The 141,537-nt window shown below is 41.5% G+C and overlaps 14 protein-coding genes and 1 long non-coding RNA gene across 18 annotated transcripts in view; 11 read left to right on the top strand and 4 right to left on the bottom strand.

Annotated features, from left to right (window-relative positions):
- Positions 1–17,801: 17,801 nt before the first annotated feature.
- Positions 17,802–21,571, top strand: fam151a (family with sequence similarity 151 member A; the record flags this gene model as incomplete). Its single annotated transcript, XM_080838083.1, has 8 exons — positions 17,802–17,997; positions 18,265–18,417; positions 18,596–18,745; positions 18,950–19,112; positions 19,257–19,481; positions 19,704–19,840; positions 19,934–20,068; positions 20,910–21,571. The coding sequence occupies 8 exons, from the start codon at positions 17,802–17,804 to the stop codon at positions 21,569–21,571; spliced, it is 1,821 nt and encodes a 606-aa protein (XP_080694209.1).
- A 2,035-nt stretch (positions 21,572–23,606) lies between these two features.
- Positions 23,607–39,556, bottom strand: acot11a (acyl-CoA thioesterase 11a; the record flags this gene model as incomplete). The annotated part of the gene is made up of 15 exons (XM_080836235.1): positions 39,362–39,556; positions 37,616–37,685; positions 36,738–36,798; positions 36,506–36,607; positions 36,084–36,231; positions 35,301–35,457; positions 30,197–30,316; positions 27,695–27,833; positions 27,509–27,564; positions 25,921–25,987; positions 25,565–25,648; positions 24,900–25,033; positions 24,210–24,341; positions 23,975–24,101; positions 23,607–23,771 (listed from the first exon to the last, which is right to left on the bottom strand). The coding sequence occupies exons 1-15, from the start codon at positions 39,543–39,545 to the stop codon at positions 23,607–23,609; spliced, it is 1,746 nt and encodes a 581-aa protein (XP_080692361.1). The 5' UTR covers positions 39,546–39,556.
- A 1,601-nt stretch (positions 39,557–41,157) lies between these two features.
- ssbp3a (single stranded DNA binding protein 3a) lies at positions 41,158–58,868 on the top strand. Of its 3 annotated transcripts, XM_080837224.1 has the most exons (18): positions 41,158–41,294; positions 41,831–41,903; positions 42,087–42,148; positions 42,459–42,543; positions 53,473–53,562; positions 54,938–55,012; positions 55,139–55,195; positions 55,347–55,401; positions 55,521–55,594; positions 56,129–56,196; positions 56,374–56,422; positions 56,511–56,546; positions 56,755–56,815; positions 56,995–57,065; positions 57,205–57,274; positions 57,406–57,434; positions 57,693–57,794; positions 57,939–58,868. In XM_080837224.1, exons 1-18 carry the CDS (start codon positions 41,239–41,241, stop codon positions 57,966–57,968), a joined length of 1,143 nt encoding a protein of 380 aa, XP_080693350.1. In that variant the 5' UTR covers positions 41,158–41,238; the 3' UTR covers positions 57,969–58,868. The 3 variants fall into 3 exon arrangements, with proteins under 3 accessions (XP_080693350.1, XP_080693349.1, XP_080693348.1); XM_080837223.1 differs by lacking the exons at positions 56,995–57,065; positions 57,205–57,274; XM_080837222.1 differs by lacking the exons at positions 56,995–57,065; positions 57,205–57,274 and having other exon boundaries at positions 56,105–56,196.
- An 838-nt stretch (positions 58,869–59,706) lies between these two features.
- mrpl37 (mitochondrial ribosomal protein L37) lies at positions 59,707–65,301 on the bottom strand. Its single transcript, XM_080837221.1, has 7 exons — positions 64,836–65,301; positions 63,747–63,930; positions 62,447–62,562; positions 61,477–61,662; positions 61,111–61,253; positions 60,672–60,875; positions 59,707–59,852 (listed from the first exon to the last, which is right to left on the bottom strand). The coding sequence occupies exons 1-7, from the start codon at positions 65,215–65,217 to the stop codon at positions 59,775–59,777; spliced, it is 1,293 nt and encodes a 430-aa protein (XP_080693347.1). The 5' UTR covers positions 65,218–65,301; the 3' UTR covers positions 59,707–59,774.
- A 167-nt stretch (positions 65,302–65,468) lies between these two features.
- Positions 65,469–69,185, top strand: cdcp2 (CUB domain containing protein 2; the record flags this gene model as incomplete). The annotated part of the gene is made up of 6 exons (XM_080836234.1): positions 65,469–65,475; positions 66,934–67,281; positions 67,439–67,789; positions 67,890–68,243; positions 68,477–68,658; positions 68,874–69,185. 6 exons carry the CDS (start codon positions 65,469–65,471, stop codon positions 69,183–69,185), a joined length of 1,554 nt encoding a protein of 517 aa, XP_080692360.1.
- Positions 69,186–69,334: 149 nt separating this feature from the next.
- On the bottom strand, positions 69,335–70,704 carry tceanc2 (transcription elongation factor A (SII) N-terminal and central domain containing 2). Its single transcript, XM_080837997.1, has 4 exons — positions 70,361–70,704; positions 70,132–70,273; positions 69,828–70,021; positions 69,335–69,662 (listed from the first exon to the last, which is right to left on the bottom strand). Exons 1-4 carry the CDS (start codon positions 70,457–70,459, stop codon positions 69,474–69,476), a joined length of 624 nt encoding a protein of 207 aa, XP_080694123.1. The 5' UTR covers positions 70,460–70,704; the 3' UTR covers positions 69,335–69,473.
- A 378-nt stretch (positions 70,705–71,082) lies between these two features.
- Positions 71,083–75,046, top strand: tmem59 (transmembrane protein 59). The gene is made up of 8 exons (XM_080837179.1): positions 71,083–71,306; positions 71,690–71,795; positions 72,014–72,108; positions 72,319–72,471; positions 72,571–72,640; positions 72,794–72,920; positions 73,721–73,838; positions 74,318–75,046. Exons 1-8 carry the CDS (start codon positions 71,112–71,114, stop codon positions 74,468–74,470), a joined length of 1,017 nt encoding a protein of 338 aa, XP_080693305.1. The 5' UTR covers positions 71,083–71,111; the 3' UTR covers positions 74,471–75,046.
- A 144-nt stretch (positions 75,047–75,190) lies between these two features.
- On the top strand, positions 75,191–79,770 carry LOC308363423 (low-density lipoprotein receptor class A domain-containing protein 1-like; the record flags this gene model as incomplete). The annotated part of the gene is made up of 4 exons (XM_080836233.1): positions 75,191–75,233; positions 78,760–78,897; positions 79,126–79,254; positions 79,622–79,770. The coding sequence occupies 4 exons, from the start codon at positions 75,191–75,193 to the stop codon at positions 79,768–79,770; spliced, it is 459 nt and encodes a 152-aa protein (XP_080692359.1).
- Positions 79,771–81,550: 1,780 nt separating this feature from the next.
- On the bottom strand, positions 81,551–83,692 carry lrrc42 (leucine rich repeat containing 42; the record flags this gene model as incomplete). Its single annotated transcript, XM_080836610.1, has 7 exons — positions 83,073–83,692; positions 82,815–82,946; positions 82,573–82,694; positions 82,317–82,402; positions 82,097–82,210; positions 81,921–81,999; positions 81,551–81,843 (listed from the first exon to the last, which is right to left on the bottom strand). The coding sequence occupies exons 1-7, from the start codon at positions 83,534–83,536 to the stop codon at positions 81,551–81,553; spliced, it is 1,290 nt and encodes a 429-aa protein (XP_080692736.1). The 5' UTR covers positions 83,537–83,692.
- Positions 83,693–83,962: 270 nt separating this feature from the next.
- On the top strand, positions 83,963–87,642 carry yipf1 (Yip1 domain family, member 1). 2 transcript variants are annotated; one of them, XM_080837178.1, is made up of 10 exons: positions 83,963–84,032; positions 84,586–84,624; positions 84,740–84,885; positions 84,977–85,057; positions 85,173–85,260; positions 85,344–85,460; positions 85,615–85,781; positions 85,884–86,066; positions 86,578–86,689; positions 86,978–87,642. In XM_080837178.1, exons 2-9 carry the CDS (start codon positions 84,591–84,593, stop codon positions 86,668–86,670), a joined length of 909 nt encoding a protein of 302 aa, XP_080693304.1. In that variant the 5' UTR covers positions 83,963–84,032; positions 84,586–84,590; the 3' UTR covers positions 86,671–86,689; positions 86,978–87,642. The 2 variants fall into 2 exon arrangements, with proteins under 2 accessions (XP_080693304.1, XP_080693303.1); XM_080837177.1 differs by having other exon boundaries at positions 86,578–87,642.
- Positions 87,643–88,660: 1,018 nt separating this feature from the next.
- LOC308363422 (uncharacterized protein) lies at positions 88,661–89,410 on the top strand (the record flags this gene model as incomplete). The annotated part of the gene is made up of 1 exon (XM_080836232.1): positions 88,661–89,410. One exon carries the CDS (start codon positions 88,661–88,663, stop codon positions 89,408–89,410), a length of 750 nt encoding a protein of 249 aa, XP_080692358.1.
- Positions 89,411–89,866: 456 nt separating this feature from the next.
- ndc1 (NDC1 transmembrane nucleoporin) lies at positions 89,867–99,503 on the top strand. The gene is made up of 18 exons (XM_080837953.1): positions 89,867–89,979; positions 90,561–90,681; positions 90,795–90,896; positions 91,033–91,207; positions 91,465–91,597; positions 91,773–91,881; positions 91,968–92,019; positions 92,429–92,561; positions 92,659–92,751; positions 92,842–92,923; positions 94,788–94,952; positions 95,250–95,513; positions 95,797–95,915; positions 96,042–96,092; positions 96,992–97,055; positions 97,350–97,450; positions 98,145–98,305; positions 98,675–99,503. The coding sequence occupies exons 1-18, from the start codon at positions 89,941–89,943 to the stop codon at positions 98,736–98,738; spliced, it is 2,028 nt and encodes a 675-aa protein (XP_080694079.1). The 5' UTR covers positions 89,867–89,940; the 3' UTR covers positions 98,739–99,503.
- Positions 99,504–111,001: 11,498 nt separating this feature from the next.
- glis1a (GLIS family zinc finger 1a) lies at positions 111,002–120,953 on the top strand (the record flags this gene model as incomplete). The annotated part of the gene is made up of 5 exons (XM_080836231.1): positions 111,002–111,880; positions 116,624–116,785; positions 118,178–118,288; positions 119,492–119,645; positions 120,811–120,953. The coding sequence occupies 5 exons, from the start codon at positions 111,002–111,004 to the stop codon at positions 120,951–120,953; spliced, it is 1,449 nt and encodes a 482-aa protein (XP_080692357.1).
- A 4,513-nt stretch (positions 120,954–125,466) lies between these two features.
- Positions 125,467–127,275, top strand: LOC308363632. The gene is made up of 3 exons (XR_013968607.1): positions 125,467–125,539; positions 126,671–126,790; positions 126,985–127,275. It is a non-coding gene; the product is annotated as an uncharacterized lncRNA (long non-coding RNA).
- Positions 127,276–139,724: 12,449 nt separating this feature from the next.
- best4 (bestrophin 4) overlaps positions 139,725–141,537 on the top strand; it is a 2,394-nt gene continuing 581 nt past the window's right edge. The window contains 7 exon segments of the mRNA XM_080837481.1: positions 139,725–140,062; positions 140,066–140,315; positions 140,422–140,576; positions 140,663–140,740; positions 140,901–141,053; positions 141,134–141,214; positions 141,290–141,537. The exon segment at positions 141,290–141,537 is cut by the window's right edge and continues 581 nt beyond it. Of these exon segments, the coding sequence (XP_080693607.1) occupies positions 139,811–140,062; positions 140,066–140,315; positions 140,422–140,576; positions 140,663–140,740; positions 140,901–141,053; positions 141,134–141,214; positions 141,290–141,451 (1,131 nt within the window). The 5' untranslated portion in view covers positions 139,725–139,810 and the 3' untranslated portion in view covers positions 141,452–141,537.

The raw sequence follows: 141,537 nt of genomic DNA, 5'->3' as shown, positions 1-141,537 counted from the left end.
GCCAGCCCATTCAGCCTCTCCTGCCCCATGCTGCTCAGGTAGGTCTTTCAGTTTCAATTTGGAAAATAATCACTCGGCTGTTGCCCTGTCACATGTAATGTCAGAAACAATAGCAGGGCAGTGCCTCGTAGGTGGATGTTACGGAGTAACTTTGGCCTGTTTACTTTTCCAATACAATAGCCAAAGTCTCTAATTCGACCGTTAAATACAACACATTGTTGGTAAAATATATATACACATCTAATGGTGTTTGTGTATGTGTGCGTCTTTTACATGTCCAGGCCCAGGGGCCCATGGTTTCTTAATCCGTCCATGCACACAGGCATTACTGGGAAGACCCCAGGGGGCATTCATTGACTTTTTGAGGGGTCTTAGGCTACCTTGTAAACCTCTGATGCCCTCATTGGATCTGCTAGTGGTTTTGTGCCTCTAGAGGAAGTGGGCATAAAAAGTGAAACGCTTTGGTGACATGTAAGCCCTGTCAGTCAGCCCATCATGGCTTGTGATAAAGTAGTCATGCGTCCTGATGCTGTTTACACACCTGAAGTGGTCGCAACCCCATCCCACAATAAGGTAATTGAGCTTGCCGTTTTCTCACCCCCTTCTTTTGCATATGCAGAGGATGAGCATATGTTCGGTGCATGCGATTCAATGTTACACTGAGCGCACAGTCCAATCGAATTTTTGTGTGTTTTGGCACACAGGCTAAGGGCAGGGCTCTGTCCAGGCCGGGCGTCTCACGCAGGATAGTTGAGGCTGTTGAGTTATCTTACATGAGTTTGTCCTTGGAACCCAACAAGGGATGCATGCTGACTCCTCTCGGGAGGGGTCTCTTCTTCCTGGGCCCTTTTAAATGCAGTATCAGTGGGAGACATCTGTCGGACTGCAAGCTGGAGTTCTCGCCACACATTCACTTGACTCGCAACTGTACCCCGGTTCCCTTAGCAGGGACCAGATCTAACACTGCATGGCATTTACAGTGTCCTCCAGAGCATTTGTGCTCAGTATTTCAAGAGGACAAGGCAGCGTCAATCATAGCTATTTAAGAACTCCTAAGGGGGCGGGCTCAGGACACCTTCTCAGCCATTTAGTTTGAGTGGGATGTGCTTTGATTGGCTCTGTGCCTACGTCACGTCCCCTATGATTGGCTCTGTGCCTACGACACGTCCCCTTTATGTTAGACTATGTTTGAAGTCTCAACCCATGTAGTCTTGAGTTTTTGAGGGCGGTCACTCAAAGGAGCTTTAGAGGAGTGGTTTGAGGCTGCTGAAAAAGCAAGCCAGTGGTTGTGGCTGAGGCACTCACAGACTGCCACACTGAAATATGTTAAATCTTGTCAAGATGTGGTCAAGGTTATTCAGATATGACCATATTTCATTACACTCCAAATTGTCCTATTGGCCTACCGAGTCAACTGTTCTATTATCACTTGGAATTGAACCGTTCATTATGATGCCTTTAGGTGATATTGTGGCTTGTCTATGTAAGAAATCACAGAGAAGAACAGGCTTGTCCATGAAGAGTGAAATTATGGTAATAAACACAGTAAAATACAGAAGACCTGTTTTCCAGTGTTAATGAGCATTACCACTGAAGCAGCTACGTCTATGAGACCTCCTGCTGTGAACATGATGGGATCACAGACAGACACAATCTATGTCCTGGAAGATTCTGCAAAATGTATTTTCTCATTCACTTTCTCAGTCACACTTGCAGTCTCTCACACGATCCTGTAATAAAAGCCAATGGAAATAGCCTTGGGCAAAGGCCATGATTACCCGTGTGGCTAAGATGAGTGATGTTGATTCTTTGCAAGGATCTGATGGACTTGCAGCTGTGATTTTCAAGGAGGACTGCCCAAGCTTACCCTGTTGACAATAAATCTCTCCAATAAACCTTCATATGGTATGTATTTAAAGAGAACCATTTATTTGGAATTCAAAATGAGCCATGTCCTAATAATGTTCTGGGATATTTTTTTAATGATAAGATAAAGCAAGTTTTGTGATTAAAGTGATTAAAAATGGCAAAAGAGAAAATCATCGATCCGCTGTGGAATATGAACCACACAATGTACAATATGAAACCAAAATTGTAAAGTTTGGTTACTCAGTTGTTGCAATTGTTATTCTCAACATTTTATCTAAAAAACAACCAGCATACCTTGCATGGATAAATTGGAAAATGTGGAAAATTCATGTTAAGACATTCTGACTTGTGCAAAGAACATTGACTAACAGTAAAAGCATGAGTGAATATCCCTAGATAACAATTATCATGTAATATTTCAGTGCCACATTCAAGTTGACAGAAACAAGACAACGTAATCCCATGCACAAATACTTAACACCTAATGCACACTAAAACAAACACCTGTTGGAGTGTCGTCCGATACGTAGTAGTCCACATCCAACTGTCCTTGTGCACCTAATATTTTCCATGACCTCCCTTTATATGGTCTACTCCATTCTGAAAGGTTCATACATGGGCAATGCTATGAAAAGAAGGTTGAAGGTCAGTCTTATGGCCTCTGGCCCCTGTCAGGGGACTCTGTTGAATCCAACCTGATTCTCCTGCTACAACACTTAGTGCCATCTCAGGCCTGTACTACAGCAAGAGGATGATGGGTAGTGAATGCTTGCCTCAGGATCCCTGAGGTGTTGCGTTTATCTCTCAATAAACTTCTGCTGTTCCTAACTGGACATTTTTTTTGGACTGTTTGTCGGGGGAGATGGAACAGCATGATCATTTAGTGGCCAAATGAATTTGACGGCAACTGGAAAAATCCTGCCGCACTGTGCAGTTTTTTTGTACCTGCCACCACAAGTCATTTGTAAGTATAACTTTATTTAGTTCAACAACTTCAAAGCTTTTTATCGTCTCGTTGAATTGATTTTGAGATGTCCCCTGAGGTGAGACTAGCAACTGGAGCCGGAGGCTCTTAGGTGACATTAGAAGTCTGAAGAGGAAGCTTTCATCAGCGCAAGTCATCAAACGCATGCATGCTGTGTCCTCCTGTGGCCTCCACTTGTTTTTTGCATTTTGAAAAACAGACCTCTGGGAGTTCAGTCCCAAAATTGGATCTTGTCAAAGGGACCACATGCTGCAGGATTGACTGTTTTTTAGACTGCACATGAAACATTGAGCTCCTGACTTCTTTTGATTTAAAACTGTGCCTCATTTGATTGCCGCTGGCAAACGACCAAGGTGAGAACCTTTCATGGAAGGAATGGAATGCTCTACATGAAATTATATTACAGCGTGAGAGTGAATGGCGGTGTAGACTTATGAAGGCGAGGAGTAATCTTTCTCTTCATTTTCTGCAACACCGCAGCTGTAATTGTAGCGCACTGACACCTGCATAAGTTGATGTTGGCATTCCTCTATATAATATATAATAACAGACAAGGGGAACATTCACAGTCTACGGCCCTTCTTTTACGCCACTGATCAGTGCTAACGTATGACAAAGATGAAATGACTTCAAGTGACAAGTTTACGCCTTGCTTTCTTTGCAGGTGGCTTAGCCGTGAAAGGGGGAGTGAGAGGGTGCTGAGAGAGTGAGCCAGAGAGAATGGAGCACAGTGTGAACAAAGTGGAGTGAAAGGAATGAGATGAAATTTGCACCAGGCAATACCAGGTGACATTATCGTAGATCTGTGTCTTGTGTAGCACATCTGGTCTGGCTGTGAGCCCGGTTGGTGTTCACACTCATAAACGTCATAAACCAATTGTAAGCAAGAAGACACTATCTTTATGGTTATTCTTGGAACCCTAGGTTTAGGGCTTAGGATAAGAATAAGAGTAAGAATAACATATTGAAGTAGTATTGTTTAGATGACATGGTCCAATGGGATTTGTAGTCTAGGAGGTTTAGTGAAGTCAACAAACAAATAAAACAATGATTATATAAATATATATCTCAGAACCTAACTTCAATGTAAAGTGTTCTCAGTTGTCTAGAGAATATTACTAATGGGAACATAATATTAGACTTTCAATTGTGAGGGACAAGGTTTTGCATCAACTGTGAATATGCCCTCTTGCAAATTTTATGTAAAGACCTGAGAAATGCGCTCTTGTTTGAGTTCTTTCGAGACTTTTACCTTATGCTGGCATCTGTGTTCTAAGTAATCCTGCCCTGTATGGTGCATCTTTTATGCATGTGTCTAATGAGACCCACACATCCACCCAGATCTCAGCACTCCACCAAGCACGGGGGAAGAGCCATGACTGAACACGCTGAGTCTTCTGCACAAAGACGGCGGTGTGCTGATGCGTCTCCCCTCATACGTGCAGTAACGCCTGTGAGGTGCCCCCAGAAGGAGAAATGTCCTCATGCAGCCTCATCTCTCAAATTGATAAGGAAGCTCTTTTGAAAACTTAAGGGCTTTCCAAATATTTTGTACATTGCGTTTGAGTTGCTCGGTGATCTTGTGGCTTTTATCTGCAGGAACACACACTCATGGACACTCATTGAGAATGGTGTCATCACTACAGTGGCAACAATACAGGCAAGTTAATGTGAGTGTATACATCAGCGCTGTGTATGAGATGTCTGTCCTACTGCGCCCACAGATGGTCAGTCAGGCTGAGGGGTAACAGGACACCTCTCTGGTGTCAAATTACAGTCTGAGTCAGTGTCAGGCAGTTGCCCTCTGACCCTGGCACCTCACTGTCCCAGGGCTGTGTCATCATTCACTGCCACTATGCACTGGCAGAGAGTATCCATATGCATGATGGCCTCACAAATCAATGAAGACCCGAGCAGTCAGGCCAGTGAGGCCGCCTCCCTCTCATTCTCCCCAGCCACCTCTCTCTCACTCTGTCCCTCTCTCTCACTCTGTCCCTCTCTCTCCCTCCCTCCCTCTCTCTCTCCCTCTCCCTCTCTCTCTCTATCCCTTTCTCTCTCTCTCTGTCCCTCTTCCTCCCCCCCTCTCGCTCTCCCCTCTCTCTCTCTTCTACATGTTCTATTCCCATTCACTTCTTATTATGTTGCATTGGCTCTCCATCCCTGTTTCTGTTTCAATTCTTACTTTCTTACTCCATCCAACTATCCAGTGTGTCACAGCAAATCGGATTTGATCACAATTAAAAAATCTGGTATGTTCAGTATATAAAACTGTGCTCAGCTCACATTCAGAACAAAAGATGCATATTTATGGACCTTCGTGAGTCTTGTAGTGCCAGTTTCTGTGAAAACACTGACAAATGAGCTGTATCCCACCTGCTGACTTGTCTAATTCTGATCAGTTGCTCTCTCTACCCTCTGAGCGGGCTGCACAATGAAAACAGCACAAACAGCAGATCGGAAGACTCAACAGTTGCATGTCGACTCACCCGTAATGAGAATACTATTACCCTTGCATTGTCCTTGAAGATTGCCATGCAGATTCCCTTATTGTTTGTCTGGATCCTTTTTAGGGAATATAATAGAGAAAACAAACAAACAGATTGTGCAAGTGACCTGAAAGGCTCCGCATGGGACGGTGAATGTCTGCAGGGACTGAAATGTGTGGGTGTGTTCAGGCCCATGCTTTCAGAAATCTCATCATAAACAGTGGCAAGGGTTTGTCAATCAAAATTCTTCTGCCTTTGCTCCTCTCACTGCAGGTATCTGTCGTGGTTTATTTAAGTATTTTCAAAACCAGTTTTACACATGAAGGTGTTTTTTCTTTTTAGTATAGATCTGATCTTATTAGTGGGCCTGATCAGCCTCCATAACGGACTACCAAAATGCCAGACGAATGTGGATGGGAAATGTATTATTTTGAGGCATATATATTCAAATACATAAATAAGAGGTGAAAAGGACAGATGTGTCTCCTTCAACAGAATGGACACTGTATGATGAAATCACCGAGCTCGAGGTCTACTCCGGCGGCGCCAGCGCCTGTAAAACACATCTTCCATTAAGTGCACCTGAAGGTTGTGGTGCATTACTGCCGGCCAGCTGGCGGGAAAGTGTGTGCTAAAGGCCCATAAATCAGAGGTGCGCTCCTCTATTACGCCCCACTGAAACAGAGGACAGTGTGGAACCACCATCCGTGATTTACGCCTGGCGACGGAGGGAAGAGGCGCGTGCATCAAAGTCCGCCATTACAGCCACATAAGTGACAGTGCCTGGGACAGAGACGAACAGCGTCCGGGATGCTTTGAAGGCCAGAGGACGAATGAAACACCCTTTCGCTCCGTAAGGACGAGTTTACACTCAACATTCACTCACGTCACTTTGATCTATCCCAGCACCCTGGAAGTTTATCCGCATCCCGCCAGGGCTTCAGCTCACAAAGCGTCGGCCTTTACAGAGCACAGAATGCCAATAACTCTCCTGCTTGCTGCTTATGAAGCGCAGCCGAGCATGACTAATATTCAAAGAGAAGCCATCACCGTGTCCTGGTGATTTAGACACGGCGTTCTCTCACATCGTGTTGAGCGCTTTCAGAGCGCTCCCATCACAACAGCAGGTGGGTGAGTGGTGATGCACACATTGGGAGAACGTGGACTGTGGCATGACCTCCTGCGCAGGTGCCACACAGACCACATGTGTATATTCAGGAAACAGGACATCACATGTTGCATGCTAACATTATTGCATGCTAATATCATTCTGTCACAGTGAGGTAAGGTGCAACCTCTCCCATCCAGACTCCTATGCAGTGTTATGTTTACCGCTCTCTGCATGCTGCTGTACTCCATGCACCATATGCTGTTACCAGTTCTGTTGTGGCAGCACCCTGTAGTGGTAACATAATTTAGATAAACTCGAAACACATCCAGCAAAACTGTAAATGTTTATTACCAACTTGCAAGGAAGGACTCAGCTCTCAGGCAGTGGGAGTCCCTGGATATAAAACACACACAGATTTTATACTATTGAGTGTTTACATGATTCATTTTTCAGTGGAGGGTTAGTGTTGGGCGGTGATGCCTGATGGTATAAGACAACACCTGGGCAGCAGAGCTGCTGAAGGACATACATTATGTAGCATGTTTTCTGAAAATGAAAGGGATGAGGTTCAACCCAGACTGGGAGGAAAAGGGAGGAGAAGCACCTCTGCCACACTGACCTCCTTATTTCTCAACTGTGGAATGTTCCAGTTGAGAATAAAATATTCAAACAGCAGGAGTACTTGTAAGCAAAGAAGAACTCACATAACATTTTTAACTTTCAGTTCAGCTTTCAATACCATAGTCCCCCTCCGCCTGATCGACAAGATGAGGTCGCTGGGGATCAACACCCAAATGTGCAACTGGGTGCTCAGCTTCCTTACTGACCGCCCCCAGGTGGTGAAAGTGGAGGGTGGTGTAACCTCCGGACCGCTGACCCTCAACATCGGTTCCCCCCAGGGCTGTGTTCTGAGCCCGCTGCTGTACAACATCTACACTTATGACTGCACAGCCTCCGGAAGTTCAACCTCCATCATTAAATTTGCAGACGACACTGTGGGGCTGGGTCTTATCTCTGATAACAACGAGCAGCCCTACCAGAACCAAGTGGCAGACCTGGCACTTTGGTGTCAGTCCAACTATTTGGCCCTAAATATAAAAAAGACAAAGGAAATGGTGGTGGACTTCCGGCGGAAGCAGGACAGCGGGTTCACCCCCCTCATCATCAACGGGGAGCCTGTGGAGAGGGTTCCTAGTTTTAAGTACCTGGGTGTGCACATCACTGAAGACCTAACCTGGACCCTCCACACACAACATGTGACAAAGTCATCTAGGCAGCGACTGTACTTCCTCCGGAGGCTGAGGAAATTCAAGGTCTCCCCTTCCATCCTGAAGACCTTCTCCTCCTCAGCCGTGGAGAGCGTCCTCACAGGATGCATCTCCGTCTGGTACGGAAGCTGTACCGCTCAAGACCAGGCCAACCTACAGAGGGTTGTGCGCTCAGCTGAGCGGACTATCAGAGCGTCCCTACCCAATGTGAAGGACATCTACCACAAGAGGGTGGAGTCGAGGGCAAAAAACATCAGGAGGGATGACACACACCCCAATGCCAGCCTCTTCACCCTGCTGCCGTCAGGTAGACGCCTACGAAGCCTTAACTCAAGGACTGAGAGACTTAAGAGAAGTTTTTATCCACAGGCAGTGAGACACTTGAATTCAAATTTTTAATTCAACACCTTATTTTTAAATTTGATTTTACTTACATTTTTTATTTTATCTATATAAATTAACTAATTTATTTTATTTTATATTTTTATTTATTTTTGCACAGTGTGGAGCATTGACCCTTTAACATTTCACTTCAATTTATTGTATGTGACAAATAAAAACACTTGAACTTGAACTCTTACAGTAAACTAAAAATCCATTACACAAACAAATCTCCCTCTGCCTTCGACCCATGCAAATATGCACACCCTCTTATCTCTGTCTTGCTTTTCACTACTGTCTTCCGAAGAGAGTGTTTGCATGATGATTCTCATATCAGTGCGAACTCAGGATCAATAAATGTTATTGATTTATCATCTAAAATTAAAAATATGTGGCATTTGATACTTTTCAAGTTAACTGAATCGTGAATAAAATTCAATATTCCATGTCGGAAACTTAGAAATAGATTATGTACATTAATCAAACTTGATGTTGCAATTTTGCTGTATGTTCCTTTTGACTACTATGTTGTATGGTGAGATATTTCATCCAGCTACTCCAGCAGGGCACATGTCCCTGGGTCGATACAACCTGTGTGTGTGTGGGGGGGGGGATGTCTGTGTGTGTGTTTGAGAGAGAGAGAGAGAGAGAGAGAGAGAGAAATAGAAGAGCAAACGAATTAAGTGAGTGTGTGAGTGTGTGTGTGTGTGTGTGTGTGTGTGTGTGTGTGTGTGTGTGTGTGTGTGTGTATGGGTGTTTGTGTGTGTGAGAAAGAGAGAGGGAGAGATAAGCAGACTAATTGACAGTCAGTCCAAAAAGGAAACCCTGAAGTTCTGTCTCCAAATCTAGAGCCAGAAGCAGCTCTTATCAGCGCATAGTATCTCAGCACTTCATGAGAGCCTTAGCGGCCCGGGGAACTGGGAACTGGGTAGCTGTGCTATGAACAGAGAGAATGTTGGATACGTTAGATATAAATATAGAAGAATTCTGTCAGAAATTCAAAATGATGAGTAGCATAATAAGAATAATGAGGAGTATGAATTACAATAATTCAGCTGTCTTTAAAGAAAACTCTTCTCAAAAATCTCAGCTTGTGTCGGATGTAATTATCTTATGTTGCAGGGTACAGTTCAATCTTTAACGAAGAACTGAACACAAATAGAACCTGTGAATGAATTAAAAGTAAACCAATTAGGTAATGTTCTGAGTGTATGTACTGCAATTAGCCTGACGAGAGTGAATCACCCAAAGTCACCCGTGATTTCCTCACCCGTCTTCCGCTCATTGATTGCACCCGCCCACCCATGACGATACGCTTGTGTTACAGAACAAAGATCACCCAGCTCATTGCACACATTAGATGGGTGGAAATTCAGAATAACTGGTATTGATCGGAACAACTTCACACTGAGAGAACACAGGGAGAGTATTGCAAAGCAAACCACTATCTCCGAGAAGTACATGATGTAATTGGAATTATTAACCATTAGTGCAAGTTTCCCACGGAATGCCAAGAATACATTTTCTGAACATGTACATTTCTGTGAAATGGCTTCCAGCCTGTGAGGGCTTGAGATTAAATATTCTTCCTGCTCTTTATGAAGCTACTGAATCCCCTCCTGTTCTGGAGATATTCTGGGTATGTTGCCATGGAGGTGGAATAGAGCAAAGACCACTATCAGGTGACCATGTCTGTCCCTGAAAAAGAGCCACTTCACACCCACAGCAAAACTGTCCCACTCAGTGTCTGTAACAAGCTACCCCTCGCTAGCAGCAGTACGCTACCAAGTGTGCTTACAGCTTTGCTTGGCTGGCATCATTACTGCATGGGCTTCTACTGCACATGCATGAGCACATGCATGCAGTCATTGCAGTCTCCACTGCAGGGAGGTGCTGAGCAGCAGTAAGCATCACATCAATCACTATAGAGGATCATTGCAGGAGATGCACTAAAATTGTTATGTTGTAACTGGTTATGTAGATGGCATGGCAACATCAGATCTCTCCTGTCCAATGTGATGTTCCATGTGTTCAACAGAAACCTAGACAATTCTAGCTGTCATGCTTAATGTTTGGTTGAAAAAAGGTATTAGGGAGTTGTTGTCTTAAGCTAGTGGGAATTGCCTTGCAAACACCAACAACAGCACAGTTGGCAACTGATAAAAGTTTGTTAACAGAGCAGGTATTTCAAAGATAAATGTGGCATGTAGTGAACTAATGTCTTACCCTTTGCGGGTTTCTGACCACAAACTAGCCCGAGCCCTTCTAACTTGATAAGGTCACCATGGAAACCGTGTCTTTCTCCTGTATTCTGCTTTTACCACTGTCTTTGTTTATCTCCACTCTCTTCAAAGAGCATGCATGCATGAGCAAGAAAGCTTTAATAAGAATCAAGAGGGTTTCAGCAGACAGTGAAGGACCAGCAGGCCATGTATTCAGGCAGAAAGGGAGGTTAAGTGTCTGGAAGAGGGGCTATGCAATTTGAGTTTGATTGTCTTTTTCTGAAGGTACTTCACTGTAACACTCTAATCAGTGGCTGAACTGGTTATGGAAATAGGCCAAAGATGTATCACATCCCTGCATAAAGTGTGTAGAACATTCCAGCATGAGTAAAACTCTCTCCCTTGCTCATTTAAGCTGTTGTAAACTTACATTTTTTTTTGGGCAAAGTGGGAAGGAGTACTTTACCTATACATACACTTACAAATGCAATTCTTTCAAAATGCTTCAAAGTGGATGTACATAGAAAACAGTCCTGTCATGTTGCCCAGAAAGTGCCCAGTGTCAGTGGCTACCATGTAAGTTAATCATCACTTCACTCGCTGACATCCTCACCTCTCTGTCATAAAGTTACATTCTAGCTTAGACCACGCCTCATCAGTAGTGACAAAGCCTACCAGCTGGCCTGCCACTCACAGGTAGCGTTCCCCTTAACACAGAGCACAGTGGCCATGGGGATCACATACACCAGGCAAAACTTACTGCATCAGATGTGTAGTTTACACATACACATATACACGCTGGACACACACACATACACACACACATACAGTGTGTGAGAGAGAGAGACAAACACACACACACAAACACGTTGGTACACTTTACTTTACACATTACATAGTTATAGTTAAGTACAAGAAAATGTGCACCAGCCCATTTGGCCTTTGACCTCAAGGTCATCCCTGAGTAGTGTGGAGGAGGAGGCCTGTGCTCCACTGCGTTCCCTTCTCCCGGCTGCTGCCCTTCATTATCTTGGCAGTAAGGCACAGCCCTATGGAGTGCACCTGCAGAAAATGTCCTTGTGCAGTGCAGGTTCAGTTGGATAAAACCCCCAGTTAAGTCTCGTGGAGAGCAAAACAGGCGGGAAAATCACTAGCAGGGGGAAATGGGATGGGACAGATGTGATAATGGGATGTGTTTTTATATGGTGCTTTAATGTTGTAAATGTTCGAATGTAAACTCCTGTCAGTATCGGGCAAAAGCCCAGGAGAATGAGCAGCATCATGACTTTTGAAGACTTGTGCCTCTCTTTCCTTCTAAAACATACACAGACACACACATACATACACATAAAACATGTACACACATATTCTATGCATGCACACACTGGTGTCAGTTGCAGAAAGCTTTGAGACCAGTTCACAGAGGTATAGAAAGGTTGCCCTCCATAGGTCATGTGGTGGAAAAGCTGGTATTTACACTATTTTTCATTCCCTCCGACTAACCTCTGCATGCTTTCAGTGGGGTCACATGGTTTCTGACAGGAGGATGGGCAGCAAAGTTTCCTGTCTTTGACTTTGGCCGACTTTGGCTTTCTGCTCAGCTGGACCCCTGACTGAAATCTCTTTGATAGTATCGATTTTCCTCCTTTTATTTTGGATCCTGCCGAGTTTGCCATTGGTGTCTCTCCGGAAGGATACTTGACCGACCTCTGCCTCAAAGCGGCAGACAACTGAAAGACAGAGTCAGATAGACAGGAGGAAAAGAATATGACGGGGTCAGAATGAAAGGGAGGGAGGCAACTGTTAGAATACATACATACGCCATTGATATCCATCCAGTTCACGTTTTCCCAGGCTACGTCAGCTCAAAGAAGTGCTGGCAGCGTCCGTCTTCAAAGGTACTCAAACATTCTCTTACAGGTCCACAACAAAACAGAAAAAGCACACTACCAACACATCTACTGATGCAAACTCTATCACTCCTACCACAACAGTTTCATCAGAGCGACCAGACAAGACTATCAGCAATCAAATCAAGCAGCACAAATATTCATTTTCTTTTCTCAGCACTTGAGTCGGACGGTCATCTTAATTCTTTGTGTCCATTCTAAGGTGACATAGTCTCCTGGGGGGGGGGGGGCTGGGGTTGAAGTGGGAACAAATGGCATCCAATTAAAATGCTACAGAACCATTACTGTCACATTCATCAGCTTAAGCTTTATTGTGGATGCCCCGGGAGGGAGGCGCACGTGGCCTGCTGTCAGAGGAGCTGGAACACTGGGCCACGACGCTCGGTGATCTTCAGTCTGACACGAATAGGGACATCTCCTGCATTCATTTCAACCCTTTTGTGTGAATTCATCTCTTTCATGTGTCGGGATCCAGAGGATAGGCATGTGTGTGTGTGTGAATTCATGTCTTTCATGTGTCGGGATCCAGAGGATAGGCATGTGTGTGTGTGTGAATTCATCTCTTTCATGTGTCGGGATCCAGAGGATAGGCATGTGTGTGTGTGTGAATTCATGTCTTTCATGTGTCGGGATCCAGAGGATAGGCATGTGTGTGTGTGTGTGAATTAATCTCTTTCATTTGTTGGGATCCAGAGGAAAGGCATGTGTGTGGTGTGTGAATTCATCTCTTTCATGTGTCAGGATCCAGAGGATAGGCATCTGTGTGTGTGTGTGTGTGTGTGTGTGTGTGTGTGTGTGTGTGTGTGTGTGGGTGTGTGTGTGTGTGTGTGTGTGTGTGTGTGTGTGTGTGTGTGTGTGTGTGTGTGTGTGTGTGTGTGGGTGTGTGTGTGTGTGTGTGTGTGTGTGTGTGTGTGCATGTGTGTGTGTGTGTGTGTGTGTGTGTGTGTGTGTGTGTGTGTGTGTGTGTGTGTGTGTGTGTGTGTGTGTGTGCCTTTTGTCTTCTCATCTCGCAATGGGGTGAAAAAAAAAGAGAAGTGAATGAAGCCTTTGCCAGGTCCTTGATGTGTCACCTTCATTATGGATAGAGGGCCGTCCTTTATGTTGCCTGAGTGTGAGTGTCTGTCTTTAAGAACAAAAAGATCAAACAAAATTATCCATAAAGTGTTTAAAGTGTTTAAAGGCACCCAGTGCAACTTTCGAGGCTTAAAAATAAACATTCAATTTCTAGTCTTTTTTACACATAGTAAGTTTCAATAACTCCATACCATTACATACCGACATTCAAGCAGCAAAGATGAGACGTCGTTGTGTGGTGAGAACTGATAGAAAATCGATAACAACAACAATCGCCGCCATTTTCTTTATTTTTTGTAACCTACAATAAATAAAGCAGGCTTCCAGTCAATGGAAAAATGGCTTCTCCCCACCGGCGATTGTTGTTGTTTACGATTTTCTATCAGTTCTCACCACACAACGACGTCTCATCTTTGCTCCTTGAATGTCGATATGTAATGGTATGGAGTTATTGAAACTTACTACGTGTAAAAAAGACTAGAAATTGAATATTTATTTTTCATTGAATGTTTACATAAAGTTGCACTGGGTGCCTTTAAAGATTGACAAAACCATGGAAATGAACGTGTGTGCATAAATGTCGTTCTGACACAGGCTATTTTCACCCACTATCACTGCAATCAAGAATGGAAATATGATTTGCATCGAGTTAAGCATTTTAAATTCATTGAACTCTAATCGGGACTGGCATTATGGCGATGGAGAAAAATTAAGGGCAAAAGGTGCTCTGTTCAGAAAATAATGTGTGGTGTCACCAGTACGCCATGTTTAGACTGCACCAGTTCAGCATTTCTGTATAATATCAATCTGTATCTGAATAAAAAGAGGGGATTTAGATGTTGGAACTGTCTATTGTCTTCCCCATCATTATTACTGGAATTTTTTTGCAAAATAAATGGCTTAATCTTGTAATTAAAACTTAATAGTGAGATATCTTGTTTAAAAAGCAAATAATTGACTCAAAGGATTAATTATTCTGGAAGTGACACCAGAGTAAGAAATGCTGCAGGTCTGACAAACTTAGGACTTATTTTACTACATAGGGAAGAAGAGTTTCTCCTCATAAAATTTTCCCTGCTGGTTAAAAGAATAGCTTAGACCTTGTTGTAGTATATTCTTTGTTTCATAACGAGCATCACAGAAAATGCAAATAAAGAGAAAAGTGCTCTTTAGTAGATTAAGTGCTCTTATGGAATGAGGAACTATGGAATGGAAATAAACATAATTTCCTCTCAAAAAAAGTGACAAATTCCCATATAATCTATCATTTCCAATATGAGCAACACCTTCCTAATCATGTACAGAACATCATGTTTATCTAAACTCCTAGGATTATTTGGGGTAATATAATTTATTGCTAAGATGCTATACTTGGGTGAGGGTGCACAGAATGCAATTTCTCCTCTGAAAATGATCAATTGCCAATTTGTGAACAGCATTGATTCAAAACCCACGGTAGAACTCATAAGACCAAACTTGTTAATGGTTCACAGAAAATTACAGCAAGTACCAGGAGATGGCGCTCTCCTCATCCACACTCAAATCCAATGAGCAACTAACAGTAGCAAACACATTGACCATTGGTTATATACACCTTGTTCATCTTGTTTGAATCGGGACGATTCTAAAGGCATCTGAATATGGCAAACACTCTTATAATATATTTTTGAGCTGATTTTCTGTCCCTGCCCTTCCTGCAGTGTTCTTGTTAGAAGCAGAGGGATCGGGGGGGGGGGGCCTTATCCAGTTAAACCACAGGTCACAGGTGGCCCATATCATCACAGCACAGCATCCCCTGTGGTCATCAAGGCATGGACGCCCAATCCAATCAGCTGGGCTCCGGGGCCCAAAGAGCGAGCGTGAGGGCCGATGCTGCCTGGCCTGTCTGGCTTTCATCTCCATCACCCCTCTCTGCATCTGCATCAAGCGCGACAATGGGATTAGCTGGAAGTCAACCAGCCTGCGGCAGAGGCCCAGGGTCCGCAGGAGAAGGCATCAGGCGGGTGGATGCTGCCACAGTGGGCCTGTGTGTGCTGCTCTGCGGCTAATTGAAGGTTATGGACAACATTCAGTTCAACTGGTTGACTGAGCCTCTTTTTAGCTTCTTGTTTTAGCTTTCACACGGAATATGTGAAATATATGCATCAAAATGCCTTAGATGGAAAGAGCTGCAGTAATGAGTCCTCCTGTGGAAACTGGGTCATCACTAAATAGAAATAAATGTTGAAGGTCAGAGTTTGTGCCTGTGTGGGTGCGTGTGTGTACAGGCGTGTATGAAAATCTTTTTGGTTATTGGCTTTCTGTAGCCTTACTCAGGCACTGCATGTGAATATGACATCTCCACCACAAGGGGTTCTCTGTTCAGCCATTGCCATGAGGACCGGCGAGAAAGCCTGGGAGAGAAAAACACTAACCTATAGTTACTAGGGGTTCCATCTTTCTAGCAGCTTCAGACTGACCGGAGAGTTGTGATGTGAGCTTTAGCCATTTGTGATGGGCAAGGGCACATGTCTGAAACTAGGCAGTACAGCATTATAATGCCTGTCAGGTGATCAAACATTACAGTTGACTGGCGTGTGGTTGCCCCATCCGCAGCTGTGGAGGAGGAGAAGGTGACTCCTGTCCTTGGGCCATTCCTGTGTGAAATCTTCTCAGTGGTGGTGAACCAGCAGAACAGATCAACCAAATGTTAAGTATTTCATTACGATTCTGGTCCCTACACGTTTTACACCTGAAAGTTTATCCAGATACTGCAAAATGCTGATACTACGTAAAATATGAAGCTTGCTTTGCCTTTTTAGGGTGGACATGCTGATAATTTTGTTCGTTTGTTGAGATGTGTTTCTTTCAATGGATAAAAACTTGGTCAAGAGGCTCATTTTGATAGATAATACTCCAGGCTGTATTTTATCAATGCATCATCAAGTCTGCTGGTTATATAAACACTGAAGACTTTTCACACAAATACTATAAAAGTTTGACTGCACCAGCTTTTCTTATTTGAACTCAGGCAAGTCAAAAATCAACATATAAGCACAACATTATTTGATGAATAAAGAACAATGAACTACAACTGAAATCAATTCTGAAATACATCAGTTTAAATCTGTAACAAAACACAATATGACTCACTGGTCTTTCCCCTGCAGCCATATTATATCTAGACATTCTTGCTGAAAGAAGTGGTATTTAGCTAAATCTGATTGAACCAAGCCTAGCAGGCCTAGCCGCCTCACCTGCAGGAAACTGTGCCTGGTGCACATGTGATCCCAGTGCATGGGGAAGAGAGAACAAAAAAACACAGCTCTATCTCCTGGTCTGAGTTGGTGTTTTTTGTCCTCCTCATCTCCTTTGCTGCATTTCATACTAATTAAATGCCTGAGGGATTTCCGCGGCTCTGACCTTTCTCTCTGCATGATTACATGTCACTGTGTTTTTAATGAACCTTTCTTTAGGTGGACAAAGTGCTACCTGCAATATACAGGTGTTTGATGTCCTTCTTTTTTACTTTCTGTCCTTCCATGTGTGTCCTCTTAAAATGGGTGGATTGTTTATTATTCTATTTTTGTTTTGTTTTATAGGACAAACTTAGAGTTTAGAGTTTCACTTTTATAGGACAAATGTAAACATCTCATATTCATTCTATGAATATAATATTGATATTGATTGCAAGGTCAAAAAGCATCAATGTCTTTGCGATATACGCCAGTGCATCTCTGAAACAAAATGCAGTGCACTTTGAAGAACAATGTGAGACTTGCAGCTGTGAGGTTTTTAAATCCCTTGAAGAGAGCAAGAGATTCCCTGTTATTAACAACCTGCGGTCTCTGTCAGTCATTAGTAGCCATAATTACTCTTTACCTCACTTGAAGATGATGTTAGCAGGTATTTTACTGCTACAGAGATAGAGATTGTTTCTAAAATATACAAAAGGCCAGAAAATAATTGACTGCCTACCAGACCTGCCAAACATTTACTCCGGCAGGCTACAGACTTATCAGCCTTACCTCAAGAGCTGAACATACACACAATTACTGCTTCTCTTATATGCACATACTTCTTGAATGCTTCAAATACTTTGCACAGCCTAAACTATTCTTTGGAGCCAAAAATACAGGCCACTTCAGGCGTTGATCAGTGCACTAGTATTGACATTAGTATTAGAAACAGGCTTATGTAAGACTTCCTATGAAAGGGTATCTGTTCAGTCAATGATTAAGTCCCTCGGCAATACTAAACCAATGGCTCTCCCTGAATCACAAGAATCACAAGAATAGAGCTCTATGCCGCTTGGCCAGATAGCACAAATACAAAAAAAAAAACGCTGTGTTATCTCTGTGTTACCCATTCGTGTGATCGGCATGACAAGGCATGTTCAGACTGAATATGATTGGCCCCCACGCACTGACACCACACAGATTTCCTTTAAACCAAACACACTGGCTCAGACTGTGTTAAGACGTAGTCGTGCACAGATCAACCATTTGCAGGAGCCATGGATAATAATCACAAAGAAGAAAGACACAAGGAGAAAATAGAAGATGAGGAGGAAGAGGAAGAGAACAAACAGCCTAAGACAATAATGGGCATCTTCACCAAAGAACAATTCATTATGTTGTGTGTTGCTGTCGGCTTGCTGTTGCTGCTGCTCATCATTACCATACCTGCGGTCATTGTCACTCAGTCTTCAGGTAAATGAACAACATACTTCCATGACATCTCAAATCAAATAGTACCTTTTGTCAACTCTACAGTCTAGGTACCAACATTTGTATTGTACATGCTTTCCAGTATGGAGACCACTATGATCCACACTTTATATATATTATGTCTCAATTGAGGATAAAAACATTCAACCAATCCATAGCCACACATGTTAATGACACTTCAGAACTTCAGTGTTACCATGAATAATTATGAATGCCATTGTGTTTCATTATGTATACATATGAATGCAGGATCTGGATCTGCCATCAAGGTTCCATTTCCCTCTGATGGGGACATGCTGGAATTCCTGATGAAAAATGGAAAAATCCCAGAGAAGGATGGTCTTTATGCCTCTTGGTATCACTCTGCCAACAACAAAACTCAGCTGAACGAAGCCCTGAAAAGTGAGAGTTTGTGTCCTCATCTACTGCTCTGTTAATCTATACAGCTTGAGTTTGCTGGATGTGGCCCTCAAGGCACTCACAGTACCTTCTGTATAAATTATCTTTTATTATATTATTTTAAGGTTAGTTCATTCAAGAGGTGACTAGTGGTGGGTGATTTCATGGATGTCATCACTAGGTTCAGTCATGGTTTTGGAGGCAGATGTTAATGTTCAAGGACATAACACGGTCAACCAGACCAACATTCCCATCATGGCACATCCACCTGCAGTATACAGCGACAACACTCTGGACGAGTGGATAGACGCCGTTCTCAAATCAGACAAAGGTAAAGAAGCCTGGATTTATATATATATGAAGATCCTGTTTTTCAGAGACAGGGTGCTGAACTGAAATCCTATATTGAGGTGTTCATTATTTTAATTAAAAAATATGGGGCTCGGGTCTGATTTTGCATATAATTTTTTACCAGTCCTATGATTGTGATAAAAAATTTGGTTCCATCTGCTGAAAGTTTGCATTTCATTTCCAGGTATAAAACTGGATTTTAAAAGTATCGAAGCAGTAGAGCCCTCTCTTGACATACTGAGAGTAAAGAATCAGACAGTGCGCATTAATCGCCCAGTGTGGTTAAATGCAGACATCATTCATGGGCCCAATGTTCCTGGGTTTTGGCCTGTGATTGATGGCGTTAGGTAATACTAAGATTTAAAATTACTATTTGAAAATAATCTATAATTGTTCACTGTACTACACAAAATTATCTCTTGGTTAACTCCCTTATAGTAAATATATTATATAAATTTATTGACAGTATATGTAAATTAATCTTCCTACAGGTTCCTGCAACTCATTCAACAGAAGTTCCCTGAGGCAACAATATCACCAGGATGGAAAGTCCTCTATCTGTCATTTGTTCCTAATGCCACGTATACAGAAGCCATGGTGAGGGAAATGTACAATGTCATCCAGCATGTTCCACAGAAAATAACCTTCCCTATCCTGGCTGTCATGGCCAAGAAAGGGTGGCCACACATCAGTTGGCTGCTAAGCCAATCCTCCAGGTAACGCCTGTCTTCTCTCTCAGTGAGTTGGTTATCTCTGCTGTATGTCTCTCTCTTTTCAAGTTTTCTGTGGATGAACTTATGAAATATTAGTCAGGATAAATCCAGATCCTGCTATTTTATAACTTATATTAAATTACTAATTTGTACTCAGTAGCCATCAGGACAGTATGAAGCACAAATGTATCCTAACGGACTAATCTGGTCTTGGTTATGGTACAGGTTCAGCTTGACGCTGTGGCAAGGCACAGAAAACCCAGCACTGAATGACCTTCTGTTCATTCGAGACAACAGCAGCCCACAACGCATCTACTATGACATATATGAGCCAGTGCTATCACAGTTTAAAGAGGCTGCAAGTATGTTTTTACAACATCAGAGTATATTTTCTTCCCAGTCCTAACTTCTGTTTTCCCATAAATCTTAACTGAGATACACTCTGGGTTGTACAGAACAGAGGACTCGCCCCCGCCTATTTTACCCTGGAGGAGACCTGATTGACTATTTTAAACCCAAGGACAATGATGGCTGGAACATCCAATGGCAAACTGTGACTAGCAGAGAATTCCTGCTGTCTGTGCTTAGAGGTGAGGCAAATCTGAGATCAATACGTTTATCATTTCCACATTGAAAGAATCTGCTTTTCTCCGGTGAATTTGTCGGAGGCCCCCGCTTGGTTCAAGTTAGCTTGTTCAGAATAACAGACTCGTGGAAGACGGCTTAGCGAAAGAATGTGTTTATTCAGCCACTAGCCACGGTCAGCTTGACACAGCATGAGCATGCACAAGGCACGTCTTCTGGTAACGATTCTGTCTTTTTCCTCATACATTACAGAAAGTAACAAACATTTATAGTGTGGAAATAACAAGAGGTGTAAAGGGAAGGGGAGGGGTGTTTCTGAAGGTCAAAGGGTAGGTCTAGCTTGATCCAGGGCCATATATGGTCATACCAGATAACCTTTGGCTTCAACCATCTTGTCAGGGCTGAAGACAAAAGCCAACAATCAGAGTCTAGCTTTGGCTCCAAGACACACAAAAGCCAGGAACCATGTGTGATGGCTCTCAACGTAGACAAAAGGTCAGGTGCCAAACCTGATGGCTGAGGCCTTGGTGTTATGCAACTTAAGAATGGGGTTCTAATGGAGGTGTGTTCACTTATGTGAAGTTAATAAATTAAGTTACAAAACATCTCAATCTAACAACATGTTACAGCATTAGAAAAAACACTATAGCAGTGTTTTGGAAGTTTCTGTTCTTTAGATGGCAATTAATAGGTTTAATTTGTGTGGGTTATTGCACATGTTCTGCAAATGTAAAGCCTTCAGCCATCATAATAAAGGGGTATTTGGCACACTGTGGGCCCAGGGAATAAACTCCAAATGATCGTTAACGAGTCAATGCCTCATAAGAATAATATGTTGGATTTCAGACAGCAGTGGTGGGATGTTGGTCATCCCAGTGGTCTCCAGCGCAGGTAAACCAAAGACGTCAGTGGTGGAGGGTTCAGGCTCTGAGCTCTCCCTTCAGGAGTGCCTGGACCTTATCTACACCTCTCCCAAACCCTGGGGCATCTACCTACGGGTGAAGTCTCAGAGTCAGCTAGCCCCGGCACTGGAACTGCTCAGCGAAGCATATGACCAGGACCTCCTATACCATCCCACCTTGGTCAGCATGGAAGTGTCCCATGGGGCCTTCCAAACTCCAGGCTACATCAGCGGTAAGGACTTCCTGAGCACAGTTGAGGCTACCTTCCCGTTTGTTACCCTGGCCCCAGCTTGGCCCCAGGAGGCCCTGAGTGAGGGCTACACTCCAGCCCTGGTGGAAGACATGCTCCAGCTCTTCAGGGGTGTCTACCAGGACGTGTCTCTGCAGCTGAGCACTGTGCCCCTGGGAAGGTCAGATGCAGGACTCCAGCATTTGCAGGAGATTCAGAAAAGGTTCTCTTTCACAGTGGAGATCAGCCCCGGGACAGACCACATTACTTACCTTCAGCATGTCAGGGCTCTTCGTCAAGGGAACAGACACCGCATCTTCTTCAACATACCCCAAGCCTATGAGTCTGAGCTGCCCAGCAAGGATAACAACTTTTAAACATCTGGGCTATGTTTCCCAAAACCATAGTTGCTAACCACGTTAGGAACTAACATAGTTGGAACCATACAGTTGCAATGCACATGTTTCCCAAAACCACAGTTTGAACTAAAGAGATAAGTACGTTGGTAACTTTCATTGTTTGAACCACCATTGACCTGTGGTTAAAAGCTAAGTTCCAGATACTTTTAGTCTAAGACATCACTGATGCCAGTTTTTTGGTGTTCAAATGAACCATTCTAAATATATTGCTGTCCCTGGTGATATGTGACGTTACCACACCACCCTACTTATAATTGCCTTCAGCAAAAAATGCATGATTAAAAGGCCCACTTGTAGAAATGAGCATGTGAGTTGAATTCACACACCTGAAAAGAGTAAAGCGAAATGCTGCACCTCTGTTCAGTCAGCTGATAATATGCAGCCTATTATATTACTATTTTTGTGTCGTAGGGAGGGATATGGTGTATGCTTTACATAGAACTAGTCACATAGGATTAGGATGATAATTATGTAGACTAAATAATTAATTCAGTCTGATTGTGAACCCATGACCTCCAAGATGCAAGCTTTAGATGAATTACTGACTGACTGAGAGTTAGCCAACTGAGCTACAGAACTGACAGCAAAGGTCTGTTCCCATTTATTTGGAAATACCACAACAGACTGTTCAATGTAAATATGTACAGGCCTTTAAGAGTCAACTGAATATAGACAGCAATTTCATGAGGTAAGCTTGTATGAACCAATTCATATGCTAGATGAGCCAGGAATTTGGGGGAAATGATTCATGGGTAAAAATGACTCTAGTTCAATTGTGATGTATCCCTCTGAAGGTAAGATGCATTGAGTTATTTAAAATCACTACGGCATTTGCAAAATGTGCACCTTTATCAATCAAACTGCAATTGGGTTGTTTTGATTATAAAAGTTAAATAATAAAATAAAAGTGATAAAAACAAATATTTCAAAGCTAAATGAATTCATAAAAATGCATACAAAATGGCAGATATCTGTTTATGCAAATGAACTCTTCACTTCCAGATGAAGTGGTTAGTGTAAATTACTTTTGTACATCAAGACAAATTGGTCTTTTCCATAACCCTGTATAGTTCAGCTTTTCGTGTAAATACATCATTTTGCAAAGAAATACTTACAATGTTATTAATTTGGCAGTCTCTGTGCTGGTTCTCATTTATTTTGAGAAATGTCTTGAATAAATGTATTTTTCAGCTTCACAAAATAACTTGATTTGAAAATAAGAACATGAACAGAAAATTTGACATACTGCATGAATGAACATTTTAAAAAATGTAAATATCTACAATGCAAATATGAATAAAGCATCTTTTTAAGATCAGATGAGTAAAGCAGCAAAAACCTTTCCATGTACAAAAATTCCCATGCATATACGTTTATTAATACACACTGAAAAACTGAGATTTAAGCATTCACTTCATAAGTATAAAAATGTAAAAAAAAACTTTCATAAAATCATAACTGGTTGTAACTGGCCCATCAGACATTAGTGCAAAAAAAGAGTTACAGTTTGAGATCTGTGCCTGGTCATTTGGTTTTTCTTTACACTTACTGGCCGACTGAAAAGCTAAGAACCCAGACATTGTTGAAACACTATTATACATTCAGTTTACATATATCCTGACAATATTCTAACTTAGTTACTAACTAATTCAGTGCAGGATCTCTAGATGGACTGCAAGAGTATTATCATTCATACTGTAAGTATGTTTTACCATTGTGATGATTGTTGGTATTGATACTTTACCTGGCAATTATGTTTAAGCAGGAATTAGGAGGAATTAGATGTGTTATTCTAATATTTGTCTGATATTACATATAAAACTGAAGATTTAAGGAAGAAGAATGTAAAATTAAACGAATTAATCACTGTTGTGCACGTGACATTTCTGTATGTTCCATATGTATCCAACATCGATGAACAAGGTGAGTATATATAAGCGCCCTTGAGACAATTGTATTGTTTTGGCGCTATATAAATAAAATAGAATTATATTCAAAGTGAAGTGGAGACCAGAGTGGAAGCTGGGGCATCAGCCTTGTTCTCCAGCAGGAACCGGCTGCAGGAGAGGAAGCTGGAGTAGAAGCTGGAGGAGAGGCCTGCAATGTCAGTGGAGATGTAGGGCAGCACCTCTGCACTGGCCTGGTTATAGTAGGTGATCTAGAAGGGGGGAAGAGGCCATCAGACTCACTCACATGACCCTCGTCTCACTCAGAGAGCAGTGTCAGCTGATCAGCTATCCCCAGAGCTCTTTCTATAGGCACTTATTCTGATGGGCTGGACCTGAAGAGTCCGAGACGAGACACGAGCATTGCGATGATCTCGTTACACATAATGACAATGGAAGGGAAAGGGTCACTCACCTTTGCCGTGCTGCTGGAGATGTCATATATGGTGAAGCCAGCACACATCACCTCGCCCCTGTTGACGTCCTCTGTGGGCGGGTGAGTGGGAAGAGTGACAGAACGGAGCGCCACAACGTACGGGTCCCTGGCGAAGGGTCAACAAAATAACTTTAACTTCCAATCCCACTTAAATCCAGTGAGGGTAAGGTAAGGTGAAGGTGACATGTGTTCATGTGCTCTCCATGATGCTCACCCTTGATCACATGGAGGCCTCCTAGATGCCATCAGGATGAAGTCTTGGACTATACCAGCCTCACTAACTGAGGGGGTCACGACACGGTAGATCATGTCATCCTCATCAACCTTGGTTATCAACTCACATAAGCTTCAAAGGAAAGAAAACAGAAAAAGGACATCAGCCTGATGTCTCACCCATAAATGGAAAGCAACGTCTTTCTCAAAGGCAATCGGAATTGTTCATGGTATGAGTGATCAAAATATCCTCTACAAATGTAACATTTCAATTTCCCTGATAGTATTTTGTTATCTGATGTTTGGTAGCCTAGCCCTGTCAGACTATACACTCAACTCAGTTTTTGAGAGACTGAAGAAGTCTACTGAGAGAACTCTAAACTGAGTCTCAGCTTGATTCAACCAGATTTATGAGCAGAAAAGCAGCAAGCAATCTTATTTATTTCCATATCATTTTAAAAAGCTACTCATTCATGACAACCCAAATGTAGGATCCCTATGGAGTATAACTCTATATCAAATGTCAGCCGGTGAAATATGATGACTGGTAATGCCAAGCTAGCTCTTTGATGCCACACTGTTCAATGGTTCTCTGCACAGCATTTTCGCCTTTGAGTTATCGTAGGGTCTTACAAAAAAACGCCATCAAACCAAAAGAAGGTACCAATAGACGTGTGTGAAGCTGTCTTACTTGTAGTGCCGGTCCCACTCCTGCCTGCAGGTGAGGTCAGACAGCAGCAGAAAGGCTGTGGCTGCTGGGACCTCCACCTCTGCCTCCACTTTGAAGCACAGGGATTTGTCCTCCTCCATTGTGTATAGACTGACCTGGGAGGAAAATACACATTAGCCCTTGCATTTGCACAAATGGACTGGGAGTTTTAGTGAATGTGTACAGTTGCACCCCCTGGAGATAAAATCCTCTATATTTACCTAACTCAGAGCAATTCTATTACTCTAATAAATGTCTGAGAATATTCTCTATATGCTTTAAGCCCTATCTTCCAAAAAAACAACATGACCAGATGGTCCTTTACTAAACAGTTTCATTGTGTTGCCTGTGTGGGCATCTACAAAAAAAGTTGATCTCCGAGTCCTGTTCCATTGTAAATGTTTTATAAAGCTTATCTGATTTATGATAGTGCAAGTTCAATGGGCACAGGTATCATTTTATTCCATCATATTGTTCCATCATATTGTTCCATTACACATCTCAGAGATCTATATCAGTGAACTCTGGAGTGCAGATAGCAGTCAAGCAGTCAAGGATCCAAAACCTGACAAGAACACTGAGTAAATGACTCAATCCTGGAATCTTCAGGTCAGCGTTCAGTGACGGAACACTTCAGGGGATCTAACCTGATTCTTTTCATGATTCAGGACCCAGTTGTCTCTTGCAGCCAGCATCTTCAGGGCAAAGACATTGTTGTAACTAAGGTACACCTGCATAAAGAAAGACAATCATTTGCACGCACACAATTGGCCATTGGCTATCACAACAAGATAAGGATTATCTCATACTAACGCTTACATCGTGGAGTTATGCAGTTAATAAAAATCAGACCAAGGACAATCTTTGTACAAAGACTAAAGGTGTATAAGAGTGGAGAGGCAGATAGCCTCTGTCAGCACTATGAGGGTTAGAGCAAGGCTAGGGCTTCCAGTGGTCAATACTTGTCACATATTCCACACAGCTCCCAAAACTGTAACCGTACCTGGTTACTAGGGTCCCAGGGGACGGACAGCGGCATCTCTGTTTGCTTACAGGAGATTATGTACTTTCTGAAAAGGTCACAGAAGGGTTAAGGTTAAAAAGTATCAGATATCCTTTTTGTGAACTCAGGATCAATTGGAAGTCACCCCATATATTGTCTTGTGTGAAGGCTATATATAATTGTATAGCATTTGTGGAGATAGCATCTCAGACAGTCTCCTTCCTAAAGCCTGAATGCAGCTGAATAACTGAAATGCCAGTGAGCATAAATAGTAGAAGAGCAGCGAATCTGTGCTTGTCAAAGTTAGTCTAAAGAATAAAGAGATGCTTTGCTATTTCAACGTGGTTACACACAACAAAGGGATATAATCCATAAGGACAAAAGGAGCTGCATTCTGCAATACTTTGCAGTGTAGACAGATTTAGGCTGACCAGACTGTCTGTTTACATAACACTCTAAAAGTACAGTGTAAAATGTAGATATAGTTTTTAAATCTCCATTTGAAATCCTCTTCACCTTTATGAGCAACTCTATGGCTCCATCTAAAGGCAGGAAGATGTAGTTCAGCAGCCTCACTGACCAGTAGGGATGCAACAGTACAGTGGGTCAACGGTTCGGTATTTGGGCCACAGTAACAGTACGGTTCCGGTATCTTTATATTTAAGACAAAAACACCAAACTATGTGTTTTGTCTCTAGACATCTATTAGAGGAGAGAACTAGATAGAGTGTCTGAGTCAATTTGTTTTTTTATTTCTCTCTGTGATGGTTCATACAGCTTTACTGCTAAAATGTGTGCGGAAGGGGACATTGGTAAGAGGTTCATTTTTCCATCAGGTGACATAATCCATTTTCAGTCACCACTAAATAGGAATGCAAATCTTTGGCTATAAATACTCCCACTGCTTTGATGATTACCTTCGCTAAGGTTTTCGGTACAGTTTGTTTGTAAGAAGGATGACGCAAAAAGCTACTGGTTTGATTTCCATGAAAGGTGTAGCATGGGCAAGGGAAAATCCATAAAAATTTGGAGCAGATCCGACTCACAGGGCGGCTCCACAAATTTAGTTTCACTTCCGCTAATGTTGCGAAATGTGGTATTTAGCCTTGGTGGAGGTCTGCGCTTTCCGAATGCCCTTTTAGTTTCTTTGTTTGTTTGTTTTTTTATTTTGTCACAAATTGTTGTTGGAAGGCAGCAGCGAGGGATGATTGTGTTTTTTCACTAATGGGTAGACTCCCCCTGGGCTAGGGCCAGTGATGGTGACTGTTCCTATTTGTATACAGATCGCTGCCAGGCTCAAGGGAAATTCTAACAAGCTCCATGGATATTTTGTGGATCTGAATGTTAGGTGTTTGTGTATTCAGCAGCAGGTTTTGAAAATTATAGGAAATTGACAGGCGTACCTTAATATCGCAGTTCACATGTGCGTATTGAACGGAAGGGGGTACCAAACGGTTCCACAATATACTGTGTGTCACTGAATCCCTACTGACTAGGATGGGAGTGCTGTCTGATGTTGTATGGTGCCAGGTGTACGGAAGCATCTCTTTCAGAAATGTGCATTCAGGACAACAAAAAGCTTTCTTACCGGTCAAGTCGGATTTTCTTTCTTGCAATGGCCTCCTGGTACCTCCTCTTCCCCTCCTGTCAAGGAAAGTCACCAGTTATTAGTGAGTTATTAGCAGTGGCTATGGATCATTGAATAAGGGATGCTAAAAGAAATCTAACTGGCTGGATTGCTTCTGTTAAACAACCTTGAACTTTGACCCCTTACTGTTGGCTCAGGTCGTATCGGAGGCAGTGTTCGTGGCCTCCCTGCCTCATCAAGCACCTCAAAGGTCATGAAGGCACTGTTGATGTGACGAAGTGGTTCCTCACCCTTATAGGCTTCCGCACACACTCCCACCTCCATACTGTCCAGTAAGGACAAAGAAAGAGGACAAAAAATTAATAAAAGCCCAATATACACTTTACTGTCCAAGTCCATTGCAGTAACACTGATGAGCATTTCAAACTTGGTCTTTTCAAAAAATCACAGGGTCTGTTCCTTGTCCTTGTAATAGTGAGGTCATTACCGCATCAGATTGCAAAGTTCGAAGTTGCAGGCCGAGAATCTTTCGATTGTAAAACAAAGATGGCCTTCTAGTTACAATTACTCATCAGTTTTTAGGTGTGGGTCAGTTGTTTACAGATTATGTCTCTAAAAACATTCCAGAGGTGCATTGTTCCACTAGGTTGAGTTTTCTCACACCCCTGCTGATGTTCTTATCTCTACCCTCTGTCTCTGGTTCTTGTCCTGTGCTTTTTCACACTCTGAACACTGGTACAGTGGTCTCACTCCTGCAGCTGAATAGATTAGTTTTAACATAGATTTCAGCAACATGGGAATTCTGGACTCAGTAGGCTGCAGGTAACACCCTTCTACATTTGTCTGTGTGACTGTGTGATCACTATCAGTGTAACCACCAAATTCCATGTTATGAATTATCATACCAGATGAATGCTTAAATTAACTGGGTATTCAAGGGAAAGATGGTCAAAGGACTTGGAGTATTTTCTGTTGTCAGAGACTCCCACACTCTTTGTGTTTAGCAATAATCCTTTAAGCAGCCAGTTTATACAGTTCATACTCTCTGAATGTTTGGATGTTTCATATGTCTTCTCTTATGTATTTCTAACTTTAGATTATTCTAGGTCAGCCTACCATAGCTTACCTTAGGGGTAGCAATATAGCATTAGAAGAAAAAGAACTAAGTCTGCATTCCTAAATTAAGTAGAGTCAGATTAATTACGTTAACCAAGATAGGGACCTGTAATAAAATATTGTATTTTAGCAAAGCGCAGCACAAACACGTGGAAACCTTCACCCACTCCCAGCTCCATTTTTGGTCTGTAAAGTGGTTTCTTACAACATCATGGGTTAAGGATTCACCTTATACCCCCTTATTATCATTATTATTATTATTTTTATTTTTTATCTTATTGTACAGCACTTTGGTCAGTGTATGCTGTGTGTAAATGTGCTCTATAAATAAAACTTACTTACTTACTTACTTATTGTACCCTGTGGCCAGAAATTCTATACTTTAATTCTATATGACTCCATCTTTGGTTTTACTACATTGGACCCCTTTGAACAGATGACGTGCTTCTTCACACAGAATGACACTGTCAGATCCATTCCAGCCCATTATTTAAGTGTGCCAGGTTAAGAGTCATGACTACAGGGTGTTTTACTGACAGTTATAACACGGGTAGATGGAATTATAACACGGGTAGATGGAATGCACCATTCTGAGAGTGAGTTCCGGGGTGTGCTATATTCAACGGTATAGTAACTGTACAACCTGTTTTCATCTACCTGAGCGTTCCAAATCAGTGCGCACTCAAAAGAAAATATCTAACCAAGATGGCGGCGTGTTGTGGCTAATGTAGTGGGGAATGTTTCATGTGAATTAAGCTATCTACACGACTTTTTATATGTCTAAATTGACTCGGGCCTAGTTTCCCGAACGCTAAAAAGGACTTGAAATCGGTCGTAAGAGGGATCCTTGCAGAGCGGTTTCCCGACGCCGCACCTACGGCTATGATGTGTCTACGATGTCGCCAAAATCCACGTAGGCCGTTAAGATACGTCGTTATCGGGAAACGAGGCCCCGGTTAGTTGTTTCTGTGCTACACGAATGTTGCAGAGTATTGTAAGTCTTTACTGAAAGTCTCGAATATTATTTGTAGGTGACTGCAAACGCTTAGACCAAAACCCCATTGAAACACACGTAGCTTTTGTGCTAGGCTTACAGACGTGAAGTTCCCAATGCTATTTGTCTGTTGCATAGCAACAGCCACACAAAGGGGGACTATTTTCTCTTGGCTACTGAAATGCGATACACAATGTTTGGTGACTAGAACTTTTTTGTGCTGAAAGGCAGCTTAGTGTTTATAATTTAATTTTACTTAATATTTATAAAGTCGCTGGCAACCGTGTTATAAAAGCAATAAGGTACTCGAGTCAGTACGGTATTGTCAATAATGTACTTGTTCGAGGGTTTGCCGGCCCTCCGCTGCGCGTCGGGCCTAACAACTCCCTCGAACAAGTACATTATTGACGATACCGTACTGCCTCTCGAACCTTATTGCTTAATTATGACACTCTACAAAAATGAAAGTGTGTTGAAATCAGACATTGTGTTTTTGGAATGGCCCTTTCAGAGCAGAAGTATACAGAGTAGAGCTACACTTAAAAAGGTATGTTCAGTAAATGATGAGACACTCCAACCTGTGCATGAAGGTATTGTTGACAATTGCTCTCAGCACCAAGCGGTCACCAACACTAGACGGCCCTCTGAATTGGAACATGTCAATAGCCTTCAGTGTGGGATGAGCATTGCATAAACGACTGCAGAGGAGGGAAATAAACAGTTAGAAATGTCACAGCGTACTGTAAAATATTTAAGCAATATAGCACGAGTGGGAGTGGGGTAGGTAAGGGATAATCACTCGGGTGGTGTTCGGCCGTAGCCAGCCACTGAGGCCGGAGGCCGAGTGGCGTAGGCAACAACACCCGTGGGATTATCCCTTACCTACCCCACTCCCACGAGTGCTATAATGCTTTTATAAAACAATTCTACAGTCAACAAATTAACATTTCAACACAAAGTTATTGATTAAAAATGGTTTGTTTCACCATTGTTTCTCTCTATTAATCACAACATTTTAATGCATCTTAACATTAAAGACAACATGGGGTGCACTCAACCTTTTAGTCTATCCAGCCAAAGATCACAAAGCTAAAGATCAACATGCTATGACTAATACATAAAACAATACTAAAGCATTCTGTGAGCAATTGCCAGCCTATATTTAGTGGTTTGACATTCACCCAGTTTGAATCAAGGAAATGGTCCGGTAAACATTAACTCACAGTGACTTGTTTGTATATTGTATCAGTTTAAATCAAACATCTACTAGAAGGCAGGTGCTGTATCTGCTCTTCAGTAGTAAACCCTGCCTATTATGCACTGTAAAAAAACAACCTAATTTTACAGTTAATAACTCTACATTTTTACAGTGGTTTTCTGTTTTTTGAAATTGTATACAAAACTGCATATAATAATGGAGGTTAACTATAAATTAAAAACACGACTCCTATTTTAAGGATAATGCCAATAATGACAAATTACATGGATTTCAATTTTTTTTACAGAAAATAACTGTATTATTTATACATACATTTTCCATTTTTCTGAAATACATGCAAATGTAAATAAAATTACACTGATAATCTGTAATTTAATATGTAGCTCATTATATTATGGTTTATGTACATACTAACAATTTAGCATGATTCTATGTAAATTTACAGTGAATTCTTCACTAATTCAGCATAAACATTTTTGCAAACCCATTTTCATTTAACCTGTTAGAACCTTGATGTTTTTTCCTAAATGACCTAAAAATTCCATGCCCAAATGAAAAGGCTTACTTTTGAGTTTTAGGCACAGTATGGTGGAAAATTTCAATTTGATGTTACAGAGTACCCGTCAAGCTATGAGTACCATATATGATATCTGAAATTTTAGAAAGATGTCGATAACCTTCCCAAAATGTAGGCGCTCCCTATTTTTTTTCATTTACATCTAGATTACTGTGGATGTAAGTAGGAAAATGAATAGAAATGCCCAGTTTTGTCATATAATTGTGTGCCCCCAAGGGTATGCCATCACTTGAACAAATTTGGAACTGATATCTCATCCCAATCAAAAGTTAGAATATAAATAATCGGTGAGCCCTCCATACACTTCCGTGACTTTTGCTGCTTTTTGATTATACCAGACTCTATTTCAATCTTCTCGTCATCCAACCGTTGAAGCTCTTCCAATACTACTGTTACCCCATAAAAACAATCTTTTTGGGGGCTGGCTCTCTGTTTTATTTTTAGAAGCCATGATGATGTAGAATAAATGTGTTTTGTTGTGCACCTGCATTACGTTATAGAACTGTCAAAACTTGCGTGGCTAAACGGCAAAACAAATGCACGTGAATTACTGATTACATCCCACCTTCTCTGTTGTGCACTCGGATATCTTTGCATCTCATTGGTCTACAGTCATGATTGACACATGTGTGGACCAGTCAAGGAAAGTATTAGTTTATGTTTTTCACGCACAGACTTAGCAGAGTTTACCATAGCAACCATGGACATATGATAGCAACAAAATAGTCTTGGGTGCGCGCATTGTGTCAGACTGACAGGTCAGTCAACCTATGATATTAGTTACAGGTTCCCGTATCTTGCTGGCTGATTGGGTTATCCTGATAAGATAAGACTCTGTAAAAGGTCGGGATAGCCTTCACGCTTAGAGCAAGATGTTACTCATAAGAGGACTCAGGAGGTTGAAGATGTTAGAAAGATGGGTATTTTTATTAACCCAAATAAGGCACAAAGGCAGTTAAAACACTGACAATACTAAATCAATATAAAAAATACAGTTTTCACTAAGGACAAATGCATGAAGCCACCAACAAATAAGCAATTCACATAAGACCACATGTATAAAAAGGACCATTAACTGGTCAGTGAGAGTCCTTATTAAACACGATCACTTTCACTACGAAACAAAACAAAAGCAAATAAAAGGACCAAGGTAACTAGCCCATCGTGAGAGCTCCAAGGACTTACGTCCTATTAAACTGGCAACTTTCCTGAACAAAGAACAAAGGTAAGTTTAAGTAGCCTTGACAAGCACCTTGAATTGGCTCATACCAATCATTGATTTCAGGTGTGTCAATCAGCAAGGCACCAACACCTGTGGCTCACAGCAGCCATACCTAAACAATCAAACTCCCAATCAACTAGGAAACACAGACTACACATGGTAGCAATTAGGCTTGGTGCCGGCATAGCCGACACATAATAAAGCAGCCAAATCTCATTAAACATAAACTCCATATATCGCGCCATCTTCACAACACAAACTTAGACACTAAACACCGGTTGACAAACGGTATGAAATATGACAATATGATTATTGTTAAACTAAATAAACAGAAAATTTCAGAGACAAGACATTGAATGTGTGCTGATTTTAACTGAACAAAGACATGAACATCAAACATGTAACACACACACACACCAAAACACCTTCACCCAGTCCACAAAAGCAGCAGCCTACAGGCTGCAGTGGTGGGTCACACAGGTGCCCCGTCACAGACTCACTTTGTTCATTCGGTTAAAATCAAGCCACCCCTGAACTAAACACCACTATACATATTTGGGACCCATTCTAACGGCATCGGCAAGCCTGGTCTAGTCACACAAGAGCATTGTCCAAATTCCCTAATGGTGAATGGGCACTAAATCCAACAGACCCACTCCAAAATCTTGTGGAAAGACTTCCTATAAGAGAGGCAACTATTATAGAGTAGTTTTGGAATGAGATGTGCGTGAAACTCATATATGTGTGATGATCAGGTGTCCCAATACTTTTGACCTGACCTAACCTTGGATCTGGCTGGCCCAGAGCAATGCAGAACAATAAAGACGAGACAAGGGGGAAATTACTTTGCAATGGACTGACTCACTCCATGTAGTTTAATACGAGTCTGAAGTCAAATGTTTTAACTTTTGTGGGTAGAGGCTATTGTGATGTTCCTGCTGAGCTCCGCTCCGGCCACGCCCCCTTCAATCACACAAGCACATACACCTGTTTCACTCTCACTCATGCTCTCAGCTGCATGTCATCAGTATCATTCACCATCCCAGCTGCACTGCATTCAGATCCCAAATCACATGATCACACACACCTGATTCACTCCTATATATAACCTGCACTCCCCTCACTCCGTGTTTGGTCTCGTCGCTACAAGGGTGAAACCTTTGCCCAAGTCTTCTAAATCTGTGGCCCACTCTACGTCCCTGGGATTCCGCCTTCCGGCCACCGGCGACTACAACCCCATTGTCAGCTGGCTTCCAGCCCAGCAAGCTCCCTGTCTGCTGGCTTCCGAGTCAGCCATTTCGGTGCCGGCAGACTTTTAGGACTGCATTATCCAGAGTGCCGTGCATACGGCACCGGGAGTAATGTGACTGTCTTGTCCGGCCTGTAGCCGTGTACCTCTGTTCTTTGCCCTTGCGCACAGTAGCCAGAGTGAGACTCTGTGCGATCTTTAGTTCATGTTCCTAGATCTTTGTGTTAGAACTCTGTCTGTTAACCCTTTCGTTGATTTGTATACTCTGTTTGTGTCCTGTTCCCCGTCTGTACTCCATCAATAAACTCTGCATCACCTGAAACTCTTCAATCACAAACCCTGCAAGTCAATGTTTGAAATAATTGTCTTCCAAAATAAAACCATCATTTTACAATCTTGAGCATGTGTCAGCACTTTATTGAATGTGTTTGATCATAAAAATGTAGGAGCAATCTGGAAAATGTCAGTTTCTCTGCTAAATGTGAATTGCCGTCACTTAATTGAAGGTGTTTCATTGTAATAAATGAGGGAAAATCTGTAAAATACCAGTGTTTCTCTGCAAAACTGTTAGGGCTGCCACTTTATTGAAGGTGTTTAATCTTAATTAAAGAAGCCTGACTTAATGAATGGTGTTTGCTCGTTATAAATTAGGAAGAATCTGTAAAATAACAGTATTTTTTGCTGAACTTGTAGAACTGTCACTTTATTGAAAGTGTTCGATATTAATAATAAAAAAATCTGTAAAATAACAGTTTTTCTCTGCTGAACTGTTAGGGCTGCCACTTTATTGAAGATTTTTAATCTTAATTAAAGAAGCCTGACTTAATGAATGGTGTTTGTTCGTAATAAATTAGGAAGAATCTGTAAAATAACAGCATTTTTTGCTAAACTTGTAGTACTGTCACCTTATTGAAAGTGTTCGATATTAATAATAGATACAAAAATCTGTAAAATAACAGTTTTTCTCTGCTGAACTGTTAGGGCTGCCACTTTATTGAAGGTTTTTAATCTTAAATATCGAGGAAAACATTGTAAAATAACAGTGTTTCTCTGCTATACTTTTAGTACCCTAACTTAATAAAAGGTGTTTGCTCGTAATAAATTAGGAAGAATCTGTACAATAACAGTTTTTCTCTGCTAAACTGTTAGGGATGTAACTTTATTAATGGTGTTTGATTGTATTAATTGAGGAAAAATCTATAAAAAAAAACAGTTTTTCTCTGCAAATCCTTAAATGGAAATATCTGTAAATATAGGGTTTTTGCACTTTATTTGAATTAGGATGTTTTACTTTAATTTTGCGGTTTTTGTTTGGCAGCCGTAGCTGCCAGTAATTTACTGTTTTTTTACAGATTTTTTTTTTACAGTGTGTATATATTAGTGCACATTCCTCTTCCGTTAAGAAAGTGACATACCTTGCTGCAATTGTAGCCACATTCTCCATCCAGGCCATTATCTGACCCCCGAAAGTGTTGACTTGATGGTTGGCATGAGGTGGCAGTACCAGCTCAACACTCTCCACTCGAGTCCTCTCTGTGGGTACTGCCTCCTGAAGGTCCTGGCTTTCTGCCCCTGAGACAATGACACATACACACACATATAAATATGCAATGTCTGAATATTTACCTATGCATAGGAAAACATCTTTACATTTAGACAAAACACAGTGATTTCATGACACTTCAATTCTCTAAGGAAATAAGTGAGTTGTGTAGACTACAGCTGAGAACTGAAACTTCCCAAACATGAGGTGTCTCTGCGCTCACAAGCCCGTTATAAAAACAATGAGAGCCTTGTCAGTGTGGCTGCTGTTGGTCATAACGTTAGAGATTTAATTCTTTCAGCTCATATTCAATTTCTGATAATGTCCTCATTTATCTACTTTTTCTGCCTTGAGCACCCTTGATCCATGATCTGAGGATCGATTGCTTTATGCCCTGTACACACTATCCCGGTTATATACAAATATGCATATTCGCAATAAAAAACGATATCCGTTCACACTAACATTTTCGTATCGTTTACTAAATGTTTGCTATCCACATTAACATGTTGAAATGACAATTGTTGTCATGGTTACGCCACTCGTGCAACCAACATGATATCGGCTTTATATATCGGCCATCGACCGGCCTGTTCTCTTAATATTGGCATCGGCCATTGAAAAACCCATATCTGTCTATCACTATCACACATACCCTCTGTGATACCCTTCTGGAAGGACTCGTTGTTTAATATGTCCTTCATGATGTCATGGTGGATGAGCCTCATCCTTCTCCTTTCCGCGGCAACGCTGTGCTCTGCCTGCTCTGACTGAGTCCGTGGCACCAGTTGTCGCAGGTGCACCTTACAAACCAAAAACACACATGGGCACACACACACACACACACACACACACACACACACACACACACACACACACACACACACACACAAACACACACATATATTCCATCTCCTCAGTCAACTTTTGTTAAGCTGTCAAGTAAATATGATATGATATTTTTACATTAGCTCAAAGCAGAACTGCTAATACTATGGGGATTTCATACAGTGACAGTGGATATAGAGAAGGTTTCTTTCCAAGATGATTATGGCAAAGCAATGAAAACCTACTGACCTTTCCCCCTCCTTGATGTCTGGCCACAAAAGTAGCATAAGCATTGCAGACCTTCCAGCAGCATCCACTGAAAAGATCCTCACAAGTCACCTCAATGCCAACCTGAAACCATTGGGCAGGATCACTAAACCATTTTGAACCTGATTGAAGTAGCGGGTTACTGTATATTGCAAACTTGGAACATAAATGCACCACTGATTTTAAAACTTGAATAGAGTGTCAAAACCATTACCTCCATACTTGAGTTGAAAGCCCGATTGGCCTTGGCCTTGATATTTACCACCTGTCCAACCCTGTGAAGAAAAGTGATAAGAAAAAAAAAAATTAGAGGTTTGCAATATCATAACATTTCTCCCATAGGATGGCTAGATGCGGACTTCAGACTACATTTCTCCCATAGGATGGCTAGATGCTGACTTCAGACGACATTTCTCCCATATGACGGCTAGATGCTGACTTAATTCAGACGACATTTCTCCACTAAAATGTTCCACGCATCTCCTTGTGACATTTGGGAGGATGGCATCTGTTCCAGTCGATGTGTTTATATTGCTCTCCCTCTGGCTCCATTGAACCACCACAGCCTATTAATCACAGTCGTTTGTGTTTACTGCAGTGCCATCTCCTCTGGTGGGGAGAGGGGCACACACGGTAATTAAGAGTCCTGTTTCAAAGGGCGCAGCTCTACGTCTGCTAAGCCTGTGGAGGAATCGATGAAGTCGACTTATGCCACGTCAGCAGCCTCCACTCCCAACATCATTACAGCTTCAACAACACCTCCCAGACACAGCAGTATCTAAACTAAAACAGATGCCAGTGAAAAGGTATATGACATATAGATGGATGTGTTCACTGGAAATGATGAATAAGTCCAAGAGCGGTTCAGACGTGGCAGACAGCGGTGGAGGAACACAGTGCGGGATAACGTCTTAAACTATATGGAGGATTTTTCTGGTGGTCAGCATAAGTCTTCTGGCTACTACACATAATGTGGCAGTTATTCATTCTAAAGAGGAGACTCTCCTCTCAGAGACCCACAGGAAGAATGGTGAAGCAAATAGCATTTTCAGACATGACATTTTCCCTTATGACATACAGTATCACACTCACCCAATGGTGTGCTCAAAGTAGATATCATCGACTGAGGCAGTAACACAGGGACATCCTGCATGTCTCTCAGCTGGAACACCACAGGAAAGAGAGCATTTGAATCATCCACTCTACAGCATATCTTGACACAGTACCAGTTTACGACGATTCTGTATTCTGATATTTCTATGACTATGAACAATACATGGTAAAAAAAAAGGGCATTAAATGACATCACTGTTTTCCTAAAGACATGTTGCATGTGAATGCACATTTGTCTTCAGCCAAGTATAAAGGGTAGGGGAGAGTGGGTTGATTTGTGCCATAGGGGAAGTTGTGCCATCCCCTGTTTCTAGGGAATCATAGAAGAAATTGGTCATTTGACCACACATTTTTCAGCCATTTGACTCATCCTGCAAAGAATAGAGCCTAATTGCATGAGAGGTTAAGTTAAAAAAAAAATGTTTTTTGCCTTCCAAAGTAAAATTTCTATTATCAAGGTTTTTTGATTGTTGTGTCTGAACAGTTATAGACAAGTTTGAAAACATTTCACAGATGTTTTAGTGCTTTGCTAAGCTACACTATGAGTCTATATAGTTAGCATGATTTTAGTGCAAAACTGCTGGATGATGTATTTTTACCAAAAAGGTGGGATTGGGGTAAATTGTGCCAGTGGCACCTCCACTTGTGAATATTCTAAACATATTATTTTATTGTTATTGTACATTGTATTCTTACATTTTATCACTAAAACTATGTGGCTTTCTTAATTTTAGACCAAAAAGAGAAATAGACCATCATGCCACAGAGTTATTAGAGGAAGACAGGCAGGGCTTCCACTCCAAAGGACATGGACAGAGTAGTGGAAGAGGTAGAGAAGGGGATAGTCAGGTGCCAAGGCAGATGAACAAATGCAGGATGTTATTAAAAACATACATGGAGAAGAAACAGATGTGTTCATGAAGCCCTAGGCCTTGTTTAAGAAAATTGCCCTTTAATGTGCTCATGTGGCGCAATAGGCTTGTAGAAAATCTGCCTTTGATGTTGTAAAATAACTTTAAATAAACCTTAAATTAGTAATTTCGTATTGAATTTGTTTAGCTTTTATAAAGCATCACAGAGAGATGAGTTGAAAATATACTTTTTTACTTAAATAATCAATGGCACAACTTACCCCGCACCAGGGGCAAGTTGTGCCAAGAGACCACCTTTTTTCAGAAAGCTATATTTCTTAAATACTATATTTCAGATCCAAAGTGATTGTTCCCAGGAATGCACCACATCCTGAAATATATGTTCATATTTTAGTTGGAAGCATTACTGTCATGGCCACGTTTTAAAGTCACTTTAAGTAAAAACTGGCACAACTCACCCCACTCTCCCCTACTGAAAGTGAGTTAATGCCATTTATGTTGTGGTTCTGATTTAATCTGATAGTGTTATTTGCCTAATAACATACCACTAACAAAGTCATAACAAGAGTAGCTTTCCAAAAAGCAAACCAGATCGAATGTAAATCTTACGACATGCCTGTCTTCCTCTAAGCACCTTCTACACAAAATAAAACTCTAGCTACAAGGCTCATCTATAAGTAGGGTACACAGTTAACTAGTCAGGGTTAGTCACTAAAACATATGTGGAATAACCTCATGGTAGTCTTATGTATACTTGTTGATCTTGAGCCAGATTTACAGTCGTTATGGTTCTATCGTACTTGGAGTAGCCCCCCAGTCCTGAATTGTCTCTGTTGTGCTCCTCACTCCTCACCTGACAGACAGGCTGTCGAGTCCATCCACTTGAGTAGCTGCCCCACGCTGAGCTCCTGGCAGTGGTTGGCATGACAGGGCATCACAATCTGGCTCTTCTTTACCTCTGTGGGGTTCCTGTACATCTCCCTATCCACCAGGGCAAGGTCTTTCAGCTTGCCCCAAGTACTGTTTGGGGAGCTCATTTTTGTAAACCACTGCACGGACCTATAAATAGTTTTGCAAGAAATATTTTAAAAACTAGGATTTGTGCTCCAAAATGGAACCCTTATTCTACTATAAGTGCGAAGGTCTGTGTGTCATCGTGCCGCAGTAGTTGGCTAGCAAACACACAAACTAGGCACTTTGCCCTCCTCATGCTTTGTGGATTTACAGCAGTCGCAAAGCTTGAGAAGGTTTGTTGCGAAATACCGGTAGTAGTTTCTAATGTACCACACCTTCCTACTCGCAACTGTCTTCTATAGCCTAATCTATGTATAACTGGATGCCACCAACTACCTATTAGTACAATCAGACAATCCATTTAGCGATCACCTTAAAAATGACTCCCGATGCATAATTGAATGTTAGACAGAGCTAGACAAGAGTCTAGGCTTTAGTTTACAGTGACATGTAAACAAGACCACCTGCCTGACCATCGATTTCAGTCGGGTATACCGGACAACTTCGCCGACGGAGATAATTTGTTGAGAACATTGACGAATAAGAGATACAATGCATTTGTCTTCCGGGACCCTACATAATATATTTCCGTGAGTTAGGCCAAATAAATCCAAACAAAACTTTATGTATGAGCACACTTTGAGAGTAGGCTATTAGTATTCGGCTCCAATAGGAAAATAACACTCCAGCAAACATCTTCGCGTGCCTACCAACCTTTTGAGATTTAGGGAACAGTCAAAAAAAGATCTCTTCTCTCCACTAACGGAATCTTACATAGACATATAGACATACATATACATTATAGACATACAAGACCTACGCGACAAAGTTTGAATGAAGTTTCTACGTTAAGCGGTTCGGGCTGAATTAATCGCAGAAAAAGGTAACAAGAAGAAGAAGAAGAAGAATAAGAATAAGAAGAAGAAGAAGAAGAAGAACAAGAACAAGAAGAAGAAGAAGAAGCCTAGGAATAACAATACAGGGCATTTCATGCACTGTAATAAACTTGCGTAGGCCCTCACACTGCTTATCGAAGTTGTTCTGGCTTATCTTCTCCAGTCCACAGCAAGCTAGGTTACTTGGTCCAATGGCACAGTCATGTAGGCTCCACAGTCCACTAACACCTTGCGAACAGCAGATGGCAGTCTCGATTTGTGGTTTGACTTAGGCCTATGTGTCTCGTTTCGTGGAGGTCCTGCAAGTAGTCAATGGCATTAATTCGGTCATTGCGTTAAAAACATTTATAGGAACGTTTTACACAATATGGGGGAAAAGTTAAAAATAAAGAAGCCAGTTAAACTGTTTTACGTCGCCTAGGCCACTTAAACAAAGAACTTGGTCATGATCATGAATTAGGTTATATCTTGCCTATGGTTTAATTTGACCAAAACATGCAGTTCAATTCTTAATACATTTAAATCGTAAATAGTTTTTACAGACCATGTGTTTTTAAAATATGTTTAAATGCAGCCGCACTATAGCCTTATTTATGGAATAGGGGAGGGGGCGGTTGCAACGAAAAGATGTGAGGTCATTGGTAAAAATGAATGCCAGTCATCAAGAATGGGTTACCGCCCATAGTCCATGCTGTGACCAGGGTCGGTTGAGCCACACTATCAGAGAAGGATGGGGTCACGGATGGGCTACACGTTGACAGCTGGAACATAAGAAATTAAACGTGGAATAACGGCCGATTGTTTTTACGCATTTAAAACCATGTTTCCGAAGGGGAAAGGGGCTACTGTGCCCTCGGACGGGCAAGCCCGTGAAAAGTAAGGGTTCCGATAATGCCTCTACATTATTTCCTAGCTCATTCAATTGTTTCTGCTGTTTGCGCTCCATGTCCGTCCGTGGTGAGGTAGCATATTCCTTTCAATATGTTTCAGTATGATTCTGTACGAGAGATGCTCTTCTAGAGTTGTACAGACAGTGGTGATATGAATATTGTTACCAGTTCTGTGATTTTAAGATGGAATGTAATTAAAAGCTTAGCTAATGTACCTCTTGACATGTTCCCTTTATGACTTTATAATTTTTTAAAAGCCTGTGCTAGCCTGTTTCTCAAGTAAAATATAGAAATGTATGTGACATTTTATTGTGTTGATCACACAGTTGTGTACGCTGTATAGTCATGCGATTTGTTACTTTGTTTTCAAAGATGTTACCAACTTGATCAGAAGGAATGTCGGCTACATTCGCAAAGGCTGCAACCTAATAAGTTATGTTGGATATTTATTGTGAGATATGCCATAGACCATAGATCTAAGCATAATGAATTTCATCGAACCTGTCTCTTTAACTCATACAGGCTAGCGTTGTATGTCTACGAGTATCTGCTTCACGTCGGTGCACAGAAGTCTGCACAAACGTTCCTCTCTGAGGTGAGGTGGTCTTCCATTGTCTGTTTGTTTACATGGAGCATGACCTCTTCCGTCCATTCCGCAATGCTCTTTGTTCGGTTCAGCGTGACCTCCATTTTGAAATCTAAGTATATTGTAGTATTTCATGTGTCCTTCCATTTATGATGATTTTGTCTTTGTGTCTACGTCTTTCTGTTTGTGTAGATACGATGGGAGAAAAACATTACACTTGGAGAGCCACCAGGCTTCCTTCATTCGTGGTGGTGGTAAGTTACTTCAACTTTGTGAGAAGTGGGGTTTTTTTCAGGTCTTATTACCCAATTTACCTATACGTGAATAATTAATTTTAATTAAACAGTTGGCCTTATTACAAATGTGATGTTACATTTATCTTTGGTCTTCTCAAACCACCCTACCTAATACCTTCAAGGTTTTGAAGTGTAATAGACTACTGCTTCACTTTAGAGATGCTTTGGCCAGTTTCACCCCCATTCCTTTATTTGTGTTATTTATAAGACCAAATTAAACTTTTCTAATGTAATGAAATGTGTTGCTTTGCCATTAATTGTGTCACAGTGTATTTTGGGATTTGTACTGTGCGGCCCCAGAAAGAAGGGAGACGTGTGATCACTCCAGTGAAGCCAAAGCCTTTCATGACTACGTGAGTGACCTCTCTCTCTCTCTCTCTCTCTCTCTCTCTCTTGGACCAGTGCAATGGCCTGGAAGTTCATTCACTAAAGGCAAGTGGGCCAATGAGATTATTTTGCCACCATGTGTGCAGTTCATTGAATGAATGAATATGGAGACATAGTCGGTATGCTCCTCTGACTGCATTAGGCAGTTGATTTTGCTAGCCGGCAGTTAGGGGCTTTTCTTGATGACCTACATAGATTTGTAGGTGTTCAGTCTGTATGTCATGTACCAATTGCTATGGATTTACCTAGAAGCCTATTTATTAGCTCTGATATTCAGTAATGAGTTAATTTTGTCATCAGACTTTTCAAGCAGACTGAATTGTTCTCAGAAGGCAGTGTATTTAGAATGACAGCCAAGCCTCTTCACTCGCCTCAATTTACCCCTGGTTGTATGGGTGGCTTGAAGATTCATTGGAATAGGAGAGTGAAGAAAGTTAAGTGTACAGGTTGCTTGAAGACATTAAGGCAAGAATCTCCCTTTAGTATTTTGTCTTTGACCTCCATTGATGAACTACAAGGACTACATATGGGCAGGGGAAGTGGTGGTTATTTGTATCAGAAATAGTCAATGCCTTGGTGCATTGTTCTTTGTGAGACCTATTTCTTAGAAATTATGAGAACATATGGGACCGCTTATTTAAATGCATTCTAAAATGCATCATGCTAAATTCCTGTGTGACCCATTAGATTTAATTTCACATTTCAACGGATCAGTGAAGAGAATGAAGCTTTAAGGCAGCAGTTCTTGTTAACATTCAGTAACCATGAATTCAGAGTGTACATGGTGGCCATTTGGGCACAGTAACATTAAGTGCATTGGCTACTACAAAACTAAACTGTTCTGGTGATTGTTTTGCCATTGTACATTCAAGTGCCCTACTGACCGATGCGGCAAACAATGTGGAGCCAGCAGATAAAGTTTTTTTTTTTTTGTAGTCCAGTCTCTGATGCAGGAATACAGACAGTTGATTTTCATCAACAACTCACACTTATGGTTAAAGGGTCATGAGTGTTAGGACTTCTACTGTTTGACACATAAACCAGCCTTACCCAAATCTCCTTCAAATCCCAGAGTTTTAAAATGCCGTACATGTTCTTAGGGTGGATTAAGTTGAATAAGCTGCAAGGATTTATTTAGTAATTCTGTGTTGTAGAGCGCTGGTCCCCTTTTGAAGACACTCCGCTCCATGTTACATAATATTAACCCTTTCACAAGCAGGCAGCAAAATAACAATCCACAGAGGGGTTACCTTCCTCAGGAAATACGTTTCGGCTGAGGAATATGTCTGGGCTTTTCTGAACACACCCTCAAACACCACACACACACACACACACAGAATGACTGAACTAAGACTGAGAAGCTCTTAAAGCTAAGCTGTGCGCTTAGAAATAGTATTAAGTCTGATACTGCCTCTTCTCACCTCTTCAGCGACCCTAACTAAACACAGAGTGTAAAGCGGGCCTGTCTCTTTAACAGCAGAAATAGCCTCTGGTGCTGTGTGAAGGGGGCTGGGGGAGGGGAGCCTGAAGGACCTGATAATGGTGAGGTTTGCTGTTGCTTTTTAGCTTTTTAACCCTGACACAGCAGGAAAGGATGGGCAGCAGTGTCCTCCCCAGCTCCCCCTTCCCCCACAACACAACGCCCTGGGGGTTGAGTGGTAGACAGGGGAGGGGTGTGGAGATTAGCCAGTTGTAGAAGGATGTGCCACCTAAAAGGTGCCAATTTGTGCATGTTTGCTGATATCTGTGGTTATCCAGGGGTGTTTTTTGTCAACTTGACTTTGAACACTGTATAGGCCATTGAGACTGACTACTGAGGGGTGACTTCTCTTTTCGTTCTAACAACCAGCATAACCATCTTAAGTACAGCTATGAATTATTGAGGTGACTTATGGAAATGGATCTAATTATTTTGCGTAAACCACTATACGGCCTTACCAATGGGTCTGTGTTAAACTCCCATTCACCTGATAGTAAGATGTGAGGGTGATTGCCCTCCTTTTCTTGGTCCTGGAATGACATGAGCTGTTCGTGATTAACAACATTAGATAGCTTGTACTAAATCAACCAGTTGTGTTAAGGTACATTTCAGGGTCTGGTGTCAAAAGGCTATTATCTTTTTACACTGGCCCCACCTGTATGCATTCTAACATATGAATGACAAGGAAAAGGCCTCAGGTAACCTCTTGGAGGCATATGTGAGTCTGTGTGTGTCTGTATTCATCACTTTCCGTTTGATTTGTATGTCCCTGACATGAAATGGAATTGTGGAGTCTAGTTGTGACAATCGAGAAAATAAAGTGGCTGTTAGTTTATCAGATATGTATGTTTAGTGCCCATTAGTGTTTTAGACTGCAGCACAATACATCACAGTCAGGACTGACCAACAGATCAATGCTGTGGCTGCATTATGTTCTGATAATGAATCCTAAATTTAGCTGTCTCGCAATAAGCCGCTTTCAGAGCGTTGCTGAGTTGAGCGGCCTCGGTCTAGCGGACTCGTAAAGTAAAACATTAGCACAGGCAAATGCGCCTGCCATCAGCCGTCCATCACAGGCCTGGGAGGGGGATGGAGAGAGGGGAGAGGAAGGAAGTGACTGGAGAGAGGGTTTTGGGGGGTGTACAGAGAGCTAAGTAGCCTAGGTGGGGGAGGGGTAAACACAGAGTGAGAGAGAAAGAGGAGTTGTCTCGATCCTGTTTTTTTGTTTCGTTCTTTGTCCCCACTCTACGTAAATACCAATGAAGCCGTCAGTTTGTTCATGAGGCCCTGTGAACATATACTGCTCTTTCATATAGTAGTATCATTAGGTTATATATGGTGGGGATGCAGGGAAGGGTAATTGGGTTATTCACTGATAAGAGGGCTCCTGTTCTTGGCTTGGCCTACTGTGATTACACCGGCAGGCTGGAACAGGAGTGGTTGAAGAGCACAGCCCCTACCACATCTAAAATATTCCAGGAATTTCCTTGACTGTTTTTTTTCCCTTCCCTCCTCTTCCCCCTAAGGAGGACCTTGCTTCACTTTTGTTTTTTGAGGCTAGGTGAAGGGTTGGGGGTGGGGTGAGTCTCTGTTAAAGAGAGGTTGCTTTGGGCGAGCATGTAAAGTCTGCAGGGGGCTGGAATGCCCTGATTGCTTTTGGGAGGCCTGGTTCAGGCCTCTGGATCAGCGAGGCTCCTGCTGATGGTCTTGCTGAGTGTTGTGAGGAAGTGCCCATGAAGGATAGAAACAAAGAGAGACGCGTCACGCTTCTGCCAATGTGTCTTGCTGAACACCCGGATTACGTTCCCTGTTTTGATTAGTCTTACACTTGTATGGATAGCTTTTCTCCACACCGCACCACTGTTTTAGCCCTGCCAATCATTTTCAGCAATGAAACTAGATATTTTATTGGAGATTTTCTGAGGTTCCTCCCCCAGAGAAAGATGAAGCGACAAAGGCCCTTATAAGATGATTGATTCTCTTCTAAATATTTAATTTGTGTTTTGCCCAGTTTCCCTCTCTGTCCCATATTACTTAATTGTTTTCATCATTATACAGTATTAGTCGGGTGATGCGGAATCCTAGTCCAATTAAGACTAAAGGGCAAGCATGAAATAAAAGAAATTGAAACTTAACTTAAAACTATTTTTTTTTTATGCAATAATCATATTATTTGTTGTGGTAAATTTTATAGTCAGCCCTCATGTAACAAACGACTGTATGGGCATCATGTCTGCTAGACTAGAGCACCATACTATCTGCAATGGTAAGTCATGGTATGTTTATCTACGGCGTGTTACATTTTGCTACTTAAATGCTCAGAACCTATTTGATGGGTGTTTATTTGCCTGTGTATGACAATGTACCCCGTAGAAAGTACAAGTAACGATTAATACATTACCTATAATGAACTGTACGGCAATAGCTAGGTGAATCAGCTCAAATTTAGAGGCGTGATGGGTTTGTTTTTTTACATTTTATAAGTATATTTATCAGAATAAACCAAACAGCCATCGAACAAAAGTGCACTACTTACCTTTTACACTTCTTACACAAATCCAGACCAGCAATATGATTGAAATACAATGGTTTCTGATATTTTCTGTCAACACTCGACAAATAAATCAATAGATAGATTAACAAAAATGCAATGATATAAATGATATAACATGACCAAGTATTTATAGCTGGAAGTAGTGCAGTCTAGTACACCAGTCCTGCAATAATTTGTGATTTGCTTTATAAAGGTTATAATATTCTGTATTAGTTTAAACTTATTAAGAGAGCTGTTGATTAAACTATGAGTTCATTATGGAGGCTGAAATTTGTAGTGCTGTTGAATTGTATTGCATTGTGCTTATATTGCATTGTGCTTATATTGCGTTGTGCCTCTATTAGCGTTTCTATTATTTTGACCACCCCATACCAATCAGTGGTGCTGGGCTAAATAACAGAAACACATTTGTCAATCATATTAATTACATTCTTCAATAAAAATCTCTAAAGTGAGACAGAAATAGCCTAAAAATGAAAAAAACCTTTTCAGGGAATGTTGACCTGTCATGTTCCCAACAGGGATTGATCCTATTTACTTCAGACTTTTTACAAGTAAGAACAAGTAACCATTTTACATTTAGAAACATACAAAAATAATAATAATTCTCATATTCGCTTTCTCTGTATGATTTATTAGCTAATTTGCCAGCGAGCTGGCTTACAGTATTTTCGAGGGAAACTTATGATGCCCCATTGAATGGCACTTCATAGCGTATGTACAACAATACAATAATGGTAAACTAGTTTGAACCCCGCGAGCTGCGGTTTCCCCCCTCTTAACAAATGAGGACTCAAACACGTTCTATGTCGTACCATTGCAGATACGGTGCTCTAGCAGAATGATGTCCACAACTGCATTCCAGTTCTGTTCAGTATTTGTCAGTTGTATTTCATGGTTGCCATGACAGCAGGGTTTGTGGCAGGTGGCAGGTTATTTTGGAGTTTGACGGTGACTAGAGCTACACTCATCTGTCATACTAATGTCTACGATTCAGGTGGCTATCTGTCTCTAGTATCTGGCTTTTCAAAGCTTTGAATAATGCTAACAAATATCTGAAGAGTAATAGACCTTAGATAGCCCTTGAATGAGAGAACAAGATCTTGATTGGTAGTCTTATGCTAAAGAAGATCGCTTGAGTTTGATGTATGGTGTTCCAAAACATTCAAGCTGTTTAATGCACACATGCCCAGAGAACATACATGGTTTCTTTAAAGGTTCCTTGTCTTCCTTTGTTAGTCTTAATCAGTGGTCTCTGGGTAGTTTCAAACACATGATGACGAAATCGGCTACAGTTTTGTGGATTGCCTGACTGTGTTTTGCTCAAGTACAAGCCCTCTCTGCCCTTATTTAGATGTAAGGACCAATCATATGTTTACTGACCTTTGTTGTTGCTTGATTGCCACTAATGGGGCTTGTTATTCTGTCAAGTGGAATTGGCCATGGCTACTCACCTTCACAGATTCCTCTCAACCTTCACTAATTACTTTGCCCCCTAGATATGGCTGACAACCAAAGTGTCATCTCTTCAGTGATTATTTCTGAGGAGCTGCATTCAAATCCAAATTGGGTGGATATAGACAGTCCAAAACATCGATGGAGTCCACCAAAAGCAGTTTCTTCCTAGCAATTAGCACCCAGTTCATTTGTTATCATGATGCCGATTGTGCCTTAGCAGTAGCTCTATCCATAGCTCAGTGCTCTCTCCACTCAGTGGGGGAACCAGGAAGCCTGTGCTTTTATATTCCCTAGAGAGGGGACAACCCCACCAAGGAGAGGAGACAAGGGTGCCATGGTTACAGGCCATGCCAGTCTGGCCACAGAGGCCCTCGGCTGGTGAACACGTGAGGGAGGGAGAGCAACAGATGCCCCATTGAATTGTTGAAGAGAGAGAGCGAATGAGAGGGAATTTTGTTGTGGTGAGGGGTAACATATGAGAGAAGCAGATGGAGAGGTTTTCTTTTCCTTTGAAGTCATCTACTACCAGTTGGGCCACACCCACGTTGTCATGAGAACATCTGTCAATGATCATTGTGGGACACGCTGATCAATTTTCCTGGAAAAAAAAAGGACTGATGGTGCTTTACAGTAATGGCTTTCCCTGCTTTATACATAATTAACTTGTCTTCCACAGAGGTAGTTTACGACTGACTGTCTGAATCTCTCGTACGTTTGAAGTCTAGAGAAGAGATAGGTATCACAAGTGTGCCAGAGATTACTTGCATGTGCTACAGTTTTAATATTATAAAGTCATCTTATAGGGAAACAGTCCTCACAGGCCATCTACTCAGAAGCAGTGATATCCTTGTTTATAGCCTGTGTTTATGGGTGTGGGTCATTTTCTGCAGAGCCCTTGGGGCATTTACAAAGGCTCCAACCCCTGTCAATCAGTAATGAATCGTCATGGGGACAGACCAGCATGCTGTTTTGGTGCTGAAGACACAGGAGAAATAGCCCCGGCCGGCACCCAATCTTTAAGCCATGCAAAGGTTCAGAGAAGAAGTGCTCATGGATTATTTGGTCACTATGCCCTTCCCTCTCTGTCAGTGTTATGAAAAATGTGTATGTGTCCTCAGATTAAGAGCTTTGTTAGCAGACAGATGGCACTCATTCAGATGCCCCGGGGGAACGTGTATGCCTGTTTATTTGTTAAATAATTTTTCTTTGTGTGTGATCTATATATGTATATATATTATATATTTTTTTTTATAGAATATATTTTACATTGTTTTTATGACCTGTCAGTCATCAGCACTAGCTTTATTTGTAGGACACATTATTGTGGCATCAGAAACAAAACAAAAATGAAAATTGTCGGGCAAATCTGGATTCTATTGACACGACTATTCTTCTGGCCCCATCTTTTTCTTAAATCGTGTTGTTCACCAGACTCCACTGCAAATGTATTCAACACCGCTTCTGTGTTCTTTATGGGTTGCATATTCAAGCTCTTAAAACCCAGGATCACCTTTTCATTATTTGTTACAAGGTTAAGTGTAAATTCTGTGACCTTTGCAGTGTACACACACACACACACACACACACACACACACACACACACACACACACACACACACACACACACACACACACACACAGCTGACATGGGCAACACTGTAGCAGACCTAATGCCGTACTAAGGATGAGGAAATGCACCAGGGATTGAAGGGAAAATTAGAGATACCTTGAGTTGGTCCCGTTAAGACCTTATTGTGCGATAGATTTCAGGCGATCGCACATCACAGATAAAACACGGTCTCCTTCACAGGATTCAATTATTTTGAAATGTCACTTTAGGCAATTGTGTGGTCCTTCATTTCTGACACATATGACCGCTATGGCCACTGCATGGGGGCTCAGTGAAGAAGGGTACTTCCACTTGTCAGTCGTCTCAAGGGTTAATGTCCACACAGTTCTGTTTGAGAAAGGCTTTTGTGCTTTCCATCGTGCCGTCTTGCTCTACTCTCAGTATGACAGAGGTCACAAACAGTGCAGGCTGTGGGAACACAGGAGTCAGGAAATAATGGCATGGGTGGTGGCCGGTCGTCGGGCGGGAGCAGGCCCACCAAGCATCCAGGCTCCAACCTCTTTTGTATTCAGCTGTTAGTCCTGAAATATAGGTGGGATATTTGTGGAATATTCTATTCTGTTCTGTTATTATGATAACATTATTATATATTTTTATTATAATTTTTTACAATCTGTATTTTTTACATCTATAAGGACATCTGAAAGGACACATGCTAAAAAATGACTATGCTAAGGCTTCACCTATCTCGTCTCAAGTGAGGGAAAGCCTGAGATGTTTGTCATGCAAAGGCTGCCATTAAGGGCTCTCTGTGAAGGTGCTATTTGTTGCTAGCAAGTCTCTGACTCCTGAAGTCGGACAACACCAGGTTTCTCCCCCTGCTGTTAGATTTCACAGTTGCCGAAGGGTTATATTTAGACATGCCCCAATCCACATTCAGCTTTTTGTTTTGGTTGCCAGGTTCCACAGGGCTAGCCTATAAGAGACTGTTTACAAACATTCTAATAGTTGGAAAGCAGCCCTCAGACAGATGTTACTTTACTAGGTCAATACTTTTTAAATATTCTGGTAAAGGTCAATGTCTTTCATTTCAGCTGTTTTTAATAATGGTTTTTATACCCCCCCCCTCCCCCATTTGGGACAACATTGATAACATTCTGCTCTAAAGCTGTCACTCATGTGGAAGTTTGCCATCATGTAATATCTGTTTTAGCTTATAGTTTTTAGTATTTTAGCTTTAGTATTTAAAATATTAGCTTTAGTGTTTTGTATTTTAGCTTTAGTATTTCGAATTTAAGCTTTTTAGCTTTGGTATTTTGTATTTTAGCTTTACTGTTTAGTATCTTTAGCTTGTCTGATACCTGTGGCCATTGTGGCTCTGATGTGTATCGCCTGTTCACACATACGCCATGCGCCAGGCTGTCTTTAACGGGGATAATCAGTGGGTTCCCCCCTCAATCTAAGCACTGCATGGACGATGCTCTGAACAATAGGCATTATCTGACACTAATGGAGAAATGCTCTGTGCTGTGCCCTTCCGTGTTAATTCAAGACCCTGATAGGATTAGTGGGTGTTAATAAACAAAGGTTGCCATAGTGGGTGAAAACTCAAATAAGTCAGTTTGAGGCCCTGCTGTTTGGTTGTTTAGTCTTTACTGCATGTCATGGTGTGAGACACAGCTCCCTCTCTCTACAGTAGTGTGTTTATGCCTACACCACAATGACTAAACTCAGGCTGGCTTTACACAGAGCCTAGATTCACTTAAACCGGGTTCATTTTTCACATGGATCGAATCTTTAATTGCGTAAGGATGGTGCCTGGTAAAGAGAAATTTGCGTAAAGCAAACCCAACCAATTGGGATGAACCGGCTGTAGAACATCCCCCACGCCTGTTGGTGGCGCTTTAGCGCTGCTACAGACAACTGAAAAGACGTAGAAGAACAGCACACAGATAAACAGAAGACATTAGTCAAGCTCCAATTACAACGTTTAGCCTAGCCGCATAGCCTACATTTAATCTGCACAGTAACACATTATGGTGGTTAATAAAATCAGTGGTCAGAGCAGACTGTAGGTTATGCGAAAATGAATTCTATTTTGTATTGATAATAAAGAGTTTGGAACAGTGCAACAAAGCAATGTGCAACATGACATGTCTGTGAGTTGTCTTATGGAGTCTGCTTGAGTACGAGAGACCACAATGCAAGTGGTGTGGATCCTTGATGTTTCATGGTTTACAATTGCTTCCTATTTCATGGTTTTATTACTAACAACAAATGTATGCTATTGTCGAGGGCTTTGTCCTTCACGTACTGTACCTCTGAAGTGACGTTAATGCTAGCTATCATTGTCTGAAAGGACAAGAGCTAACTTAGCATTCATCTTTATTATAGAATGTTTTGAAACCTTCCGTCTATAATATTTATACGTCAGATTTGATCATATAGGCTATTGCTGACACTTTCAAAACGCGGTTTTGTACAATGGTCTAATGCAAAAAGATTAAACCGATATCCTAACCACATCGATTTAGGTAGATGGGAGATACACTTGTATAAATCCCGTTAGCAAAATTCACGTGTAAGAGCAGCGAGGTAAAAGGAAGATTTTTGTTATTTTTTTTTAAGCTGGAGAGCTGCTGCACTCGGCTGCCTCACTCGCTGCGCCATGGCAACCCATTCAGTTATTAAATAATGCTCATTATCAAATCTACTCACTTTCAGCCCCCGATTCAAATCGTTGCGGATACCGTGTGCTGATAGAGAGTGTTCGTCCTTACGATAGGGCTATCTGTATTAGTTTCATTGCGGATGCAGACAAACTAGGCTCCGTGTAAAGCCAGCCTCAACCTAGTTTTTGGCATCCAATCGAGAAATCTAGTGGCTACAATTATCCCTATCCTAAGAAATGTGCAACACACATATTATATATGTGTCGTTTGTTTATCTTTATATCTGTGCATTTGTATTAGAAAATAATACATTTTATACATATATATACATTTATTTTTACATTTTTATAAATACATATATATATAAATGCATGTATTTTCTAATACTAATGCACAGATATATAGATAAACAAACAACACATATATAATATGTGTGTTGCACATTTCTAAGGATAGGGATATAAATATACACACACATACAGTACATACAGTATATACTCAATGGCCATCTGTCTGTCTGTCTATCTATCTCTAGTCCTTCGTTTTAGCTGGTTCCCTTGTACAGTGTATCAGCCAACATCACAGTCCAATCAGACTTGCTGTAACAAGATGAGCTGCTTACTTGGATTTTTTTATAAGATGCCGCCTTCCCTGCCTTTAAGTCCCTTAAATCCTGACCTTTTGTCATAATCAGCTTTCATACACGTATGGGATTTAGCCACAGCATGTGTAGCAACAGCACAGAGGACTCTAAGGCTGATACGTTCTTGCTAATGCAGTCATGAGGCCACACACCAAAAGCCATGTCTTGGATTAAATACAGGAAGGCGCTAGCCTTCACAGTTAGAGTTCAGGGGTGGGCTATCCTAAGTGTAACAAAAACATTGCAAACAGCTGATGTACAAGAAATGTCTTTAAAATTTGATTGACGGGGTGCTGTGGATAAAGAGTTACCAGCAAGTGGCAATTCAAGAAGGCATTTCCTGTACTGATTGCGCTAGCACTGCAATTGTGAGCGTCTCTGTATAGTTTTATTTGATGCCAAGGGAGCCTAAAGCATGCCATAGCTAGTAAATATGGAAATGAAAATGTGTGTGAATGTACCATAATACCATAAATGATGTTGCGGTGACTGATCCATGCTCTGGTTGCTCTCCACAGAGTGCTGCTGCTGCTCCCAGTCCGGTGATGGGCAACATGCCTCCCTCTGAGGGCATGCCCGGTGGGCCCATGCCTCCTGGGTTCTTTCAGGTGGGTGAAATTCAACTTTGCTTCAGACATCTCCTTTTATAACTCCATAAAGACTTTTAAAAGTAAGAAAAGGAACTAGCATGTTCATTCACAGACTCCTTTGACGATCTCACTTGAGGTGTCAAGTGACTTGGGATGCAAATGTCTTATGCAAATGCGCAATTGTGCTTTATAAGGGCTTTATAAATGCATTTATTTATTTATGAGCAATTCTAGGTGGAAAACAAGCTTAAAACCATACAAACCATATAAACTTCCATAATGAGACAAAGAAAATGGATAAGGACTGTGACTGCATTAATTTGCCTCATCCTGAATGGAAGCATGTCACCTTTATCTGCTGTTGGGAGTTGGCTAGAGAGCACTGCTGTGACTAGGTTTCAGTACACATGCACCTAGGTTTCAGTACACATGCACCTCTTGCGCCTGCGATTGTGTCTATGAGCATAAATCAGGCTTCAGGCTCGATGGGGCCTCGAAGGGTCTGCCTGAGAGTAAAACCCTAGTCCTGCCACAATCGGTGCTGCTGGCCTCCCCAGCCCTGAGGTGCCCATTATGTTTCTGTCCTGGTCTTCACCCATGTCATATCTCAAGAGGTACTCTGCGACGACCAGCCAAAGTCAGCAACAATTAGGTTGAAGGGGCTCGCATTCGCCTCAGGTTGGACTGGCAAGTGTACAGAAAAATGGAAAGCTAAGGGAAAAGTTGGTGTCAAATCAATTTAACCAATCGATTTCATTCCAAGATGGCGTGGGCTTTTTTTCGGAATGGTTTGTGGCTGACTCAAATTCATGCCGGTAGAGATGAGTTTCAGAATGGCATTCTGGGAAAGCCCTGGCCTCAACAGGGATCACGTTATTGTCTTCCCAGGACTGTTAATTGAATTACGCATAGGATACAGTATAGGTTTCGCTGAAGCAAGGAGAGTCCTACACCAAGACAAAGCTGAGTCCATTATCCCAGTGTTAAGCCATGCATGAGTGGTCACGTTGAAATGTGAGGCCGGGAGAGCCTGTGCAGCTGGTTTGTATTTGAGCACACTGAAGTCATACTGCCCCCTAGTGGTGTATCTGTCTATTTTCTTTTGGGATAAGGTAACTTTACTAAGTTTTATGAGAGGAATTAAATACACAAAAGAGTGAACCCTCTGTCATCAGTTCACTCATGACAAATAAGCATCACATCCATAGCTTGTTTATCTTACCAGCTTTCTGGCCTTCATGACCAGTGGCACATAATCCTTCTGCTACTTTGTCCTTCCTCCATTCCCTGCCCTTTTTTTCGTTTTCCCCTCCAGTCCTGCTGTGTGTTCCTTTTACTTCCTCTGATGCCATGGTAACTGTAATTTTCTCTCCATTCGCCTCCAATCTCGCAGGGTCCCCCCGGCTCCCAACCCTCCCCTCACTCGCAACCTCTTCCTAACGCTAACATGATGGGACCCCACGGGCAGGTAAACACGCACTAACACACTCATGCACTCAAACTAATGCATGCTTGCACAAGTGTCAACTTTTTTCTTTTGCCTGATTCTTTCAGCATAGTGCTATCTCTTAAGCTTCTGTTATTCTCTCTACAGCCTTTTATGTCCCCACGGTATGGTGGCCCACGGCCACCCGTGAGAATGGCCAACCAGGTACGGCTGTCTCATCAAATCTTTAAATGTGTTCATTCAATTAGCAGCCGATATTGTGGAACAAGTTGTATTGTTGCTGCTGTGAAATTATCTCGTTGCCATACTCTCCTGTGTCCTACTCTCTCTCTCTCTCTCTCTCTCTCTCCTCTAGCATCCAGGTGGCCAGCCCTTGCCTCCAAACATCATGGACCACACACGACCTCAAGGTACTGCGCGTTAGCCTCGGCCAACACGAAGAGTGTACCGTTCAATAATATCACTACAGTGGCAATGTAGATTCTCCAAGTTTGGATACGTCTTTCATGAGAGCCATTTCTATTGGCAGGTCATCCCAACCTGGGCCCCATGCAGAGAATGAACCTGCCCAGAGGAATGGGCCCCATGGGCGTGGGACCACAGGTATGTTACAGCCGTAACCCGTCATAGATGTCTTCCGTCTCGTGTGCTGATCTTTCACTGTACATACTCGATGTATCAGTAGAATGTCCCTCTGGGGTTGTCTGGGTTAGAACAGGTCGTCGAGGTTGGCCTTGGTTTCGTTTTGGACATAATCTTTCTAACTCTGAGGTCTGAATTAGTGTTTCTGTAACTCAGCATGTTGGTGCACCTCAACTCTTCATATCGAAGTAGATGTGGTTGAAAAAGTTGAATTCGGTGAAACTCTAAATCGTTGCCTTCCTCTTTAAGGTCTTGGGTCTGAGTAGCACCAAGGGGAATACAAAAGCCTCGCCTTCACTTCCTGTCATTCATTCTCACCTTTTCCTTAAACATTCCTCAGTAGTAATCTACCATGTAACACTCTGCTCCGCTCTCCTCCAAAACTAACCCTTCTCTTTCCTCCCTTTGCCCTTTTTTGTCTCCTGCTCCCATCTCCTCTCGGGCGTGTCCTCTGCTTTCTGGTTATGGTAGTCTGATCCTTGGTTATCGTTGCAGAACTACGGCGGAGGAATGAGGCCTCCCCCACCCAACTCCATGGGTCCTGGCATGCCCAACATGAACATGTAAGATCCCGCTGCCAACCTTCCAGTTCGCCCAGCTCTTCAGATGGGCTTGGGATGGGTGGAAGTAGAACAATGAGTTGAATGGAGCCAAGTTTGGCTGCAGCTGAGCCTGTGAAGAATGCTGTTTTGTGTTCTCTGGCCCTCACTTTCATCTTGTGTTCTGTTACTTTCTCACAGGGGGCCTGGAGTTGGTCGACCATGGCCTAACCCTAACAATGGACACAATGTGAGTCTGAGCTAGCCAACAACGCTGCTGTACATATGTAACTCTCATCTGACTCGTTTGACATGACATGTTTCTTGATGCTTTTCAGATTCCATACTCCTCCTCCTCTCCAGGCGCATATGGGGTGAGTTCATTATTGATCCTTCTTCCTTTTGTGATTTTGTTTGTTTATCTATTAATAGATGAGAAACTCTTTATATCTCATATTGAATTAATATATCAGCGAACCCCTTACCTCTATTTATGGGACAGTGGCTATTGGTTTTACACCCAATGTCAGATGACAGCCAGTCCGTTATGCATTGACTGCATGTCTTTGTCGTATTCCTCAGGGTCCACAGGGTGGAGGAGGTGGCTGCCCACCAGGAACTCCCATCATGCCTAGTCCAGCAGGTACAGTATGACCCATCCCCCCCGACCCCCACACCTCACTCCCCCACTCCCAGTCTGCAACCTTCCTCCCGAACTCTACTCACCACATTGGGCTTATACTTGTCTCTGGCTCAGCATCAGCCACACTTCCTCTCCTCTCTGTCAGGCGTGTAATGCTCCCTCTCACGTTCCGCTTTCAGACTCCACTAACTCTGGTGACAACCTCTACACAATGATTAACTCTGTTCAGCCGGGGGGAAACCGGACGAATGTGAGTCCAGCACATTCCTGTCGGACCAGAAACCACTCCACTGAACTTTTCTCCAGCTTTTCTTGAATGTGGCATGTGACTGTAATCTCTCTTTCTCTTTGTCTCTTCTTCTTTCTTCCGGGTGTTTCTCCTCCGTCAGTTCCCCATGGGTCCTAACTCTGATGGCCCCATGGGGGGAATGGAACCCCATCACATGAATGGATCATTGGGTAACCTGAGTTCAGCAGATTCTGTCTGATGATATGGTGCCTTCCAGAAAACAATGTGCTAGACATATTGACACTATTTTTCTTTGGCAGATAAACTGTTAAATAATATGAGTTTCCCTTCTGTGTTATAGGTTCAAGTGATCTAGATGGGCTCCCTAAGGTAATTTTTAACTTTAATCCTAAAAATCCTATATTTTAGAATAGTATTTAAGCCTGAATAAATGCTCGGGTGTGGTACTTTGGTGCTTTCTCAAGTGTTCTTGGAGCAAAATGGATTGCTAGTAACTGTGGTATATTCACAACTGTGTATAGAGTGTGTTAAAGCCTTGATGGTAGTATTTCTCAAATTAATGAGTACCTGCATGAACACTTTATCGTGCTCTATAGCCGTTAAATATGTCTGGCCTTTCCCCATCAGAACTCTCCAAACAATTTGAGTGGGATTAGTAATCCGCCTGGGACCCCAAGAGATGACGGTGATCTCGGCGGAAACTTCCTTCACTCTTACCAGAACGAGAACGTGAGTGGAACCATGTGCATGTGTGTACCATAGACTCTCACAAAGTATGTGCCATAGAGTCTCACATAGTATGTACCATAGAGTCACACATAGTGTGTGCCCTGTGATGCAAATTCCTTCATACCTCTGCCTCTCTTCCTTCAGTACTCGCCGACCATGACCATGAGCGTGTGACCAGTCATGGACACCTAGAAGAACTATGATGCAGCCAATGAGTGTGTGTGAGTGTATGTATGTGTGTGTGTGTGTGTAGAAGATAAATGCGTATCTACCAAGACACACTGGAGTTTAGTCCATCAGAGCCAGCAGAATTGAGTTGGTTGGGAACAGTGAAAGCTTCACGCAGCAAGTCCCTGTGGCTCCATCTCACAAGAAGGACTTGGTTCATATCCTCAAGACATTATGAATTCCATCCCTGGATCAAGCTGTTTTAAAATCGTCTTTTTTATTTTGTCATGGAAGTGTTTCATTTTTGTAACGTCTGATTTAAGTCAGCATGGAGATGGCTCCTCTGCTATAGGATTTCTTTTTTTTTTTTTTTTTACCCATGATGCCCTTTCAGAACATGACGGAACACAGACAGAGGCTGTCTAACTCCTCAACCTCCTCAAAAGAAGACCACTGAAACGAGTGTCTTGGGAACAGTTCCAATGCAAATCCATTGAAGGAGTTGTTCTGTCCGGAGGTTCAAGACCAATCCAGCTCTCTCTGTAGTCCTTACGGCTTCTGAATTTTGCTTAGACCTAAAACCTGCATCTCATCAAACTCTGTAATGACTACTGTTTTTTTGTTTTGTATGTTGTTGTTTTGTTTTAAGGCATTGACTTTCACCAACCTATAATAGTTATTCATTGACCGAGACAATCCAATTATTTGATGTGATTGAGTACAGTGAGCTCAGTGGGTGTTGAGTGGTTTCCTCAAAAGAGACCCATACTGTTCACTTCTCTACCCCTGTCCCATCAGCAGAGGGGTCTATAGTGAAATGTATATCAACCTATTTTGATTGGACAGTAAAAATCTATTGGGATTTTTTTCAGGTTTTTTTTTTAATGGTTTCACATTCATACATGTATGTCCTTGTTGTGTTTTAGCTCTTGATAAACTTGATATTACAAAAATCAGTGCCTCTTTGTGCATTTTAGTCTGACCCTTCATATGATCTACTGCACCTAACTTGTAGCAGAATTACAACTTGTGAAATTGCAAAAACAAAGTTATTTGGTGGCTGCTGTTGGATGAGTTGGATGAACTGACTGAACTCAACTGTGACAGTAGAACATAAACTATAGAAGACACAAAATCGATACAATTATGTAGGGAGATATAAAACAAAAATAATTCACTACATTGTTGCTGATGTACAGTGATCAAGGGCCATTACTTCCAGCCAAGAACTAAGTAGAACCACAGCGCAGACTCAACCAGAGCTGCATGACTAAAGGTTGGGAAAAAACATGGTGACTGGTTGGACTTAAGACATTTTCTATTGACGACCAGAATTTGGCATCCTCAACATGAACTCTATGGATTCAGACTCATGTCAAATTTTTGGTTGCAGCAGATGTATCAATCACATGAACCAGTATCTGTAGCTGTCATTTCCAGCACCTTGCCAAGTCAATGCTGTAAAGAGCTGTTCTAGGAACGAAGGATATCCGAATTCATGCTCTCCGTGAGAAACTGTTTGTATGTCATTCTTTGAGAGTAAAGGTAGAGGAATGTAGGTAAAATGTCACATTTGTGGATCATAGGAATTGTTAATCATTCTGTCATTTTCCACCCAAGACATTAATGTAAAACTGAGAGATAGCTCTCATGAAGCACGCATATGCTTCATTCAGTTCGATGCAAAAAAAAATACAAAAAGAACTAATACAAAAAAAATGACTATATACAGTGTAAACTTTGGGATAAGATTTATTTAGTGGGTGATAAAAAAAAAAAAAAGGTGGTTTGAGTGCTTGAATTTCCATCAGCTTATGCTGCTCCATGTAGGTAGAATGCCAGGAACTTCTTGAACGTGTCAGGGTGATACCCGGCCAGTCCAGCAGGCACCTGAGGAAGGACAGGGAAATGCATTACTTAACCCTGGCCATCACAGACAGCAGAGCAACTGGTACCCCATTTTATACTCTCATGCATTATATACACTTTGTTACCACCGACTGCACTAAGAACAGTGACATGTCAGATGCAATGTGCATTGGAAGCTTGACAAATGCACATGGCCATGCTAGACCCATACTACAAACGTCTACACACTCCCTAGTTCTGCTGTGACCAGTTGTGGTAAATAACAAAGCCTTTAAAAGGTACAGTATGTAAGATTTAGCAACATCTAGCAATGAGACTGAATAGAAGCTACTGTGGCCGTCAGGTGCCAGAAAAACACAAGGGCCTTCACTAGTGCCGGTGTTTTGGTTTGTCCTTTCAGGGATGCGGTAGAAACATGGCGGCGCAACACGTTGGACTCCCTAGAAGAGGCTCCCTTTGTAGGTATGAAGGGCTCATTCTAAGCTAACGAAAACAATGATTCGTAGCTACAAGTGATTACTCACCAATGAAAACATTATACAATTTATGAATACTACATTCCATTTCTGCCAATAGATCACCCTTAATCCTACATACTGTACCTTCCAAAGCACGTAAAGAACTGGACAAACCAGGAAGCCTAGTCCACTACACTACTCGAGCACTGCTGGCATATCCTTGTCTCATCAATGTCTACTTTGTCTAAACTTGGCCAAAGGATATCTATGACAAGGATATCTGGACAAGCTGCACAAGGACATCTATGGTGATAGATAAAACGGCACATGTCAGGTAGAAGTTTTCAAGGTTGGATTCACAACCAAGGCACTGGCTCCTTACCTGAACGACTTTCTTTTTGATGAGCGGCCGGACCTTAGCAAAGTCATAGAGAGCCTGGTCCTCATCCATCCAAGCCAAATTCTTTACACCGGTGTCTGTGGTCAGGTCCGTGGTGTTCAACTGGAACACCAAAAACTGGAAAAGACGGCCATTGGTAGCAACACTCTGTATCACCACGGGCTTCTCCAGGACCTGTGGTTCCGGCTGTGAATGAAGAACATTAAGAGTTACTCTTTTACACCTCACTGTGGCCACACAAGGGCAGTGTCCCTATAGCCAACCTCTACTGAACATCAACACACTGCTCAAACTTGTCAGTTTTGCTCCGTAAAGACCAACATGGTAATTAGATGCCAACATCCGGCCAGATAACTGAAACAAAAAAAACAAACAGGAATCAGGATCTCTGCGGTGTGGTCACAAAGACAGGAAACCTTACCCCGTACAGGGCTCTGGCACGAGCTAGCGCATTTCCAAAGGCGAACATGACCATCTTAGCCCGAAGCTGCTCATGGTGGCCATCCTTCAGGTGGGTGAAGAACAGAGTGTGAGCATGTGGATAGGGGTAACCCTCTACGAAACCTAAATGATGAAAAAGTACAGATGTTAGTATCTTTGTCAAACAAAAAAACTCAATGGCAGGTATGGGCTTTTAGAATTCATTCTCACTTCGTTCATTCTCGGACGCATTTTTTTTTTTAGAATTGCAATGAAAAACCTTGAATGTAGCAATGTTTAGAACTTCTAAACGCAATCCATTTTCACAGATTTGCTTAAGTTAGTCATCAGGAGTCATCATGATTACCGGTATCTGTCTTGGCATCAAAGACATTGAGGTTCTGCAGGTCGATAGTCGGCGAGATGGGGTAGAAGGTCTCCAACACACTGTCTGCTGTGGCCAGCACCTCCTCCCGCTCAGCCATGGCAGGCAAAGGTGACATGCTGTTGAGTAACATCCCATTCTTTCCCCTCACCTGGATGAGGTCTTCACCTGCCACACACCAGAATAATCAATTCCCACATTTCACACTGCATTACCCAAATACTAGAGGCTATTTAGTGAAGAGGGCACGGGGAAGAGGGTTAAAAAATAAAGGTGTGTCAGACATCTGCAGTGTGACCTCAACAAGAAGTAAGGTTAAGGTAAGTATTTAGCAGATGCATTTATTCTAATAGATTTACAATTCATACTATAAGAACAAATCTAACACAGTGCTGTTAAATCATTCACTACCTAAGAGAGGCCTTCCACAGCACACTGCCATTTGTAGTAAAATATAACCAATAGGGATGGGCATTTCAGGAAAAAATGTCAAGCACTCACTCACATAGACAAGAGAGGGAGAGAGAGAGAGAGACATTCACGCTTTACTTGCCAGAGTAAGCACTGCAGAGTTTAATTTATTTTTGTTCCACTTAGAACTTTTTCACAGCTGAAGAAGTCTATGGCTTTGCATGTTTCTCCTGTTTGTACAGTAGCATCTCATCTCACTGTGTTTTACTGGTGCCTGGTAGTAACCCATTCTTCTTCTTTTGTTTTTAATGGCGGTTGGCAAACAGCTTAAAGGTGAATTACCAGCCTACCTACTACCAGGCACCGGTAAAAACAAGCGAACAAATATTTATAAGACAAGACGATAGTCACATAAACAATTTGATTTTTGGTTTTAAAATACAATTTAACGTCAATTGTTTGACCATTTTTAAATCAAGACCCATCCCTAACTAGTAGCAGTTTGTGTTGTGATCCAGATAGCAGCATAGATGGGGCCTACCTCTGTGCCATGAGGCAGCCAGACTGTACTTCTGACACAGCAGCCTCTTCCCCAGAGCAGGGTGTTTGAACTGCTGGAGTCCACACAGGTGCAGCAGGCTGTTGAGGAGGGTGGGGCTATGGAAGCAAGACAACACAGTTTAAATCCATGAACCCGGTCAGTGCAGTGAAACAAACAAAAGAATCTTCTGATTAAAAAAACAAACAAAAAAAAAAAAACACGAGGTCCCTCTTAGTCTTGGAAGTAAAAACAAAAAAGGAGGAAAGCATGCCTCAGCTAGCTTAACAACAAGGTCATTATATTCAGAATGGTCCAATTGCCATGAGTGCATCAGTTTAATTGGATCTGGGCTTCCAAGGTTCTCTAGCGGACGAAGCCAGACACCTGGCACTCTGGCAACACACCACAGACCAGCAGGGCCCATTTCAACTGAAACTTTAACAGGGAGCAATCGCAGATCAAGTCCACTCAATTATAACGTGGCCTTTAGGCACGCATCCTGGTGGTCCAGAAGTGGTGGAGAGGAGATAAAAGGCCTCTCTGTATGCTGGAAAGGGCAGCTTTTCAGAGTGCAGATGAGAGATATCAAAGCCTCAGTGACTCTTGGCTCATGCACTGTGGGGCTCCCTGGGGCCAGATTCATTAATAAGGGCTTTACAGAGACTGTAACCCCCCCCCCCCCCCCCCCAGCAGGCAGTATGGCTGCCTTGTCTATAACAACACTCATTAAAAATCCAAAACCGCCAACCACCCCCTCATCATAATTTAACACATTTTCTCTTTCAAATATCACCAATGTTAGGATGAAATTAGCCATCATGTTTTCTATTGGTATTATTGATGCTATGGTATTACACATTATAACATAACAAATAGAGAGCATAGTGATGCTATGCAATTATTTATCAAGGACTACAAATGAATGACAGACACCCTGTTTCTTTTTAAGATGTAGGCCCCAGGCAAAAGGTTCAAAGCTTACAAATGCCATTGGAGATGGAGAGGCCAGGTCAGAACTTTTACAATTACGCATTTCCTGTTTATGATGCTTTCTGTTTCTGTGTGTATTACTGTATTCTCATATGTTGCATTTTGCATCTAAATATCTTATTAAGAATTAAAGGGGAAACTGCATAAGCTTGCACTGCACACAAGCACACATTTTCAAGTCACCTATTCTACCACCCATCTTATTTCTCAAACGACAGGCCAATCTTGTTTCTTACCGTAAATTGACAATATTTATAAACTTGTTCTTCCTACATCCTTTACATTTCTCTACGACTTTGTGTTAACTCACCAGAATCTCTCTCTCGGAGGTACGTTCTCTGTGGTGTCCCAGAAACGGGCGTGTTTGATAGCATTTTGCACTCGGTCATCCTGATTCTCAATCTCACTGGCTGGATTATCAACCAATGCCATGATTTGAGCAGGTATTCCTTTGATTAGCTTGGATTTAGTCAGCCAGAGGGTCTGTTTCACACCTGAAATGAACAAATAAGCATCATATAATCTGAGTTTAAGTAGATCTCTTTACCTATACACATGATGAGTAGTCGAATGTGATGGCACTAAACAAATGAACTAAAAATAAACAAATGTTTTTGACCTAATGAAATGTTCCTCATAATAATGACAGTCAATCATGTCCTTTTATGTTTCAGCTGCGGATAGGATAACTATAGTAAAACAGTAGCAAGTCATATTGCCAAGGGCACAAGGATGTATCCATCCCATTACAACATTTTACCATCAGTGTATTGACTTCTTTCATGCACACACAAACAAAAATATGATCAACAGGCCAGTAAATGAGAAACTCTTTGTTGAGTAGTGCTTCCTTATACAACACCCCTTTTTGATCTTTTGAAATCCGCAGTCACAAAAGTGGTCTAGACACAAGAACACTAATTCTGATGACAGCTGTAAAAGTTAGTAACGTAAATAGCCTCCTTCACAAACGCCTTGATTGAAAGCACTCATATGAAGTGGTGTACATGCCTCCTATTGTCCTACCAAAAGATAGCATCGTATAACTCACCTACATATTTAAGTACAGCTATACAATTTGGCAGTGTTCGAATTACTTCTGTAGAATTCAACTAAAAATAGGTGTTTACAAAATCAGCTGTAAACCCTAAAAGGCCACATGCAATGCAAATGTGTGGGAAAAACTGTGAAATAGATCAAACTTAGATGCAGTTATTTAATACTGTTTTAAAACAGTTCAGATATTTATGAAACTATCCTGTCATAAATCAAATATAGTTTCGGGTCACTATCACCCAAGGACAATGGGAGGGATATGGATTATTGAAGGAGGAGCTACAGAACAGTTTCACAACTTATTATTGATGAACCTTTACAGAGCAGATAAACTCCACTGTACCTTCCATTAGATTCGTCCTTTGATGGAACACAAAACAGGGTTTATCTTTGTACAGTGGCATTTCCTCAGGTTTTGGTGACTTATAATAAAAAGGGTTCTGATGGTCACGCTCCCAGGGTGGAAAAATGGGTTTTGCCAACCCAGGAACGAAATGCTTTCTCTCTGCATATGTGATCTTCTCAAGGCCGTTAATTTCCACGACTTCTCTGGGCTTTCTCCTTGGAAGAGCTTTTCCGCAGACGGATGAAGAGATAGAAATCAGACGATTGCCATGCCGACTCGAACGAAGCACCAAAAAACATGACCCACATTCACTTGAAAAACATAGTTGTTTCAATCTAGTTGCTACCGCGCTGCAACGGTAAACTGGCGTCTTCAGCATTTTAGAGATACTGTGATATGCTTGTCAAACTAACAGATCGTGTCTCACGTTTCTGTCACTGGATGAGACACAACCTCCCCAAGAGCGCAGACATTTTGTTTTCGCATGCGCAGTTCATGCTCAGCTTCATCTGTACCAACACATTTGAGGACAATTACTTGCCGTCCATGACTGAAGCTGCCATCTACTGGTCACGTTTATAGTTGCGAGCCTTGGGAAAAGAGAAGTGAGTAGATAATTGATGCTGCTTGATGGCAGGTGAGCTAGGAGTAATAGAATGGTAATCAAATGAAAGGAAAGTACATTTAAACCCGTAATCAAGTTTGAATCAGGCTTTTCTCATTTTTATTTACTGTGTTCATGTTTATTTGGCTGGCGGCTACTTGTATGACTGTAAATCAAATTTGATATTGAGTTGTAGCTTGCATGCGTATTTCAATGTATTGATTGCAACCTTTTCCCCCTGTAAAAGATGTAACTAATTATGTAGATGTAAACTGTTATATCTAACTGTCTTCACAGAAAACTCTCTGCTGCTGTAAACAACAAACCATTTCCTGCTAATTTCACCAGACTTGGCCGTGTTAATGTGCCTTCACTTTATTAACCTTTCCATACTGCTTGAGCATTCAGAGTGACATGGTCATTAAAATGTAATGCCATCTCTCCAAATAGTGTCCTGACAAGTCACCTGGGTGCACATGACACCACTCATTAAAGTTTAGGAAAGGTGAGGACCGGCTTGCCTATCCGGTTCCCTCATTCAATGTGGGAATTAATTTTTCAGTGTTGTACCACTTCTGCTCTCACCCTGGGCTTCGTTACTGAGCTGTTGGCTTTGACATACTGCAGTTCTACCGCTGCCCATTGCATGTCGACCATTGTATTTGGAGCGTGACAGACGAAAATAGAGGACATTTTCAAAATGGCTTTTAGGATGGTCCTTCTTCATCTAATGTTTGTTTTTGTTGGCAAAGCCTTCTCAAAAAGAGGTAAGCGTTTGTTCATTTAAATGTAACCACCTTATATAGCTTTATTCAGATGTTTGGTCCTGCTTTTTATATGAACATGAAGGGAGCCGTTTTGTCATGAAATATCATGTCAGACATACAGTGATTATCATTCTGAAAACAAGATTAAGGGAGTTAGGGAGATAGAGTTTCCCAGTGTTCAAAAATGCTATTCAAATTGTTTTCAGTTTCAGACATTTTAAATGATAGAAAAGCTGCAGGAATAACATTGCTTTTCCTAAGGAATTATTTTATTTTTGGTCTTGAAGTATTTCCATTTCTGTCAACACTAACTGCAGATTGCGCCCACACACAGGTCTATTTTTCTTGCCTATGGTGACGTATACTTCTGTTTTAAACTGCAAATATTTTACATGAATTTTCTTTCCTCAAGGTTGAACCTGAACTAAAAATAATGCTTTTAAAAGTGAACAGGCTCTTTATAGAAAACCAATGACTCAATGCTTAATGGAAAATTCAGTACATGTATGTAAACAGGAGACTTAGACAGTGATGGTTGTGGGGCTGTGAACCTGTGAACCCCACAGTGGACTCAGCATAAGGTTGATGTGATACATTTCTACAGCAATAAACATTCATATTCTATCTATTTCAACAGGAACAAATAAAATCAGTTTGAGTAGTTACTGAGGTGAACACAAGACAAGTCACAATGCTCATATTCATACAGGTCTCTCTCAAACAGGTGTAAAATGTGGCGGCATCCTATCAGCAAGCACAGGTAACCTTTCTAGCCCCAACTTTCCCAGCTTGTACCCCTACAATATAGAATGTGCTTGGATGATCGTGGTGTCAGAGGGGTCCTCAGTGCTCCTCACGTTTCACCACTTTGAACTGGAGTATCACGCCAACTGCTCTTATGACTATATCAAAATCTACAATGGCATCTCAGAGGATGAGGGCAACCTCCTGGGGAAGTTCTGTGGGGAGGTGTCCCCCCCCCAGTTCAGCTCCTCTTGGAATGTCATGTCCATCATCTTCCACTCTGACCGCCATGTTGCTCACAGGGGCTTCTCAGTGGGCTACAGGAAAGGTACATTGTTTATCCTCTCTCACAGACTTTTGGGGGGAAAAGTACGCAAGTTTGAATTTAGATGCTTGCCCCGCTTTCCTTTTTACAGACCTTGGCTTGCTTCTTATGCTTTGACCCCTAATGTGTGGTTCTTTTTTGTCCCTTTACCTTTTGTCAGACATGTGTGGTGGAGTTCTGACTGGTTTATCTGGCATCATCTCAAGTCCAGGTTATCCACAGGAGTATAGCAATGATGCAGACTGTTCCTGGACTGTGCAAGTCTCTAACCGTAGCATGGTTAGCATGGTTAGCTTGGTTTTCTTCGACTTCCAGTTGGAGAACAACGAGGGCTGCAACTTTGACTATGTGGCCCTTTTTGATGGCCCCACTACAAAGCACAGGCATCTGGGGAAGTACTGTGGGAGTGACAGGCCTCCAGACACCATCACCACATCAAACCAACTGCTTGTTGTTTTCAAGTCTGACTTCAACATTGGAGGAAGAGGATTTAGGGCATATTACTATTCAGGTAAGTTGTAGATAATGTGTTGCATAATCTTACTTTCCTGGGTGACTCTGAGATATGTTTTGTGTGTTTCTAATTCTTGTGTTTGTTTCTTTTATGAAAGCTGAATGCCAGCAAATTCTGACCAACATAAGTAGTAACTTCACCAGTCCAAACTACCCAAACATCTACCCAAACAACATAAATTGTCACTGGACTATTACTCTGTCTGCTGGATACAGAGTTAAGCTTTCCTTTCCATTCATGGAGCTGGAGGATATGAACAGCCTGACAGGCGTTTGTGATTATGACTCTGTGGCTGTGTATGATGGGAGCAGTGAATCAGACCCTTTGCTGGGCCGCTGGTGTGGCTCAGAACAGCCCCCCTCAGTCCTCTCCAAGGGCAACCAACTCTTGGTGGTACTCACCACAGACCGAAACTATGCCTATAAGGGTTTCTTTGCCTCCTATATAGGAGGTGAGTTTCAACACAATTCCTGCACCTTCTAAAGGTAAGGTGCACTAGGTGTTCTGCATTTCAAAGCGTACTTTGTTCAAGTGAATATAGTCAGGACTACTTGAGCATTTCAAACCAAGACAACTATTAAGCTAGTTGATGTTGTGCACTCCAGTTTAGGTAGTTGCTTTTCATGTTCAAAACAATGTTTTACGGATGAGTGAAGATCTCCTTGTTTATTTATTTGTTGTCAGTGGTGCCCATTAATGTCAGCTGCACAAGAACCGAGTTTTCGATCAAGATCTCCCGGGAGTCTTTGCCTCCACTGGATGATGAAAGCATTTTCTTGGGGAACCCTTCCTGCCCAGCCCAGATCACACCAACCGCCTATAAAATACTGGCTCGTTTTGATGGCAACTGTGGAACTGCCGGTCAGGTAAAATCATACATGAGTAATCCTCTTACAGTATAATTTTGTAATTACCTCCAATATAATGCAAAAGGTAAAGGTTAAACCAACCCTTTGTGGATACCCTACTTACACGTCAGTGTATTCATTTATATTGGTACAGTGTTGAAAAAATAATGTTTTATTTAGTCCATAAAAAATATGCTAACTGGACCATTTAAAATGTTTTATCCCATTTGCAGAAACGACAAAACATCACAATGCTAGTGAACAGCCTCTTCATTGACCTCTCAGATGGGAAGAAGCAAAACGTGCAAGAGTATGAGGTGCAGTGTGATGCCCAGAAGAAGGTGGCTTATATCAAAATAATTTCCATCGAAGAACGCAACCGAATGAATGAACTGGCCCGTCTCGCCCTGGAGTCAATCAGCCTAGGAGATGGAGGGAGTGCAAACAGTGGGCCTCATGAAACCAGTGACATTATCTTCATCGGCATCTGTGTGATGGCAGTTATCCTGATGCTGATTGCTATTGTGTGGCTTGTGTTGCTATGAGATGGTCTGCATTTCCTTCCTACCAGAGACGCCCTCAAACATCCCCAGAGCACCTCCTATGGAAATAACTGACAGACCTGAAAAAGAGAGGACTAACATAGACATGCAGAAAGTTCTTGTCATTCAAGATTTTATTTCATGGTGAAAAAAAGAATAGCACCTTTCATGTATGTTAAATGTCATTAAAAAGTCACAGTAAAACAAACCAACTTAAAAACACTTTAAAACAGGTGTTCTTGTTGAAGCAAGCAGCAGTGCCTACATCTTCTGGAGAGGAGTTTTGTACTGTCATTTTTTGTGGTCTTTAACAAGAATGTTTACAGAGAGTTTACTGTCCTTCACTTGTGCTCTTAAGTCAGGCTTGTGTTTCAGAGCAAAGACCAAGGTCCTCACAGTTCGTCTGTAGCCACCATTTATAAGACGAGCACTTTGATGAAATATTTCCCTCTCAATATTCTCCACAAGGCCATGCTCTTTCTGGAAAAATAAAGTGAGGCTGGTTAAAGTGACTACAGATACTGAAATATGTCAGTTGATCAATGTCACTATTAATGAATAAAGTAAGGTATGCAACAACAATTCTGTGAACAAACTGCAATAAACCTAAAGCTACACAAGGCTAAGAACAGAGAAGTAAGCTACCTCTAGTCCCATGGCTTCAGAAAGGAGCCGCCTCGCGTTGTCCCGCAGTCCCTCGGTTTGCTTATCGCAGCGAACCTCTATGGAAGGTTTGTTTGCATGCTCCTCAATAAAGGTTCTCCATTTTTGGTAGACCTCCTTAGCCAAAGAGCCTACTTCTGGGTCTGCATTCTTGCGCGTTTTATTCACAACATGTCCTTAAAAAAAAGCGAGAGAAATGATGAACTAGTTAATTGTGTAAATTGCCATGCATGTTATGCAACAATAATAGGCTGTTTATATAATTTCTACTTCCTAACAATCTCACCTATTTTGGTGGTCTTCAGCACTTCCTTGGACGGCATCTTCTTACCAAGCTCCGTCAAAGCCATACACATGTTTTCTTTCGTTTGACCAGACAACTCAAGGATAGATTTGTACCTTTCGATGTCCTCAATAACGACCACTCTCTGTTGAAATCAACAAGCAATGCGTTGCATAAAGACAACAATAACAGTGAAAACAGCGTTTAGATCAACACCATGCATTCCGATTACCCGTAGAGATTCGATGGTGGTCTGCCGATAGACCTTTCCTCCATGCTTGATAGTCGACTTTTCAGCTACTTTTGTACCCCTAACAACAAACTTATCCATTGATTTGTTGATACCTGGCACCAGCTTAGATTCCGTTCAAGTAGTGTTGATGGCTCAACATAATAAAGACAAATGGCAACGCTAAATACATACGCAGTCGTCAAAGTATCGCAATATTGTGTATAATAAGGTTACACGTGAATTAAATGTATGATACTTGTGCCGAATGTGGACGGTCTGGGCAATGTCCTAGGCAAGTTTCCTTTGGTCAGTTGAATGTGTTGGTGAGCTTGGCAAATGTTTTACGTAGGCTAAAATCTTTGTTGATAGCTAGCTGGCGTTCTCCGTACCACCTTCATGTTTCAATGAGGACATGTTCGTTAAAGTCATGCTCTATGTTTTAACATGTCGCATCCGTGAGCACATCGTCCGTTTTTGTAGGAATTGTATATGAATGTTTGTGGTATAGATTACGTGGCGTTAGCTATTACACGAAGTGCAATACGATGTGATGGGTCATATGCCATTACAGTACTGATAATATATTTACAAACAGTTTTAAGTAGATGTTGCAAAGAGAGAACAGGCGCAACGTGCGAGAAGCGTGAACACGCCAAATAATTGTTCCCGTTTTCTAAATATAAAACCTCGCGAGACCGCAAAACAAAAACCGACCAGATCAAGGAAGTGTGAAACTGTCGTTTTACTGTCTATGCTGGTTGTGTTACCTATTGCTACAAGAATGGGAGTTATAGGTCCCTACATGATTATGTTGGGGCTGTTTTTTACGTTTACTTACACCTTAGCAGCGACTGCATCGCCAGATGTATTCGACGGAGTTTTGGGAAACACTGCCTCTTGCCACAAAACATGTCAGATGACCTATAGTTTGCATACTTATCCACGGGTGTGTATCAACAAAGCTATCTAGCTTGTAGCGACAATAGCCATGTCTAGGTTCCACAATCGTTATTTTCTTCACAACTTGCTTAAATCGACTAAGTATGCGTATGTTATGTGTGATTTGCGGTGTTATACATTGAATCTCGCCAGGTATTACTTAAATAAGTAAGTTATCCACGAAAGATAACAATGGTGGTGTCGAACAGGGAAGCTGTCTCCATATTTTTTAAAGACAAATATTATTAGAACTGATGTTGACAGGTTGACATAATTTGTGATACTTTTGCATGGGGACTACAACTAAAGAGCACATTTTCATGTAGTTAACTTGTCATGTTATGATGTATGGATTTGAGTAATACACTGATGTTTGCCCATGTTTTGTAGGAGGAGGAACTATATGCCTGCCAGAGAGGTTGTCGTCTGTTTTCCATATGTCAGTTTGTCGGTGATACTGAAGACCTCAATCAAACTAAATCAGAGTGCGAGTCTGGTAAGACGATTATATAGTTTCTGGCAGGGTCATTACTCCAATTAAACAACTCGAAGCTATCGTTGCGGGATGCATATTTTTGTGTTACATAAGTTCAATTAGCTAAGTGCAGGATGGTGTATAGTTGTGTCTCTGCTCCTTCATCTAACCTCAAGTAATGTTTTTGTAAGTACTGCAGCCATGGAGTATGGATTGTTCATTTTTCTTAATCTTCTTAGCTTGTCATGAGGCATATTCCCAGGCAGATGAGCAGTATGCCTGCAATCTCGGATGTCAGAGCCAACTCCCTTTTGCTAAGAAGAGGCTAGAACAGGTGGGTTCCTCAGCCACTCACCTGTGTGCTAGGTGTCCACATCCTTACACATCACTGTGAATTGTAATTTTATATGAGCTGCATGTTAATGGAAAAATGTGAAAGCGTGCCTCAGGCCAATTAACCAATTTTGTGATCAGTATTCATTTTGACTTGTACAGAGAATTTGACACCAGTGCCACATCTTTAAATCACTGTCTTGCTTTGCAGCTTTCATCCATGATGCCAAGGATCCATATGCTGTACCCACTGGCTTTAGTGAGAGGCTTCTGGGATGATGTGATGAGTCAAGCTCACAATTTTATCCTGTCATCCTGGACATTCTACCTCCAAGCAGATGATGGAAAAGTAGTTATTTTCCAGGTAATCTTTAACCTAGGATTCATTCAAATTGTATAGGGTTAACGTTTTTGAAATACTAATTCATATTCATAATCTGACACTTTGTCTTATCTTCTTCAGTCTGAGCCACAAATTCAGTTTGTCCCTCAGCTTGAATATCAGATGGAAGAGGAGGTGCCACAGACCTCATGTATGTTCCAGCTATGATAATATTGAGTTTGGATGTGTAGTATTAAATGCCTAATATCATTGTGTTAGTCTATATAAAAAAATATCATTGTTGTTTGTTTGTTTCTCTGACAAGCAATGGCATTTCAAATGTAACATGTTTTCATTGGCACAGACCAAGGAATAAGCAACCCAGTTTACAAAGACTACCACCGCACCTACATTCAGGAGAGAGACCGGGATATGTTTATGGGCCGGAGCAACCGCGAGGATGAGTCCAGCCTTTTTGATTGCCTGTCAAGGTTGGTTCACACTGAAGTACATATTGGATATGTTTTCCCTTGCAATAAAAATAAAGCAGGTAGGGTAACACCCTCAGTTTTTTACAATGCCTTGAACAGTTCCTCGTTGCTTGTTGGAACAGTTTGATGACCTGCTTATAGGTGAAAATTCACCCTAGTTACCTCAGGACTCCGGAGCTGCATATAAGTATATTTATTAGACAACCAACAATTGCAATCGGGTCCACTCCCAGCACAAGGCTGAATGTGAAGCCATGACAAACACATTGCACAAGGTTAATATAGACAGAAGTTTAGCGTTCAGCAGGGATAACCACGTGGTGGATCTCTGATGTCCGAGGCTCCCTGTCTTGCAAGGATGGCAGTTTTGCACAAGGTCGGAAGAAGCACAGTTCCCTTCTTATCACTTCTGGTCTAAACATGCTCTTGTATATGCAGACTTAGTGGCACCTAATAATCTAAGTTACACACAAACACACAGAAAAGCCATGGTCCTGCTTTCATAAGCACATGATTCATACAAGGAATATATTAATACAAGGCACTCATTTAATATATTCTTAAGTCATTAACATTGCTTGAAAATGATCTCCTTCACATGTTGTCATTTCAGAACTTATAGCGGTTTCAGATACTGAGGAGTAAGCTGTTAATTCATCATGTTTGCATTAATAATATACTTTTTCTTTCATTTGCTGAATATTGGGGGCCACAGTCATGCTGAAAATTCGCATCTTATTGAGAATATTGCTGAATATTCTTGCCTGTGTTGTAAATAATAAATGCTTCTCTTGTCACAGGAACCCATGGCTTCCAGGCTGGATTCTGACCACCACTCTTGTTCTGTCAGTCCTGGTTCTCATATGGATCTGCTGTGCTACAGTGGCTACCGCTGTTGACCAATATGTTCCTGCTGAGGTGAGTCCATCATCACAAAATCTGGATCACTGACAATATGTATTTTTAAAACTTTTTAACAGTGTATTTTTTTGGCAGTTAATTTTGTCATGTGACTAGTCATATGATGAGATAAACATACCTGTCATTTCCATTAGCCTCCTAGGCTATTCACCATAAAGCTAAGCTGTTGTGGGCAAAAAAAAAACTTAAAAAAATGTAATAAATGTAATGTAATCACCAACTACATCTCTGAAATACATTCATTTGCAAGTAGTTTTTGTCAGTGCCAGTCATGATGTCATTGGTGTTTGCAAGGCTGTTGTAGGCAGGCTGGTTAGCCTTCTAACTGCCTCATTTGTGTAGGCTTTTGTATTTGTGTGGGGTCTGATTACTGCAGAGTGTGGTCAGTGTTTAATTTGTATGAGAAACAGATTTCAGGTATGAATTAAAATAATGATCACAATTTAACTAATTATTTTATGTATCTTTTGTTGTAGAAGCTAAGCATCTACGGAGATATGGATTTTTTAAAAGACCAGAAGCTGACACCATACCCACAATCTTCCCTGGTGATCATCACCTCTAATGGAGAAGAAGGAGAGGCGGGACCCCTGCCATCCAAAGTCAACCTGGATCAGTCCAATATTTAGGAAAAACAGCATCATCATCCACTCACAAATATTTGATTGGGTAGTCTTAAATATGCAAAGATGAGCCGTATTGTGTTGGTCTCATTCTTAAGCAGTTTACGTTTTCACCTGAATTGCTACTATGGAGTGTAGCACATTTTTGTATGGCTTTCTCCTATGCTTTTGTCCTTCCCTAAACAGAGGTACTGAGGGATTCATTTTATCTGTATATTGGCATGATTGAAGCATTACACTGTCAATAATAGCCCTGATTCACTAGATTTTTAGATAACTTAACCTTAAAAATCCATTTAGAAACTGTTGTTTTTCTACTTTCCTGGAATTAAAATGGTGTGTTAACTACAATTTCAGTCCAAGAGGTATTGTAGTTAATAGTGAGCTCTATAGGGAGGAACTAATGCTAGACTCATTCCCTAGCTTTAGGTGGTGTGTTTCAAGTGCAATGGATGACTTATATAGAGAGTTCGGCTCATTAAGCTTCATGTGGATATGGATAAGCAGTAGCATGCCCTATGACTACTATTTCTCACAAGAATGGGTGTTGGTTGGTGTAAAATCGTCTATATGTTTCTCCCAAATAAAATTCTTTAAAAATAGCGGGTGTTTTGGTAGTATTTTGCCTACAGTCTTCCTAACAGTGATCTCCATAACCTCCTGTCTTATCAAGGGGCTTCTCATTTATAAGGGAATCACACTTTGTTTACTTTTCTCTCTGTGGGCATGTCTGACACCGCACTGGCGGGACTGATTACCAGGTTACCAGGTGACCATATGGAATCACAACTTAGACGATCATACTGATGACTGAAAAGATACTCCTTAGTCATGTTTCTGATCACCCTTCTCTGACAAATGAAAAATGAAATCCAATCGGACTTATCCCAAGGTAAGATACTGGCATGATATAACCTACCCTTTTTGATAATGTTGATAGTATAACTTCTGTAGAAACATTTGTTAAGGTGAATGGGTGCAGCATTTCCTCCTATCTTATCTCCAGAGACCTGAAGATCACCGGTCGTTTAGACCTACTGAAGCGCTTGAGGAAGGTAAGATTCAGACCAATTCACTTACGTTGTATATGAGAGGAATGAAAGTGAAAACAGCTACTATCTATTAATTATATAAAGAATATGACATGTAGAGCTCTTTCAACAACTATGCAAAAAACTAGCCATTGCTAGTCAAAAGAAAAATTTGAAGGAAAAAAATAGCTTATGACAACAGTCTTAGGGCCTGATTTACTAATATGCGAGCGCTTCTTAATCTGCGTTCGCAAATTAACGCACGGTGTTTTTGCGCATTTTACTTGGTATTTATCAAACCAGATCTGCGCTGGGCACACTGTGTTTACTCCGCCCTATATAGTATAGGGCCTGATTTACTAACATTGCGACCGCTGCTTAAACTGCGTTCGCACATTAACGCACGGTGTTTTTCCGCATTTTCCGTGGTATTTATTTAGGAAGAGAAAATGAAGCTTCAGCGAATTGGTTATATATTGGTTCACGTTCGCTCAATCACTGAACCTGATTCAATGTGCTGCTATATTGTTGTTCTGCCCGCCATCGACAGCAAGATGTTTAAAAGAACACGATTATAAAGAATATGCTATTGGTGGCATTAATGCATAAACTGTCTATTATAACAATATAGATGTGTACATGGCGAGATTAATTATTTCTACAAGGACATGGGTTCACTACAATATATATGGACGTGGGTGCAATCAATGGTTCATATTACGTTCGGAAAGTTTGCGATTTCAAAAAAGTCCTGTTTGATATCTATAATTTCAGCTGTGGCAGTGGGGAAATGTATTGACCAGTGTGCCATAGCAATGCTTCGAGTACCTGTAAATATTTGTGAAGGCTGAGATATATCAACTGCTGATACTATAACTGTTTGAAATGATCCGGTGCCAATATTTGCAATGTTTACCAACTGATTGAATGGAATGTGATCTCCGGTTGGAGGGTTAGATGTCGTCTCTGATCTGGTCCAGTAATTGAAGTATTGCGTGGCTGGTTAACCTGTACCGTCTAATGATTTCTGGTTCGCTTAATTGAAAAAGTGTTATACGAGTTGAAAAAATTATTTCTGTGCGCTGCCTCTGTCTATGTCTTCGCCTTGCTCTTATTACTGCTGCCATATCAACGTATTCAGACTCAGTCGAAATGCGCTTCCTGGTTAAGACGTGCTTTTATGAGGCGGAGAATTAAACTGCAAATTGAAGACGTGCGCTCGACAGGCAGTTTAGTAAATACCACGCATGACATCATAAAGACTCACCTCTACCTGCATGGTTCTACGAGGGGCTGTGGAGATTACCAACGGTTTATTATGATGTTACAAGGCCATTACATCATCAACAACAAACTATAAACTCCTGCATCGCCGCTGGTGCCCTTCATAGTTTTTTTCATTTTTACAAACTTGTCCCTGATCTTCCTCCAACTTCTAATGCACTCCTGGACCTCCAGCCCCCAGCGATCTCTCAGCGATTTTTTAAAAACGGAGGTGCTGTCATATAGGGAACGAAACAGGAAACGTCATTTTAGCCAGGGGTGTCGGACAGCTCGGATCGGATAGTGAGAAAATTCAAGCGGTGCTCCAGAGGCCATCCGACACCCTCGGATGGCTCTCCGAGGTGCTCAAAGGTGTGGTCCCACTTCAAGGAGGGCGTTTAAGGGCGTGCCTCGTGAGATCGGAGAGCACGATCGGACAAGCATGTGAGCACCTTTAGGCGCACTTACCTTGTCTCCGCCCATGTAAATTGCGCCTCACGCCTACGTTACCACCCACCTCCACGTTACCTCCCCTGTTCACACCCACAGGTGTTAATATGCGCTGCGGCCCCTTAGTAAATACCGTTTTATGTTTACGACCGCTATTTACGCCAGAAATGGGCGCAATCCTGTTAGTAAATCAGGCCCTTAGTGTTTTTAAATTCCCTTTAGACTGCTGTGGTGAGTGCTGTGGCTGTAGCTGTTGCAGCAGGAGAGCCCTCTGTGTGTCTACACTGGTGTTGACTGGCCTGGCTCTGACTGCCACAGGAGTCACCGTTGCCTTGGTCTTTGGCATCCCCAAACAGCCTCCCGGTGAGATGCTTCTAGTCATTCAGATCTGTCCGATGTGGACTAACTGCATGTCAAAGTAAACTACACACAAGTACATACCCCACATTTAAAAAAATTGGTCCATTTACTCTATTTACTTTACCTGGGCACAAATGTGATGAAACGTTGACTGAAATTGAATGTTGCGATTTATGAATGGAGGGTTCTGTGAACTGATTTTCATTATGTATAAACTGAAAAGTTGTATTCTTGAGAAGACTATCAATGCCTTTCGAAAAATAATGAAGAGACATCTCTTCTCCAGAACAAGAACACACACACACACACACACACACACACACACACACACACACACACACACACACACACACACACACACACACACACACACACACACACACACATTCACATGCATATATGCCAAGACATAAACACTAGCCAACAACATTTATTTCTTAAATTCCTAGACATATATAGGATTACTGTTCTGTCTATCCAGCCGTCTGTCTGCATGTCTCTCTCCCCTGCATATATGAGTCCCTTATCTCATAAACAAACTATTTGGGAGCACTCTTGCTTTCTGTCTTTATCAAGATGACTTATTGCCTGCTGCTCTCTCTCTCTCACACACACACTCACACACACACACACACACTCACACACACACACACACACACACACACACACACACACACACACTGCTATCTCCTGAGCGAAAACAAAATGCTCCCAGCAGAATGAGTTCAGTCATGATTACTGAGAAAGAAATGAAGGTAAGAGAGAGTCATAAGCTTCTTTTAAACAGATGTCCCTCTATATTGGCATTCAAAAGACTTATTATGACTCATTATGCCAGCTCTCCTTGTTTACACTGAGCCAAACAGAGCTGCCGCCCCAGAGTGTGTTTTTAGACACCATTCTGGTGGCAGAGGCATGATATTTCACATAGTGTCTATAATGCTGCATTCAAGACCACTTAGAACGATATTTCGATCTCTGAAAAAATCACACTAACTGAGCCTAACAGAGACCATGACTAAATCAAAGGTTACATTTGTTTTAAATGGGTGAGAAGATGCATGAAGAGGTGGAATGATAAATGAACAGGAAAAACGTTGTACATCACACATAGAATAAAGTGCTCTTGGACTGAGACTTCTGTGCTATATATTTTTGTATTCATTGTTTTGTCCTGAACATTGCTTTCAGTTAATCGTGAGTGCAGGACCCCTCAGAATGGATCAGGCTTTCTCTGTGATGACCGAGTCACCTGTCTGCCCCCCTCAGCCCTCTGTGATGGGGTTCATAACTGCCCAAGTGGAGCAGACGAGAGCAGACAAATTTGCAGTTACGTCTAAAACTTTTAGTATCTGTCTTCTCTGAAGCAGTCTTTGCCTTTGATCTAAATCTGCACTGGCAGATAGATCTAAACCTAGTCCCTGTTAAATTCAAATAGTTATTAATGACTATTCAGATTTTTATAAAATAAACTTTGAGACTTTTGAAAGGACCTCACACTGATTACCTATAGGCAGACACCTATTATTATATTATATAAGTCCATGTGTGTTTCAGGTGATCTGCCCAACAACCTCCCGAGCAACCTTGTGTTTTGGTGTGGAAACTCTCGGTTCTGGATTTTTGTAGATAAAAAGTGCAACAAGATAAACGACTGTGGGGACTGCTCAGATGAGATAGGCATCTGTGAGTATAAAATCCCATATGCATCACATCTACCTTAGAGGTAGGGTCTTTTTATAATATTTAATGGAATTCTCCTCTCATTTCTGAAGCTGCCAATGCAGTGTGTATGTGACGAGAGGGATATATAAACAAAGTATGATGTCTAAGATCTAACCAATCAGCACATGATCCCTCCTGTCAATCACATGTCAAATCCAAGACAGTGTAGGTCTACAGTAGGTGGGACTTTTGGGAGACCATTAAATAAGAGGGTCACTAACTGCACCATTTAACACATCAAATGGCTTTTCCAGTGAATGAAAAACATCCACCATGACCATATTTTACTGTGCGTTTTGTGCCATACCAATATGTGCATGTTTCTTAGATGCAGACTGCCCTCCGTGTGGATCGCAATGGTGGACGTGCACCCCAGTCGAATTCCAATACTGTTTGTGTATCCCTCACTCACTATGTCAAGACGGCAGGCAGCACTGCTTTGACTGGTCAGATGAGTATGTATGCTCAGGTGGCTAGTAACCCTTACATAACCCTACGCAAAGAGGAAATATTGTCTCGGAAGTCTGATGTTACATTACATAGGAGTATTTGTGGAACATCTGAGTAGTAACACATTGTCAAGCACCTACAGCACTTTACAAGGTAAATAATAGATGGGTTTAAAACACTCAGGGCCTGATTTACTAACAGGATTGCGCCCATTTCTGGCGTAAAATAGCGGTCGTAAACATAAAACGGTATTTACTAATGGGCCGCAGCGCATATTAACGCCTGTGGGTGTGAACAGGGGAGGTAACTTGGAGGTGGGTGGTAACGTAGGCGTGAGGCGCAATTTACATGGGTGGAGACAAGGTAAGTGCGCCTAATGATGTCATGCGTGGTATTTACTAAACTGCCTGTGGAGCGCACGTCTCCAATTTGCAGGCTAATTCTCCGCCTCATAAAAGCACGTCTTAACCAAGCGCAATTTCATTGAGTCTGAAAACGTTGATATGTCAGCAGTGATAAGAGAAAAGGCGAAGAAAGAAGACAGAGACAGCGCACAGAAATAATTTTTTCAACTCGCATAACACATTTTCAGTCAAATGAACCACAAATCATTAGACGGTACAGGTTAACCAGCCACGCAATACTTAAATTACTGAACCAGATCAGAGATGACATCTAACCCTCCAACCGGAGATCACATTCCATTCAATCAGTTGGTAAACATTGCAAATATTGGCACCGGATCATTTCAAACAGTTATAGTATCAGCAGTTGATATATCTCAGCCTTCACAAATATTCACACAGGTACTCGAAGCATTGCTATGGCGCACTGGTCAATACATTTCCCCACTGCCACAGCCGAAATTTTAGACATCAAACAGGACTTTTTTTGAAATCGCAAACTTTCCGAACATAATATGAACCATTGATTGCACCCACGTCCATATATATTGTAGTGAACCCATGTCCCTTGTAGAAATTATTAATCTCGCCATGTGCACATCTATATTGTTATAATAGACAGTTTATGCATTAATGCCACCAATAGCATATTCTTTATAATCGTGTTCTTTTAAACATCTTGCTGTAGGTGATGGCGGGCAGAACAACATTATAGCAGCGCACACATTGAATCAGGTTCAGTGATTGAGCGAACGTGAACCAATATATCAATCTCCACTTGCTGTAGCTTCATTTTCTCTTCCTAAATAAATACCACGGAAAATACGGAAAAACACCGTGCGTTAATGTGCGAACGCAGTTTAAGCAGCGGTCGCAATGTTAGTAAATCAGGCCCTCTATAGGGCGGAGTAAACACAGATTGCCCAGCGCGATCTGGTTTGATAAATACCAACTAAAATGCGCTAAAACACCGTGCGTTAATTTGCGAACGCAGATTAAGAAGCGCTCGCATATTAGTAAATCAGGCCCTCAGTGTAACAGTAAAAGTAAATATACGCATTGCTTTTGTACATGTAGAATATTTATCTAGAGCGTATACAGCAACATACGAAATGTATTTTTTCTTTTTTATTATTTGTCTTTTTGTTGCCCGTTTTCTTTCAATGAAGTTTGAGCACTTAAATTCATTTTTTAACTTAACGTTTGCTCTGAAAAAAAAATTATGTTCAAAGAACTTATTTGAAGCATGTTAAAGACATTTTCATATGAATTATGACAAGACAGGAAAACAAATGCAAATGTAATGTTTTAATGTTATTTTCACTGGTAATAATAAAAAACTTTTTTTAAGCACTGAAACTATACCACTTGTAATGGTAAGAAAACGATAATTTATGGATGGATCAGTAACTATTTAACAAGTCCAAGTCTTCAGCAGAGAATGAAGACACAGACTGGCGTTTTGCAGTCTTGCTGCTCACAACTGCTTTCTCATTCTTCTTGGACAGTTTTCTTTTCATGCCTTTCTGTGCTGGCAAGTCTGTTTGACTGTCTGTATTTCCAGTGAGTTCTACTTGCAGTGTTTGAAGATTTGGATCAGGTCTATAGAATTGCAGCCTCAAGATCACATCATCTTGTTTGTTGCAAACCACAGGAGTTGAATTCAGTGTCTCTCGGACAAACTTCTCCCTTCCATCTAAAAGAGATTCCAGGGGTTAATAACTATAACTACATCATCTTCATTCTGCAGTTGAAGTTGAATATGACACTTACAAAAACGAAGAGCATTTGTCCTTGGTTTCATATCTTTCTTTGGTAATTGGGCAGCGCTCACTTCCCATTGGTGTATCACCTAAACAGAATATGCACACGCATCAGGTACCATCTAAGGTCAATCATTCATTTCATAAAAAATCAATACATTTTCTGAAAAAGTAGATCTGTTTTACCTGCTGTGCCCAGCCCTCTGTTTTACAGCAGGAGTGACAAAAGGCTTTCACTGGGGTGTCAGAGGGAACCAGTCTCATTTTATTCCATAGGAGTTTATTCAAGGACATTCCAGGCTGAGAAAGACCATACCTTATGTTAACATTCATGGTTTGAAGAATGTTCAACTGAATGCAAAATGACAGGTGTTTTTTTCTGTTGTTGTTTTTTTTTTTTTTTTACCTTACTAAGCGTTTCTGACAGATCAAGGCCTCGCAATTTTTGAAAGCAAGCCAAATATCCCACTGCCCTTTCAGAGATAGGGTTGTCTATAGAGAAAGTAAAAGATTTCATGTGGATATAATGGCTGTGTCTCTCTGCTCAGCTGAATTTAGACTAACAGAGGAATAGACTTTGAACACACCTGAAAGACTTCAACATACAATCTGACACCCTACTGGGGAACCTGAGACTAAAGGAAATGTTGCATCCTACTTACAACTCAGGTCCAGCAGTTGAAGGTTTTGAAGTCCTCTCTTCATCACTCTGACAGGTGCTGTTAGTTTCTGAAGGCCGGTGTCTGACAGACTGTTTGCCCCCAAAAACAATTGGGAAAGACTCCTGTAAAAATGTACACGAATAATGAAAATGAGACCGTTGGAGTAAGTCCCTTTCTTTAACACTAAAAATGCATAAGACAAAGCTATAGACTAGAGACTATGTAGAAAGTTTAATAAATACCTGCCCAATCTGTCTGATGTTAAATGTTCAAAGATTCCATGGCTGTCTCCCAACTGGCATCCATGAAGGTCTAAGCACTGGACACTTTGAAATGTCTTGATTTCCTCCAATTTTTCAGACAGCAAAGAAAATCTTTAAAATATAAAGAGTGTGGGCAATTATTAGCCTATCAAATTACAGGGTAGGTTCAAAAGTAAACAAGACAGTTTCCACAGATGATTAGGCCAATATTAAGTGATGGCTATATGGCTTGCCTACCTGTTTCTTAAACACAATGACCTTAGCACAAGATCTCCATACGCTTCACAAAACACTTGCAGAGCCCTTGGACCTGTCTCTGGATCTGAGAATTTTTGCTTTTCCTCGGCAGCTGCGAATAGTCTATCAGCCATTTGTTCAGGAAAACCAACTAGAGATTCAATGTGTTGGACGTTGTCAGCAATATATAGTAAGCAGATGTCAAATAAAGATTTTACAGTATATCGCAAGCTCCCTTCACTGTTGTATGTGAAGACGAAGTGATCTTTCCTCTTAGAAGAAGAAGCCGTTATATTGTCTATACATAGTCGCACAGAAAAATCTTTGTCAAAAAGTCTCGGTGGCTTCTTATTTACACATGGTTGTCCAGCCTCACGCCTATTGTTTACACAATGTAGTTCACCTTTCTCCCGAACGTAAATGGCCCCTTCGTGTACATCATCGTTAACATCATTCGAAAACATGTTTAACTTTGAGATGGGCTAACGTGCTGCGGTAATCCAAAATTGCATTAACAGTTTGTAGACTGCATGAGTTTGAGGGTGTACACGTTCCCTATTTTAGAAACTAAAAGTTCGAAATTATGGTTGGAAACCCTCCCTTCGCGTTCCAGACTTTGATAAAACTAATTGTCATGTACGTCAGGCCTGAGCAGTCTGTCACTATAAAAGTCCTTTTGGGAAAATAATCCATCATCCCGCTACTCATCATGACAAATACAGACCACTGATAGAAAAACAAACAGAAATGTTTAGTATACCAAAGCGAATAAAAACAATCACGGTTTCCTTCCACGTGTTATCCGAGCGAACAGTAACAGTGTTCCCTTGTAGCCTATATTTTGATAGATAAATATCGGATGTGAGGTGTATTGTTGTTAGCTGCCGTACGCTGCTAACGTTTACTGTCTATATCGCTAGCTCTTATCTGGTAGTCGCTGCGCTTACAGTTGGTCTACTGGTAAGTTTTACAAAACGTTGACGCTAGTCTTATTGACATTACTGGAATAGTAAACCAGTACAGAGTTATAGTAAGATTATAATCTGGTACTGTGTGGTATTTGAACTCATAGTAGCTAACTGTCTAGGCTTACTAGCATAACGTTAGCTAACATTTGGCTAAACTTTGATTTAGTTGTCTATCTACGTCCCTCGTAGCCTTTTGGTTCCTGGCAAACATCCTGGAAGACATGATTAATAAAAGCACACATTGCTAGTGGTAGCTGTCATCATTATATGACCAGGATCAACGGTCAGGGATGAGTGTTTTTACAGTGTCATTAATTCACATACATATTTAAAGTAATAGTGCGACTTTCTATCTTGTTTCTTAGTTTCCAAGCAGGAAGTTAGTAACTTAATCGTGAACTGTTCATCATCAAACTAAATTCATCTTTGTTGTGTGCATCGACTATAATAGACTTAAAAATGAATATTATCAAAATGGGCGACGAGTGCAAGTGTAAAGAATTTGACTAACTTTCAAGGGCCCCTCTCTTCCATCTCTCCATTAGTAACAATGGCGAACAACGATTTCCTGCTTCAGTTTCAAGGTGAGTTTCTCAGATCACCCTTAGAGTACAATGTATTTATTCATCCCTATGATGGAGGACTGTATGCACCCCATATTCACTGACCTGACCACTAGTCTGATCTTTCATTTCCTAGAGTTTGGCGAGGATGGAGACCCCCAAAGTAGTACCAGAGATTCTACATCTGTAAACATGGATGGCACCATGAAGCCTCAAAATCAAAGCAAGGCCACAGGACCTACTGCTCTGGGTGAACTTGACACTGATGATGACAAAGCAGAGGTAAGTTGAATGCTCATTAAAACACTAAAAACTGCTCATGTGGTGTCTGTGCTGAGGCCTTTTAAAAATACTTTGAAACGTGTTCTTTCAGCTACTCTCCAATGAAAGAAAAAATGCACCATTCTGGACATTTGAATACTACCAAACCTTTTTTGATGTGGATACGCAGGAGGTAAGCTGTTCCATGAGAGCTTGTTCAAGAGTGTCCTCAAGCTCCAGTAAAGCGAGAGCTTATTTTCAGTTAGACAGCCTCATTTGTAGACTTACTGTGCCTTTTGTGTTATTAGGTGAAGGATAGAATATTTGGATCAATACTGCCATGGCGGGGGAAAAACTTTGTCCGCTTACACATACGAAGTAATCCTGATCTTTATGGTGAGTGGAACAATGTCTTCATCATTTTTTGGTTCATATTATGTAAACAGAAAGCCGAAAAATGCTGATTTGTGTGCCCTTAGGACCCTTCTGGATTTGTGCCACTCTTGTGTTTGCCATTGCCATAAGTGGGAATATAGCCACCTTCCTGAAGCACCATGGCAATTCACATTTTAAATATGTACCTGACTTTCGAAAAGGTAAGTGTGGCCAAAATCCATTTTGGGTTTGACTTTTTTGTCCAAAATAAATCATTTAACACACCACATTGCCACATACCTTTGTTTCTTGAAGACTGTTGAAACATAGGCTTACTTTTTGTGCAGATCATAAAATGCATCCATTTTTACGCAGTTACCATGGCAGCTACCGCAATCTATAGCTATGCCTGGCTTGTTCCACTGGCTCTGTGGGGGTTTCTCACATGGCGCAACAGCAAAGTTGTAAACTCTGTGTCCTACTCCTTCCTGGAGATTGTCTGTGTCTACGGTTATTCTCTATCCATCTACGTACCAGCTGTGGTATGTATGATGAAAGCAAATTTTGGAAAATATATGTAGTGAACCTACAAATATGTGGATGTGACATCTGTTCTGACTGACTGACTGTTGTGTGTGTATCAGGTGCTGTGGATCATACCAAGTGAAGGGTTGAGGTGGTTTTCCATTGTTGCGGCTCTCTGTCTCTCTGGATCAGTTCTAGTAATGACCTTTTGGCCTGCCATTCGAGATGACCGCCCCAGAGTCGCTATTGCAATAATCGTGACTATTGTGGCTCTCCATGTACTTCTAGCAGTGGGTTGCAAGGTAAATATCTTGTCTGTCAGAAAGAAATGTAGACACACACGTAGAAACAATCTTGGAATTAATTGAGTTTGTAACAACAATTCTCTGAAATACACATCTTGTTATTCAATTAAAAATATTTTTTATACAGGTTCATTCCTTCTAAACGTAGGTTAGATGTCAAGGCCTGTCTTAAGTGACCTCAATCACAAAGTTCGCTGAAGCCAGTTGTCTCGTTCTGGCCACAAGACGCTTGCATTTTGGTGCTTCGTGCTTGTGTGTGAAAGGATTAGCCTCGAGGGGTGTCAAATTAAGTCTTCCGTGAGGACAGGTATACTGTTATAGTTGGAAACACTGACCGATATTGTTGACAGGCATGGAGATGGTCCAGTTTGTCCACTGCCTAGATTTAATGTGCTACTATCATGTCCTTGTGTATATCAGATGTCAATGATTAGATTGATTTGAATTGGTCATCAGTGTGCAGTAAAGAAATTAACAAAACAGTATATTATTTCTTCACCCCCCCCAGGCATATTTCTTCAGCACACGAGAGTTTGAAAACACTTCCAGCTTGGGACAGAAAGAAGAAATCAAGGCAGTACCAACTATAAAGACCACTTAAATATCAAATTCTGTCTAAGGTAAACAGTATTGAGGTTACAGTGGAGATTAAACTTGACTTCTCAGCTGCATGTACACTCACAACCTCTCATAGGTCTATCGTTTCCCCAAAGAGACAAGGTTCATCCTTTAAATGCTTAAGGGTTTGAATTCATGCTTGTGTGACACCTAATATCACACTAGATGATTTCCTTTTGTCTTGATTATATGTAATTGCCTTGGTGACTTGACATACAATCACTTGAGATGAGACTTCCTCAACATAATTTCTCCTTTCCAAAGCAAGTGTTATTCTCCTTTAATTGCAGGTTCTCCAGTTGCCTTATTAGTAAGAATCAGGTTGCTGTGGTGAAGTCATTGTCGTCTGGATTTCATGCACGCTGTCAGTGTCCTTGTTAAGCTTTGTCTGTTCAGCCATTATTTGAGTGCTGATAAGACTGTGCATTTGTGTGGGGACATGGCTAGCACAAACACTGAATTCTCAACTGCCTTACTCACAGCCTGGTTCATTGTTACTGAACCACCCATTTTACACTGGGATGTGTAATTATGTATATAGCTGGGTTTTAAAATATTTATGTGATAGTTTAACTTGAGGTATTCCTGGAGCAGGACATAACATTTAAAAAGAATGAATGGCATAAATTAACACTTTTATGGGGAGGCCACTGTAGCTATACTGTGAGCCGAAGTAAAAACATATTAGTCTAGTGATTGATTGGAAATCATTGCAAATCATCTGTATGGGCTGCATAGCTGGCTGGTAAATTGACACTGTTTGGTTAAGGGTCACATCCATGTCATGTACAACTCCAGCAGGTTGACTACTGATGGTAAGCCAGAGCTTACATGTAATTGATAATGTCTGGGCATTTGGGTAGTCTTTCCCCTGCCATGGTACTTTGTAATGCAACAATTATCAGCCAAAACGTAGATGTACAGTTTTTAAAAATTATTTACTTTTTACTCCCATTTTCTTTTTGAATATTAATAAAGATTTTGTTACTCTGCTACAGTATAAACACGTTGACTAGACAGCGCATTTTTAATGGTGTCTTCTCTAATGAGGTGAGTATGAATTTTGTGTATTTTCACACATCACTTCCTTTGACACCTCTCCTACCAAAAGTGGCAAGTTGCAAGTGTGTTGCTGTTTTAGATATAGCTACAGTGACAGGGCTTGATCCCAGGAACATCTGATCCCACAAGGATTCAGTTCACAGTAAGAGAACATCTACTGGAACATATACAGTGAGACAAGATATTTTGGAAGAACTTACACAATTAGACAAGCTATACTGGAACAACGTATACATTAACTGTAAGGGAAGTCGCTTTAAATAAACCAGTCTTGAAAACTGTAATCGTACCCCAGTACCCTTGTTTCTATAGGGTGGTTTAAAAATTTAAAGGAATGAATGTAACAGCATTATCTAGAGGGCCTAGTGAGCTTAGCTGTTTGTTCTCAAGACACCAGTCTGACTAATCTGAGCTGAAGGAGTGAGATGGCTTTGTTGTGCAGTCTGGATCAGATGCAATGGAAAGTGAGGCATATCTTTCTTGGCTAAAATGCAAAAGTATTTCCATTAAACACGTTACGACCTTCATGGTGTAACAATGACCGCATAACCTTTGTAATTAAGAAAACAGAAAAATCGTGTCACTTGAAACTGTGTCAACTTTTGGTGCGCACTAATTAATGGTCATCCTAGCCAAAGCTTAGAATTACACCTGTGCTGGCGCTCTGGTTAACAACCTCAGAAGAAGAATGTCAAATGCTGAAGACGGTGCTGCAGATAACTTTCTTACCATTTACTTGCAGAATTGTATACTGGGAAAGGTGAATAGTATTTGGATCTAGACTTTTAACATAGGCTACAGTCGTTGCCGGCTTTCCTAAAATGTTTTTTGGCATGGCTAAGGAATAGTAAAGCTCTGCTAGGCTACACCATGCGATCGAAGCTGTCATTTTGACCAAGGATTGTGATTTGATGGCATCAAACGGCAAAGTGGAAAAAGTCTCCAAATACGAGACATTAAGACTTCTGGAAAAATGCCGAAAAGACCGAGACGAGGCGATACACCGAGAAAGCGTGATGAGAGAAAAGATGAGACTTTACGACTCAAGAATGAGGTCAACGGAGGCTGTGAAACAGAAATTAAAGACATTGATGGTGGATAATAAAGAATTGCGGAAACAGGTCAAGACTCTTCGGGCTGAAATTGGTTTGGAATCTAGTCCAAAGTTTCAGGGCAAAACCACTAGGGATATAATAAATGACCTACACGAGAAGGACCGCGAATGCTCTTCTTTAATTGAGAAAGCAGGGAAATTAAGCATAACAATAGATGATCTTACTTCAGAGTTGGCAAATACCGTGACTTCGAAAACGCTGTTGGAGGATCAGGTACAATCATTACAACAAAACTTGAAAGACATGACCAATAATCAGCGACGCTTGCTTAAATTGTGGGAGGACAAAAAGTCTCAGAGGGAACAGCTTACTCTACCGGCAATTCCCCAAAGACCCGGACAAAAAACACCAGTACACAAAGCTGTTCAAACTGAAATGTCCATTAATTCCTCGCAAAAACTACCCGCCAGTGCATTTGAAACCAAGCCACTACGAAGAGAGACGGAGAGGATTGTTAAAGGACTGGACAGACGCAGCATTACCGCTTTATCAAATGGAAATCACATACGAGAAAAGGCAGCATTAGTTCATAATGACACAAAGTAACGTTGCTTGATAGTGGAAAATGCCACTGCGATTCCAGTGACATTGAATTTATTCTTACATGTGTTGTTTTGATTGAACCTCGCATTGAAATCGCCCATTCTTGCCACAACTATATTAACGATATGCTTAATTATTATACGTTGCTTAAGTGACATTTCATTCATGCCACCACTACCAGGGAAAGTCTAACTTTGGCTGTCTTGTCTGTATGGTGGCCCGAGGTTCCTTTTTAAAAGCACAGTTAGGGCTTAATCAATGTTTTTCTTTTTTTATCTATTGTTACATTTAGCTGATCTCTCTCTGTGTACCAACAGTCTGTGTGACATAAATAGTATACTTCTTTAATCAAGTGAAGTGTAATTATTCAAAAATATATCTCTCAGGCAGTGATAAGGACAGCTATTGGAAAGGGTCTTAGAGGTCCCACGAATTCATGTGGCGCGATCTGGGGAAATTTGACAATTTATATTTGTCAGCGAGTTAGCGAACTTGTTCAAAAGCCTACCCAGGAAATCATTTGGACATGAAAAATGCTTTCTTTTAAACACAACAGTTGGTTTATACGCAAGGTAAGTGTGTACTTGCGTGTAATGATACATGTTCGACTCTCATTTGTTGTGCAGTAGCTAACGTTACTTCAATGGAAGGTTGAACTAAAGTTAGAAAAGACGTATAGATATATAGTTATACGTAAGCTATCGTTAAGTAAAGCAGTGTCGCTAACTGTCGAATTATAGAGTTAATCGTAGTATACATATTGACATCCTTCGCTGTGAGCTTATGGTTACGAATAGCAAACATGTTATGAACTGCAACATGGCTAACGTTAGCTAATCATTTTGCAGCTGCATTTGGCTTCTTAAGTTAGGTTTGTGCTTTTAGAAGCTAAAATAAGGCTTGTAAATTTAGTTAAGTAGCTATCGCTAAATGTCTTTACGACAGCTAGGTTACCTGGCCAAGTTTTCATATGGTAAATTCAAGATGACAGTGTTCAAGTTGCCCAGATCTGTGGAGCAATTGTCTGCCTTAATGTTAACAAGCTAGAACGAGAAAGCTAAGCAATTTTGTTTCTCCTCTATGATGTATAATTTTATGTCATTACAGTTATATGATGCCTCTTTACGTGATCTATAATACCTTACATTTATAGGTGGTATGTTGGAGAGCTGTAGCAAGCATTGCTTGGTCTGTGCTGCTGATGCCAATCACCACAGCTCTTTTTGTGTTCTTGAGTAGATTCAATCTACTTCATCCCATTCAGTGGATATCAGGTAAGGACATGAGATGTGTACATTTCTAGATTTATTTTCATGTAAATGTGTGGCTCTTATCCATTTTTGTTCACTGCCCTCTCAGAACGTAATGTGCTTCTTTGTTATGTCAGACTCACTAGCTCTTCTGACCGCCTCAAGTACCATCTTCTCTCTCGTGCTACTCTCCGGGGTGGTGTTGGTGATTGGATTTTTCAACCTTGAATCTTACACAGGTGAAATATAGCAACAACAACCAACAACCAACATTTATTTGGATGCTGTCTACCTCTGGGCCTACCAGAACCAGTATGGGTGTTGGGTATGTTCTATTGAAGCATCTTCTCACATGGAATTCCTCTGCTGTTTCAGTTGTTCCCTGTATCCCTTGCACAAGGATTGCTCTGTTGGGGAAAGTGCTCCACCCCCGGCAATGTATGCATTCTCTGGTGCACTCATCAGTGGGGATGCTGGTGTCATGGTGTGCCGCCATCACCATTGGAGGAAGGTACCGTACCTTGGGCTCCCCCTGCATTCAGACTGAGAGGTAAGATGCTCACAGCAAGAGGAATTGTTCAACAGCAATGATGTTGGTTATTGTTCTCAAAATGCAAAAATGTTGCTTTTAGATTTCATATTTTCCATAAGTGTTGGTGAGTTGGTGGTGACATTAGACGTTTCATTTGTTTGTTTATTTAATAAAGCATTTCCTTTGAACAGTTCAGATTTTCTATGTGTTTGAGTGTGTTAATGTTTTGGGGAAAGTCCTTATTTCAAGTCTTTTCCTGTATTCTCTCATGACAGTGGAGATCCCAGTCAGATGTGTCTGAATGAGTACCATCTGCTCATGTTACTGTCTGGAGCCTTCATGGGATACAGCCACAGTCTACTTGGTCTTGTGTACAACATGAATTATGTGTCCTTCCCTGTCATACAGGTACAAGTCCATACTAAGCAATCTCACTCCTAGAAAGGTATCTAGACTGGACAGTGTGACTAAGGCGGGCCGGGTTGCAGTCAGAGTTAAACAGTATGTTTAGTACCATTTTGAATGCCCTATTTAAAACTGTTGGCTGTTTTTTTATTTGTTTTTTTTTTTGTTTCCCCCCAAGCAATATAAATACCTGTGGTTTAAGGGGTCCCTGCCTCTTGTGGTGAAATGCAGTGCTGTGCAATCCATGTACGCACTGAGGAACTACCTAGTTCTTTACTTCTTTTTTGGTAAGCCTCATTTTGTTTTGTTCCCCTAATGCTCAAATAGATTTTATATTCAGTCTGTGCCAATTAAACTCTCTCTCTTCCTTCAGGACATGCACCAAAAACATGGATCTGCAGGACTCTCAATCTACAGGAAGACAGGTACATGTTAAACAAATAAGGATTTAGAGGCAGTTCATTGGTGATGTATTCATATATGCACTTGACTTCAATCTTGCCTTAGTTACTAGCAAATTTAAGAATGATGTATATTGTGTATATTGTAGTGCTTTTGCAGCCTCCCAGTATTACAGTATTTAGCAGATGCTTTTTCTCAAAGTGACTTACAAAATATAAAAGCAAAAAACATTTAGGCTAAAATAAAGACAATTCATTATTGTTATTAATTATAATTATAACCATAAAAATGATAACAGTTTATTAATTAATAAACAAATGACACATTATAACAAATAACTATTGTCATTATATTTATAATGGCAGTACTCTCATTGTCCCCTCTGTACCTGACCGTTATTGATTCTGCAGTTGTGCTGTTTTACTTTTCCAGCTCTCTCCATGGTCTGGACACACTGGCTGGGCTGCTTGACTTGTCTCTGCTTTACCATTTGTGGATCAGTGGGACCTTCCTGCTTTTCACCTGGTTCATCACGGTCCTGCTCTTCAGGGTGTACGTCTCGGAGGTATTGGTGGTTTTAATGCTTTTTAAAACAAATTCATATTCTGAAGTTTATGATTTTTGAGCTCCTAACTGACCTTTTTCTCCATGCCTCCACAAAGATGTACAGTTTTCCAGTGCAGCCTTCTTTTGCTGAGGAAGCTGAGGAATGCCTTCCTAAAATCTTAACCTGCAAGGAACCAGCAATCATGAAGGTAATAAGACCAATATTACAAGTTGTTTGACAGCCAGTGCTCCCCATCATTGCTAACGCTCGGTTGCTGTGGTGTTTTTGTCTGTTTCAGTTCTTAGCCTTGCAAGACCTGTCTCTTCTGTCCCAGCACTCTGCCACGAGAAGGCTTGAGGTCTTCAGTCTCAGTCAGCCAGGTATGCATGTGGTCAGCTAAGGCCTAGGATTTTTTTTTTGTGTGTTTCCTGTTTCCCGAACGACCCTAAAAAAAACCCTTGCCTTTTTTTTGGGGGGTGGGCCGCTGGCAAGGGACATAAATGACACCAGGATCTAATTAATCGGTGGTTTCACAGTTTCTTTAAAATCCTGTCCCGCAAAAACAATCTGAATTTTACAACTATCCTAATATTAAGGCCTATAAAGCAAACTTGCACTGCCCTTATTATGTTTTAAAGTAACAGGCTATTCTGCAGTTTGAAAGTCATTAAACAACACGCATATGCTGCATTTTAAATAAAGCGCAAACCGTCGGTTACAAACAAGTAGCGAACTTAGTGAGAAGGATAGAACATGGCCAAGCAGACTTTTTTTTTCAGAGGCCAAACGCAACTGGGTGAACGAGGATGACGAGGATGAACCTGTAATACCTGCAGTGTTGCGTCTGAACGAGTTTCATTTCATTCTACTGTCTATGCCCGTGTGTGAGAGCGCCCAAGTTGCGTAGAGGCCAAGAGCGGCATTGCAGACAGATAAAGTTCATTTTTTGGGAGCTGTGAACTTATTTCAAAATTTTGAATTATGAACTGAACTAGTTCATGTAGAAAGTAAACTTTTCAAACACTGAATACCTGAAGCCCTAGATGTTCGAACAGTTTCAACAGAGAAAAGGCCGAAGTGTCTGGCGTTTATGTCGGAATGGAGACACAAGTTCCCTTGGCTAAGGTGCGAGGTAGTTCTTAGTAACAGTAAAATGTTCCAATAATATAAAACTTAAAAAAGGTTCCAATAATTTTAAAATCTCTACTGTCATTGAACATAGTCAGCAATGCCATGTTGCGGCGCTCAATTTAACGCCACAGCAGGTTGCGATTAAAGGCCACTTATTGACAATTGACCACTTATTGATATGTTTTTTTTTCCATTGTAAACTTAGGCAAATAAACATGTTGCATTGTAAACGACCTGATTATGTAAATCTTTAAGCTACGCATGCCGTCATGTAAGGGATAACGGCCGACGAGCTGCACAGTTCTACAAAGTAAATGCACGACGCGCAGCAGAGCTTGAAGGCCGTTATCCCGCTTATCTCCCGTTTATCCAAAAATGTTTTTATTATTATTATAATTATTATTATTTAGAATTTCCTTTATCTTAAGGAAACTTAATATGCATAATAATCTGATGAATTCTTGATTTGAAGCCTAGTGCTCCCGTTAGAGAAAGTAGTGCCTGGAACAGGCTTTAAAAAATAAAATAAAAAAACGTTACGTTGGTTGTCAATGGTAACCATTCAAGAGCATTGATATGGAACGGCGATTTCACTTTTCTACTGGGACTACGTCCAAGGTGTCCGTCTATACGAACTTAATGTACACCCCATTAGCCAATCAGAAAACATTATTTCGTTCCAGAGGGAGATAAAGATAGATATTTGACCGGCTTATCATTAAAAGAAACCATTATGAAACTGAAGAAACCATTATGCACAAAATTAAAGTATGACATTGAAAAAATAAATGTATTTCAGTTTTACTCTGTTAAACTGTATTGCATCACTAGAGTTTTGGCCAAAGTCTAAAAAAAAAGATAATCCCTTTTTTTCCTAGGCCTAAACTCAGGTAGCGTTCAACCTCATGTGTTTAACATAGGTCACAAATTGGATCACAGGACATGGGGGAAAAAAAGGAAAGAGTATGTTGATTGATTGGTTTTGTTTATTGATTTTGACTACCTAGCAGGAACAGAGTAATGCGGTATACAAAAGTTCCAAAGAGGCAGTAATGCATTTCTATTAAAGTAAAAGTTGTCCTGAACCTAATATGCTTCCCTGTGGTGCTGCAGGTGGCCACCCTCACAACTGGAATGCCATCAGTAAGGAGTGCCTGTCTCTGCTGGCTGAGCTGACCCAGAGGCTGGTGGCTCACCATGACGCAGTAGCTTCCAATGGCCGGGCCAAGTCCCAGTCCAACAGCGGCAGTGAAACTAAGTCCGGATCATGGAGCTCAGGTACTCATTTTGTGAGTGCGTTTAGAAGGTTGATGACAAGCTCAGCACAGTTTTGTTTCTGTGGCTAGTGTTATAAATGTATGTGAAAAGAGTGATATATGTTTCCCACAAGTCCTTATGTTAAGGAACTACCTAAATCAGGGATTTCTTATTAACACTACAAGCCTAATCCGACACAGGCAACACTAATATAGCAATGTTTGAGATGAATGTGTTTGTATGTAAACCCTGCTGGTGGGAAGAACTAGACTGAGTTCTCCTGATTTGCCCTTGTTCTTACGCTACTCTGCTTTGAAGTATCTTCAGGGGCTGTGGACCTGCCGAAGACACCTCTTCCCAGCATCCATCTAAAGACACCTGGGTCCGTGTTCCTGCGCTCCTCCGTAGGGACGCTGCACAGCCCCCTGACCATCCCCTTCACCCCTGACCTGGACAGCCCCTTCTCCTCCCCCTCCATCCGTCGTCTGACGGCTCTTCAGGAGCCAAACTCGCCCTGGTTTAATGCTGTGCAGAGCCCCCATGTCATGAGGAAGGGGGCCAAGCTCTGGAGTGCCTCCACAGGTCAGACACAGGCACTTGAATAGCATTCCTCCATATCTTGGCTATTAATGCAGTTAATGAACGTGTATGGAAATGGAATGCTGGGTTAGCATAGGTGATACTAAGCGGCAGATGTGTGAAGTTTGTGTAACCAGACGATAACTCTGAAACGGTGAAATTCTGCCTTCATGATGAGGTGCTTGACATGAGCACACCCACTGTTGTGCTCCTTCTCTGCACTCTGCTGTCATCCATGGATTGACTGAATTTTTATTTATATATTTTTGTTTCTCCTGCTGCTCAGATTCGCAGAGCAACGGCAGCACCGCTACCAGCCCTGCTCCTGTTCCCGCTGTCAGCCCCCCTCCAGCCTCTCAGAAGCCCAGTTTCCTCGCCCAGTGGCTACAGAACCGCAAGGAGCAGGTACCGAGCCTTGACCCTTCACAACACCCGTCCAAACCACATCTTCAGCTGATCCTGTGCTACTGTATTGGTTCACAAAGTTTGCTTTAATTTTTGTTTCTTCCACTTTGACATTGTCCCGTTCAGGTTAAAAGTTTCATGGCAAAGAGGGTGCTGGTTATGTATTTATTTAACAAGGTAAGGTTGGATAGTCTGCATGTGGGTGTGCCCGGGGCCGAGGTATGCTGGAGGAATATGAATCCAGTTTTGCATGCTCCATTCCCAATAGCTCACGTTGAATTGAATCCGTTCACTGCTGTCGTCCATACGGTCCATGTGATTGCATTTCAGTGTCTATGCATGCGGGGAATGCCATAGAGTAGATGTGATGGATAGAGGGTGCGGTGTTGGTAGAACTTTGTGTTCTCCTGAGTGTTAGATGTGTAGCGGTTGAATGTAGTTCACGCTCACAGGGCCCTAAGTTTTTGCCAGTGACAACGTGGTTTGTATGTTTCTGTGTGAAGTTTGTACAGTATTACAGACGATCTCCAAAACTACAGATAATCCGTATACCTCATCCCACATCTAGTTTGTGCCAAAGTTAAGTCACGGTAGTCATGTGACAGAGTTGTTGTTAAACGGTTTTTGTCTGAAAATTACTGTAAATGGCACTGCACAGATTTAAACACTGGCATGAATTTAAGGCCTTTTAAAGATACAGTCCGCAATTCAGTTTTGCGAAAGGTTGTTCATATTTGTGTTCAACAGCCAATCAAATGACCTTCAGGAGCAATTAGCTGAATATGACAAAAAGTGTATGGGATTAGAATTGCGGACTGCACCTTTAACATAATTAATCATCTCCTCATGTCTGGAACAACCCTAATCTCATAATTTGTTCATGTCAGTTGTAAGACCTCTTTTAACATGGGTTCTAATGGGGTGTTTCTTGCTGAAGAAAAAATAATCACCTGCATCAAACATGAACAATTTTATATGTAGCAACCTTTAGAATCTTCGGGAAAGCTTTTTTTCAGCTCAAATCATGACTTTCTACTGTAAATCTCTCTCTCTTTTTTGTTGTTCTTGTTTTGCAGCTTCCAGAAGCAACCAGCCAGTCTTTGTTTGCTGACAGCCAAGCTCACATTTGGGCTTTAGAAGGTTTGAGGGTCATTTGTAACTTGATCACATAGTTTATCTTCCTCGGTGTAGGTTTAAATGAAAAGTAAGACTTGAGTGATAGCATTGGGTTCAAGTTTAGAGTAATCTGAAACGCTTTAAAGTCAGCCAGCACGGAAAAACTGCCAGGCTTTTGCAAAAAGTGTGCAGACCTTTAAACAATGAGCCTTTCTACGTATTAATGGCCCCTGTGATTTAAGAGATGTCATTGATTTGGATGGAATTGTGAGCATTTGTAGGTTGGTAATTTGTGTTTTACTGATCTGCTCATCTCAGGACTGTCCCATCTGGTGGCGGCCTCGTACTCGGAGGATCGCTTTGGGGTTGTGCAGACTACTCTACCAAGTATTCTGAACACCATGCTGGTGCTGCAAGAGGCAAGACATTGAAGCATTAACGTTTCTTAGCATTTGAACATCTAATCATCAGGGCTCAACATGAGCAGGAGGAAGGGGTTTCCAGCCTCGACAACCAGGCTAAAGCTTTTGGTTGCTAGAACTGACAATGTGGTTGTCGTTTCTAATCTACATATATTTCTTTAATAAAGATACAATCAGGAAAAAAAAGTTTTATGAGATTGGAGATTTGTTGGGAAATTTGACCATGCCTTTAATTCAGGTGAATTCACTGTGGGTGGGTCTTGAAGGTTTTGGCAGCATCTTAATGGATATGCCAGAATTAACAGATGCTTAGTAATTAAGCCCTTACAAGCTTTACCAAACTCTATGTTTTAATTGATGGATGAAAACGGGACAAAATACACAAAGTGCATGAGTGTTTTAGTTTTTGTGCTTGTGATCTCTGTCTTCCTTAGAAGTCATGGCCATAAACAGTTGAACCAAATACGTTTTTTTTTTTTTAAACATGCCTTCATGCCTAATAAAGAATAATGTACACCACCAGTTGGGCTTTTGCTTCAGCAAAAATTGAGCTAGAAATATGGCTAGAAATGTACAGGCTACAGCGAACAGTCTGAATATAGAGAATCTGCACAGTAGGGGGCTCACTCAACCACTCACTGATTTCTTCTTCTTGTTGTTTTTTCTTTTTTTACTTTTTTAAACGCTGTAGGCTGTGGACAGGCACTTCAAGCTGCCCCACGCATCCAGCAAGCCCCTGAGGTCCACCTGCAGCATGGGAGACTCCAGCTACAAGACCCTGCGCTTCTCTGTCAGGGCTGCACTCAAAACCTCCATCTACAGGATAACCAAGACCTTTGGGGAGCACCTAAAGTAAGTCAAGCAGTCATAAGAACGCTCATATTGGTGGTTCTCAACCCACTAAGGTTTGTAACCATTCAAAAGAACTAAAACCAGATTTGACCTACAAGTAGTGATTTGAGGAACCATTCCATGGTGCATTTTCTGCCAGAACTCAACAAACAAACAAACAAACAAAAACAAACAAACATTACCGTCAAGTTCACGACTAGCTCCACTGCACCATAATGTGGCGCATGCCCATTGTAATATCAGCTGATGTCATTATGAGGTCCTTATACCTTTTGTGTGCAACTAAACTTATACTTTTTAATTCTTAATTTATATGGAATGTGTCCTGTTTTAGGTTAATTTTAGGAGATCCTCCTTTTTTTCTTCCAGTGCTGTGCAGATGTCTGCTGATCACAGGAAAAGACTGCAGCAGTTTCTGGAGTACAAAGAATGAGACATTCCATGCGTGCGTGCGTGCGTGCGTGCGTGCGTGCGTGTGTGTGTGCGCGCGCGGCCTATTGCCCGCGCACACACAGATGTGGTGTACCATTTGTGCACTAAAGCATGGTCTCGGTCAGACGTACAGGCGGCTTGATGAATTACACATCACACAGGAGGCCTTCCTCTGATGCGGAACTACTGGGACACTCTACCCTCTGTCTTCACAGCTAATGAAACATTTAAGACACACTGGGCACAAAAAGACTGGCAGCACAAGAAGACCCTCAATCATGAGCAAGAGGCAGTTCCTACAAGATCAGTTGATTGATTTATTTTCCTCCTTAATTAGTATTTTAAAAGATGGATGAAATGTGTACATTTGGACTGGACTTGATTCAAACCTGCTTGGAAGAGCAGCTGAACTTCTCTACCGTTTACATATTCTCTTTTACATGCTTGTTGTTGTGTAACCTGTTCCTGTGTGTTGCCTGTGTTTAATTTCATTTGATTAAGAATTCATCCACCAATGTAGAGAGCTTTTGTTTCACTTGTTCTTGAAAGTGTCTTCCTTGTTAAGTGCTCCTCGTGCTCAGGACACAGACGTCACCAGAGCTCTTGTGTTTTCTCACCGGTTTCCTGAACTGCTGCTGATTTTCATATTTAAGAGGGTTTCTAGTCTTTCACCCTGCTTTACCTACAGGAAAGACAATCACAGATCTCTAATGTTTGGCACATTATGAGAGAATACTGCAGCTTGGAGGACAATATGGTTTGGGCATGTCGGGCTAATGAATAGTTAAAATGTTTGTTTGCATAAATTGAGCTGTCTGGTGATTTTATTTACATTTTGCGGTAGGGGTCGCTGTTGAAATGTCGTAAACGCTACCTGCTGCAGTCAGCTCCGCAACTAAAATCTCAACTATGAAAAGAAAGCTATGTTACACCATTTGCACTGTACCTTGAAACTACAGTTGCAATTTTAAAAAAGGTTTGTAGGTGATTATTAACAGTAGCCTTCATTTGGAATGTGAGTAGAAGTGAATGGAAATGCGACGCTGAGAGCATGGCTTTATAGCACTGTAGAAGTTGAGAAGCCTGATGTTACCAATTTTGAATGGCAGGGTTTTTATGAAAGCATGTGTATGACGCGACCCAAGGTATCACTAGTTCTAGGGCCACAGTACCCTTCAAGCACAGATAACATGACTCGGTGTATTAAGCTAGGGGTCAATGCAATCTGAGCCTTAAAATCTGAAACACATCCCACGTTCGACGGGGAAGGGGGTGGAGGGTTTGGAAGTTTGAACTGCACAGCGAGGAGCAGATGCACAAGACCGAGAAACATGGTGCACTGGCAAACAATCAACTTCATATGCTTTTTCGGTAAGTGGCAATCCAGGCAGCATTAACAGTTAATATTTGATCCTTTGAAGCAAATGTCTTCTTTTTTTGTATCTTGTCAATGCATAAGGCTAACGTTAAACTGCCTCTGTTTTGGAAGAACAAAATGGGCATTTACATCTCGGGGATGATCTGCTTTTTGCTGCCTACATTTTTATGCATATCGTCTTGCGTTATGAATGAAGGTTGCTACGCACCACGGTCTGCTTTTGCCAAAGTTAAGTTCATCCGTGCGAACTGATGGGCGGTGAGAGATTCCTGTAGTTTAGTTATGTGTAAATCTTTATAGGACTACCAGTGCTCTAACTTGAGAGATCTTTCCGAGTGTTGCTGGCAATTCAGTCAGTGACCAAGTTAGTCAGTGCATTCAGTTTTAAATGTCAGCCGTATTAAACGGATAGCGAAGTAAGGCTAATTGCGTAAATTAAAGGTAGCCTACTACTTTGTCAATTTTACACAGCTGTGCTATCTGCAGTTATTAATTCCTGGTTGTTTATGTCGATTGGCCGTTAAGTAGGCTATATTTACTAACAAATACAAATTATATCCCATAAATTATATATGTATGTATGTACACAATAGAAATAAAATAGCTTCTACAATCAACCTGCCCTGCATTCTAAAATGTGGCTATGCTGTGTTATTGAAACTGTTCTGTCATCTCAGGCTCATAGGTAAGGCTAGACTACTTTGTAAATGTCAAATCTAAAAATGCTCCTAACTTCAAAAATGACCTCCAAAAGTCCGCTTACTTCCGAGTTATGAGAGGGAGAATGATGTAGATATTGTTGTGCAGGTTTTACTCGTCTCTGCCTTTCAGATAATTCCATGCATTGGTTTACATATTCATAAATGACTTGCAAAGGCGAACGCGTGAAATATAAACATTGAATGTGGGATGGGATGTGCAGAAATAAAAAAAAGTTTTTTTCAGTCATTTTCATTAATACATCCTACTTCAGCGCTGCTGCCCAATCGAATTGTTATCTAGGCCTATCCTATTTCAAATATAAAATATCAAATATACTTGAATGAGAAAATCATCACCAACAACAGCTATGTAGTCTAAGCGACTTGTTGGGTTTAGGTTATGCAGTGATGAACACCTTGTCTACAGCTTTGAAGGAGGAAAGGGCATTGTTCCCCTAAATGTCTCCCATTGCCCTCATCAATTTCGTAGTTTGGCTGGATATTCATGTGAACATTTTTAGTCTGGAATCTGGATTGTCTTTATGACAACCATTCTAAACTCCTCTTCCCAGCATTACAGTGTATTATTTATGTAATTTCATCGCACACATTCTTCATGTGTGTGTATTTGCCCATGTGACGGTTGTTAGGAGCTTTTGCTCAGATCTGTTTCGCTCAGTTTAAGAATAATATGGCTCGACCATTCCCTGAATTATGCACTCCTATTGCTTATCAGGCACTTACCAAGTCAGTTTTGTTTGTCTACACACCTGTCTTGGAATTAGTCGCAACCTTGTGATTTAACCAGATAGAATATTGCTTTGGCTGATTTTTATCTTCGGTATATCTCATTACTGTTAATTATTAATTGAAGACAGCATTTCAGTCTATACTGTTCAGGCTAACATAAGCCTAGAATATCGTTGTGAGATGAGACTATATTAGTATATTTTACCACTGTTTCCCAGCTGATTAAACTGACTGAATAATGAGGGATGCTCAGCTCTTTTACTGGCCTCTTCTTGATAGTTATTTTGGGGAAACATTTGTTCCTCATAAAATGGGGATGTTCCTGAGTCTTGCAGCCCTGTCTTATCTCAGGCTATTTTACAGAACATTGCATTTCATTTGAGGTGATCATCCTTGTAAAAGGGGATTTTCCTTTTCTAGAGTTAGTGTGTGAAGAGAATGAGGAGGTCTCTCTTTCTCACTGTCTGTTTTAGGTTGTTTAGGGTTTGCCGTGTTACAAAATGATCTGTGGGTTGTTGTATATTTGTCATAATGAGTATTTATGAAGCAAACTGTCTGTTTTGTAGTTTCATAAGCAGCTCATTTGGAAAGCTTGGTCAAAATCTTCCTCTCTGTTTTGTAAGTAAATGATTTGCTTTCAAAATGAAGGCATGAATACTCCTCTTGTACCATTCACATTTACCAGGTAGCCCTTTGACAATGGTGATAATTATATCTTTACCTTTCCTTCATAAATAAAATACCTGTAAAATAACTGCCTCTGCAGGTACACTGAGGGATGCCTATGTTGTATTGGTGTCTCACAGAGCACCGTTGATCCCCATGACAACAGTAAGCTGAGGTTCTTGGTTGCAGAATCTCTGTGACTATCATCTCTCAAAGAACACAGCTCAGTTGATTGTGTAATGAAATTGAGGAAGATCTAATGCCATGTTTTTGCCTGCTTAACTTTTTCTTCATCGCTTTAATAGTGTGTTAAGGCCTCTATAAGGCTTTATCCTGTAGGTATGAGGTCTGTCTTTAGGCAATCTCTCAATATATGTACAGTAAAATGAGAGCATTTACTTTCATTTATCTTTTTCATTTACACTAAGCAGTCCAAAGTACTTCTACTGCATGATATATTGCTTGATTGCCACAGAGCATGTGAATGTCTTTCTACAGTTTGTTATACTTTGAGCCTCCAAGTCCTTTAACTTCTGTATATTATGCAGGATTTGTAAATGTGCTGGTCTGTCCTAGTGAGACTAAAAACAATAGCTAGTTTTAAATCAGGTAATTGTGCTCTATGTTCCTTTTAGCAAAAGAGAAACATTTTTGCTAGCAAAACTGCCCTTTAAACCTAATCCAAGATCCCAAGACTTGACAAAACCAGCTGAAGCTCCCCACAGAAGTGCCATTCATAGTTTTTAAGTCAAAACCGGGAGATGTTTTATTTAACTGTAGGTTATTTCTGAAAGAAGAGTGTTATTGAGTTACTCAGTGTTGTGGCTTGCCCAGGGCCAAAAACGTAGTCGTAATCGGCATTAGGATAAGGAGGGAAGAAGTAAGCATAGACCCCTAAGGTTTGATTTGAAACACCTAGCCTAATGACTTATGCTTGTGCTTGAGACTCAAACTCTAAAAACCTCTTTAAAAGGCTAATGTGCACCTCAGCACTCCCCTGCTTTTGTCCTTGTTAAAAAGCCCACAACCTGATCTAATTTCGGTAAATAGTAAACGTTTCGGGTCTGTGTTACAACAGCTAGGGGAATATATTCATCATGTTTCAAAGGAGGAAGTTTGCCAGTGTGTCGATCATATATGAACATTGTCTGCGAGCTGGAATCTGAGTTTAGATTACAATAGTCTGTGCTATGTTGCGGTTAATACATTAAGATCCCAGGAAGGAACATCTGTCAGTTGCATCAGTTGTGTCTGTTTCCTGTTTAAGTAGGATGTGTGATTTGCCTTGAATGTTTAGTTAATAAAAGGTTGAACGTTTTTGTGTCTTTCTCATGTGTGGCGTAAGAAGAGCTGAGACATAAATGTGGTCTTCATCAGCTCTAGGTCCCTGTCCCAGTGTAACATTTTGAGCACAAAAAATGCTTAACACCAACTGATGAAATCCTTCAAAGAAAAGATAAAAAGTCCTCATGAATAGCCACACGATGCAAATACTTTTATGCTAAAATACCAATACAGAAAAACATTGAACTATCCAACAGAAGGGTACTACGACTTAGAAATACCGAATGAACATTTGATAGACAAGCATTTCATGGGGTTCAGTTGCCTGAGAACTGGATGGCTTGGTTTGTAAAGACCACTGTGCAACCATCACTGGTCTTAATTAATGAACACAATATGTCCACCCCATCCACCTCACGGACACAGAACAATTGTCCATCTGTGTATTCCCTTGAATGCCAAATGTGAATAATTTGGCTATAATTAAGATCAGAAACCTCCAATAAGCAACCATAGTCACAGCTGAGCAATAACTTATGTTGTAAGGTTGTGTTCCTCTCAAAAATGTCTCTAAGTGTGGTCCGCATGCCACAACAGACATGGACACCCATGGTGCAGCACACTGAATCTATGGAGTTTCATTGTTTGTTCTAATTTAGTCAGAACATTCAGTTTTTGTGGTTATGCATATTGATGATTTTAAAACCTCAGCAGATTCCATTTCTCTCTCATTCACTCTCATCACTTTCAGACCAGTGGCTTTGATATTCCCTTTCTGCATTTACTAAGGACAAAACGGACAGTCAGCTGCACGGCACACTGGTTACATCGGCGCTTCAATACCTACAGTTCCAATGTATCTACAGTGCATCCATTTGTGTAGATCTGCACATTTCTCTCAGATTTGTCCTACTCTCTGCAGGCAAAGGATAACTGGGGTTGACAATGTTCCCTGTTAGTCACAAGACAGACTATGCTAAATAATTCCTAGGCTGATTGTGAAGGTCTCGTAAACCTGTCCAGTTATGGCAGCATGGACAGAGAGGGCCTGAGTGTGTGAGCCCTGAGTTAGTGTCCTGCTCCAGGCTGAGCAGACGATCTCTCTGTCTAGTGGTTTGGATTCGGCCACTGTCATTTCAGTGGTATTTCCTGCCATCTGCGCTCCGCCGAGCTTGCACACAGATTTGCACTTACGCTTGTACATGTTTGGATCCGGCAGCACGGCGCTGTGGTTGCCTGCAGTTCTTTCTGGTGATGACGGGATTAGTCAGATCCCAGGAAATGTGTTACTCCTGATGACAAAGAGCCAGACACATGTTGAACTGTTGCAGCCTTCAAGTACTCTCTCCACGGTCAGGCACCTGTGGGCCATTGTGCACATGACTAACCTGGACGGTAAACCTACAACTGAGAAAAGTGCGAATGTGCTGAAACTCTGTGAACACATAAAAGTTTTAGTTAGAGTGCCATCATCAAGCATGAGATAAAGCTTGTGCTAAACATATACATATGATGATGCATGACGGACAGCATTAAAACCAGAGTATACGAGGCATAAGAGGCTGCTCATGTGTTTTTGATTCAGCTAAAAAAAGAAAGTGTCTCCATCTCTGAAGTCAGATAAACATCTAAGATAAAGAAAAAGGGCAGAGAACTTTAAAGTTGCCATATTGCATGCATTTTTAATGTGCTCAGTGTTTGCAAAAAGAGTGTCTCCACTCCACTGTGTGACACTGTTAAAGACTTGGCGGCGAGTTCACTGTAGATCTTTGTTTTAGCTGTTGGTTATACCACCTTTGAAGGTGGTTTGTGAAAGAGGGCCTTTTCTTAGAATGGCGCTGCCATGCACAGCGGGAATGCTAACGCTAGCTTGTGCCAGAGCTTACACTGGAACCCAGAGGTTTGGCCAGTGTTTGTTTTCCCTTTTTTGTAAAATAAACGTGTTTCATTACTATGTAAGTAAATAGAGCATGTCTGGACTTTGTTGTATATCTGCTGTAAATTACTCAGTTTTAACACTCAGTGGTATCTCAAGCACTCAATTTGGAGCCTTTTGTGTGCTTCCATAGATTATTGTGGCAGGGAGCAACAATCAGCTGTTTAAAAGGTTGACTTATTTAGATGAGGTGATAAACAGTAAAACACGTATGATTAGTTGGACAAGTGTTTCTATTGCCAAACTTGAAATGCCAGTAAAGATACCATTAAAAAGCAGCAGTTATGGAATTCAGTTTGTGAAAATGAAAACTACATCATCTGTATTGCTGTTTTTTTATGTACAACATGTTCTCTTGGATATGAATGCCACGGAACATTCCAGCTTTTAAAATAGCCTATGTTTTCATTTATGGTTTTTCCACACATCAGATTCTCAGTTCAGGTTTTCACCAGCATAAGGATCTTTAAGCCACTGATTGTTACGTCCAACACAACATATTCCCCAGTTCTTCCGTCATTCTGGAAAATTGCTCTTGCAGACTTGTCTGATGGTCCATCTACTAACACATAACTGACTCACAGTCCGTTACTTCCTCTCACCGTCACTGATTTAATATCTGTGTTTGTTTCTACACCTGCAGTCCATATATGGCTGTTATTATATTAATTGTTTACTGTCGGTGTGCTTACAGAATTTGTGTAAATTACTTTCATAATGCTGTTTTACATTAAACCCCCTATAAAGTTGATCTAACAAGTAGAGTGAGTAATGCCGTCCTGATTTCATCATGTCATGGCAGCTAGTACAAAAAAAATCCAGATAAAATCTGGATAGCTGGGCCTATAGGTGTTTTAATTTTTCAGAGATTTCTTCAAGCATGATCTTTGGTGTTTGGTGATACTTGGTGTTCAAGTTTTTGCAAAGACAAACACCACAATTAACCAGTCACACACTACTTGCTTGCACAAATACATTTCTTACCTTTGCAATCGGTCTTTAATCATATCTTTAAATGTTTTCATATTTGTAACACTTTCCTTCAAGGTCTTGGTTTCCATTATGGAATCAACATGAAGCTGGTTTGGTGCGTTCGTTGTCACTGTCTCAGCAAGTTCAAGGCCAAGATATTTACTGTTGAGAGGAACACATTGCTTCTCCTGAAACTGACCAGCTGTTTTAAAGGAACTTCAATGATATCTAAAACAGAGCAGGTTCTAACAGAAAGCATATGCTTTTCTTATGTCTAATGGATGGTGTGCTAAATACTTTCCCCCCTCTTCTCGCAGTTTCACGGACAGTTTATTTTCCTTTACCATGTATAGCAGAAAAGGTCTGTAAAAAATCTACATGGCACTGCGGTTCTTGTTGATAAAGTATTTAAATGCAGAGGTATGTTAACACTGGATAAAAATAGCTACACACACTAATTGACATGGATAAAATGACACGGCGTTGAAGATACTGCAAAAGGAAGTAGCAGAGTGTTTAAAATATATATTTCCCACATCTGTTTCAGATTTCGTACGTCCCTCAGAGACTCAAACAGGGGCTCTGAACCGTGAAACTTAACAGAATTGAATGCTGAAAACTAGGTGTAGAATGAGAAGAAGGGGGAAACGGTCCTTAAGGAAAACACATTGTTGTGCAGGGTTGCAGTATATTATGGCTAATTTAACTTCTAAAGTAGCTAATTTGGTGTAAAAGTCAGCTTCTGTGGTTGGAAGACTCACTGAGCATTTTACCAGGGTTGTCGGAACGGATTATCTAATATCTGGATAACAGTTTACATTAAACTATTCAAACAGACCAGTATCCCTATCAGTTATTATGCACATGCACAGAGTCATAGGAAGTTATGGAAAGTATGGTATATTAAAGACTCACTTCAAATAATGTTATTGTTCATTTGTGGAGCTGATATGCACAGTAGTAGGAGTTCATCTGTGGAGTGAGCTGGCACTATGTACGCTGCTTTCCCGGTACAGTGTTCATGCTCTGTAGCCCCTCACCCCCGTGGAAGTAACCAAATAGTTTGTAGCCTCCGTCTGATATTCAAATACTAAAAATCATGAGTATACACGCCCCTAATGGTAGTAATTACTGTATTGAATGTTTTACTGAAGAAGGCAGCAGGGGAACAAGAGGCACACACAGTTAATGTGAAATTAAAACATGTAATTGAGGCAGCAGATAATAATTAAACAGGTTTGGGCATTTAAGCCCTAGCACATGTGACTGCCACAGTGGCCATGTTGCCATTAAGGCCTCATTGACTCAGAGAACAAAGGGTTAACATACTATATGAGATGCAATATTTATGACCTCTAGATATTTTCCAATCTTGTCAAGGTCACTCTAGTTTATTTTATTGTTAGCCTTTAACATTTGACATTCCCCTGAAGTGTTCCTTCAAGTTGTGAAGTATGGTAACTAGTACAGTACAGTATATTATGGTAACTAATGTGTCAAGCTGTAGCTCAAACCTCACACTTAAAACAATTGTAACATGTGCAACAAAACCATCAAAATGATGTTCGACAAATGAGACTCTAATGAAAGGCTTACAAGATACTTTAAAAGTAATGCATTGAGAACAGATTTCCAGTGCACAATTCATTGCCAGTTGAATACATTATCAGTCCCTTTTCCAAGAACACGGGGGGGGGGGATTCTTCACAAAATAGTTTTTTGGGAAAGAATCAGATATGCTCATCCTTGTCACAATGCACTGTGTCATGTCAGACAACCAGCCTCAACTGCAAAATGAAATGAGCACAGGACTCGCCTCTATCCAAGTGACATAACATTTCATTTTATTGCTCCACTTCTACTAATTAGTCCCCAAGATTTAGTTTTCCTTTAATTGTGGTTTTGGCAAGAAAAAAATGTTTAACTCTTTAGCAAAACAGCCAAAGCAATCCCTATGATTTTAGAAAGATGTTTAACATACTCAAAGAAATGTCCTATCAAGAAAATATTTATATATACATATATATATAAATATAAAACTTTCAGAGAAATGTATTATTAATGAAATGTATGTATATGAATGCTGATGATATGGTACATTTGTGGTAGTCCATTCTGTATCCACTTTCTACATATTCTGTGAACTGGTTAATTTAAGTTGAATTGACAGTCTATTACTGAAATTCTGAGTTGCTGCATATAAAGTTCCTAATGTAATGGAAAAGTGAACAGTGACTTTATAGCAAATGACTCAGCATGATCGACGCTGTGACATATGTATTTATTTTCTGCTGTGTGCAGTGAGAACCCAGGCTTTTCTGTCGGGGAACATCCCTGTAGCATACAACATGTGTTCTGGCCTTTTTTTGGCTTTCACTCACTCATATTGTGGGCCACATTTGCACTTTCATGCACTTTTCTAATTAGCTTCCCACCACACTTCTGGCAAGAGAGATGGCATGTCTTTAGTGTGGAGAACGGTACAGATTTACTGGAAGAGCAATAATACTATTAAACAGAGTGTACCAGGAAACTGCAGGCATAAACTCACTTACCGCTACCAGCCTCGTTTTATTTTTTTAAGTTTGCCATACGCTCACTTCATGATTCAATTATAGTCGTGAAAACACTGTGTCAGTTCATATATAGCATCACTCAAACTTGTGGCAAACATTTCAATCACAGCACAGTGGTTTAATTCTATGTTCTATGTGTGTGTGTGGGATTATAAACAAAGGAAAATGTATCAAGTGCCCGACAAACAAGTGGCAGAATTCAGAAAGATAAGTGGATCCATGATCTGATTGACATAATGTGCCACAAAAGTGTGCCGCAGTGACAAAAAGTAGATTGTACAATTAAAGATTTTGAAACAGTACACATGTTAGAAGTATCTGAATGTAGCCTCAATGAAAAGATTGAATGTATGTTTTAGAAATGTAGTGATCATTTAGTTGTCTGATTTCTTTTCACTTGCCTAGCAGGTTTGATTTATCTGGAGACCACACTCTTTAAAACTGTCGAAATCAATCTGAAACCAAAACTATTTAAAAAAAAAAAAAAAAATTAAAACAAAACTATTCATAAAATTACCTTTTAGGGACATGCTTGTATTTATATTCTTTTGTATATTTGTGGTTTTCCTCAGGCCATAAACCGCCAATGGCTGCCGTATAAATAGCACTTTGTGCTGAGAAAGAAATCACAAAGCATGTCGACCATGAAAGGTTTCACCTAAGATCGTACAGTAGTGTGACTGTTGGACAGCAGAAGTCCTCGCCCTGCTCTGGGCTGCCTGCTTCTCATTAGCTGAAAGATCTGGTCCATTAAGTCTTCTGACTACGCTCGCCTCTGCATCCTCACCTGGCCGAGGTTCCAGGCGATCTGCCCTGGCACAAACCTCTGTTTGTTCCTCTTTACTGGCACACTGTGTCCGAGGTGTCATTCAGACTGAAATCACACTGACAACTTGCACACCTACGAGAAGTAAAAATATACATGTCCACAGGCTGTGAGCAGCTCCAAAAGGTCTTGCCGGCTGGCGCGTGATCCATTTAATCATACATGTCAGTTGACCTCCCAACTAGTTTGCGTGCACTCTAGCTTTATGAAAGAGTGTGGATAGAAAAGGCCCCACTGATGGAGCTCAGAACATCTGCTTTAGGTACTACTGTTCTTCATAAGGAATAAAGCTTTATAGATGTGCTTTTATGTGGAGTACTAATGTTCTTCTAAGGAATAAAGCTCTATAGATGTGCTTTGTATGTGAGTAATAATGTTCTTCTAAGGAATAAAGCTATATAGATGTGCTTTGTATGTGAGTACTAATGTTCTTCTAAGGAATAAAGCTTTATAGAGGTGCTTTAGATGTGAGTACTAATGTTCTTCATAAGTGATAAAGCTTTACATGTGAGAAATGTGTAATGTATGTGGATCCTGCAGATTAGCAAATTGTTCTTTGGCTTAAACCACATTTCTTATTTTCTTTATCCCCCAGTTGAGAGAATTGTTGACCTGCAGCAATGTAAGCTGATGTGAGAAGAGCTGGCAGCGCTGAGGAAGAAGTGATCCAAAATGTTAGGGAGAATTAGTGACTACACCTATCTGCCAACACTGTATACAAGCATAGCAACAAACACCAGCACACTCCTTCAAGGTACTAGCATCATGTATCTAACTTTTTTGTCTCACAAACAATGAAAGACTTTTGTCATTGTTTTGATAATTATACCATTACATTGAAGTTTGATCAATTCTTTCTTTTTAGGTTTTCGGCGAGTAAGAATATGCATAGGTGCTGTGGCACCCCCTGTTTAATTGCATTTGGTCTCCTGCCCATTCAGAGAGGAAAGCGGGAGACTCTTAGGTCCAACTCTGAGACCACGCCTGTTAGAGTCTCAAACAAATAAGGCAGCATTTCAGGTGTCCTCATGGGACCCACAAGCCTTGGGCCCTCTGAGGTCCAGCTGACTTCCTATGGCTTCCGACCAGGATTCGGCACAGATGACAACCTCCCTCACGTTCCATCGACCCCAGGATGCTCTCATCATTTGACCAACTCAGTTCTCCTTGGCAGCATGTATCGTTTCTCCATGTCTCCTGTGTCTGTTACCTCTGCGGACATGAATATGGCCTCCACTGTGAGTTCCAACCAGAAGGCCATGGCTGCTCGTCTCAGAGTCAATAAGGAAGTGTCTAGTCCTGTGGCTGCCTTTCCTCAAGTCCAACTGCCTCAAAGGTCTCACAGTCCCAAGGATTACCTCCACTCTCTGACCTCCTCAATATCTATGAGCTCACCACCCCACTTCTACTCTTCCTCCTCTTCATCCCCTGTCAGCCTTTCCTTCTGCTCCTCTTCAGAGCTCCTGTGCTCTGCTCCCCTTCCCACGCTTCCTCTGTCCAGAGCTAGCCATGATGTCATCACAAACGGCCCTACACAGCAGCAGGAACGTCTCGTCTCTCTGAAGCAGGAGCCGGACGACGAGTTTCCAGCATGCAACAAGGGGCTCTTCCACTTGAAGCATGAGGAGGATCGAGTACATCTCAGTCAGGAGCACCACCATCCTGGTCCATGCTCCACTTTACCTTCACCACACGAACACCTCAACTCCCAACAGTGTCCTGCCACAGAACTCAAGGACTGCATCATGACCTCGGTACTGTCCAAGGACCTCCAGATCCAAGGCAGACTGCCAGCCAGCGGTCTGGAGGGAGGTGGGCTGTGTGTGTCACCAGGAGTAGAGCAGGCCTGCCTGTGGTTGGATTGCTGCGCTGCGTACAAGCAGACAGAGGAGCTGGTGAGGCACATAGAGAAGGTTCATGTGGACCAGCGGAAAGGTGAGGACTTCACCTGCTTCTGGGCAGGCTGTGTGCGCCGGTACAAGCCCTTCAACGCACGCTACAAACTCCTAATCCACATGAGGGTCCACTCCGGGGAAAAGCCCAACAAGTGCATGGTGAGTTGAACTAAATGTTACAAAAACATGATTTAATCCATCGCCTCTGGCAGGCTATGAACTAGAAAATAAGTCTCTTTACAATATCCTGTTCTTCCTCACGGGCTCACTAAGCGTCCATCTGTGCCTCCACGCACAGGCCAAGAAGAGAAAGAGAAGCACAAGCTCAGTCTGACCACTGCAGTTCATGTTGAGATGTCATGTAAAGGCTCTTGTAGTCATGCTTTCATGGAGGCTATAGGATATAAGCACAATCAATATTTGGGAAATATCCCAAAAGTGTTAATATTGTTTTTTTCCCACTGCTGATCTGCTACATTGATGTTGTACCCTGGCATCAATGTCCTTTTTCAGACAGTAGAACTAAAATGATGTGGTCATGCTGCATACTCAGCTGAAGATGGAAGGGTGGTTTGAGCTTAACTGTCCTTGTCCCTCCTGGTGTTTTGTTTCATTATGCACACTGAAGGCTTCCCTGAGGAAATACTAGGAATGTGCGCTAGTCTGACGAGAGGCCACTTCACATGGGGGTTGATGTGGACAAAGGTGGGATGTATTCTGAAGGAACTGGGATTTTTAGGATGTTCCCATGAATTGAAAAGCAAACAAACGAGAAACCTCTGCTTCTTAGACTTGAGACAAGCTCATGATTAAATGTTAGTTACTTTGGAGCAGACATGCACTCATTTCCTGTTTGTTCACAGACCTGTTGGCTGCATTGACCTCATCCTGCAACATGTTGGCAGTAAACTCAGTCACAGGCTCACTTCAGTAATGGGGTATTGTGATGGGGAACAAAATACTTGTATGTATTTGATTACATGAAGCAGTGAAAGGAAATGTCTTGGATAACAAAGCGATCATTTGTCAAATTATATTATGGAAAACAAGTTTGTTGACAGGGACAATACTGAGGCAATACTGAGGCAACACAATTAGTCTTTCAGTTTTAGGACTTCTCCTGTCAGTCAAAAAAAATGTCAAAATTACTTTAGAAAGAGATGGAAAAGCAACATGGCAAAGATGTAAATTATGTGATGCCTAGCTAACCACAAGACAATTGTGAGTAGGCCTGAGCTATATCTGTATTAAAGGCACCCAGTGCAACATTAGGACATAAAAATGGAAATATTCTGGATGAGACAATGATATTGACATTTACTTCACCATATAAGCACATTTGCATCATTATTTGATACTTTGGGCGTTAAAAGCAGCGCTAAAACTAGCCGCAAGAGCGTAGCCCTTTATTTATTGGTGCCACCAATAAATAAAGCAGGATTCCAGTCAATGGAAAAATGGCCTCTCCCCACTGGCGATTGTTGTTGTTTACGATTTTCTATCAGTTCTCACCACACAACGACGTCTCATCTTTGCTCCTTGAATGTCGATATGTAATGGTATGGAGTTATTGAAACTTACTACGTGTAAAAAACACTAGAAATTGAATGTTTATTTTTCGAGTCTCAAGCCTATAAAGTTGCACTGGGTGCCTTTAAATGCCAATGAGCTAATAAGAGGTTATCCAGTGGTCAAATCGTAATGCCTAAAAATGCTGATTGCAGTAACAGGTCATTTATTAAGTCGAGTTGAATTCCCAGTTGCAATGCTGGATTCTACTTGTAACAGTTTTGGTCATTACATTTTATAATGTTTCCATGTAAAATACTCTCGTGAATACAAATGTTTTATTCACCATTATTATTGAATGAGTTGCTAATGTAGACACAAATTTAGTTTTGCTACTTTCACCTCTCACATTCGATACAAATGATGATGTCACACTGTAAACATGCTTATTATTAGATTTATGTTATTACAAATAGAATTAAACTCTAACCACCCTCGAGATTTATCAGCGATATTAGACACAGAGTCATGAGACAGCAGCAAACTAATTAATGACATTTGTTGACTAATTTGGTTCTTGCAAGCTCTCGCTTTTTTAGAACTATGCTTTATTAGTCAACTGGTGAGCAAGAGGGTAAATGGAATGATCTTGCCGAGAGTAAAGCCCTTCTCTGAGTTGTATTGTAAATTAATCAGATGACTGGATATCTATCAGAATTACAGCTGACACACCTCGATGATGAATCTGTGCAGGAAAACATAACTGATGTTTAAACATCTGCCTCCAGCTGGAGTAAATAGCACAAGAATGGAGAGAGGGGGGGGGAGAGAGAGGGAAGCCACAGGCAGAGCATCCTCATATGGGTCCGAAGGGACATCACGTATTGTGGTCTGTAAATCACGGAGTTGTCATCGGTGAGTGAAATGTATTTGGGTCAGTTATCGTGAAACACAGATTTCAAAACACATTTTCAAATAAATAAATAAATTACGTTTAAGAAAAATTGCAACAGTCTTTTGAGTACACCAAAAAAAAAGAAGAAAAGACATTTCTGTAAGTGAAATCAGATTTGACCCTGAATCCATCCAACCGTCTCCCCAGAGCGTGATAAAGTGCTGGGCAGAGGCTGCCTGATGAGCACTACTGAGAAGCACCCCGCCTTCGTGATTATTTACCCTCTTACTCAAGCGCTGCTCTGGCCTCAGTAGACTCGAATGCGGACGCAGGATGCTGAAATGTTGATGCATGGCAATGCCTCAGCTTTTGGTTTGATATACGCAGCGAGCGCAGAGTGTCCATCTGGAAGGCATTCGGATGATTTATGATTTTAATATTGCACTCAAGCCAGGCATGAAGTGAGTAATTTCAAAGTTCCAAGAAAACGTCTCACTGTAAGAGCAAGTGGCCTTTTCAGCACATTTCTCGTAAGCTTAACAGCACATTAAATAAAGGCTGGGTACATGTGTGTTATTTATTTGCGGTTATTAAGAGACTTACTGAAAGACTCATTGGCAGGCTTGGAAAAAAAACAAAACAATGAAATGTGGGAAATCTTTTGTCTATAATATGCATAAGGTTTCCTATGAAGTCCCCTGAGATGTAAAGAGGTTTATTTGTGTCTTTAGGTTACTTTGGCTGCTGTTCTTTCAGTATAGTAATGGTTTCAACAGTGTTCATGTTGTTGTTAAGTATGTGAATAACCAGTGTAAAAATGAATACATACTTGTATCCTTCTAAGAACATGATTTCCTCCGCTATGTGTAGTGGGGCTAAAATGTTTTCGAACCTTTTACAGAGTTCTGAAAATCTGAATAAATATGACCTGAAATGTGATCAGATCTTCATTTAAGTTATAAAAATTGATGAAGAGAGGCAGATGGAAACCACATTCACAGAAAATTGTATACTTATTAATTAATGTATTGACCATATGATATGAATGTTGTAACCTCTTTAGCAATGACTTCAAGAAAACATTTTCAGTCACATTTGATCAGTCCTGTGCGACAGTTGGGAGGAATTTTGGCCCATTCCTCCATACAGAAGAAATTCAGCTCAGTTTTGCAGTGGGCTTTCTCTTCTTCAGGTTCTACATTTATATTGGTATTCTATTGGATTATGGTCCAGACTTCGAAACGTCCTCTGCCTTAATCATTCTTTTGTAGATCGACTTATGTTTTTAAAGACTGTTGATCTATCTCTCAAAGATGGATACCCTGTCTTTACCTCAATCCATCAGTCCATCAGTTCATTAGTCCTTTATCACGGGGAAACAAGACCCAGAATTGTATGCATGGGAGGATCCCAAAATGGCAGTCACTTCTTTCTGAGAAGAACATTGCTTAAGTTGAGTTTTAGGCCAACTAGATGAGCCAGAAGATTGATTGTTTTGTGGATGGATGGGTCAAAAACAAAGCCATTTGGCTCTGTCTCAAGGAGGGAGAAGGAAGGGGTTGTGCCAGAGAGCCCACTAAAACCACAAAGTTGAAGTTTTTCTGTTTGGAGGAATGGGTCAGAATCCCCCCCAACTGTTGTGTGGGGCTGATCAGCAGCACATGGAAATGTTTGATTGTAGTCGATATTGTTAAAAGGGTTCACACCAGTTATTGGAGGGAGATGTTCACATATTTGTTCACACTAGGGTCATACAAAAACATCAAGGCACTTTTAGTTAGGGTACAAAAACATCAAGGCACTTTTAGTTAGGGTACAAAAAGTCAAAAAGGCCTCTGTCCCTGCAGGGTTAATGTTGGACCATTTGGTCAATAAATAAATATGTTAGCTGTTTTTGTGAATTCAATTTCATAGGCTTTTCTTCATTTTCTACATGCAAATAGGACTGGCATATGCAAATGCTGTATTCTCCTTAAACTTTTTCAGATCTTATACCAATAACATATTTTGGCATATGTTGTGATGCTTCTGTGACATTCAAGGTTCTATTTTGCTTCTTGTGTATACTGAACTGGCAAATAAAAGGGACCATGGCCTCTCTATGTAACAAGAGCTTAACTCCATTTCTTCACAGTTTTTACTACATAGCTACAGTGCAGCTCAGGAAATTACAATTTTATGGTGTGTTGCCATTTTCCAAGACTTGCATAGGACTCACTTCTGTAGGTATGGCGGAGGTAAGGAGGAGGGGCCGGGGCTGGTTATTAATGACTACCCTTTGTAACCTCGTGGTCATATTATATGTGTTCTTTTTAACCGGTACCCTCCTCTCTGGTATTTAGACATATTATTGAAACCATATGCCAACACCACTTAAGGAAGCTGGTAATCAGTTTGTTTGCTGACATTACCACACACAACATGAACATGAACTTTTATGACATTCCATGAATGTCTTTAAAAAAATGTAGTCAATCTCTTTTGTTGCGTCTGTCTAGTTTGAAGGCTGCAGTAAGGCTTTCTCTCGCCTGGAGAACCTGAAGATCCATCTGCGGAGCCACACGGGAGAGAAGCCCTACATCTGCCAGCATGCCGGCTGCCTCAAGGCCTTCAGCAACTCCAGTGACAGGGCCAAACACCAGCGAACACACTTGGACACGGTACCTTCCTGCACACCATCTCAGAACTGCTTTAGAACCACGCTAAACCCTACACAGAAGAATCTCAGGTATCTGAGCAAATCGTGTTAAGATCAGCTGCACATCATTTTGATCTGAATTTCATCAGTAGCGCTGCATTAGTGATTAAACTAAGCTGCTCCACAGCCACAATGGTTCAAGTACTTCCAAAGCCTTACTGAAGATACGTTGACAATTATTTGGCCCCAGAGGAGGGCTTTGGCTACTTAAAAAAGTTTTACCATTTGTTTTTATGGCCATTGACGTACAAAAACCCTCTATTTCTCTCTCTCTTTCTCTCTTTCACTCTCTCTCTCTCTCTCTCTCTCTTCATCCTGTGTCAATTTACCCTGCCCCCCTTTAAAAAAATCATTTGGTCATCTGTCCTCTCAGAGAGTTAGGGTGCATATCAAGCCCATTAGTGCTAATACTAACAAACAAGCGGTCGGAGCATGCCTGTCACTTTTTCCAGCCCAGTGAAATCCTTTGGAATAACAGCCTCTTTATTTACACAAGTCCCAGTCAGGAATTACAGTGGGCTTCAGCAGGGAGATCCCCTTTCACTTTAATGAGTGGAGGGAGAGGAAAAGACAGCCACTCCACTGCTACCAGTGCTGGCCGTGTGTCTCTCGCCGCCCGCAGCACTCGCCGCTTGGGTTTCACGCCAGCTAATAAAGGTCTTGTAACATCCAGCCTGCCAGTGATATCTGTTTCCTCTGCACACTTAAGTCAACATGGTGGGCTGCGTTAAAGTTGGGTGGTTTTCATGTAGCCTTTTCGGTTCACGTGGGCCTGACAGCGGTTGCCACGGTGCCATCATCACTTGCGCTTTTGCAGCGAGCTTTACACGCAGAAGGTGTGGAAAATATCTGTTCATAACTAATATGACTAACCCAAATGTGTACAGTAATGTGTTTCATGATTCATTCAGTCTGTTATGAATATAAGCAAAGTTTTCATTCCAGCAGCCAGGATGATGTAAGACATTTTATAATGTTATTGGATCATTAAAAAAGAATTCACCCGCCTCTTTCTCTCTCTCTCTCTCTCTGCCTGTCTCTCGCATTGCTTGCTTTCCTTTGGTTACACAGCAGAAAGGTATGACGTTGTTTGTACTAATTACAGAGCTGTCACATTGCTTTACAACTGTGGTCAGGAACTCCCTCTCAGAGATCTTGCAATCTGTACTAAACTGAGATGTCATAAATAATTTCCTTTATTTGTAAACTCTCTCGCTATCACACTGCACCTGTGCTTATCCTGCTAGATTACATCTGTTTGCATTCCCTTACTTAACCCAGTGCCATGTCAGAGGCCAAATCTGTGTTTGTCCTGAGCCCCCACTGTCTCTCTGTCTCTCTGTGTTGTGAACAGAAGCCCTACGCCTGTCAGCTGCCTGGATGCACCAAGCGCTACACAGACCCCAGCTCCCTGCGCAAACACATCAAGGCCCACACAGTCAAATCTCAGCATCTTCGAGACCAGGTAGGACCATTCACAAACAGGACAGACTCTCAAAGTTCACTACAAACACATCAATGCTCACACAGTCAAAACACAGCAGCTTCGAGACCAGGTAAGCCCTTTCACAGACAGGACAGACTCCTACAGCTCACTACAACCAGGGAACACTAGTGGCTTCTCCCTGCTCTTGCTGCGAAAGCATAATCCCATGTCGGTGTGAAGTGACAGATGTTTGTGCCTGGTTACTGGTGTGGTTGAACTTCCTGAGTAAGGCATTTTGGGACATGGAGAGTAAAGACATCTCTCTGGGAGCGCAGCTATTTCGGGAATATATGGCTGCATTGTCATTTGACAAAGCTCTCCAAGGCTACATGCCTTATTGTGAAATATGCTCTAAAAGATGATGCATAGCACACACACACACATTTCTTCATTACATTTACACAGAAAAGACCCATTGTTCTGTAGTTGTGTGTACTGTACAGAATGGGGATGATGGAGTGGGGTGGGGGTGGGGGTGGCGTAGGGACATTGTGTATTCCCACATGCACACTGCTGTAAGCGGGACCACATGTGTGCCTGTATTGCAGTTAATAAGCTCTGGACCAGCCTACCCCAGTGAGTCCATGCAATTTGCAAATGGTAAACAAGCATCTGAGCTTAATTTAATAGAGTATGCAATTACTTTAAAATGGCGTTTTCAGCTCTCGCGGACCTATTGGTGCTATCAAAACAGCTTTGGGAGATGCGTGCTGTTGCACTGCAGAAATATTAATAAAACTTTAATATTTACAGGTTGGTCATCAACATATAGATCATATTGTCTCTTGGGGAGAATCCTCCTTGAAGCTCCAAAATCCAGAACAATAGGTCTATTGTATTTACAACACAGTCATTTCAGCAATGAGATCGGTTGTGTTGACCTGCAATTACCTTTTATCTTTGCAATACAGTATTCTTCAAGGTCTAAGTAAGCACAGAATCATTTCTTTCCTGTATTCACCGCCATGTGTAGTTTGTCATCATGGATTTGTGTACTTATGTGTGTGTTCCCCCTTGCGTACTATTGCCTTGAAATATTTTTGGTGAGTTACAGAGCAGACTTTGTTTACGCATTAGTGTGTAGGCAGTCTGGGACAGAGTGTCTCCTCTTGCCTTGGGGAGTGTTGTCTCTGATGGACGCCTCTGTGTGAGTGACTGACGGCCTGCCTGCCTGCCTGACAGGTGCTGCTGTGCTCTGAGGTGGAGACTGACTGCATGAGTGAGTGTCTGGCGCTGCACTCTCTCCTCAGCGCCGCCCCAGGTCTGCTTGAGCCCTGCTCCCCCAGGCTCGCCACCGCCAGGCCCCTCGCACAGCCCTGCCATGACTCCTTCTCAGGTGAGCTCCACACCGCACCGCACTGCACCACACCGCACCATGGACAACCTCAGCTACACACACAAAGGTCCAATTCTTTCATTGTAGACATCGGCTCTGCCTCCCCCTGCAGTTTGTAAGACGTGTCAGTGAGGTTGCCGTGCCATATAATGACCCCAAGCTCCGCTCCCTCCAAGGGACACTGGGTGCCTGTGCCAAGGGTTGGTAGAACATTTGATTAAACTTGTATGGAGCAGAGAAACCATAGCCACACAGATTGTTGAAATTCCTGTTTCTTATTTTGGACGACACACGCAATCCCTCCCTGGTTATTTGACAAACAGATGAGCTTTGCCTGACTAATATTTACACATAATGTGGCATTGCGTACTACCCGCAGACCCTTTGGAGATGGATTATGATGACTTCTAGTATTACTTCAGCCATATGCGTTACAGTTGATAATGTGAAGAAACCAATCACACACGTATCTCTGTCTATCAAACCCCAAGTTAGCTGACATCACTTCTTCTAAATGTCAGAGCTCTGTTTGCTCAGTCAGTCGGTTGGGCAAGCCACTGGATTGAAGGCATTTGGCCACAGTCTCCATAGCTCGCACATTCCACGCCATGCTGTTTTTACTGCATTTTTACTTGTTTTTTCTTTTCCATACTCATTTATGGGTGCCTGTGCCCAGCTCAAGAAACTGTCAGGTGAACTGAAGCTCCTTTGGCCGTGTACAGAGTCAAAAGCCAAGGGGGTTGTCCACATTAATTGCCTCGGATGGCTGGCAAGTTTGCATGGTGGACCAGGGTGAAAAAGAAAACATCTGTCATAGTTCAAACGACTCAATTTGTCAGTGGAGAGACAAATATGTCAATGTTTAAAACATTGAGGATAAACTCTCTGAGAAAGGCTGTGAGCATGAATAACTAAAATCAGCTTGCATGCACTGATTTGACTAAAAAAGTATTATGGTATTCACTATTGTTCCCAGGTATTCAACTGAACATGATCAATGACAAAGTATATTTCAGTGTAATTTTCCATATTATTAACACGTGATTAATAAATCCAATTCAGTCTATGTGAGCATAAGAAAACAAATGTGTAACTGAAACCTGAAGTACCTTGCTCACCCCATAGGTGAACTATAGATGAAGTTTCAGTCTTTGTCATTTCTTAGGGTCCGAGGGTTACTCTGATGCCAGCATCATCCCTTTATCCCCGGACCTGTCCCCCACATCATGTGACCTCCAGCAGAGTGTGGGCAGCTCCCCACATAAACTAGCCCCCATGCCCCCAGGCAGGAGCCTCCAGGACAAGTGAGTACTGACTGAGCAGCCGTACACTATACCTTCAGGACTGAACTCAGTAGGCTACCTAGCAAAGGAAACAAGCCCACCGCAGTGAATGTAGCACGGGAGGTCAGTGGCTTCGCTCAGGAGCCTAACGCTACTGTCTGAAGTGCTTCAAGCGTGACGTGAAGGAAGGAGAGCTCAGCACCAGGCTCTGCCCTGTGTTACTGAAGTAGTAGCTGATCTTCCTAAAAGCATGGCGCGACCATTTGAAGTTGTAACAAACTGTAGTGGCCTTGTTAGCGTTTTGCTGCATCCAGATGGAAGCACTTTTCACGGTGCCTGACGGACTGTTTGTTACTTGCTGGGGGACCAGCTGCAAGACATATCTGTGCATCAAGCAGAACAGTTACAAAATGGCATTATAAGCTGAAGCCCAGCCACATGCCACTGCAAGAGCCGCTAATGACCTCCAGAAAGCCTCGCGGGGCAGAGGCGCAGAGGGACATTTGGAGACACATGAACAGAACCAGAACCAAAATATTTTCATCAGAGCTTTGCATGGTCTTGCCTTTCCTCTAAGAGTCCCTTGGTCACTTTTTCCAGGCCCCGCTTAAAAGTTACTTTTATGTATATTTATTTTAACGTTTTGGCGTCCTTGAAATATTCTGCAAACTGACACTGTATGTGTCATTTGGCGGGGGAAATAAATGTATGTCGGAGAGGGTACAGAGTTTCCTGTCCATGTGGACACAGAAGATAACTGCGAGACTAGGATTTTGTAAAGCACTTGAAATGAGGCCACTTAACGCAGTTTCTGAAAAAAAATATTCTGGCACCGCAACTGTTCAAAAGAAAAAGAAGAATGAAAAGATAAATCTAAATAAACAGAAGCTCTGCTTCACAACCATATAATTAAATCTTATTACAAGACGTAGAGGAGGAGGAGGAAGAGGAGAGCTGTTATATGGGCTGTGAACCACTTTTGTGCTGGTAGAGCCCATCAGTACAAAAGTCCGGAGTAAACCATGTGGAATACTTTTTTCATGAGGTACCATAAGAGGGCCTACATCGGCATAGCACCACCAGCCGCTACCCTCACCGGCATCACACATGGTCCAAACCGTCCATCTCCATTAGTGCGAAGATTGAGCACACGATAGAAACGCTGAACGGCTGTGGTCTGTGACAGCCTGCCAATGTCAATACCAATCCAGCACTTGTTTTCCCCCCCGATAGTTTTGAAAGACATTAAACATTTTAAACCAAATTATCTTTACTCCGCAGCCTGCCACCAGGAACTGACCTCATTGCGAAATGTGTTTACACTGGCTGAAATGAGCCATTTGCAGTCATTTAAAATATTAAATAGGGCTGTTATTTCTAGGAGCTTGCGGTGCTCCGTGTCAGTTTGAATATATTGGTGATACATGTGTAATGTGCAGTCTGTGGTGAGGAGAGGGGGCAGGGGTTACTATAGGGTGGCTATCCATCAACAGATCAGCGGAAAAATGTCCTCGATTTGGCTGGTAGTTACTTATTCACTCTAAAGGGGGACGTTTATTTGTGATCTGTGAGTGTGTGAGTGTGTGTGCACATCTGTGTGTGTGTGTCAGTCTATAGGGGTAGCGAGGTGGAAGGATATCTAACATGATTCATTACTGCTGGTTTTGGTCTACTTTGACAACTCGTAACAAAATTGCCTGTTTAGAGTGCTCTTTCTGATGAGTGTCAAAACTACTGACTGTTTTGTTAGCGTAAAGTATTATTGGGTATTTCTTTTAAAAAGAAAGTCAGCAGATGAATGTGTTTGCCTCAGAGTGCCCTCTCAGGCTTACTTGGCCTTCTTCTTTTGAAGCTTGATGCAAACAGAGGAAACATAGTTATCCTTAGAGAGGTGCCTCACCATCACACAGCGTGTCTGGAGAGGTATCAAACAGTGCAAACCGTGAATCAGCTCAAATAGGCAAAGCATGACTCAGCATTTGATCCAAGAGAGGAAAGAAAGAGGTTCAGTGGGGTTGCTTTACTCTCTGTTTGCTAAAGTAATGAGTAAGCCTTGTTTTTTTCGGTGTGGCCAAATATTACAATACTCTTAGCTGACTGGACATTAAGAACATCGACTGTGTAGAATCGGGACTTTAGTAACCCCTAATGAGTCCTCTCCTTGCACATGCACCTTCAGTTGTCTACATTAAAGAGAATTTTCAGAGACACTTCAGACGAGATGGAAGGCGTGAAATGAAAGGCTGAAGTGGCGGAAAAAGAAACGGCAACAGGATTAGGACGAGTGCGACGGGACAGCGGGGACGTTGGTGTGCTCACTGTGCTGCATGAAAGATTCCTCTCATTCCTACCGGCCTGCGAGCGCTGGGCAGCTGGCACTGATTATAGCGGCCTGGGAGCAGAGCTGTAAAACTATGAAGAGTGTAACTGTTTCCTGAGTTTGTGCTGACAGCAACATCAGCGGCACCCCAATCCCCCTTTCCGCCCCCCGCCAACACAAGCACTATTTCGCCCTCTCTCTCTCTCTCTCTCTCTTTCTCTATCTCTCCCTCTCTATGTCTCTCTCTTTCTCTCTCTCTCTCTCTCTCTCTCTCTCTCCCTCTCATGTGAAGCACACAGCAAGGCTCCAGAAACTGTGACGACAAGTGAGAGGAAAAAGTTTCAATGCTCCTCACTTTGCGCCCCTTCATCCTTTGATGCTTAGATACTTAATTGTTGAAGCAAATCATATTTGTCTCTCCAGTACAAGTTTAGCAATATTGCGAACTTAGCCATTTCATCCTGAAGAGATGGCTCAGGGTTAAAGGGCCTCTTCATGAGTGTTGCTCAAATACACTGTAAATATCTGCACAATACCTCTCTGTGGAGCGCCAAACTGAGCTGTCAGATTTATCTGTGTACAGTCGTGGGCCAGAAAGTAAGCGGACGCTGCACTGAGCTTGTGAGTGCCGCAGAAATCTGGGCTTCACTGGTGTTGGACTCGGGACTCCTCATTTATATTACTCCTCTATGCCCATGCACACATCTGTTAGTATCATCAGAAGAGGTGAAATTTATTTCTGATTTATTTTCTTCTATTTAAGCCCAAGAGTGAAGGCTGTGTTACATTTAAAGTTATATCCCTTTGACATGGGAATTGTACAGTAAAACTGGAAGATAGATATTCTAGACTGGAAAAGAAAAGGAATACTTAACTGCAACATTTTATGGCCCGTCCAAATTGAACGTGAAGCAGCTCCAAGCCTGGGCGGATTTCGGCGGTTCTGACAGGCACGGGCTGTTTATGAATTGCACCGAACCTCGTCCAAGAGAAGCTAGAAGCCAGTGTCCCGCAGGACATGGCGGATGAGCCGTACGTCATCCAGACAAACACTCTGTTCCACATGAAATGCACAACATGGCTGCTTTGAAGGAGGGCCATTCAAATATGAATACCACACTCTCATTTGGGAAATGCAGGCTGGCTGTCAATGTTTTTTTCTTTTCTTGAAGGCCTTGTTAAAACAATTGGAGCTAAAAGTGAAGTCAGAGAGGGTAAACTTGGCAGCAGTGAGTAATGGTGACTTGTCTCACATTCCCGCCGTGTGCCAGAGAACTTTCGGGAGTGAACCGTGTGAAAGGAAGACAGAACGTTCCTCCAGTGTGGTTGCTGTGGCACTGCAAAAATTAGTCAGTACTGTGAAATAGCTTTAGTGTCTTTGGTCCTCGTCGGCTTAAGTAGGTAACATTCCATCTGGGAGAGGCTAGAGCCTCTGTTTACCAATATCCACTGCCACTATTCCGAGTTAAAGGTGCATTAAGGATTAATAGCTATTCGCTAAAGGTATGCTAGCAGCTAAAACTAACGAAATCTCTTGAAATGTGCTGACTTTGACATTATGACAAACTAATTACTCAACGACTGTCCTTACACAGTCAAACATCAATCATGTGCAACACAAGACTAAGCAAGACAGCAAATAAGCTACTTACTAGATCGGCAGAAGGTAATCAAAGTCAGGTCGGCGGGCATCGGCAGGCAAAACTACAGAAGGCAGTTATATGCCTATCGACCCTGCTATGCCATTGGCACGGACGCAATTCTCCATATTAAAAGTCATTGTAGAGCCCCAATTTTTTTTAAGCTGTTATTTTAAGGTTAAACTGCTTATCCTAACCCTAGCGTGTGACTCAACAGGCCTGGCCCAGACCAGGGCCTTGCCTGTGCTGGACTCCACTCAGGGCCAGGTTTACATGGAAGGCCGAAAGCTGTAGTGTGTGACACTTAAAATTGGGGAAAAGCATGATTCCCCGTCTGTGACCATATCAGTCAACACAGTTGATGTTGTCAGCGTCCAGTCATGCCTGTATTCTCTCAAGAGTTCTCTACTAGCAGTGATGAGCTCTTCTATGAGGTGGTGAAGGTGTAAGTGATGATAGTGAAATACGGCGAGATAGATGCAAGTTCCTGTCTCACCCACAGGTTCCACTCATCGCTGATGTTTTCCGAAATAAGCCTGCTCAGGAGCCAAGGGGAACCACTGGCACATCCCGACAAGCAGGGGATGCAGACAGGCCGGTGTGATCAGAAACATGAGGGACTCTATCCTGAACTCCCAGGATCATTTTATGGTAAAAGTCTGCTCTTTCATTATTGAGATCTCTAGTAGATTACTGAAATCCTTCGAAAACCCTACTGAAGACATAGGTTGTGTTGTACTGAAAAAAACAAAAGTCATTGGAGTACTAAGCAAGATGTTTTGTCAGTCAGAGGTTTGTCTCCTCTGAGATCAGCGCTATTTAGTTACAGTGTTTGATTGAAAAAGAAACATGTATTCAGAAGCACTGAAATGTTCTTGGATGGCACTTTGTTGACAGATGCTTTTCATTTAAATGGCATCTGGAGCTTAATGAGGAGAAAATGGCTTGCTAGAAATGTCAGACTTGAGCTAAATATAATTACCCACTCATTTGATACGGAAAACGAACGCTTCCTCCGAGATCCAAAGGGGTGGCTGTTGAACTACCATTCATTATTGCCTAATGACCAAATTCCATCGTACTCATGAAGAGACTGTAAAAGGAATAAGTGAACTCTGAGAAACCTTTAGATTGACCTTTTTGATCCACGGCTGGAAATAATGGGGCTATTTGCAGTACAACTCTTTATGAGCTCAGCAGATCCTTGCATGTTTTGGAAAATCCTCTCAGTAAAATGTATGAGCTTATTTGCTCATTTCCCTTTATTTATGTGGCTGATTTGTCCTAACAAGGGAAAATAATATAAGGCTTAACCAACAGTGGCTATTTAAGCTATATTTGATTTACTGTGAGAGTTAGACAGTCTTTACAGACATAAAACATCTGGCAGTGCCATAGCCAGTTGTGGGGCACCCTGAAATGTTACAACCACAGATAGTTCAGATAGCATGTTTGAGATTCTCTGAAAGTGAATAGCCTCTTTTCCAAGACCACTGGGTCTTCTCTGGTAATCAGAGTGTGTTCATTAGGCAGTCACCATGACCTCTATGTGCGTGGACCTAGGGAGTTACTCGTCAAGCGCCTCAAGCCGTTTGGTTGATTTAAATCCTAATGCTCTATTTGTTATTTGTTTATCTTTGCTTTATCTTGTCTGAATCTCTCTCTCTCACACACACACACACAAACACACACACACACACACACACACACACACACACACACACACACACACACACACACACACACATGACTGAGTGACTGATTTGGTACTATCTCCTTAAGGCTTCCACTCTGGAGATGTCAATCTGCTAGACCATTTGGGCAGTGAATGCTCTGGAGGTCTGCATATGTTTGAATCCAGTGGATACATACTTAACCCAAGCTCAACAGCAACCTCTACAGGTAGGCCTTGTTACCTCAAGAAATCTTTCTCTCTCCCCACTCTCCCTCTCTCATTTATGCACAATACTACTGTAATAAAACAGCCTTGTGAGTATAGCATGTTGAAGAGTGAGGTGTAAAACACATGTGTGCATACTGCATACACACAAACATACTGTTCTTACATATATGCGTACGCTGTGTTCTCTCAATAGGCTTTGGTGGCCAGGAGCAACATGTGTCAGGGGGGCATGTCTTCCCCTCTTTCCAGAGGAGGGTGACCTCCCAAATGTGCCTGTGAGCGCCATGCCCAGTCAGCTGTGACCAGCTGTGCTCCCAGCATCTCTCTGGGACAGTGTGAGAAAGGGGTAACGTGTGTCATCCTTGCACAGTCCTGCACAGACTGCGTCCCTCCCACACACTCCTCAACGGTTCCAGTAGGCCTCTCTTATCTTTTTGTTTTCTGTCTCTGTCACTCTTTCTTTCTTTGTCTCTTACTCACTGTCTGCCTGTCTATGTCTCACAAGTAGATTGTTACCGTAACTTTTTTTTTTTCAACCGAGGCAGTAATGTTTACAGTATAGGTATTACACAGTAATTTTCATGCTGTTTTTGCACTGTTGTAAGGGCAGTCATACATGCTCTTTTGGAAAGGCAACATAATTGAAACATTAACTATAGTGATTCCTTTTATATAAAAAAAAATGGTGCCCTCAATAATGGTTTCTCACAAGAGAATTTGTATTTTTTTGTTCTTAAAAAATATATTGTTTTAATAAATACTTTATTTACACAAACACCAGTTTGTTTTTCATTCAGGTATTTGTTTACCCTATTAAATGATTCGTTATTGACAGAACAATTAAAACCACTCTTAGGCTATATCCTACAACGACGACCTTTTGTCGGCATCAGTTCCTCAGTGACCAAAATGGGCATAATTTACTAATATCTATGGATACACTGCCACCTTCTGGTCATCAATGCAAATTGCATAGTATAAGCAGCACGCTTTGACATGTTTTATTAATGATGGCCTAAAAACTTATGTGAAGACATGTAACATAGTAGCAAACATGCTGACCATCAATGAAATGGGAAGCTTCCTATCATTTACAGAGTAACCAAGGTACCCCACCAGTGCGTCCTGCAGGCTTCATCCGATAGTCAATAGAAAATACAGCCGCGGAAAAAATTAAGAGACCACTTCAAAATTATCAGTTTCTCTGGTTTTACTATTTATTGGTATGTGTTAAAGTAAAATGTACATTTTAGTTTTATTCTATAACCTACTGGCAACATTCCTACCAAATTTCAAATAAAAATATTGTCATTTAGATCATTTATTTGCAGAAAAATGACAATTGGTCAAAATAGCAAAAAAGATGCAGTGTCTTCAGATCTCGAAAAATGCAAAGAAAACAAGCTCATATTCATTTTTAAACTACACAATACTAATGCTTTAACTTAGGAAGAGTTCAGAAATCAATATTTGGTGGAATAACCTTGATTTAAAATCACAACTTTCATGTGTCTTGGCATGCTCTCCACCAGTCTTTCACATTGCCGTTGGGTGACTTTATGCTACTCCTGGCGCAAGAATTCAAGCAGCTCGGCTTCTTTTCATGGCTTGTGACCATCCATCTTCCTCTTGATCACATTTCAGAGTTTTTTTTATGGGATTCAGGTCTCGAAATTGGGCTGGCCATGACAGGGCCCTGATCTGGTGATACTCCATCCACACCTTTACTGGCCTGGCTGTGTGGCATGGAGCATTGCCCTGCTGGAAAAAACACTTCTCAGAGTTGGGGAACATTGTCAGAGCAAAAGGAAGCAAGTTTTTCTTCCGGGACAACGTTGTACTTTGCCTGGCCGAGGTTTGTAAAAGACCATAAGGATTGAACCAAAGCCGACTGGAGGGTCTCCTAGTTCGTCTTCTCTGATGAGTCCAATTTTCAGCTTTGCCCAACACATGGTCGTCTGATAGTTAGACAGAGACCTGGAGAGGCCTACAAGCCACAGAGTCTTGCACCTACTGTGAAATTGGACTCATCAGAGAAGACGAACTAGGAGACCCTCCAGTCCGCTTTGGTTCAATCCTTATGGTCTTTTACAAACCTCAGCCAGGCAAAGTACAACGTTGTCCCGGAAGAAAAACTTGCTTCCTTTTGCTCTGACAATGTTCCCCAACTCTGAGAAGTGTTTTTTTCAGCAGGGCAATGCTCCAGGCCACACAGCCAGGCCAGTAAAGGTGTGGATGGAGTATCACCAGATCAGGGCCCTGTCATGGCCAGCCCAATTTCGAGACCTGAATCCCATAAAAAAACCTCTGAAATGTGATCAAGAGGAAGATGGATGGTCACAAGCCATGAAAAGAAGCCGAGCTGCTTGAATTCTTGCGCCAGGAGTAGCATAAAGTCACCCAACGGCAATGTGAAAGACTGGTGGAGAGCATGCCAAGACACATGAAAGTTGTGATTTTAAATCAAGGTTTTTCCACCATAAAATTGATTTCTGAACTCTTCCTAAGTGTAAGCATTAGTATTGTGTAGTTTAAAAATGAATATGAGCTTGTTTTCTTTGCATTATTCGAGATCTGAAGACACTGCATCTTTTTTGCTATTTTGACCAATTGTCATTTTTCTGCAAATAAATGATCTAAATGACAATATTTTTATTTGAAATTTGGTAGGAATGTTGCCAGTAGGTTATAGAATAAAACAAAAATGTACATTTTACTTTAACACATACCAATAAATAGTAAAACCAGAGAAACTGATAATTTTGAAGTGGTCTCTTAATTTTTTCCGCGGCTGTATATGGCCTATAATGCAGACTATAGCAGAATTATCAGAAGTGCCAGAATCTCTCTCATCACACACACACTTACGGACACAAGCAGGAGCTGAATATCAGGAGCGCACGCACACAGGAAGCTGGATTTCCACCTTACACTCTGTGTTGTATAGCATAGAGACACACCCAATAGAAGAGAGGGCGTTCAGTAGGCAAAGATTGACGTGATGAAGCATTGGGCTGCTGTTCTAAGCGTTTTCTGCTACAGCGAGAACCGCGAATCGGCTGACAACTCATGGTGTGTTTGTCTGAAGGAAAGCAACAGGTCCCAACCATGTCAACAAAAGGTAAGGGGTGAAAAGTCCATGAAAAGTAATTGTTGTATTGTAGAGGATGTGTTTACAGAATGCAAATGTGAGTTAACCTAACAAAAACTAGACGAGGAATCAAGTTTAATTAATATGGGAAGGATAATTAAGTTATTGGTAGTTGCCTGGTTAATAGGATAATGAGCCTATTTCGGAAATGTTAGAATATTTTGTTAGCAGACCGGATTGCACCAGCAGGTTTCCTAATAACACAGCTCATTATCTGAACGTTATTAACAAATAACTGTTCTGTAAGTTATGTTTGATGTTACATGCGCAAACCTAATGGTTAAACATTTCTCCCACACCATATTTTTGAGCGAACAAGCTCAGAGAAGTGTGTGCCAAACCCGCTATCTTCCGGAGTTTTACCAAGAGGATGTTGCTTACATTGTTGCAGAATGAGATCATCCTGATGTCTGAAAATAACCTTTCGTTTCCACGCGTTTATATCTGAGAGGTTTGACGAGCTATCGTGGCGTTGTGCACTTTGCGTTCATAATTTGTTTTGAGATGGTTGCATTGCCCGGAGAGAACAGTGGACGGACCTAGCACAGTATGAGTTGTCACACCTATTTCCATGGTACCTGAGATGTTATCTTTCTTACTTTGGCAACTTTCATGAGTTTTTTTGCCGAACAGGATTAACATCTTCTGTGGATTTCTCTTTAACAAATTGTTGCCTAAAGACCTTTGCTCGTCTTATGTACAATACATGTAGCTATTACCGCATGTATACTTTTTGTAGCTACATTCGATCAATATGCCGATATATTTCCACCCCCTTCGAAGTAGCCTTATGATAAGCCAAAGTTCTCCAAGTATAAAGGAACACATACACGTATAAGATAAGCGACGCCTGAACTCTGGACAAGGCAGGGGAATGTGTATCTTGCTAATAAAGCGAAAGCAATGTTCTCGTGTTTTACTCATGAATAACTATCCCCTTTAAAACGCATTGATCTCGCAGTGGTAGCGGTTGATTAAATCAAATCAGACATACTGAAATCAGACGTAGGCTACAGGAATCAGACACTGAAAAGCAATTGTGTTGTCTGATAACACATGTGTATTGTCGTCTAGTGGTCTAGATAGACAAGATATGCCCTATAGCCCTAGTTGAAAATGATCTCTACTATTTGGGAGAGGTGGTAAGAAAGTTACTGATTAATGTAGTCTCACTGACACTCACCTAAAATCAAAAGAGAATCACATTATCTGATGGAGTTGCACCAGCCTACTGAGGCACCTCCCAACGTTTAATTTAGCAGTCAGAGAGATCAGTGGTGTGTTATGTATTTCACTTTCTACTTACATTTAATAGAGAGATGTGGTTGCTGAAAATGCACTAAAGTGATTCACAATCACTTGAGTTCAGTGACCAGTGGCCCCATGTTTGGGTTGAATGACAACCAAATGTTTTCTCTCTTGAATACAATTGAAAACCTGTTGCTTTCATAGGTACACGTCAATATGTCTGTCATTCTTGTTACTGCTTAGAAAAAAAATAACAGAAAGTTACACAAGTGTCGTTGCTCTGTATTTGTCTGGCTATGTAAGCCTGTAGACTTTAAGATTATTTAATGTCTGATTAAAACAAGTAGTCGTTTTACACATCAGATAGTAAATGCATTGTTCCCATAGACAATCATGGATATCCTGGATAAGTCATGGAATTTTAAAATCCTATTTCCCTGGCCTTGAAAAGTCATGAAATTCAGTACATTTGTTGAAAGTTTTGGTAAAGTCTTGAAAACAACTAGCCTATTAGAAAAGAAATAGAAAGGGTCAATGTTAAACTTAGATTCAATATTGGGCCCAAATTGCAGAGCAAAGTGTACTTTTAGGTTGTGGAAGATCAAGGATATTTCATTGAAGGTCCTTCAGAATGAATGGGAAAATTTGAAATGTTGTCAATGAAAATGGGCAGGATATCTGTAAATGGTCCTGTCTTAATCCTCCTCCTGGCATATTATAAAGGGGAATTGTGTTGTCAGGTTAGTTGCTCTGTATGTCTACCTCTGTGTAGGAGCATCTATATAAGCAGTAAACAGCTAACATTTCACCTCACAGATCAAACTTTATAACAATGAAAACAACAAATTGAATATGACCATGAGGGTGGTGGTTGCTATGGTATCTGTTGACTAGCTTCACAAATCGTAGCCCTTGGCAACTGGCTCAATGGGAAAGGTTGCTGTGGTTTCCCTCTCCCCTTTCTGTGGCAGGTAAACACAAAACTGTTTCTGTAACTGACACTAGTTTCTGTTTCTGATCACATTTTAGGGTTGATTTGGAAAGACTTTCCCTATATTACCCACATTATATGAAATCCATCCAATCCTGTCAATTCTTTGATAACTTTTGTGACTGAAGAGATGTTTTCATATTCACTCATTCATTCATTCATGTTGGGGAAACACTTGGTGCTAATACAAGGTTTGGCTGCAACTTTACACTTAATGGGTTCAGGCCTTTGGCTCTGTAACGCGCCTTGAGACCATTTCATTGTTTTGGCCCTTTTTAAATATAATTTTAATGTTGAAGTACAGAAATGTAGCTAATTGTGAAAGTGCTTTGAGAGTTTAGGAGCTGATTGTGCTGTGGAGTGCCTGGCGCCCCACCCCAGCTTCCATGGGTCCTCTGTGTTGTTGGGGAGTTAGCACATTCCACTTCTGCTGGAAGGCCCGGGCCCATTGTTGACATCAGGAAAGTGTGATGTCAGATCTGCCTGCATAGAGGAAGGGGAACTCTCTCAAACAGTGAGCCTGACTTAGAGTAAAAAAGGCTTTACACACCAAAAATAAAATCCTTTGAAATGGGACCCATTATTCAAAATAAACAAAGTGCAACATTTTTGATAAGTCATTGGACCTGATTACAAATATTGTATTCTACCACTAAAGCAGAGGATACCTTGAAGTACAAACTGAGACCAGTGAAATAAAGACCCATAATAGCACAGCTGTATGTCTCAGACAGACTCTCTCTTCCTGGTGAGATGGACTTCTGATCCTGAGCCCTCACCATCGCCATGCCAACCTTAGACTAGCAACAACAGCTAGGAGTGCCAGGCAGCGTTGCCAGGCACAAGGGCCTGTTTGCTCCTCTCTGTGGGGCTGGAGATAACAGATCCCTCAGGATCATGTTAGAAAGGCAGAGGAGTGATTAAAGCCTGGTAATAAATGTGTTCTTTCAAAAGGTATTTTGACTACTTCATAAGAAAGAAATAGGTAGCTGTCATCACGGAGTATCCCAGAGCACTGAGTAATTATGCAAAGATATGTCACAGTAACTAATTCTCTCTTCATTTTAGGTTTAATGTCACTACAGGGTGTTCTTCTTCTGTACTCACTGCTACTGACAGAGGGGAAGGAAAATGACTGTGAGTGTCCCGTGGCCACTGTTTTGGTCGAGTTTCCTGCCAGGGTGCCAACCGGAGCCTGCTGCCTCAACTATTCCGGCTCCGCCTTTGGCCACGTGCAATGGGAAGCCTTCTCCTCTCACCCTGTCCTTAGGATCCTCGATCTGTCTCGCTGCAACATCAGCCAGGTGCTGCACACCGAGAGGGGGGAAACACCAACCATGCTCAGGAACCTCTACCTGGGACATAACAGTCTCTCTGTCTTACCAGAGGGCTTCCTAACTAATGCCTCCAGTCTGAGGGTGCTGGACTTGAGGATGAACCGTTTGGAAGTGCTGCCTGAGAGGTTCCTCAAGGATTCAAATGAGCTCCAGGAGCTGGACCTGAGGGGGAACCTCCTCATGACCGTCCCCAGCAGCATCCTCATTAGACGCGGTTGGCGACGCCTGGAACTGTCCCACAACCCCTGGGCCTGCACATGCTCCCTGGTGGGGAACCTTCAGGGCGACGGCCATCACAATATCACCAGCAGTAGCCTGGAGGATGTGGTGGGGAATCTGACCTGTGCCTCTCCCTGGAGCCTGGCAGGTCAGAGCTTGTGGTCAGTGCAGCGGACAGACATCTGCCAATCGGCCGGCCTCACTGCCCTCTTCGTCCTGCTGCCCCTGTTTATGCTGATATTGCTGGTGCTCTGCTGGTGCTGTGGCAGGAGGAGGAAGAGGAAGGACACTCTTGCCTTTGGGCTGGCAGGAAAAAAAGCCTCCAGCAGAGGCAGCCAGCTGACAGACTGCAACGGGCGGTGGCAGGACCACTCCAAGCAGAACCCAATGCTCGCCGTACCCAGGGAGGGCATCAAGGACGGGATCATGAAGAACCAGCTGATGCTGAGGCCTTCGTCTGCCCTGCTGGGCAGCACCCGGGACATCTATGAGGAGGTGGAGATCCGCCTGGGCTCAGTGGAGTCCCTGACCCGGCCACCTTCCTCCATCTCCTCTGAGAAGCAGGAGGGCCAGGAGCTGGGAAGCAAGCCAGACCTGGAGACCGTCAGTGTGACGGAGGTCATGAAAGACTCGGCTGACCGCGAGAAGGCCTATCTGACTCAGTCCACTGAGTACTATAGCTTGGTGCCAGCGATCGAGATAGAGGACTCTGACCATGGAGAGTATGAGAGTGTAGATCTATCGTGACCTGAACCAATGCCAAGGGATTGTTTTAATTTTGTATGTGTGTTGTATATTTCAAAAAAGTGGTTTGATCAGAGTACTTGAGAGAGCAACTGATCTCTGGGAAATTTGTTCAAGGAACTAGAACCGTATAATCCTGCCAGTTCCTCTGTGTAAATTTCACAGAGTGGTAGTAAGGAGTCTCCACTGTCAGGGATTTGTTCCCCGACTGCAAAGCTATTGTTTGACCTTATTCAAAGTGTGAGAACCATTCAACTGAGACTGCAGGTAAACTCATAATTAAACCTTAACAACCACTGAGTGACAATGACTGTGTTGGCGACTGTGTAATATGGTGAAACGGAACACCTTTCCTTTTTTGTCCCCAGAAATGCTGTTCAGGACGTGGATGTCAAAATATGTATAACATTCAATAATTTTTTCAAATGTTGTTTTAAATGTGAGTTTCATTGGCTCGTGTGTACTTTCCATTGACTGAAGTTAACTGTCTTTGAGGTATTGCTGCTAAATGGGTTTTATTGAGTAGAGTTGATGTCTATATGACCAAACCATTCCACTGTGACTGATTAAAAGAGTTGAGATTTATGTTATGTAAACCTTGTAGAACAGGAAACCTGTAACCAACCAACCAAACAAACTTAAATCTTTCCTATCCATTGAGTCCTGTTGGTAATGACAAGCACCGTAGGATAATGTCATCTATTGTTTTAGAACCCCAGCTCACTGCCTGTCAGCGGACCATTCTTTCCTGTGGGAACAGGGTTTCAGGTCCTTCAGTGTAAGTGCAGTTACATCTGTTCTGATATTCAAAGCCAAAAAGATAAATGCTGAAAACAATGGCTGGCCAGCTGATATACCATCTGAGAGGCACAGAGCGCCCACACCTCATACACACTGGTTCACAACGCAAGTATCTGTGCGGGGTTAAACCTCCACTCGGAACATGAACACCCACTCAGGGGGCTCTGATCATGAGATTTGCCAGCGCTTTTCAGTGACCTAGAGTTGTAGAGAAGGATTCAACTGTTTGTTTCTTTAGGTTGAACCAGTTAGGTTCATGCAGTTAGGTGTACCAGCATAAACAAAAGAGCAGACCTAGTTAAAACAGATAGAGTACAGATAAGATCTCATATGTCATCAGGTTGGCTTTGCAAAGAAGCTTGAGTAAGCTAATTTGAATGCTGTGTGGTTGTTGTGACTTATAGCTACATTTGTAAGGCTTGTGGTCCACATTTGAATATCTCTCTGACGTCAATGCGCTGTTTGAGGAGGATGTAGGTGGAGAAGGAAGAACCGCTCGATTTGAGGCACATGTGAACCTTAATACACATAATTCCACAGCAATGACACTGCCATTTCTCTTATATGATATTAATCAATGAGGTGAGTCCTATTTACTAATGCTGCTTTATAATAGCAATGACAGCTTTAATGTTAGGTATGATATGCAGCTCCTGGCTTTATGGATCATATCTTTTTCAGTCCTGTCTACTACCACTACTTAGCAATAACAATATGTTTTCTATGTTAAAATGAGCACAATGATGTCTTTTTTTAACACATTTTGGTAACACTTTAAGTTAACCCAGTCTATATATCAATAAAGGATTATAAACACTTAATCATTCACAATCTATCATAATGCATCATAATACCTGTCATAAGACTATATAACTATTCCATACAAGCCTTCATTATAATAATAGTGGTGAAGGGCTTATACTACAACATCATAATGCTTCATCAGTGCAGTTATGTCTATTTGTAGATAGTTAAACTTATGACAGTTGCTTTGCTGCATTATTAATACTTGATAAACATTTACATAAAGTGTTAGCCAAATTCCTATGTCCATTTTAATATGTCTTGAGCTGTATTCTCTTTTGTGGTTTTTCTACCTGTTCTATAAAAAATGTATAGATTTAATTCTTCATAGACAAAAGTGTGTTGGCTTTTAGCTCTGAATTTTTAATGTACTCAATTTTTCCAGCAATCTTTAGGTCAATTAGATCTACAAACAAGAAGCATTCACACAGGACCAACATTAAAAAACAAGGACAAAGTGCGCAATGTAAACAGTACAAAGGGAACGGGTTCAGAGCGTGTTGGCACTGACTGATTGTGGAAGTTTTTGTTTTAAAATAAATATTTGTGGCTTTAAAATAAATAAGTATTTTACAAATGAATAAAGTGTGTGAGCCTTGTAAATGATTATTTGATTAACTCTCATCAATGATGAAGTTACACTCTAGAAAACTCTCACGTTTGGTTTGGCTTTGTTTTTATGTGCTGAGAATCAATAGCTACTGGTCTGTATGAGAGGGTCCAGATGGATTCACTGAGGTTGCAAATTATTTGTGCACATGTGAAATTCATAAGAATGCAGTTTGCAGGGACTCTCCATAATATGTGCTCAGGCTCCGTTTGCCTCCACGACATCCTCACAATGACCTGCTGCTGCTCACTCTGCCACAGCCATGAGGCTGATCTCTGATTTCAGTCCGTGTGGGAGACTGTAATTACAGCATTGGGTTACCCAATCACACTGAAACCAGCAGCTCGGCCCGTTTCCACATAGCCGGGGCACCACAGCCCACCAACCACACAAAATGCATGAAAGAGACTGGCCTGAATACGGCTCTGTTTCGAACAGCGACCACCTCCAGCAATGTGACCCGCAGAGGAGGTGACCCACCATCAGTTAGAGTTCACTGATTCAGGTAAACATCTGAGCATGAAAAGACACCCTTTTAACATGTAGGTGCAACTGAAGTAGTCACAGTTGCAGGTCCAAGTTAACAGTTGGGTTACAAGGCTAAGACACCTTACCGATACATTTTGTATGTATGACAAAATGCCAATGTAACCCAAGTTAAACTGATGACAGTATTAGAAAACAAATCAGTAAACAGGCTGCTTCTCCCAGTCCACTGAAGAGAATCAGTCTATGCAGTGCTCACATAGCCAGTGTGTCTGCTACAAATCTTTCTAAGCTGTTGTCAATGTTACAAGGTAAATCATGTCTTTACTGCATTTAATAAATACATTTTCTTGTCAGTAGTTTTAAATGCTGGTAATAAAATGTGCCCATTTTATTAACAGAAGAGCGGTATAAGAAAAGACATTCATGACATGCCGCTATTTTTCCAAACTGCTCTGGGGAAGTCAGGGTGGGACGTTTTCCACCCACATTCTTTCCTGGCCAGACAATCATGAAGAGATGGAGGACCCACCATAGAGAAGTGATTCACAACTACTCCAATCCTGACTTTAGCTGTCTTCTTGGAAAGACTGAGCTTGCACTCCTACACAGGGAGTCTTGAGCTGCATCCAGGTATTAAGATAAGTAGTAGTGCAGTGCAGGCCATAACCATGCATCCAACATCCTGTGCAAGATCTCTAAACAATGTTTCTATTTTGAGGTTGGATAAACAAATAAGCCCCCACAAGGCAGAGTGTATACAAGCGAGGCCAGGCTCTGGATTCCGGAGGGATGGGGAGTTGAGGAGAGAGGTAAGGTCGCCACCTAGTGGAACTGCACTGTGGGTGTCCCGGCCTGAGCAAGCAGTTTGACTGACACTGGCCTTCAGTGGTGTTTACTGAATGTAGCATCCTGTCGTCCTGTAACTTGTCCTCACACCTGTGATGTTCATCAGATATCGTATTGTATAACATTTGGCATCTGTGCTTTTGAAAATGCAAAAAGAGTCGAGTGCGCTGTATTAGAGCATGTAGTCATATATTACAAATAACTGTATCTCAAATGTCCTTATCTGGACATGTCATAAACAGAGTCAGAGTAATGGTCCCTGTAATGTCAGATTAACAAGACAGGCTAATAAAAATGATTCACAGCAGTGGCTGAAAAAGTTCAGTGCAGACCATGAGAATAACAAACAGCTCAAGGTCAAAAGAGGGGTGATGAAGGACTATGTATGATGACAGAGTAGAGTAGAAGATAAAGTGAATTGTATAATGGTGTTTGATGACAGTGTCCATTACTGATGAATTATCACAGCCATTAGTCTTCATAGCTCTCAGGGTTCGAAAGGAACACTCTCTACTTCCTCAGGTGTAGAAATTGTGAGAGCCTTTAAAGAGCCTCAAAACAACAAAATACTGAAATGCCAAGGCGGTACCAAAATTAGTTTGGATTGTAATGATTATTTTATTTTATTGTCTTATGTTAAAAAACAATATTCTACTACCAATATTCTACTACTTTTGGTCAAATACTAGCCACCTAACTACCTAAAACACTTAGCACAGTTAACCCTGACAAAAGCTTGCTAACATACTAACTGGTGTCTTTTGGCAATATAGTTGGCGAGGAGCTGTGAAATCTTTTCTTACAATCCGTCTCTACACATGCCATGGGTGGCTAGTTGGAAAGTTGAGTTTATCTGTCCTCCACATTACCATATAGGCCTATCAAAACCAATTTGAAGATCATACCAAAACTAGTTGCCTACTAAAAAAACCTCAGTACGGACATAGGGACATACTGTGGTATATGTGCACAGATTCATTTTTTAGAAAATGGGCAATTCATATTACACTATTGTCTGCATGACAGTGCCATAAGTTTTATACTTCCAGCCTTGAACCATGTTAAAAAAACAATGTTCCTACCTAGGCCATTCAGTTCAGTGACACAATCATGATGCTAATGTGTGGGAATCATGCAATTAACATACAATGCTAGGCAGCATTGTTCTCAACTCATAAATCATGTAGAGGTGGATTATTACATTCTAAGGAGATAAAAGGAGAAGTGAGAGTTGAGTAGTCTTTTTCATAGGACGAGAGAACAGCCACAACAAACAGGTAAGGTGATTTCTAAATACCATACAACTGGTAGACAAAACATTTTATTGTACATTATATGCCTTTCTGCTTGCTCCAGGCACAGGAAAGCGCCTTGAGACAATGTTATTATTTTAGGATTATATAAATAAAATTGAATTGAATTATTACACTATATCATTTGCAGTTGGGGACAAATATAATTTCACCTTCTGAAACAGATGTTTCCCCTCACCTCTATTATCGGCGTAACCGAATATAAATGTTTGGTATTGACATCTATCCAGCCAATTCTGATCAGGTCATGAACATTAGAGGATGAACACATTTCAAATTCGAAATTTTGTAAAATTTGAATTATTTTGTGACTGGTGGTGTCTCATCACAAAGCATAGTGGAAAAACCTTTTGAAAATCCAGAATATTCATGATGTAACATTTACTAATATGTTTATCAGGATTGCCTTTTTCAAAACAAATGATGTTTCAGTCTTTCTTTTGTTCAGCTTATCCCAGGCTTTGTCATGACTGTTTCCTACACTCTTGAGGTGGCAGATGCCAAGTTCGCTGGCTTTTCTAAGCTGCTATTCCGCTGGAAGGGCAGCATATACAAGTTGCTCTACAAGGAGTTCATTGTCTTCTGCTTATTATATAGTTCCATCAGCATTTTTTACAGGTACAGTAACACTCAACTAGATGTCCACAAAACAAGATTCATTGTCTTTCCATTTATGAAAATGAGTTTATTGACATGTAGTTTTATCCTTTTATTAGTTTGAACTTCTTTGTCCCAAGGTTTTTATGTCACACAGTTATTTAATCGCTGGTGGGGTCAGTACACAAGTTTCCCGCTGCCTGACAACCTGATGATGGTGGTGTCAGGTAATGTCCATGGGACAGACGAGAGGGGACGCCTACTCCGCCGGACGCTGATGAGGTATGCTAACCTGTCCTCAGTCCTCATCCTACGCTCCATCAGCACCCGTGTGCGCAGACGCTTCCCAACACTGGAACACATCGTAGAAGCAGGTCTGAAGCATCCAGCCACCATCCTTTTAAATAGTATCACTTGCTATAGTGTTAATATATACACATAACAGTATACCTATAAAACCTGTGCTCTGTGCCAGGACAGGCTTTATGACTGAGGATGAGCAGAAGCACCTTGACCATTTGTACTCGGACTTCAACAAGTACTGGATGCCACTAACATGGTTTACGAACCTGGCCTCTCAGGCTCGGGAGGAGGGGCGTGTGCGGGACGACATGGCGCTTCGACTGCTCATGGACGTGAGTTATCGGCATTGGTGACGGGGTGATGTATTGGTAGGCTTTGAGACCATGTCTGTCTTTGTGACTTCCTCTGTCTCACACAGGAGCTGAACAAGTACAGGGCAAAATGCAGTATGCTCTTCCATTATGACTGGATAAGCATCCCGTTGGTCTACACCCAGGTCAGCAACTTGTTATCAAGATCCGTGATCATAATGTACATACATTTTTGAAGGACACTACACCAGCCTGTATGCTTAGCCACATAATAAGTGTACCATGATGTACTAAACAAACAGAAAAGGACAATTGAACATTTACATTTTTTTTTAATGATTACAGGTGGTCACTGTAGCAGTGTATTCCTACTTTGCCTTTTGTTTGATTGGACGTCAATTTTTAAACCCAGAAAGAAAATATCCTGGTCACTCTCTGGATATGTATGTCCCGGTCTTCACCTTGCTGCAGTTCTTTTTCTTTGCTGGCTGGCTCAAGGTATGTTTACATCCCATTACATTATAATGCAATACTTCCCAAGCTGGTCTTTGCTACCTCATGATAGTGCTTTCTCTCAGGTTGGGGAACTCATTATTAATCCATTTGGGGAGGATGACGATGACTTTGAAACAAACCAGCTAATTGATAGGAACATTCAGGTACCCTCAGTCTGAACAAATATTTGCACACCAGAGCTACTCCACCACACATACTGACTCTTCTGCCTCTAAAAGGTATCAATGCTGGCTGTGGATGACATGCATCAGAACCTTCCCCTCTTAGAAAAGGACAAATACTGGGTGGAAAAGTGTTTCACTCTGCCTTACACCCCAGCCACAGCAGAGGAGACCCTCAAACCCACCTTTATGGGTTCTACCTATGATATGAGGTACTAAGCAGTCCCAATGCACAGAAAGTATTTGACTAGACTCTTCAAAAATGACAATTTCTCCTGGTCTATTTAGGTTTGTTGGGGAGGATA

The sequence above is a fragment of the Sprattus sprattus genome (genome assembly GCF_963457725.1).
Source record: "Sprattus sprattus genome assembly, chromosome: 4".
Taxonomy (NCBI): domain Eukaryota; kingdom Metazoa; phylum Chordata; class Actinopteri; order Clupeiformes; family Clupeidae; genus Sprattus; species Sprattus sprattus.
The sequence above is the reverse complement of the archived record's forward strand: the minus strand, read 5'-3'. Positions and strand labels throughout refer to the sequence as shown.

Bases quoted from the DNA above. Each gene is read 5' to 3' on its own strand.
- yipf1 (XM_080837178.1), top strand. From the start codon at position 84,591: ATGGCGAACAACGATTTCCTGCTTCAGTTTCAAG. The intron at 85,461-85,614 runs GTAAGTGTGGCC...ATTTTTACGCAG, and splicing joins TGTACCTGACTTTCGAAAAG to TTACCATGGCAGCTACCGCA. The intron at 85,782-85,883 runs GTATGTATGATG...TGTGTGTATCAG, and splicing joins CCATCTACGTACCAGCTGTG to GTGCTGTGGATCATACCAAG.
- tceanc2 (XM_080837997.1), bottom strand. From the start codon at position 70,459: ATGGATAAGTTTGTTGTTAGGGGTACAAAAGTAGCTGAAAAGTCGACT. The intron at 70,274-70,360 runs GTAATCGGAATG...TGATTTCAACAG, and splicing joins CCACCATCGAATCTCTACGG to AGAGTGGTCGTTATTGAGGA. The intron at 70,022-70,131 runs GTGAGATTGTTA...CTTTTTTTTAAG, and splicing joins GCTGAAGACCACCAAAATAG to GACATGTTGTGAATAAAACG.
- tmem59 (XM_080837179.1), top strand. From the start codon at position 71,112: ATGCTGGTTGTGTTACCTATTGCTACAAGAATGGGAGTTATAGGTCCC. The intron at 71,307-71,689 runs GTGTGTATCAAC...CATGTTTTGTAG, and splicing joins GTTTGCATACTTATCCACGG to GAGGAGGAACTATATGCCTG. The intron at 72,472-72,570 runs GTAATCTTTAAC...TATCTTCTTCAG, and splicing joins GAAAAGTAGTTATTTTCCAG to TCTGAGCCACAAATTCAGTT.
- mrpl37 (XM_080837221.1), bottom strand. From the start codon at position 65,217: ATGCTGAAGACGCCAGTTTACCGTTGCAGCGCGGTAGCAACTAGATTG. The intron at 63,931-64,835 runs GTACAGTGGAGT...TGTTCATTTCAG, and splicing joins AAGGACGAATCTAATGGAAG to GTGTGAAACAGACCCTCTGG. The intron at 60,876-61,110 runs GTAAGGTTTCCT...CTTCATTCACAG, and splicing joins GTGCCAGAGCCCTGTACGGG to CCGGAACCACAGGTCCTGGA.
- ndc1 (XM_080837953.1), top strand. From the start codon at position 89,941: ATGCTTTCTTTTAAACACAACAGTTGGTTTATACGCAAG. The intron at 91,208-91,464 runs GTAAGATGCTCA...CTCTCATGACAG, and splicing joins CCCTGCATTCAGACTGAGAG to TGGAGATCCCAGTCAGATGT. The intron at 97,056-97,349 runs GTTTGAGGGTCA...TGCTCATCTCAG, and splicing joins TCACATTTGGGCTTTAGAAG to GACTGTCCCATCTGGTGGCG.
- ssbp3a (XM_080837224.1), top strand. From the start codon at position 41,239: ATGTTTCCGAAGGGGAAAGGGGCTACTGTGCCCTCGGACGGGCAAGCC. The intron at 56,197-56,373 runs GTAAGATCCCGC...ACTTTCTCACAG, and splicing joins GGCATGCCCAACATGAACAT to GGGGCCTGGAGTTGGTCGAC. The intron at 57,795-57,938 runs GTGAGTGGAACC...CTCTTCCTTCAG, and splicing joins ACTCTTACCAGAACGAGAAC to TACTCGCCGACCATGACCAT.